The sequence below is a fragment of the Culex pipiens genome, chromosome 1 (genome assembly GCF_016801865.2).
Source record: "Culex pipiens pallens isolate TS chromosome 1, TS_CPP_V2, whole genome shotgun sequence".
In the NCBI taxonomy this organism is placed as follows: domain Eukaryota; kingdom Metazoa; phylum Arthropoda; class Insecta; order Diptera; family Culicidae; genus Culex; species Culex pipiens.
This window is the reverse complement of record NC_068937.1, coordinates 57,658,786-57,789,776: the sequence shown is the minus strand read 5'-3', so window position 1 is coordinate 57,789,776 and position 130,991 is coordinate 57,658,786. Positions and strand designations below refer to the sequence as shown.

General features: G+C 39.2%; 8 protein-coding genes and 2 long non-coding RNA genes across 19 annotated transcripts in view; 5 read left to right on the top strand and 5 right to left on the bottom strand.

Annotated features, from left to right (window-relative positions):
• Nucleotides 1-49,526: 49,526 nt before the first annotated feature.
• On the bottom strand, nucleotides 49,527-73,634 carry LOC120429205 (histone deacetylase 6). Of its 2 annotated transcripts, none has more exons than XM_052706422.1 (8): nucleotides 72,886-73,634; nucleotides 60,651-61,211; nucleotides 60,234-60,505; nucleotides 59,981-60,173; nucleotides 52,833-52,892; nucleotides 50,867-52,723; nucleotides 50,724-50,811; nucleotides 49,527-50,662 (listed from the first exon to the last, which is right to left on the bottom strand). In XM_052706422.1, the coding sequence occupies exons 1-8, from the start codon at nucleotides 72,886-72,888 to the stop codon at nucleotides 50,337-50,339; spliced, it is 3,360 nt and encodes a 1,119-aa protein (XP_052562382.1). In that variant the 5' UTR covers nucleotides 72,889-73,634; the 3' UTR covers nucleotides 49,527-50,336. The 2 variants fall into 2 exon arrangements, with proteins under 2 accessions (XP_052562382.1, XP_039450349.1); XM_039594415.2 differs by lacking the exon at nucleotides 52,833-52,892 and adding an exon at nucleotides 52,956-53,015 and having other exon boundaries at nucleotides 72,886-73,633.
• On the top strand, nucleotides 53,022-59,779 carry LOC128092557 (uncharacterized). The gene is made up of 2 exons (XR_008211873.1): nucleotides 53,022-57,319; nucleotides 57,387-59,779. It is a non-coding gene; the product is annotated as an uncharacterized LOC128092557 (long non-coding RNA).
• A 2,207-nt stretch (nucleotides 73,635-75,841) lies between the features above and the next one.
• Nucleotides 75,842-77,786, bottom strand: LOC120429215 (uncharacterized). Its single transcript, XM_039594434.2, has 2 exons — nucleotides 75,984-77,786; nucleotides 75,842-75,922 (listed from the first exon to the last, which is right to left on the bottom strand). Exon 1 carries the CDS (start codon nucleotides 77,784-77,786, stop codon nucleotides 76,137-76,139), a length of 1,650 nt encoding a protein of 549 aa, XP_039450368.1. The 3' UTR covers nucleotides 75,842-75,922; nucleotides 75,984-76,136.
• A 4,987-nt stretch (nucleotides 77,787-82,773) lies between these two features.
• LOC120429206 (uncharacterized) lies at nucleotides 82,774-91,145 on the bottom strand. Of its 8 annotated transcripts, none has more exons than XM_039594424.2 (3): nucleotides 91,028-91,145; nucleotides 89,590-90,055; nucleotides 82,774-84,949 (listed from the first exon to the last, which is right to left on the bottom strand). In XM_039594424.2, the coding sequence occupies exons 2-3, from the start codon at nucleotides 89,876-89,878 to the stop codon at nucleotides 82,845-82,847; spliced, it is 2,394 nt and encodes a 797-aa protein (XP_039450358.1). In that variant the 5' UTR covers nucleotides 89,879-90,055; nucleotides 91,028-91,145; the 3' UTR covers nucleotides 82,774-82,844. The 8 variants fall into 8 exon arrangements, with proteins under 8 accessions (XP_039450358.1, XP_039450357.1, XP_039450352.1 ...); XM_039594423.2 differs by having other exon boundaries at nucleotides 89,590-90,078; nucleotides 91,028-91,130; XM_039594418.1 differs by having other exon boundaries at nucleotides 89,590-90,078; nucleotides 90,713-91,123.
• A 1,999-nt stretch (nucleotides 91,146-93,144) lies between these two features.
• On the top strand, nucleotides 93,145-94,652 carry LOC120429213 (uncharacterized). The gene is made up of 2 exons (XR_005607232.2): nucleotides 93,145-93,811; nucleotides 93,898-94,652. It is a non-coding gene; the product is annotated as an uncharacterized LOC120429213 (long non-coding RNA).
• A 9,249-nt stretch (nucleotides 94,653-103,901) lies between these two features.
• Nucleotides 103,902-105,407, top strand: LOC120429207 (uncharacterized). Its single transcript, XM_039594425.1, has one exon. It carries the CDS (start codon nucleotides 103,902-103,904, stop codon nucleotides 105,405-105,407), a length of 1,506 nt encoding a protein of 501 aa, XP_039450359.1.
• A 6,258-nt stretch (nucleotides 105,408-111,665) lies between these two features.
• Nucleotides 111,666-113,071, top strand: LOC120429210 (probable RNA 3'-terminal phosphate cyclase-like protein). Its single transcript, XM_039594428.2, has 2 exons — nucleotides 111,666-111,807; nucleotides 111,868-113,071. The coding sequence occupies exon 2, from the start codon at nucleotides 111,888-111,890 to the stop codon at nucleotides 113,046-113,048; it is 1,161 nt and encodes a 386-aa protein (XP_039450362.1). The 5' UTR covers nucleotides 111,666-111,807; nucleotides 111,868-111,887; the 3' UTR covers nucleotides 113,049-113,071.
• On the bottom strand, nucleotides 113,063-114,369 carry LOC120429211 (COP9 signalosome complex subunit 5). Its single transcript, XM_039594431.2, has 2 exons — nucleotides 113,661-114,369; nucleotides 113,063-113,590 (listed from the first exon to the last, which is right to left on the bottom strand). Exons 1-2 carry the CDS (start codon nucleotides 114,226-114,228, stop codon nucleotides 113,151-113,153), a joined length of 1,008 nt encoding a protein of 335 aa, XP_039450365.1. The 5' UTR covers nucleotides 114,229-114,369; the 3' UTR covers nucleotides 113,063-113,150.
• A 792-nt stretch (nucleotides 114,370-115,161) lies between these two features.
• Nucleotides 115,162-116,495, top strand: LOC120429216 (speckle-type POZ protein-like). The gene has a single exon (XM_039594435.1). The coding sequence runs from the start codon at nucleotides 115,313-115,315 to the stop codon at nucleotides 116,372-116,374; it is 1,062 nt and encodes a 353-aa protein (XP_039450369.1). The 5' UTR covers nucleotides 115,162-115,312; the 3' UTR covers nucleotides 116,375-116,495.
• A 2,571-nt stretch (nucleotides 116,496-119,066) lies between these two features.
• LOC120424548 (mucin-5AC) overlaps nucleotides 119,067-130,991 on the bottom strand; it is a 134,911-nt gene continuing 122,986 nt past the window's right edge. For both annotated transcript variants that reach the window (XM_052706400.1, XM_052706401.1), the window contains exons 11-12: nucleotides 120,887-121,444; nucleotides 119,067-120,220 (exon numbers count right to left, since the gene is read on the bottom strand). In XM_052706400.1, the coding sequence (XP_052562360.1) occupies nucleotides 119,724-120,220; nucleotides 120,887-121,444 (1,055 nt within the window). In that variant the 3' untranslated portion in view covers nucleotides 119,067-119,723. The remainder of the gene's footprint in view (nucleotides 120,221-120,886; nucleotides 121,445-130,991) is intronic.

Below are 130,991 nucleotides of genomic sequence, written 5' to 3'. Positions count from 1 at the left end.
GTTCTCCGATCGGGCTCAAAATTTTTCTGGGGGTTCCTTGGCCGAAATAATTAGACCAGTATTTTTTTGTTTGGTCATTAAGGCGACCTACGCCGTGTTAGGGTGGTTCGAAAAATGGCAATTTTTGTAAATTTTCGCAAAAACCACTTTTTTCAAAAAATCATATCTCCGCGCCATTTCATCCAATTTTAGCTGTCAAAGGCGCCTTTCTTTTGCGAAAAATAGTAAGAAGTTTCAAAAATCTAGCTTAACACTTGGAAAGGTCTTATGAAAACTTAAAATGTTGTTCTGATGGTCTCGGGACCAAAGAGCCTATGTCTGAAAATATTTATATTGAAAATAAATACTGGGGTTTACGACGCGCCACGCGCAGAAATGGGAAAATGACGACAACGGGAAAAACATGATTTTTTCACTAAAACTGCGATAACTTGAAAATTTCAATTACGAAATTTTTTTTACCCTGACATGTATAGGTTATGCCTGAAATTTTGAAGTTATCGAAGTTTTAGTGAAAAAAGTCGATTGTTTCCAGTTTTCGTCATTTTCTCAGAGTATTGAAAACATAACTTCACCATTTTTTGATATATTATGTAAAATTTTCCGAGGAATCTGATAAAAATATTTTCAGACATAGGCTATTTGGTCCCGAGACCTTCAAAACAGCATTTTAAGTTTTCATACAAACTTTTCAAATGTTAAGCTAGATTTTTGAAACTTTTTCTACTTTTCCCAAATAGCCAAACTAATCACCTTTCTTTTGCGCCTAAGGGCATCTCCACCGCAGGGACCTAATTGCGTTGCAAAGCTAATTTGGCACCCGCGTCAAGCCCACCGCGGTACTTGTGCGAGAGCTAATTTAGGTTCGAGTTGTAATTTTACCTCTGGAAATGTTTAATTTTACCACTTTTCTGGTGTAATGCCACTTTTTCAGTCTAAATTGAGGTAAAATTACATCATAAAAGAGGTAATATTCAACCTTCCAAAATTACAGCTTCAAAATTTACATTATTTTTTACTGTGTGGGTGATGCAGTTTAGTTTTTAGGTCAGATTGGGGCTATGTTTGATAAATTTTGGTCATCGCATTCAGCGTTGCCACAAGTACAGATATTTTTGGCACAGACCAAACACTCAAACTAATTATTTTTACAGTTAAAATATACTTGAGTAGTTTTTGTAAACTGCACTAAAAAGATAAACATTTTTTGCATATTTTTACTTGTTAAGTTTTTGATAAAAATGTTTTTCTTTAAAGTTATACTTGATTGAGTGTTTGGTCTGTGCCAAAAATATCTGTACTTGTGGCAACGCTGATCGCATTGTCGATCTACTACCGGACATGCAAGAGACAAGTCATAAAGGCAAAAGTCAAGCAAAACATTTTAAATAAGCCAATGTGGATTTAAAAACAAGCAATCATGATCTTAAATTCTTAAATTCTTAAATTCCTAAATTCCTAAATTCTTAAATTCTTAAATTCTTACACTCTTACATTCTTACATTCTTAAATTCTTAAATTCTTAAATTCTTAAATTCTTAAATTCTTAAATTCTTAAATTCTTAAATTCTTAAATTCTTAAATTCTTAAATTCTTAAATTCTTAAATTCTTAAATTCTTAAATTCTTAAATTCTTAAATTCTTAAATTCTTAAATTCTTAAATTCTTAAATTCTTAAATTCTTAAATTCTTAAATTCTTAAATTCTTAAATTCTTAAATTCTTAAATTCTTAAATTCTTAAATTCTTAAATTCTTAAATTCTTAAATTCTTAAATTCTTAAATTCTTAAATTCTTAAATTCTCAAATTCTCAAATTCTCAAATTCTCAAATTCTCAAATTCTCAAATTCTCAAATTCTCAAATTCTCAAATTCTCAAATTCTCAAATTCTTAAATTCTTAAATTCTTAAATTCTTAAATTCTTAAATTCTTAAATTCTTAAATTCTTAAATTCTTAAATTCTTAAATTCTTAAATTCTTAAATTCTTAAATTCTTAAATTCTTAAATTCTTAAATTCTTAAATTCTTAAATTCTTAAATTCTTAAATTCTTAAATTCTTAAATTCTTAAATTCTTAAATTCTTAAATTCTTAAATTCTTAAATTCTTAAATTCTTAAATTCTTAAATTCTTAAATTCTTAAATTCTTAAATTCTTAAATTCTTAAATTCTTAAATTCTTAAATTCTTAAATTCTTAAATTCTTAAATTCTTAAATTCTTAAATTCTTAAATTCTTAAATTCTTAAATTCTTAAATTCTTAAATTCTTAAATTCTTAAATTCTTAAATTCTTAAATTCTTAAATTCTTAAATTCTTAAATTCTTAAATTCTTAAATTCTTAAATTCTTAAATTCTTAAATTCTTAAATTCTTAAATTCTTAAATTCTTAAATTCTTAAATTCTTAAATTCTTAAATTCTTAAATTCTTAAATTCTTAAATTCTTAAATTCTTAAATTCTTAAATTCTTAAATTCTTAAATTCTTAAATTCTTAAATTCTTAAATTCTTAAATTCTTAAATTCTTAAATTCTTAAATTCTTAAATTCTTAAATTCTTAAATTCTTAAATTCTTAAATTCTTAAATTCTTAAATTCTTAAATTCTTAAATTCTTAAATTCTTAAATTCTTAAATTCTTAAATTCTTAAATTCTTAAATTCTTAAATTCTTAAATTCTTAAATTCTTAAATTCTTAAATTCTTAAATTCTTAAATTCTTAAATTCTTAAATTCTTAAATTCTTAAATTCTTAAATTCTTAAATTCTTAAATTCTTAAATTCTTAAATTCTTAAATTCTTAAATTCTTAAATTCTTAAATTCTTAAATTCTTAAATTCTTAAATTCTTAAATTCTTAAATTCTTAAATTCTTAAATTCTTAAATTCTTAAATTCTTAAATTCTTAAATTCTTAAATTCTTAAATTCTTAAATTCTTAAATTCTTAAATTCTTAAATTCCTAAATTCTTAAATTCTTAAATTCTTAAATTCTTAAATTCTTAAATTCTTAAATTCTTAAATTCCTAATTTTGAATTCATTTGAAATCAATTGGACAGCACACTGAACTCACAATCCAGAGGTTGCTGGTTGGTACTAGCAATAGTGGCCGACATGTGGGCTGACAGCTATAAAGACAACTTATTTTTTTTACTTAATTTCGACCAAAAAACTATATCTGTCCTTTTAATGTCAAAATTCTTCGTTTTTAAATTTGGCGAGAATTTTCAATAATATAATATAGAATACATTATTATTAAAACGTTTGTGATTTTCAGTCGCATTCAAAAAGGAAAGTCCGGCTCCGTGCCTTAATGGTTACGGCTTCTGCGTCACAAGCAGAAGGTTCAGGGATCAAATCCCGGTCGGTACCTTTGAAATTTGGAATCAGGAATTGGAACTTTGAATATGAACAAAAACGAAACTGAATCAGGTGGGATTCGAACTCACACCTTTGGATTGATGGTCTGGATGCACAGGTTTAAAGTGGATCTTGAGCAACTGAATGACTACTTCTGCACCAACCTCCTGTCAATGAACCTATCAAAAACCAACGGTCTAACGTTGAACAGCAAGATGAGCTGGTCAGAACATGTGGATCTACTGAAGCGGAAGCTGTCTTCATTTTGCGGAATACTTTGGAACAACTTGTCGTTCCTGTAGATGTTTGCTCTGAAAAAACTGCACTTTACATTGACGGCTATACTCAACTCTCCTGATATCAGTCTGGTAATGCAAAGGATGCACACAAGCCGTTCCAGCAGGCAAACTAGATCAGAGCTGCCCAACGTACGGCCCGCGGGCCGGATCCGGCCCGTGAAGTCATTTCATCCGGCCAGCGACGTCTACTGAGAATTGTTCAATGACTGGCCCCTCAAGACTCTTCTAATAAATAATTTAGTTAATTTTGCATATAATAAAATTTTCTAGATAATCAAAATATTGTCTATAAGTTTTTAAATTTTTCTTTTGCCATTTAAAATTAATTGAAACTCCTGGTAAAATAACGAATAATCAATTGTGTGTGAGTGTGTTTAACCAATCCAATATCCGTAGGCCGGCTACGAAATTATGGGAAAGTATAATCTGTATCAGACTTGGTTTATGCTGATACAGCTTATCGCAGTCCCGGACATTAGGTGGTGTTAGCCCTCGCGCTACTTTCAATGACCCGTTTCAGAATGACAGAGCTCCTTGCGGTCCAATTCCGAGGTCATTGGGCATTGTCGCCCAAACATAGAACAAGAACCAGAAGAGTCCTCGAACTATCTTCAGACTTCCAATCTCATAAGGCAGAAATAAGATTAGCGCGCAGGGATGGAATAATAATCAATTTCGCTGGCGAACTTTCTTCACCCGCGAAAGAGAGAGGAGGCAAATCACGCAAAAGAAAATCGCTCCCGAAGTTCTCCAAGAAAATCAATCTGCTGATGATTTTTTGTGAATTTCCTTGTCAGCACCACTTAACAATATTTATTTCACTTTGTTTACACACATTGCCCATCTACAAAATGTGACAGGTCATTTTTTGATGTGTGACGTTACACTTGCAAGTGTAGTGGTGAAAAAGATGTTCCGCCGAATAATCAAGATGATGATTTTTTTAGATTCTTTTTACCGATCTTTCGTGCGCGAGAGAGGAGAGCTATGCTCCTTTCAGATTTATTCTCTTGATGAACGTCCAGAGATTTTCTTTTGATGATGATTATTCCATCGCTGTTAGCGCGTATTTAATGGTTGTTGATAAATAGGCAAATTTTGAAAGTTTGAATTTGGATAGATCTCACCAAGTTTCTGGAATTTCCGGTAGCCCTCTTTGTCGGCTGCTTTGCTTCTAAGCAACTGGATGTTGCCATCCGTTTTCGGTCGTAATCGTTCGGATGGCCAGCTGCGTGTTCCAAACACGGGCAGCTTTATCTTGCTCATCTTGTGGAATGGTTTCCTTGCCGGCAGCGGACACGATCCTTCGGCTTCTTCGCACTGTCCTCTTCAGCATCAGCAGCAACAAAATTCCCCGAAAAGATCCCGCCAGAACTTATGTTTGTTCACTCTTCAACACGATTCACGCACCAAAAACTTCTCATAATTTTAATTAATTGAATCAATTATGACCAAAACAAAACAAAACACCTCGTCGAAAAATAATTTGATTCCGCATCACTCGTAAAATAACGAATAATCAATTCATTTCAAATTGAAAGCAAAATTTAAGTTTCACCTTAAGTTTCACGGCCTTTAATTTTTTTGTTCAAAGTAGATATTTGTATGACTAGAAATTCATTAAATTTTGAAATATTTTGACTGCTTTTAAATTAAATTCAAATGAATATTTTGAAAGCGAAACATCATAAAACATTTTTTTGAAAGGCTTTTGCGAAAAAATACAAAAGAGAGATAATAATTCGCAATTCGCAATTTTCAGTGTAAGAACGGGCCTTGACCGATCTTATGCACTAGGTTCCTGACGAACATGCACTGCCCTTACACCTACATCTCACCCTTGCTCTGAGTCAGTACGAGCACCACGCTAGAACACGCTTTGAGTGTTCGTGCCAGGCATGCACACCTTCTTTTCCGGTTACGCATTTTAACTCGGCCGGGGGTGGTACATTACGTAGGGTTTGATGTAAGTATAAGCCCCTAACCATTTATAGTGTGCCTATCAACTTTCATTTAAGCAAAAACTGTTTTATTTTTAGTTTGAATTCAAAAACTAATTGTTATTTACTGTGTATTGTTTTCTCCTGAATCTTCCCTATTGTTGAGTCGTGTTTATCTGTTGCTATTTCTTTTGACGCGGTGTTTTGTTACAATTTTTTTTTACCTATTCAAAAGTTTACCAAAAGTACAATAGTAGTATTTGTGTTAATCCTTCAATCATTCCATAAATTGAGTAAGGGCTCGAACCTCACTTGTTAGAAAACAATAGACAGTAAAGGAGAATATACTTTATGAACAAGCAATAGTAAGAAAATCATAATTGTATGTTAAAAAATAAAAAGAATAAGCTTGATGTAGTAGATGTAGAAATAGACAATAGTTAATAAATAGAGATAACAAACAAGCTTAGATTATTGTTATGATGGGCAAGATAAAAAATTATTCACATAAATAAATAAAGAAGTAAATCAACAAAGAATAGGCAAACGATAAATAGACTTGGTATTACTATTACATTAGGGGAAGGTTTATTTTAAAGAAAACACACAGTTTGTTAAAACAGCATTATTTGGAAAAAAGAGTGACAAGCATTAAAAAATACGAGAATCAAGAGATGATAAAATCAAAACCAAATGGTAAACAGAAGAATTAGTGAAGAAGTACGAATCAGTAGAGCAAAATAAAAACAGGAGATAGATGGTAGCTGGAAATGGAAAGGAGAGAAACCCCGTTCTGCGACGTTCAGGTACATCCACAGCAATACTGCGAATCAAAACAATACCGTCTACAATCACAAATAACCTCCCTTTCGCACATTGACGCGCCCCTTTCTTCTAGCCGCCTCGACTCTGACTCTCGCTGGTCAAAATAAGAATAAATAATGATTAAAATTGATTTTTTTTTTTGCGGAGCGAGGTGGGACAGCTAGGATCAAGTCAGTCCAAGTCCGGTTGTGTCAAGGAAAGGTAATGAATGTGTTAGCCTGTGAAGTGCCACTTACACCCCATGGGGAGCGGGGAAAGAGGACGTGATTGGGCAGGTTATAATGAGATTGTGTATGTGAGAGAGTGGAATCGTGTATTTATGTAAATATGCTAATTTGAAACTTCGTTCTCTATCGCCGCTCCCCACAGTGTCATAAAAACCCCACTCGCACGAACTCGATAAAACCAGCCTCACATGTTTCAACTGTCAAAAATTAACTGTTAAAACACCCGACACCGGTCCCAAGGAATCTATGCGAGCGGAGTACATTTTCCACGCACTAAAGGACTATTACTAATTGAATGCCTAACTGTCTCATCTGAAGCAAAAACGCAAAAATAAGGAAAAAGAAGTTTGATTATTGATTTTAATATGTAGTGAAACTCCAGGCTGTGTGCCGGATGATTGCCGGATTAGCAGATGATTATTCCGTAGTAACATTTCAATAGGGCGAATCTGCGTTTGTAAACAATCAGTCTATCCCCCTCTTACTTGACGTGAACTGTCACTTGAGCAAAAGGATTAGACTGCTTGTTTACAAACGCAGATTCGCCCTATTGAACTGTTACTACGGTATTCATCTGGAGTGATAATTTACAAAAGGTGTACTCATGCAGTTGCCGAGGATCAGGAAGCAGATTTGGCGGCTGGCTCCAGGTGTTGGTATTTGGGAGTCGTCGATCTTCGAGGACGAATCATCAGCAAGAGCACGAATCCGGTGAGAAAATTCCAATTGGATTATTGTATGAATGTGTAAGTGATGTCTGATGTGGATCTAATTTGGTTAATGCAGTGATGCCAAACATTTCTAAATTTAAATTCTCTCAATACTTTATTAGAATCTAATGCAAACTTTGAGTAAAGAAGTGTCGACGTTGAATTTGTAAACTTGCTCGAAAACAGATTTTTCAATTTCCGTTTTAATTGTGATCAACAATTGCACATTCCCAGCGTTTTATTTCCAATAGAAAAATATGTTATGATCCGGCTCATCAAATGACATGTGTGTGAGAAAAAAATATTGTTGTTTAAATATGAATATGATATAACATTTTTTGCATTTTCGCGCACGCCTTGCAGGATTATTCGTGTTTCGAGCGTCATTTTCACAGTGATTTGTGTTTTTTTGTGCTCTAATTAAGTTTACATTAATTGTTTTGTGATTTTTAAAGCCTTTCCTATATCTCCGTTGATCAGAAGGTAGGGCGTCGGGTTAATTTGTGCAATTCTCTTTCAAATAATGTTTTAAATTTTCACGGTAAAAAACTCATTTCAATAGAATCGTTTATCGAAAGACGCGTTTTTTGATTTTTTTTTATTCGATTGTGAGTAGCGGGACCTCGCGGTTACTCTAGAACGTATTTTCGGAGCCTTTTATGTGATATTTTATTTTTTTTCATCGTCGTTGATTGGAAGGCACGCCGCCGGTTTAGTTCGTTTAAGTTATTGTTTTAATTTCATTACAATCGATTTCTTCTCTTTTATATTCTTTGATCGTAGTAATTTATCTGAATTGTAAAAACAGTACAAATATAATGAAAAGTCCAGCCCATAGCACTACTGCTCGGTTGGCACGCGTTCGATTAAAACACTTTTTAAATAATCAAATATCTATCTTTCCGCAGCCGGCTGCCTAAGATTTAAAATGTTCAACCGATAAACAAAAAGCTCATGGTCACATCACTGCCACTCGTGAATCCTGACCTCATACCCATCTACTAACCCCCTCAAAACTCATGTGATACTTTGTCGGAGAAGCAGTCGATTGGGCGGTCTCTATCACTCAAGTATCGGACTAACATTCCCATCCACTTCCCCGTGACTCTACCACTGGTCGTGGCCGGCGCCGGTATTGATCAGCATGATAGGGGCCTTTGAGTAGTTGCGAAGCGAGGAAAGATAGCACCCACTCATCTTCCATGGCTCGTGGATGTAACTTCTGGAGGTCCTGGTCAATAACGGAGTAGCAACTGCGGGTGGGCACCTATGCTTATGCTTATGATTTTAATATGTAGGGAAACAATCAACAAAAGTCTCTCAAAATTTAAGTTAACGGGGTATATTATGCTTAAATTGACCAAAAACTTTTATATCCAACCACAGCATATTTTTTCCCGAATGTAGAAAAAGAGAAGAGAGACGACAACCCAACAATTAACAATATATTTTTACTTACCTTTTTTTTGCTGTCTAGGTTTGATGAGCCTTTGCGGTTTTGTAAGATTTTCTTTCTGCTTTCTATTTACAACGCCTCCTTAGCTCATTATCACGATTTACATCTCTAAGCCGCGGAAACCATCTCGCATTGTCTCCTCAGCTTCAGCATCGCTGAATCCTTCGAAGTCAGACGGCAGAATCCCTAGAACACTTTCTCCATCGCTGTCGCTTTCGCTGCTATCCTCGTATTCCGATTCCCTCATGTTGCTCAGCATCTTTTTTGTTTCGCCATACGTCAATCGGATTACCGGAACGCTGAATTACCGTACGGATGTCTGTGCACCAGGTGTGGCATGGTCTTCCTCTCTTCCTTGTCTGATCAATGTTATACATTAACACTCCTCCGTCCAAGCCTCCGAAACCGTTGCTTCGCTAATTTCAACTCGCTCGCATTTGGCCCCATTTCAACCAATCTTGATCGTTCTTGCAGCATTCGAACCGGTAGGATTTCAAGATTCATCTAAAACAAGAACGAATCTGATCCGACTTACCTGCTAGTAACACCGACTAAATTCGTCGAAGCAACTCTTTTTAGGCGCTCGTTTTAGGGAACACACCATGGCCAAATCAACAAGAAAGCATTAAAATTTGAAATCAACCATTCAAATTTAACTAATTTGGGGTCGCTGAACACGAATATGACACTTAGAATATTCCAAAGTATTCAGAAATCCAGAAATCCAAGATGGCGGCCAATATGGCGCCTGTAGTATATTGGGAACATATATTTGAGGGTGTAATAGTGATTCAACCTATCAAATCTAACTAATTTGAGGTCGCTGAACACGAATATGACACTTAAAAAATCCCAAAGTATTCAGAAATCCAAAAATCCAAGATGGCGGCCAATATGGCGCCTGTAGTATATTGGGAATATTTTTTTGAGGTTGTAATAGTGATTCAACCACTCAAATCTAACTGATTTGAGGTTGCTGAACATGAATATGACACTTGGTATAATCCAAAGTATTCAGAAATCCAGAAATCCAAGATGGCGGCCAATATGGCGCTTGTAGTATATTGGGAACATATATTTGAGGGTGTAATAGTGATTCAACCACTCAAATCTAACTAATTTGAGGTCGCTGAACATGAATATGACACTCGGTATAATCCAAAGTATTCAGAAATCCAGAAATCCAAGATGGCGGCCAATATGGCGCTTGTAGTATATTGGGAACATATATTTGAGGGTGTAATAGTGATTCAACCACTCAAATCTAACTAATTTGAGGTCGCTGAACACGAATATGACACTAAGAATATCCCAAAGTATTCCGATGTCAAGAATTTCAATATAGTGGCCAATATGGCGCCTGTAAAATATTGGGAATATTTATTTGAGGGTGTAATAGCCATTCAACCACTCAAATCTAACTAATTTGGGGTCGCTGAACACGAATATGACACTTGGTATATTCCAAAGTATTATGAAATTCAGAAATCGAAATGGCGGCCAATATGGCGCCTGTAGTATATTGGGAATATTTTTTTGAGGTTGTAATAGTGATTCAACCACTCAAATCTAACTGATTTGAGGTTGCTGAACATGAATATGACACTTGGTATAATCCAAAGTATTCAGAAATCCAGAAATCCAAGATGGCGGCCAATATGGCGCCTGTAGTATATTGGGAATATTTTTTTGAGGTTGTAATAGTGATTCAACCACTCAAATCCAACTAATTTGGGGTCGCTGAACACGAATATGACACTTAGAATATTCCAAAGTATTCAGAAATCCAGAAATCCAAGATGGCGACCAATATGGCGCCTGTAGTATATTGGGAACATATATTTGAGGGTGTAATAGTGATTCAACCACTCAAATCTAACTAATTTGAGGTCGCTGAACACGAATATGACACTAAGAATATCCCAAAGTATTCCGATGTCAAGAATTTCAATATGGCGGCCAATATGGCGCCTGTAAAATATTGGGAATATTTATTTGAGGGTGTAATAGCCATTCAACCACTCAAATCCAACTAATTTGGGGTCGCTGAACACGAATATGACACTTTGTATATTCCAAAGTATTCTGAAATTCAGAAATCCAAGATGGCGGCCAATATGGCACCTGTAGCATATTGGAAATATTGATTTGAGGTTGTAATAGTAATTCAACATCTTAAATCTAAATAATTTGAAGTCACTGAACACGAATATGACACTTAGAATATCCCAAAGTATTCAGAAATCCAGAAATCTAAGATGGCTGCCAAAATGTATGTTGGGAATAATTTTTTTTTCTGGATTTCTGAATACTTTGGGATGTTCTTAGTGTCATATTCGTGTTCAGCGACACCAAATTAGTTACAACTCAAATCAGTTACAACCTCAAAAAAAATTTCCCAATATACTACAGGCGCCATATTGGCAACCATCTTGGACTTCTGGATTTCTGAATACTTTGGGATATTCTTAGTGTCATATTCGTTTTCAGCGACCCCAAATTTGTTAGATTTGAGTGGTTGAATGGCTATTACACCCTCATATTAATATTTCCAATATACTACAGGCGCCATATTGGCCTCCATCTTGGATTTTTGGATTTCTGAATACTTTGGGATTTTCTAAGTGCCATATTCTTGTTCAGCGACCTCAAATTAGTTAGATTTGAGTGGTTGAATGGCTATTACACCCTCTTATAAATATTCCCAATATACTACTGGCGCCATATTGGCCGCCATCTTGGATTTCTGAATTTCTGAACACTTTGGAATATACAAAGTGTCATATTCGTGTTCAGCGACCCCAAATCAGTTGGATTTGAGTGGTTGAATGGCTTTTACGACCTCAAATAAATACTCCCAATATACTACAGGCGCCATATTGGCAACCATCTTGGATTTCTGGATTTCTGAATACTTTGGGATATTTTTAGTGTCATATTCGTGTTCAGCGACCCCAAATTAGTTAGATTTGAGTGGTTGAATGGCTATTACTCCCTCATATTAATATTTCCAATATACTACAGGCGCCATATTGGCCGCCATCTTGGATTTTTGGATTTCTGAATACTTTGGGATTTTCTAAGTGTCATATTCTTGTTCAGCGACCTCAAATTAGTTAGATTTGAGTGGTTGAATTTCTATTACAACCTCAAAAAAATATTCCCAATATACTACTGGCGCCATATTGGCCGCCATCTTGGATTTCTGAATTTCTGAACACTTTGGAATATACAAAGTGTCATATTCGTGTTCAGCGACCTCAAATCAGTTAGATTTGAGTGGTTGAATCACTATTACAACCTCAAATAAATATTCCCAATATACTACAGGCGCTATATTGGCCGCCATCTTGGATTTCTGAATTTCATAATACTTTGGAATATACCAAGTGTCATATTCGTGTTCAACGACCTCAAATTAGTTAGATTTGAGTGGTTGAATCACTATTACAACCTCAAATAAATATTCCCAATATACTACAGGCGCCATATTGGCTGCCATCTTGGATTTCTGAATTACTTTGGGATTTTCTAAGTGTAATATTCGTGTTCAGCGACCTCAAATCAGTTAGATTTGAGTGGTTGAATCACTATTACAACCTCAAATAAATATTCCCAATATACTACAGGCGCCATATTGGCCGCCATCTTGGATTTCTGAATTTCATAATACTTTGGAATATACCAAGTGTCATATTCGTGTTCAGCGACCCCAAATTAGTTGGATTTGAGTGGTTGAATCACTATTACAACCTCAAATAAATATTCCCAATATACTACAGGCGCCATATTGGCCGCCATCTTGGATTTCTGGATTTCTGAATACTTTGGAATATTCTAAGTGACATATTCGTGTTCAACGACCTCAAATCAGTTGGATTTGAGTGGTTGAATCACTATTACAACCTCAAATATTGTCGCCGCGGCACTAAACCGAATTGAGCGAGTTTAACTCTCGCGACGATTTTTTGTCGCGAAATATCTGTCACACGTGTATAGGTGGTTTTGAATCAGTGTGCTAGCTTGTTTTGTTTTGATTGCTTGGAATTGTTTGAATTGTTGAAGTATAAATTAAAGATTCTACGCTGATTTTAGGAGAAATGAAACCAAAAAATTCAAATTAATGATGAAAATCTCATGTTCCGATAAATTAGGAGCTTAAACTACCACACGAACCGTTTAGTGGGGTTATATTTTGAATTTCAATTGATTTCTAGATTCAGAAGGAGAGGCAGAATACCACGAGTGCTATCTGGCCTCGTTACGTCCCGTCAGAACTGACCTGATCCGATTGCCAAGTCACCCTTATTAATCTTAAAAGCACCGCCATCATCCTTTTCAGGCTGCATTTCATGCCATGGTCCTTCGAATCCACAGCCATAGAGCAAATTTCGGCAGATTTTGGGGCCAGTTCTGTGATTCTTGTTGGTCGCGGCGCTAGTCGCTTCGCTACTCCACTCGCGACATTTCAGTTTGGTGCCGCGGCGAAATTTTGTTTTGGTTTCGAGAGTGACATTTGAGATACACTCAGAAAAGAAACAACATAAAATAACATCGCAAGACGGAAATGACTCGCGCTGTTATTTCGATATATTTCCGAAATCACAATAAATATTCCCAATATACTACAGGCGCCATATTGGCCGCCATCTTGGATTTCTGGATTTCTGAATACTTTGGAATATTATAAGTGACATATTCGTGTTCAACGACCTCAAATCAGTTGGATTTGAGTGGTTGAATCACTATTACAACCTCAAAAAAATATTCCCAATATACTACAGGCGCCATATTGGCCGCCATCTTGGATTTCTGGATTTCTGAATACTTTGGAATATTCTAAGTGACATATTCGTGTTCAACGACCTCAAATCAGTTGGATTTGAGTGGTTGAATCACTATTACAACCTCAAAAAAATATTCCCAATATACTACAGGCGCCATATTGGCCGCCACCTTGGATTTCTGGATTTCGGAATACTTTGGAATATTCTAAGTGTCATATTCGTGTTCAACGACCTCAAGTTAGTTAGATTTGAGTGGTTGAATCACTATTACACCCTCAAATATATGTTCCCAATATACTACAGGCGCCATATTGGCCGCCATCTTGGATTTCTGGATTTCTGAATACTTTGGAATATTCTAAGTGTCATATTCGTGTTCAGCGACCCCAAATTAGTTAAATTTGAATGGTTGATTTCAAATTTTAATGCTTTCTTGTTGATTTGTCCATGGTGTGTTCCCTAAAACGAGCGCCTAAAAAGAGTTGCTTCGACGAATTTAGTCGGTGTTACTAGCAGGTAAGTCGGATCAGGTTCGTTCTTGTTTTAGATGAATCTTGAAATCCTACCGGTTCGAATGCTGCAAGAACGATCAAGATTGGTTGAAATGGGGCCAAATGCGAGCGAGTTGAATTTAGCGAAGCAACTGTTTCGGAGGCTCGGTCGTCCGTGTAAGTGAAATATGCCTTGGACGGAGGAGTGTTAAAGCTGATCTCAAAACTCCTTCAGGGTTGTTACGGTAGAGTCGAAAAAAAATCCGCGCCAAATCCGCGCCGACCTAAAATCCGAAACCGCGCGAAATCCACACCATGTAAAAAAATATCACGACCAACATTTAAGAAATGTTATTTTTTAATGAAGAAAAACTAATTCAGAAAGTATTTGATTAAAAAAAACTCGTTTTATGTTTAAAGGCTCCAAAAGAATGAAAGCAATTAATCCATTTAAAAAAATGCTCAAGAGACGGTCAAGGCAAGGGTCATGAAAAAAAATCTTCAAAATAGAAAATACTATATTTAAAAATCTAAAAATTTAACTTTAAAAATATAACCTAAAAATTAAATCAAAATCTAAAATTATAATATGATAAAATTTTAAATTTCGAAAGTCTAAATATTGAAAATCTAAGAATTTTTATACAGTTTGTAATCCAAAATCCTTGCTAAAATTTCACTCCGAAAGAAAATTAATTTCCGATATTTAAAATAATGTCTTCTCATAATTTCAAAATCTCTTACATAAAATAGGACTTCAATAATTGTGGAATTCAAGAATTTAAGAATATAAGAACTAAGAATTAAAAAACATCATTTAAGAATTTAAGAATTTAAGAATTTAAGAATTTAAGAATTTAAGAATTTAAGAATTTAAGAATTTAAGAATTTAAGAATTTAAGAATTTAAGAATTTGAGAATTTAAGAATTTAAGAATTTAAGAATTGAAGAATTTAAGAATTTAAGAATTGAAGAATTTAAGAATTTAGGATTTTAGAAATTTAAAAATTAAGAATTTTAGAATTTATAAGCTTAAGAATACTAAAATTATTTTAGATTTGATTTTTTTTTCTATATTGTTTTGAATTTGATATTTTTAGTTTTTAAATGTTGACTTTTTAATTTTGTTTTTTTTTTAATCTTCAAATTTCCGATTACCCAAGCTTTTGGTATTTTAAATTTCAGATTGCTAAAATTTTGAATTTCAAAATTTCAGATTTTTTAAATTACGATTTTAGAAATTTCGAAAAAAATTATACTATCTATTTTGATTTTTTTTTTTGTTATAATAAAAACTATTAAAACATTTTTTTTCGAATTTTTGAATTTCTGAATTTGAAATGTTCTGAACTTTTTATTTTCGCCATGAATGTTTAAATTTAAAAAAAAAAGTTAAATAATCGTGAATACAAAGAGACGAGTTGTTCCTTTTAATTCCGCTATATATTTTTAATATCTTGACAGATACGTATTTCGTCTACTACTTGCAGACTTCATCAGTGTTCTGTTCTCGACTCGTTAAATAATCCACCTTTAGGTGTTTGGTGCCTTCCTCTCATTTATAGAGTGATTCCAACCCGCCTAAAGTGTCCACATGGTTTATGGATCTCCCCTAACGTGATCGCAGCACCTAAGAGGTCCTAATAAAAATAAGTGATGAGTAAAAATACAGACTACCTACAGACTTTTTGTCAAGATTATACAGACACGACCTTTGAGGAAAATGACATCCCTCTATACGGCTTTTTCGTGGCGATCAGACCCGACCAGTTGAGGTTATGTGAATTCAGACCATCTTTTAAACTGCTTGTAATTTAAGATAGGTAAGTCAGATCTTGAAAATTCTTACTCCATCTGAAGGGTCTTCTCATATGCTTTCTAAAAATATATAACATGTGAGGGTTTCATGAAAAAACCACCCTTTTTACCATAATTTTAATTAAATATGAAACAGTTTTTTTAACATAACTTTTTAAATACATGATAAAACTGCATGAATTTAAATAGCAACTTAGGGGACGTTAAGACGGATCGACTAAAACCATTCCGGCCAAAATCGGTTGAGCCTGTGACAAGATATTTCAGTGACATTGATTTGGTACACATGTCTACATGTGTCTCGTGGCGCAGGGGTAGCGGCTTCGGCTGCCGATCCCGATGATGCTATGAGACGCGGGTTCGATTCCCGCCTTATCCACTGAGCTTCTATCGGATGGTGAAGTAAAACGTCGGTCCCGGTTTCTCCTGTCTCGTCAGAGGCGCTGGAGCAGAAATCCCACGTTAGAGGAAGGCCATGCCCCGGGGGGCGTAGTGCCAATAGTTTCGTTTCGTCTACATACAGCCAAACACACAGACATTTGCTCAGCTGGTGATTCTGAGTCGATATGTACAAATGAAGGTAGGTCTAGGAGGTCTAATTAAAAAGTTCATTTTCCGAGTGATTTTATAGCCTTTCCTCAGTAAGGTGAGGAAGGCAAAAATTCTGCCGATAAAATTCCATTCCAAAATTCGAAAGTGGAGGCCAGCTTCTGTTACGTCCAATCAAGCTCATATTTGGCGCCCACCAGAACAAGCCCCAATAATAGTTTTTGTTACACATTCCAATGTCTATATCTTCGGGAAAAGTTTGTAATATTTTATTTACAAAATTAAAAATTGAATAAATCCAGAATAAAATTAAAAATAAATAAGGTTAAAAATCATTACTCAAAACTCAAAAGAAATTAAATATTCAGAGCCGGAGATGTTAAGAAATGACAAGAAACATATAAAAAATAATTTCTACATAATCTTCATCTTCATTTTTCGACGTTTCGTACTAAGAAAATACAAACAACTATTTGCAGATGAAAATTCAATTAATAAAAATTATGAAATTCTTGCACTCAAAGGAAAAAACAAATTATCGTAATTCCTGATAATATTTCTCTTAATAACTTGAAAGTAATTCTATCTCTCTCAATTAATTTATTTATCAAAATTGCCATCCGCGCGAAATCCGCGTCTGAGCAAAATTAGCCAGCAAATCCGCGCCAGATTCGCGCTATCCGCGCGAAACGCGCCATCCGCGCGATCCGCGCCGTCCGTAACAACCCTGACTCCTTCTGTCGGGCTCCTTATGATGTGACCGTATATATTCATCCGTGCAGCCGCTATTTTATTGTTAACCGTGTAGCTTCCAAGTAACCTAGGAGCCAGCTGTCCCGATACATCACCAGCAGCATCAGCCGGAAGGCCGCACGCATCCTCACCGCACTCCCCTACACCACCTTCACCATTAAGATCTTCACCTCCAATAGCTTCCCTGCGTTCGTCTTGGTCAACGTCGCCGTCTTCGTCGTGATGATCTTCATCTCTATCTACACGCTCTTCGTGACCATCTACATCTGTAACGTGATGATCTTCAACTGCGTCTTTATCCTCTTCAGCAACATCAATCTCACATGTGCCCGTTCCACTGTTTTCAACATGGCGGTCTTCACTGCTACCAGCCTCTCCATCTTGATTGTGACCATCCTCATCCGCGACGGCAATTCTGCCCTCACCAATATTAGAATTATCCACGACACGTTCTCCACCTTCCACGTTTGCTAAGGAGCGTCTAACAGCAATATCATCCTTACACAGACCTAGTAGCTTCTCCAGCATGTAGTTTTCCATGTCTCTGAGCGCGTTCCTTTTTTTTTTTTTAATTTATATTTATTCAGATTTTCTTTTCCATATACATTCATTCAGTTAAAATATTATTGAGTGTCCAATCACAATCGATGACTTTTCACCTCAATTTTAAATACTAGCAACTTTCATTTATTCATGAAATATTGTAGCTTTCGCTATTCAGTGATTTCAAATGTAGGAGGTCCTACATGTACAAAAGGGAAAAAGGGATAAAAACTAACTTATAAACTATATAATGAGCGGATCAATGCAGCTGAAGACTGCAATGATTTTTGTCGAAATGCATCAATTATCTTATTGGACATAACATCCAAAGTGTCAACTTCGGCTAATTGATGAAGTTCACTGGTGCTGAACCAGGGAGGAAGTTTCAGAATCATTTTCAGAATTTTGTTCTGAATCCTCTGAAGTTTTTTCTTCCTGGTTAAGCAACAGCTTGTCCAGATCGGCACAGCATAAAGCATGGCAGGTCTGAAAATTTGTTTATAAATTAACAGTTTATTCTTGAGACAAAGTCTAGAATTCCTGTTTATAAGTGGATACAAACATTTAATATATTTGTTACATTTAACCTGGATACTTTCAATGTGATCCTTGTAAGTAAGGTTTTTGTCAAAAGCAAGTCCAAGATATTTCACTTTGTCCTCCCACTTTAAGTTTACCTCATTCATCTTTATAATGTGATGACTTTTTGGTTTAAGAAAATCAGCCCTTGGTTTGTGTGGGAAAATAATAAGTTGAGTTTTTGCAGCATTTGGAGTAATTTTCCATTCTTTCAAATAAGAATTGAAAATATCCAAGCTTTTTTGTAATCTTCTTGTGATGACACGAAGGCTTCTACCTTTGGCGGAGATGCTTGTATCATCAGCAAAAAGTGATTTCTGACATCCTGAGGGCAAAACAGGCAAGTCAGAAGTAAAAATATTGTATAAAATTGGACCCAAAATGCTTCCTTGAGGGACGCCGGCACGTACAGGTAGTTGATCAGATTTGCTGTTTTGATAACATACCTGCAGAGTACGATCCGTCAAATAATTTTGAATAATTTTCACGATATAAATCGGAAAATTAAATCTTTTTTTTTTTCACCTCCGTGTACGCACAAGTGCAAGCAGCAGTCAAGTGCTCAGTGCTCCATCGTTTTTTCGAAATTTTTCGCCGTAATTTACTGGGATTAGCCGCGAGTTTGCTCCTGCAGCATGCCAAGGGCCGGCCGTGGCCGTGGCAGTTCGAGTGCGGCCTCGAAAAACCCGCGAAGTTCGTCTACCGGCCGTGTGCAAAAAGGTAAACAACCCAACGCCGCGTCGTCCGCCATCGCGCCGGGGAGTGTGTGCGCCAAAGGATTCGACCCCAAGTTATTACACGCTAACTACCGCGTCCAGGATCGCAGCCCTATTAGGCTCCGTTCAGCTACTTCCGGCAATCCGTCGACCGATGGCGCTTCAACATCCGCCAACATTCCCACCAGTAACAAGTTCGCGAGACTGAGTGACGAGGAAAGCAACAACAACAACACCGACGGTAGCACTACCGACGACGACGACGACGACGGTCGTACACGGAAGAAAGTGATTTCGCCAAAAAAAGTAATTACTCCAAAGGAACGACGACCACCACCAATTTTCGTTTTGGACACGTTGGCGGACGATGTTGACGAGCAGCTGGAAGGCCTCGTGTACTGCCTCAAAATAGGTAAATCGTCAGTGCAAGTGTTCACATTTGACCAAAAGAACTTCGACCTGGTTGTGGAGAAATTGAAGCGTAAAAACTTCAAATTCTACACATTCGACCCCGTGCAGAAGACCGCTGTTAAGATCGTCTTGCAGGGGTACCAAGACCGCCCGACCTCCGTCCTCAAGGAGCACCTCTCGGGTGTCGGAATAACGCCGCGAGACATAAAAGTCCTCTCGCGGAAGACAACAGTCACAGGTACACACACACTGTACCTGTTGTACTTCGATCGCGGCACCGTCAAACTTCAAGACCTGCGGCGGACTAAGGCGTTGGACGGGTTTTGGGTAAACTGGCGGTTCTACTCAAAGAACCCGTCGGACGCAGCACAATGCCACCGTTGCCAGAAATTCGGCCACGGCTCGCGGAACTGCAACCTTCCGCCCCGCTGTGTGAAGTGCGGTGAAACACACCTCTCTGAGGCGTGTGCACTGCCGTGCAAGGCGGACCTGGGGAACAAGGCAGAGCAAACCAAGGCGCGCATAAAGTGCGCGAACTGCGGTGGTAACCATACCGGTAATTACCGCGGATGCGTCGCGCGGAAGTCCTACCTCGAGGAGCAGGAAAAGAGGAAGAAGAAAGCAGCAGCGTCCCATCCTCCTCAGCGAAGTACGAGCGCAGCCGTTCCTGCAGCTGGCCAGCGTACGGTTCCAGCGGACAACCCAGCGTTCCCTCCTGGATGGGGGCGGTCGTTTGCGAGCGTGGTCGCTGCCGGTAGCGGCGATGCGGCCCAGCAAGGAGTCACCGCGGAAGATCTCTTCACCCTGCCGGAGTTCTTTGCTCTCGCGGGGGAGATGATGACGCGGTTTCGGACCTGCCGTAACAAGGCGGAGCAATTTCTGGCCCTCGGGGAGCTGATGATCAAGCACATCTATAAAGGATAAAAAATTGTGATCTAGTTTTAAGCTTTCTCTATTTCTATCCCCTTTCCCTTGCAATTTTAGTAAGTTTTTTTTTCTTATCTTTTTCTTACTTTCGGTAACCCCTTAACTACAAGCAACAATTGTTCCAAAATGGATTATGATGTAACACACAGCTGAAAGGAACTCCAAAACTCTGTTATGTATTTCAAAAGAACTTATTGTATATTGATAATTCACCAATAAAACCGAATTGAATTGAATAAATCTTTTTAATTTCGCAATCAAACCTTTATGCCAAACACTGTCAAATGCCTTTTCTATGTCTAGAAGAGCAGCGCCAGTAGAATAGCCCTCAGATTTGTTGCTTCGAATCAAATTTGAAACTCTCAACAACTGATGAGTAGTTGAATGTCCAAGGCGAAATCCAAACTGCTCATCAGCGAAAATTGAATTTTCATTAATATGCGTCATCATTCTATTAAGAATTATTCTTTCGAATAATTTACTAATAGATGAAAGCAAACTAATGGGCCGATAGCTTGAGGCTTCAGCAGGATTTTTATCCGGTTTCAAAATCGGAACTACTTTGGCATTTTTCCAACTACTGGGAAAGTATGCCAAATCAAAACATTTGTTGCAAATTTTGACCAAGCTACTTAAAGTTGCTTCTGGTAATTTTTTAATTAAGATGTAAAAAATGCCATCCTCACCAGGGGCTTTCATATTTTTAAATTTTTTGATAATAGATTTTATTTCATTCAGATCCGTATTAAAAACTTCATCTGATGAAAATTCTTGATCAACAATATTCTGAAATTCTATTGAAATTTGATCTTCAATAGGACTCAAAACATTTAAGTTGAAATTATGAGCACTCTCAAACTGCTGAGCAAGTTTTTGAGCTTTCTCCCCATTAGTTAATAGAATATTATCACCATCTTTTAAAGAAGGGATTGGTTTTTGAGGTTTCTTAAGAACCTTTGAAAGTTTCCAAAAAGGTTTGGAATAAGGTTTAATTTGTTCGACATCTCTTGCGAACTTTTCATTTCGCAGGAGAGTGAATCTGTGGTCAATAACCTTTTGCAAATCTTTTTGAATTCGCTTCAGTGCAGGATCACGAGAACGTTGATACTGTCTTCGGCGAACATTTTTCAGACGAATCAAAAGCTGAAGATCGTCATCAATAATGGGAGAATCAAATTTGACTTGGACTTTAGGAATAGCAATATTCCTAGCATCCAAAATTGCATTAGTTAAAGATTCCAAGGCTGAATCAATATCAGCTTTGGTTTCTAAAACAAAATCATGATTTAAATTATTCTCAATATAATGCTGATACCTGTCCCAATTAGCTTTGTGGTAATTAAACACAGAACTATTGGGTCTGGTAACTGCTTCATGAGAAAGTGAAAAAGTTACTGGAAGGTGATCAGAATCAAAATCAGCATGAGTCACTAAAGGACCACAATACTGACTTTGATTTGTCAAAACCAAATCAATTGTTGATGGATTTCTAACAGAAGAAAAGCAAGTTGGCCCATTCGGGTATAAAACCGAATAAAGACCAGAAGTGCAATCTCTGAATAGAATTTTACCATTGGAATTTACTTTTGAATTATTCCAAGATTGGTGTTTGGCATTAAAATCACCGATGATCAAAAATCGAGATCTATGCCGAGTAAGTTTATTCAAATCCCCTTTGAAATAATTTTTATTTTCCCCAGTGCATTGGAAAGGAAAATATGCAGCTGCAATCATAATTTTCCCAAAAGAAGTTTCAAGTTCAATGCCCAAACTTTCAATAACTTTTAACTTAAAGTCACGTAACGTACTATAAGTCATACTACGGTGGATAACTATTGCAACTCCACCGCCATTTCGATTCATTCTGTTATTGGTTATAACTTTATAATCTGGATCACTTTTCAAATAAGTGCCAGTTTTTAAAAATGTTTCGGTTATAACAGCAACATGCACGTTATGAACTCGTAAAAAGTTGAAAAATTCATTTTCTTTCGCTTTCAAAGAGCGAGCATTAAAATTCATAATATTGATTGAATTACTTAGATCCATGATTAAACTTCAGGGTAAGAACAACATCATTCGCAAATTTTAATCCAATCTGGATAGCTTCCATCATGGATGTAGCATTACTCATTGTTTGAATCAAACCAAACAGTGAGTTTTGCAAAAAAGTCATTTTTTCAAACGTAACATCGCCGAGATCAGAAGATCCCAGAGCGTTGCCAGCAGAAAAATTTTCAAATGAAATTTGAGGTACCTGCCCAATTTGAAAATTGGTAGAGGATTTAAAATTCGTGGATGAACCCGAACCCGAAACGACGTTGGCATAAGAAATACCATTAGTGTTACCTAACTTTTCCACGGTAGGGGTATTTCTAGCATTGTTCGAGTGAGACAGCACGAACGTTTGATTTAAAGATGCAGGTACAACCTGACTTTGAGAAAATTTCGGTTTGGATTTCGGCTGATGCTTAGCACGAGAATCCAAAACCTTTTTTCTGATGGGGCAATCCCAGAAATTTGATTTGTGATTTCCACCACAATTTGCACATTTAAATTGGGTGACTTCTTTCACGGGACAATTGTCCTTGTCATGAGAAGAATCCCCGCAAACCATGCATTTTGGAACCATGGCGCAATGATCAGTACCGTGACCGAATGCCTGGCAACGCCGGCACTGGGTCAGATTCTGGCCATTACCGCCATGTTTCTTAAAATGCTCCCACTTTACCCGTACATGGAACAAAAACTGAACTTTGTCCAAGAGTTTCAAATTGTTGATTTCATTTCTGTTGAAATGAATCAGATAAAATTGTGAAGTCAAACCAAAGCGAGAAATATTCCCGTTTGATTTTTTCTTCATTGGTATTACTTGGGATGGGGCAAAGCCAAGCAACACCTTAAGTTCGTTTTTGATCTCATCCACCGACAAGTCGTTGGAGAGACCTTTCAGGACCGCCTTGAATGGACGAGCATTCTTGGTCTCATACGTGTAGAAATTGTGTTTGTGGTTTTTGAAATAACCAACAAAAGTTTGGTGATCTTGTAAAGATTCCGTCAACAAGCGACATTCTCCTCTTCGACCAAGCTGGAACGAAACCTTCAAATTGCAAGTTTCCTTGCAATTCTTCAGTTGCGTTCGAAAGCTGGCCAAATCGGAGACGGAAGTCACTACAATTGGCGGAGCCTTTACTCGTTTCTCGACGGCAGAAGGCTCAGTACGAGGAGAAGGATCCTTGTCAACAGTTTCGGATAAAACACCGAAACTGTTTGCCAATGGAATTGGAGGATTGACCTCACTTTCAGAATCAGAATCAGACCTCAGAAGAGGCTGTTTTCTTTTTCTGTTTCCGTTAGCCGGTTTAGCGTTCAAACGCTTCACCGACGTAACGATCAAATCTTCAGAAGATTTGCGTTTACCTTTGTTTTGACGCATTTTGCAATCAAAGTTCTCTTAAAAAGATGGCTTCGTTTGTAAAATACAACAAAATTTCAGGTGGGGTTAGTCTTGAAAAGACTGTTTAGAATTTGGGAAAATAACTCAGGTAGTCTTTAAAAAGACTGTGAATTTTTTTTGAAATAACTCTGAGCTTAGGTAGTAAAAAATACCGCAGCTCTAGTGTCCGTTCACCACGAAGGTTCGCAAGACACTGATGAGCGCGTTCCTGTTTTCCTTCAACAGCGTTCCAGCTTCCATGGCATAAGTAGCTATCGGTGTGATTAAGGCATGATAAAGGCGCTTCACAACTGCTGCAACCGGCTCCGTGGCTTAATGGTTACGGCTTCTGTCTCCCAAGCAGAAGGTTCAGGGATCAAATCCCGGTCGGTACCTTTGAAATTTGGAATCAGGAATTTGAATATGAATAAAAACTAAAATGAATCAGGTGGGATTCGAACTCACACCTTTGGATTGGTGGTGATCTGGGACGCTAAGCAGTCGGCCATCAGAAGGTTTACACTCTAGCAGTGAATTGATCCGTAGTGTTGAAACATGTTATCTCTTCTTCTCATATTATTAAATACGCGCTGATCCCTGATTTGCCTGAGGGGATTGGAAGTCTAAATATAGATCGAGTTTCCTTCAGATGCTTGCTTCTATGTTTAGGCGGGGCCGAACAATGCCCAGCGACCTCGGAATTGGACCGCAAGGAGCTCTGTCATTCTGAAATGGGTCGTTGGAAGCAGCGCGAGGGCTATCACCACCTAATTCGCGAGGACTATCACCACCTAATTCGGCGACATATACACAGTCTGATACAAATTATACTTTCCCATAATTTCGCTACCGGTTAGCGGGTATTGGATTGGACCACACACACACACATAAAGGCGCTTCACAACTGCCCATTCCAACTTGAACTTCTTGAGGAAGGTACAAAGAGGCTGAAAAGCTTTTTTCGCCTTTTTTATTCTCTCGGCCGTTAGCTCTTTTCTGGTCAGACTACTGGTTACGTACGTCCCCAGATACCGCATTTTAGTGACAACCTTCAGCATGTATTTTCCAAACTGTTAGACTGCTTCCTCTGCTGTATTGTTCGTGTCACACGGGTCCCTAAACAGGACACACGACTTTTCCACGTTAATCTCCAGACCGATCGATGCTAGAAGCGGCTCAATTGTTTCCAGGATCCGCTGGACGTCGTTTTCGTTCTTGCAGACAAATAACAGATCATCCACGTACGCCAATAGACACGGGAGCTGGATGTTGCCAAGCTGGTTCAAGTTTATTTCCGGAACGAACTCCCGAAGCGTCAGTCCAACCAGGAACAATCTGGGACTCGCTGGGCAACCCTGCTTTATGCCACGCCTCTTTTCAACCATGGGGGTTCGTTGTCCGTACCATTGAATCGACGTTTTTTCGGTCAAACATGCGGAATTAATTCGGTTCGTTAGGTAAGGTGATACCCCCATGTCGACCAGAATAGGGCCCAGCTTCGCGGTGTCGACTCTATCAAACGCTTGTTTAAGATCAATGGATAGAAGTATTGTTTGGCACCCTTTTTGCCATCTATCGTCCAGTATCCTCCTCTTTGCCAACCTCCTGTGGCCGAATGGTTACGGGTTTCGCCTCATAAGCGGAAAGTCATGGGTTCTTCTCAGGGTGGCAGCCTTAGGTTTAAGTTCAGAGGTAGCAGCAACCGTATGAGTATAAAACGGTTGCTTCACGTGCTCTTCAAGCATGTGATCGATCTTGGGATATTCCTTTGCGCCTCTTCCCAAAATACTTTCCTCGTGTCTTCGCATGTAAATAATGCCCAGCCGATCGGTATTGCACTGCAGTCCAGTCGCATTGTCCAGATCAGAGCAAAGGGAACACCGCAAAAGTAGCGCTGCAAAAAGACAATTGTCTTTACAAGACCCCGCGCGGCAAATAATAGCTGCTGGGAAGAGCTTGAAAAATGACACGAAAAAATTGTCACCGCGGTTCTAGCGATACATAGCGCACAAGGCACAAGGAATGGAGTTTACAGCATCTGGATGGAACAGCACTTTTCCTCTCAATAGGAACTGTGTTATAGATCTGGAAATGCTTAATAACAGTAAAAATGGGTAACACGATACAATAGTCCTTGTAATCAGGATTCCGTGTCTTAATACTCAAACAGAAAAAAAAAAAATCCTCCTCAGGACGAAAATCTGGTCGGGCGCACTTCTACCGTTCTGGAAGGCCATTTGATAGGATGACAGCGGTTCTAGCTCTGCATCTAATCTATTCAACAGTAAGCTTGCATAGATTTTGTAGACGGTCAATCCCAATGTGATACAGCGATAATCCTCGGTATCTTTTGGGTGTGGTTTTTTCGCAATTGGCACCTGGATTGTTTCCGTCCACTCCGGTGGTACCTTATTCGACAAAAAAACTGATCGAATCACTTCAAGGACCTCGTCTATCAATTTCTCCGATCCGTATTTGAACAGCTCCACTGGAAGTCCATCAAGTCCTGGGGCGGCGTTGTTTTTCATCTTTCTCAGAATATAATCGATTTCCTCTCTTGTTGGGGGCGGACTTATCGATGAGTTGGTCTCATCAAACATCTGGAGCGGACTGGCTGTATCACCATCGAAATGGAGTTTTTCCTCCCATTTCTGGATGCTTATATAACTTCTACCTTTTGCATCTCGATTTCTTCGGAAGGATTTTAAAAACCGGAATGTCTTCGTCATTTTTTCTAGTGGACTAAGATCTTCGGCAAAGTCCAAAAACCTGATCACCTTTTCTTCGAAGTGTTGCTCGTCTGCTTCTTTTTTCTTTTCAAGGGCACGCGCTCTCAGCCTTTTTAGTTCTCCGTTGCTTCTATCTGCCAGTAACCTTTGCCGTGCAAGCCAATAATTTTTCGATGCTTCGGCTCTTCTTGGGGTTTGTGGCGACCCGGCTGATTTGATCGCCGCTTTGGCGGCCACCTTAATCGCTTCATCGATCCTTCCCCATTTCTTGTCCGGGCTGGTTTCTGTTTGGCTCCACGAAACAATTTTGTCATCCAACTGTTCCTTGTACTCTTTTCTGCATTCCTCATCAACTCTCAGCGTTTCGACATTCAGCCTCAGACGCTTGGTCGGATGTTGCGCACTTTGCCTACCTGTTGCAGAACGTCTCTTCTCACGATTATCCCTTTTAATCGTAACTTCTACAACTTTGTGGTCGCTGACCACAGACCCATGGAAGTAACACCTAACTTCCGTGAATCGCACATCGTCCATCCTGCTCATCAGCACGTGGTCCAGTTGTGATGTCGTTTTTCCATTTGTCCAGGTAAACTCGCAAGATTTGGAAGTGCTGTACTGCCCATGTTCGCATAAATGTCCCATATGCAAAAACAGCAAGCTGAGAAAAACGCAAGGGAAGTTTGTCCCATGCATAAGGCTACGTGTTAAGTTTTCACGAAAAAACAGGATTTCCTCCTGATTTCTAGAGCAAAGTACTGGATGTTATAGGCTCTTTTGAAAGAGCACACGAATTTGAACCAAACTGCATCAATAACTCAAAAGTGATGAAAATGCATATGGGACATTTATGCGATCATGGGCAGTGTACGTGAGGTAGTTTTTAAGGTTAAGGCAGTGCAGCAGGTTCTTCAGCTCCAGCCCGTTCTGGTTACTTGTGTCGTGATGCAGGTTCCTTCCTATCCAAGCAATGTCATTCTCGGCCAAATCCTTTTTTCCAATTTTCGCGTTCATATCACCTGAGATGACTACTCTGTTCTTGAGACTTGAAGGGAGTGATGTTATGTAGGCCAGCAATTTGTCAAATTCTCTATTTGCTCTGCCTTCCGAGCTCCGAATGTACGTGGAGACGAATAGGAATGGTTCCTTCAATATGTTGCGGCATAGATAGGAGCATTTGTTATCGCTGAACTTCCTAAAACTATTCTCTACAAACAATGTTTTTCTTATGAGAATTGCTGTGCCACCCCCGATTCTCTCTCTGAGCGATTCATCGTTCACATTTAGCCAAATGTAATGCTCAGTGTTAATTGAACAGCTCGACATTCTCGTTTCCTGAAGAGCGATGAGATCGTATCTGTTCGGTATCACCGCCGTGCGCACAACCCTGCGCCCACCGTGTGAAGTGACAGCAGCTGCCAAACGTCAAAACGTCATCCACGAACCGCGCGCGCTGGGCGCTCGCGTCAGAACACGTCCAACCGCCAACGAGGCAACACGCAACATCAGCAGGAGTGAAGAAGTGTTTTAAAGTAATGAGAAGAAGGAAATAAGAAGAAGGAGAAAATAAACATCGGAAAATTACAACTTCTGGGTGTTTTTCTCCCTCCTGCGATCCGCTGCAAATCCGCCACCTCCACCTAGAATACAGTCCACTGCAACAATCGGCCAGCCCCGAACAGTATCCCTTGCTCGAGAACAGAAGGTCCATGTCATCTCGCTTCTTCCATTCAGAACATCCCCGCACATTCCAGGAGGAAATCTTGAATTTCCATCGACTGGACGACTCACCGGTGGTTTGTACTTCTGGGCTTTGCAAAGCAGAAGAAGTGATCCGGTCCTCGTTTGGCCTGCATCGTTCTTGCCAACCTGCAAGAGCCACCACGGGTGCAGGCTTGCCACAAATACAGATTTTTTTGGCACATACCAAACACTCAATTGAGTATAACTTTAAAGAATAATATTCTTACCAAAAACTGAACATGCCAAAAGATGCTAACAATGTTTATCTTTTTGACCAATTTAACAAAAACTGCTCAAATTTATTTTAACTGTAAAAAAAAATCGTTTGTGTTTCGGGCCTGTGCTGAAAAATCTGTATTTGTGGCAAGCCTGCACGGGTGGTTCCAACTGCTCGGTAGCTGTCCCTGGGAACTCCAGCGTTTGTAGAATTTGCACTACACTATCATAGTGGTTCCTTGTGTTCCGAAGTCTTCTCGATCCGGCTCGTCCCAATCTGTATGCTATCCGAAGTGTTCTGTCGGCCACTCCGCTGTCATTGAAGGTGTAAACCGGCCCGTCTTCGTTATATAAAACAATTCTGCTGTTGAGTATCGTCGTTGCTGCAGAAATCGTTTCTCCTCCTCCCCATTCATTCTGATGTTCTAGCCTCTCCAGAAATCGTTCGATCTCGCGCTCCAGGTCGTTCACCTGCCTGCCTCCATCGCCCAAGATCATGTCCGTTAGTACCGGCATAAATTCGTTGAGGTTGAGTCTGATGTGCTCCACTATCCTGCTTCGGAGATTCTTCACCTCCCTCTGATGCTCTTCGCTGCCCAAGTCATACTCGTAGTATTGATTCACTAGCGAAGCAAAAAGGCAGCTTCCGTCTGGAGCAATTTTCCGCAGCAATACCTGGCCACCGTTGAAATTCTTCCGCTCCATTTGGTTCCACTTTTCCTCTGAAGTTTCTTTCCTCTAGCATGCTATTAGTAGGATTCTAGAGGAAAGAAACTTCAGAGGAAAAGTGGAACCAAATGGAGCGGATGAATTTCAACGGTGGCCAGGTATTGTCAATGGTCATAACTCTGATGTTATTGAATGAAAAAGTAATTACCAGGAGCTTCCACCAACTCGCAAATAATCTGAACTTCCGGACTGTTTTGAACGGTCTTTGCACAGAAACAATCTTCTAACCACTTGAACCGCACTTCGAATCTAAAAAAAACCGCTGTTAGGGGCAGGGGGGGCAGAATGGGCCACCCTTGGTTTTGGGCTTTAGAATGGATTTAGACCAATTGTAAGGCAAGGGTCTTATAAAGGACGTCAAATAACTTCACCATACCAAAAACGACGTTTGAATTCATTGTATTTTTCGAATTTTGAGCAAAAATGTAAATTTATTGACAAAACTACGCAAATGTTGTTTATTTCGAGGTTTTTAAATAAGCTTTCTGAAAAGTTGGATTGTTTGAAAAAGTTTGCTCAATGCTTATAATGTTACTAGATGTTACTACCAAGGTATACAAACAACAACGCAACCTTAAAATCATTTAGAGACTTGGTGGTGGAAGTGTTAAATTAAAATCCACTTGGGGGCAGAATGGACCACCCTTATCCTGCCTTATAAAAACAATCAAAAGTTATGAAATTTGGATTAAATGGATTATTTCACTCCTGGTAGCTTCACAAATCACGTTTAATGCAACATTAGTTGATTTTTTAGTTGTTTTGATGATTATTTGTTAAAATAGTGTCCTTTTTCAACATATTAACACTATTTTCAAAAATCTTTGTTTTGGTAAGAGACTATTTTTATAAAAGTGGTCTAACTCCATGGAAACTATGTTAGAAAGGTACCTTAAGTCATTTCTTATCTCCCTTCAACGTTGTATTAGACAAAATGGCTTGTTTTCTAAGGTGGCCCATTCTGCCCCGCAGGGTGGCCCATTCTGCCCCGCACCCTGGAAAAAAAGTCGAAAAAACTTTTTTTTTAAAGTGGCTCAAAAACAGTTTTAAGCTAAAAAATTTCATCAACCAAGTATATAACATTAAAGGGAACATCCTAAAGCATAAGCCTACTAAACTGAATTCATAAATTTTCATGTTTTTCTATGGTTTTTGGCCCATTTTACTTAGGCGGGCCATTCTGCCCCCCTGCCCCTATTTGTTTAAAGTAAATTAGAAACCACTTAAATTCAAACTTTTCGTAATGAAAACTCACTAGACACGCCGAAACTTGCTGAAGAATGAAACTTTTTGGTTGATCGAGCCGCGCGCGATTTATGAATGACATAAGTGGTGGTCGGACGATTGAGAAAGCGCGCGTAAAACAGACAACAATAAAGTACACTGTTGTATGAGATTATCCATTTTCCCATTTTTCCACATTATATATATAACCCTTTTTTTTTTGTTGAATAGTAATGAAGTCGAATACATACCTCGAGATGGTTTTTTTTTTCAAACCATCTTACCGTTGTGTGGTCAGGTGTCGCCTAACTTTTTCCCGTTGACTTCCCAGTTCCGAGATTGTTGTCTTTTCATCTAGTTGTTATTTTTTGGGCAGGTCCTTCTCGTGTAAGCTTTTTTTTCTTTTTTTGCTCTGGTTTGTGTTACGTTTATCAGCTTGCTTGATCTGTAACTGGTTCGAAAAGAAAAGAAAGAAAAAGAGGAGCCAGCAGAGTCTTCCAGAGCGAAAGTATGAATAGTAAAAACATTTCATCGCGCGTCGTAGCTTATTGTGCGAGAATGGTTTTTATGCTACCTGATTGAAAATCAATTTACAGAATTACTAACTTTTTCCCTAAACTACTAAATGCAAAGTATAAAAAGATGATATTTATAGTTAAAATCCTACATTCTACAAAAACCCACATCCTAACCTGACACCCACATTAAGATAGGGAAAAATCACATATGTAGCGGTTCATTGTACCTCCTTGTCTCGATGACAGCTTACCGGCCATCGATTAAGCCCTGAGACTTCGTCAAAGTGGGCTCTCGTAGCATGAAGTGGTGTCCATGTGTAAAAATGGAAGCTTCAGCAATATACTGAAAACTTCGATTTTAATTCCACATCGAATCAAATCATACTCCTTGAAAAACAAGCATCAAACCTATGATACCCATTATGACAAGGCCCAAGGAATAAATAATGATTAAAATTGATTTAAAACAATGAATTGAAACAAGAGTTCTGTTAAAACTGCTTTCAGCATTTATTTAATTTGTTATTTATAAAAAGAAACTTCACCAAAAATTGTTATCAATAAATGTCCGGCCCACCAACGCCAACCAAGGTTGGGCACTCCTGAACTAGATACTTCTACCTGGTCAGAGCTCGAACGAAATTTGGTAGAAAAAAGATCGCACACATCGGAAGTAATGGCCTATCTACAATCACTTAGCTTAGAAAATTTCACTTAACTTAGGAATTTGAATCAATGGAAATGAAGCCGAGCTTCTACAATGGAAAAGTAATCAAATTAGAAACTGACGTATGCAGGGTGACCACTCAAATCCCATTTTCAAATTCCCGACTTTTCCAGACACTCAAATAATAGACATTTCTTATTTTCGTTTTCGTAATTATTTTAATTAATTATTTTCGTAAAATAAAAAAATTAATTATTTTTGTTCAGTTAATTAAAAATGATTTCACAAAGTTCCGTTTTTATTTTCTAAATTTTTATATTGGATTTTTCGATCAATTTTGGTTTAAATATTTGTCAGTATTAAACGGGTTTCATTATTTTCAATTAAAAATTCAGATTGGTAAGTTTCTATGTTTCACCACTTATTTTATGAGAAATTTTTAAAGAGACAAATTCTTTAAACATATTTGTAATAACTTAAATAAAAATTACTTTAATATTTTTTTGCAATTGCAATATTTTTTTCATTGGTTCAAAACAAAACTAACTTTTTTTAATTTTTCCAAAACGCACAACGATTGGATTTCATTCGATATTCAAGTTTTCCGATAACTAAAATCAAGCTATATCTATAATAATTTACCCATACTCACAGAAAGTTCAATGGAAACATTTGAAAAAAAATATTTAAGGCCGTTGCAAATATTTTTCAAAGTTTATTCAAAATTTGTCCGAAAAATCAGGGAGCAAAACATTTTAATAAAAACAGAAGTTAAATCAACTGAAAACAATCTAAAATGCATTGCATTGATAATCATATTTAGCATATTTGGGCTGGAATTACAATATTTTGAATTTTTATGGATGCACAGAACCGCAAAAACTTTTTTTTCGCGAAAAATAAAATTTTCGTCAATACTTAGATATTTTGAAAACTAATGATCGCAAAACAACTGGACAGGTGTATAATGCATTTTAAAACACTTTTTTCATTGAAATGTTGAAACCATGGCTCGTAAATTCAGGGACATAAACTTCAAAACCCTAAACCTAAACAAACCTAAACAATTAAAAATATTTACCACAAAAAAAACCAAACTTAAACCTTTTTTTAAACATTCAATCTATTTGACAAAATGAAACAGAATCAATATTTTGTTTCATAAAAAATATCATGAATATCTGTGTCAAATGCATCCAATATTTATTCGGAATTTTTTCATATATTAAAAAACCGCTTCATTCTCAAGTAGATTGAAATAGTGAGAGGAACCTTAAATGTAATGTAAGTTCCTAAGAAAGAATTGAGTAAATCAAAATTGAAAATTGTATAAAATATTCAAATGATACAGATCTAGAAAATAATTTTCAAAATAGAGGATTCCCGACTTTTCCCAACTTTTTGACAAAAAATCACAAATTCCCGACTTTTTCCCGATTTTTTGCGGATTTTGGCGAATTCCCGACTTTTTTCCGACTTTCCCGATTTCCCGACTTGAGTGGCTACCCTGCGTATGGTTTGAAAAATTTCAAAATCTACGGTAAGTTGACGTTTCAATATCAAAGGTAAACAAACAACTGCATAGCAACGTATATCAGCCCAGCAAAATTTCTAAGTTGATTGTGGATGACGGCCGTAAATTGCGTACTTTCCTAAGTAACTACTTTACTTAGATGTTTTAAACTAAGTGATTGTAGATAGCCCATAAGCTGTACAACGACATCCCACCACACTGTAAAGCATCACCCACGCTGATCCAATTGAAATCCTTACGCGCGCACTTCGAATCAAAAGTGTTACACTACTTTTCAAGAAGCTCACACTAAAATAAATAATAATAATAATAATATTATGTGCTTTGAGACCATCCACAAACCACGTGGACACTTTTTTGGAAATCTCTACCCCCTCCCTCGTGGACAATTGTCCATACAAAGAAAACCTTTTTGTATGGAGCGTGGACAATCGCCATGCCCCCCCCCCACCCCCACAAAGTGTCCACGTAGTTTAAGGATGGTCCCTTTCTCGTTTGGATTGTTGAATTCCATAATTTTTTACAGCTTTCACGCCCTTTCCAAAGGATGCCCTAGAACTAACCTGGCAGTTCTTCAAAAATAGCACGCAATTATCACTTGAAGAAGAGCAAACACACACACACACACACACACACACACACACACACACACACACACACACACACACACACACACACACACACACACACACACACACACACACAACCGTTTTGCACTACCGCGATGAAATTAGTTTTTTTTAGTTTTTTTAATGAAAAATTGTTAATTGCCAACAAGTTATGCAAAAAGTTACAACGCGTTAGCATAATCACGGTTCTTTTCAACTCACCTGTTAAATGTTGAAAATTTCTTTAATTTAATCTTCCAACAAAAAACTTTGCCGAACAAGCTGACAGGACACTCCTCTTTGTTCGACGGTTGAAACTAAAAAGAATGATTTGCAAAAACCCGCTGTCAAAATGAATGGCATGAACCTGGGACGAGAAAGGGGTTTTCCAGGCATGAACTTTAATGACAGTGTTGCCAAAGTGGCTTAAAGGAACCAATTTATCTGCAGAATAAATTATAGCTTTGTTTCGGTGTCATCTATAAATGACGATACAAGAAATTTAAAAAAAGATATGTGCGCCGGTAAAATGGAGTGAAACATTCGCAACTGTCATGGAAAACTTCACAGCAGCTTGACAAAAAGTTTAACTCCGTGTTGCACTTTTAATTTCTCGATAGGATCCTGTAGTGTCGTGCTATTTGTAAATACCACTACACATACCATCTTAGTGCCAAATGTTGGATACCGTTACCTGGGGCGAATCGGGACTACAGTCTGAATAGGGACAGCATATGCTACATATGTTTTAGAACACTTAAAAGCATCAAATTTGGGAATGAGTGAATACATTTTGTCGCTCTGAATCTGGTCTAACCGAAACCACTTCAAAAAAGCAAAATATTAGACTGCAACGTTGCTTAAACTGCTGTCCCAATTCGCCCCAGATGACGGTACCTCTACATGATTGCTATAGAGAAGCCGAAAAAAAAATCTGCGCCGTCCCAAAACCCAATCCACTTGAAATCCGCGTCATATTAAGACAAATTTTGCGACAAACATACAAGAGACTTTCAAAATAATTCAATTTTTTCATAAATAAGAAAGTATTTGAGAACAAATATTAAAATCGTTTTATGTGTAAGGGCTGCAACAACAATTTTGGATAAAAAAAATTAAAATATAAATTAAAACATTTAAAAATTTAGATATAAAAACGAAATAAAATTTTTAATTTTTTTTAAAGAAATTAAAAAAATATATAATTTTTAACATTCTTAAATTTCAGAAAAAAAATAAATACAGTTCGTACTCGATGAAACTCGCCAAAGAGTCACTGAGACAAATCGAAACACGAAATTTGTATTATTTTCTTCTCAAAATTTGTATAACGTAAAATGTCTCCAACTCCAAAAATGCTTTGGGACCATCCTTGTCTGATCATGCCTTCCGTCGGACGGGGAAGTAAATGTTGGCCCCGGTCTAACCTAGAGGTTAGGCCGATAGCTCAGTCCAGGTGAAGGAGTCGTCGCCCTGGGTCCTGTCTCGGTGGAGTCGCTGGTAGGCAGTAGGACTAACAATCCAAAGGTCGTCAGTTCGAATCCCTGGGTGGATGGAAGCTAAGGTGTAAAAAGAGGTTTGCAATTGCCTCAACAATCAAGCCTTCGAACACCTAGTTTCGAGTAGGAATCTCGCAATCGAGAACGCCAAGGCAATGCTGTAGAGCGAATAATTTGATTTGATTTTTGATTATCATTCTATCCAGGTTTTTAAGCGAAGATGGCGTTACAAATGGTGCATGCCCTGCACGCCCGAAATGTCAAAATGGCGCAGTGGTACCAACATTAGAAAAACAGTGTGGCTGTCATGTCATGAAACTTTTTTTGTTTCTTTGCGTGATTTTGACATTTCGGGCGTGCACCATTTGTAACGCCATCTTCGCTTAAAAATCTGGATACTTAATAAATATCTGCTGACGAAAAATCTCGCCTCCAGAAAATTGGCTCCAGCTTCAACTTTTAGACACTTGCCTCAACCAAAATTTATCTAGTAATGAAAAAAAAATAATAAAATCTTTTTTTTGTCAACATAATATTTATAAAAGATATTTATCCAAACATTTTTTTATCGTCACTATTTTCTTTTAATAATAATGCTAAAAGCAATTAAAATCACTAATTGGGTCCTAAAATGAAGCTTAGATTGCTGATATTATTGTTTACAGCGATAAAGCTTATTTTTCTGAGTACAATGACCCTTTGTACAACCACAAAGAGTTTAAAATAGATGTTTAAATCATATTTGAAAAATTTACCTCGCGGTGGTCCTTCTTGACAGAAAAGTTCCTACTTGACAGCTCGTTCCAAGGGGACCATAGTTGATCCACTGAAAAAATGTTGTCTTGTCATTATTTTTTTTTGCATTAAAATGAAAAAAAGTGATCAGAAATGGTTTTTGATTGTGTTTTTTACCGTTGTACATAAAAATTGACATAGGACTTTAGTATTATTGCGGGCGTCAATAATTAGAGTTCATGCACGCTTACCAGGCGAACTCAATTATTGAGAAAAATTTCGCAAAAACGAGTTTGATTCAACCATCTCAATTTTGAGATCAGATTTTATTGTTTACATTCTCAATTTTGAGATGAAGAATGCGAACTTTTTTTTGCGACGGCACTTAGCCGATTTTTTCGTTTGACACTTGGACTTAGTTGATTATTGATTAGAGGAAGAGGAGCAGGTTTTTAGACATGTTCCTGAGAAAGTCAAGAGCGATGGCCGAACACTGGTTCGGTCGTTGTTGATCCACTGCCGGGGTGACATCACAGAGTAATCCAGAGGGAGCACTGGCATTTAATTTATGGTTGCGTTACGCGGTACATCGTGGTACATCGCCCCTTCAGCAAAATTTCGCTTGTCGTAACCCTCGGGGCAAACTGACGTTCAATGCGTTACATTTTTTTTCACAGCGATCTAGTCGGCTAGATTACATTGAAAGGTTGTCAAAAATTTTCTCATTCATTCATTTACACTTGTGACCGAACGCTGTGTTGCAATTTTGCGTGGCTTGTTATCAGAATCGGCAAATACTGGGGTTTACTTGATAGTTTCTTGCCGAGCCGAAACAGCGTTTATGGCTGAAAGGCTCGTTAATTACAACAAATAACTAACTGATAATTTCTTCACCATATTTTGGCGAATAACGTCAAGGAAACAACAAATATATGGATGTGTTGACACAATTATTTTTTTAGGAAATTTATCTTTGTTTGGTTGTGTTAATGATTTTTAATTTTTATAAATTTATAATTTTCATCTTTGTCTAACTTTCTCTATCTTTGAATAGAGACATTGTCAGTTTTATTGACGGAAGTGACGACTAAATGCAATGCTGAAGAAAAATGTATTGTTTTTCACGTGTAATTTTGTCATTCCAATTGAAATGTTTTGTCACAATAAGACCGAAATTTCATATTAATTCATCGTCCATTAATTTGAACTGACGAAGTGACTCCAGGAATGCCCAAACACTGACAGCATTCTTCTGCTCTACATCCTATTCAAAGTATTTGATTATTCGGTAAACTGCATACAAAGATTCTGATTTTCTTGCTGGTTGAGTTCTTTGAGTTCAAAATGATTATTTTTATAAATTTTGATGAAAAGACATTTGCAACAATCAATGCCATTCAAAGCTTTGCACTTGTCAAAACAAAGTCAAGTAGAAAAAACCTGAGTTTACTGTGATGAATTTTTTTTCTTAATCAGGCTAGTAACGCTCAAAACATAACGCCACAAGCTGCTATGATTCCAAAGGGTAAACCCGTAACGGAGCCAAACATTTGAATGACTTTTGTTTGGACTGCGTCCTCTGGATTACTCTGTGGTGACATTGGCGTCATTAGGCTGGACAGCCCGGTCGAAAATGTGATAAACAAGGCCGCCGAGAACGGATCCTGCTGCGGAAGAGGAACGTGGAGTGCTGCTGTTAGGAATCTGTATCTTCGGTATCAAGCAGAAACAGAACGTGGACCTAGAGGAGGACAATTCCGTGACGGCTGGGCTGGACAACATGAATATAATAAATTGGCGAAGGCACTTGGCAGCTAAATGGAAGTGGAAAAGTGGTCCGGAAGAAGACACCTTCCGACAATGGTCGGAAGCCGCAACAGTAGTTGGCGGCCAAGTTACCTGGAACAAACAACGGGACCGGGTACGAAAATGGCTCCGCCAAATAATCTGGCCCTGTTTCAGAAGCAAGCGATCCGGGACGAAGTTGACGTCATCCAGTTGAAGCCGGCAAGAAAAAATACCGCCACGACGAGAACGTGCTTCAGCAGAACCAACTCAATTCCGGCGGATCGAGCTGGAAGAGATCGGTGGCAGCCGCCTCAACCAAGAGTACATAACGGACGAGGGTCTTGTGATTACCTCGATTCCACGCAGCACGCGCAACCTGGTCCAGCAGCTGGCGGAAAGTCGCGGTCACGGGCAGACCGCAAGAACGATCACATCGGAGGATGTGATGGCAAAAGATCTCGGTGGTTTGCGGAGATTTGCATGGCGACGGGTCGGATGGTGGCATTCTACGGGCTGATGGCGGTGGTGTACGTGTCCTATTCGAGCAAGTAAACCCGGAGGGGACATGATGGTCGTGATTGATACGGTGACCCTACCTTACAGGGCACCGAGTCGCTGGTACAGTTCAGTCGCAGGCGTACAAGTGAATGACGGCGTACATGGAGTTCTAAAAGCTGTAAATAAATAAAATTTCAAAATCTTTGCTTACTTCATTGTAATTTAACTTATTTATTGCTTCAATTCACCTTCCCCAGCCGATTTTCGGATTTTCCGGCGATTTTTACGGTTCCGAACGCATCTCAACGTTGAGATCGCCTTCTACATCTCAAAATTGAGATCAAGTTGCTCATCTCAACGTTGAGTGGTTTCACTTTTAGCCGGTTTGCGACGTTCATCTCAAAATTGAGATCGACTGGTTAGCGTGTGCGCGGTGATACGACCGCAAGATAATGGTCGCATGACAACCGCAGAACAAATTTTTGGCTGTTGTCAAAGGTTGCCTTGAGTTTTCAGCTGACTTTTTGGAAAATATTCAAAACAAACCAAGTTGACAGCCAAATCAACGCAGAATTTCAGTTCAACTTGCTGATTTTTACACTGCGGTAGTTAGGCGCCAATAATCTCCTGTAACGCACAGCGAAGGAGAAACGTGATTTTATCTCGCAATAAGCAATACCCAATTGGGTCTAAAAATGAAGCTTAGATTGCTGATATTATTGTTTACAGCAATAAAGCTTATTTTTCTGAGTACAATGACCCTTTGTACGGCCACAAAGAGTTTAAAATAGATTTTTAAATCAATTTGGTAAAATTAATCTCGCGGTCCTTCTTGACAGAAAAGTTCCTACTTGACAGCTCGTTCCAAGGGGACCATAGTTGATCCATCGAAAAAATGTTGTCGTGTCAATATTTTTTTTTGCATTAAAATGAAAAAAAGTGATCAGAAATGGGTTTTAATCATGTTTTTTGCCGTTATACATAAAAATTGGCATAAGGCTTCAGTACCCAATTTCCGAATAATATAATTTTATTTAATTTGTTCACCCATGATTTGGCAGCACTGCTGTCGCTTATTTTCATCTGCAGACATGTCATTTTTTCGGGCCCAATCGCATCAAGCGAAGCAAACAAAACAAAATTTGCAAATAAACAATCCCCGGATTCGCGAAAGGAAATAAATTTTCGAGGATTTTGCCATCCTGGCCGGAGTTAGTATGGCCCGGATCAACAAGAAGGCGGTTCCAAGAGTTGTGCTGAAGTCGGAACACGAGCCAAAGGTGCGATTTTTGGTGGCGATGACTATTGTTTGACCTGTTGGAAGTCGGCAACGCGATGTCCAAGGAGGTCATTTTGCGGGTGATCCTGGCGAAAGTGCTAGTGGAGCTGAAGGTAGGAGAATGTCAAATGTCCCGTAATGTCATTGACTAATGAAATGTAAATTTCCGTTCCTTATTTACAGGTAAGTGAGGCCAAGAATTTGGCCCAACCTGGCAAGGAAATTTTTCTTGGAAATGATCGCGTTCGTGTCCTGGTTGCTCTGTGTTAAATGCGTCCACCCGGCCCTCCCGGTGGTGATTCCACCGAAAAGCTGGTTGAGGTCTGCCGGAAGTTCTTGATTAAGCCGGATAAGGACTTGAGGAAGTTTGGCGTGGGAATGGTGGCGAATTTGGTTGCCAACGTGAAGAAGAAGCTAATCAAGAATCTGGCCGGTATTCATCCAAAGGGAAGGGAAGGGAAAGGCGATTCATCCATTCTGTGCGATAATGCGTTTTTCGCTTTCACGGAACGGCACGTGAAGCTTCACGCCGCACAGAGTTGTCCTTGGAGGGTTACGGAGTGGCATGTGAAGCGCCACGCGCACCTGGAGGGTTGCCTTACTTCGATGCCTTGTTGGCCCGGCAGCAAATCATTATGAAGCTGCAACTTTTTGCCGGCAAGAAACTGAATCTAGATTTATACATTTGAAAACTCATAATAATAACTATTATTGGATTATACAAAACACTGTTAGATGGATTAGTCATGGATATAAACAAAGACCTTTAAAACTTAACAAGACAAACACATTTTTGTTTGAATTTGTGAATTTAAATTTTCTCTGTTCTCTTAAATGTTTTAAATTTTCTTAAATTTTATTTTTTATTCCTAGATTTTTCAAATCTTATATTTTAGATTTTTAATTTAAGTATCGTGGCAAATCGATAATTGAACACAATGATGTGCTTTTATTTTCATGTGAAAGCTTTTCTTGTGATTTTTCGATTGATATTGACCGACTGAAAATTTTTGCGTTTTATATCAAGTTTTCAAAGAAAAACATTGACCCTTGAAATCCACAAATTCGGAACACTTGTTTCTTACGGATGTAAACAAACTTTGGATCTCTCCAGGAGTACAAATGTTCTACAAAATAATGGCTTCACACACTGGTACCAATGAAACTCAAGCTCAGTTATGTTTTATGAATGGTCTGATAACTTTTTCTGTGAAAATATCGAAAATATCTATTAATTTCAGGTGTTCCACAATTGTCGGAGGCACAATAACAAGAGGGAAGGGGGGGGGGGGGGGTCTGAGCAAGTGTGACGTTGCATGTTATAAGTATAGGAAAAGCGTGACAAAGGGGGGGAGGGGGGTAAATTTTGGCTGATTTTAGCGTGACGTACTTTATGGATGAAGCCTAAGATTACATTAAAAAAAAATGTCTTTTCGAAAATTATTCGCCTTTTTCGCCTTCCTCATCTCAATGAGGAAAGGCTATAAAATCACTCGAAAAATGAATTTCTTTTGTGGTTTGGTTGAGCGTTTTAGCAGAATGCATTACTGGGGACCATCCACAAACCACGTGGACACTTTTTTTGGTAATCTCAACCCCCCCCCCCCCTCGTGGACAATTGTCCATACAAAAAAAAATCTTTTTTGTATGGAGCGTGGACAATCCATATACCCCCCCCCCCCTAAGGTGTCCACGTGGTTTATGGATGGTCCCCTGTGAATACAAAGAGACGAGTTGTTCCTTTTAATTCCGCTATATATTTTTAATATCTTGACAGATACGTATTTCGTCTACTACTTGCAGACTTCATCAGTGTTCTGTTCTCGACTCTCGAGAACAGAACACTGATGAAGTCTGCAAGTAGTAGACGAAATACGTATCTGTCAAGATATTAAAAATATATAGCGGAATTAAAAGTGAATTTCTTTATTCGACCTAGTAGACCCACCTTCACGTATACCTATCGACTCAGAATCAAATTCTGAACAAATGTCTGCGCGTGTGTATGTCTGTTTGTCCGTGCACCGAAAAATATGCACACGATTATCTCCGGACTGGCTGAACCGATTTGGACCATTTTGATTTCATTAGATCCGTCTTGTGGTCACATATGACCCTAGTTAATATTATGAAGTTTGAAAAAGTACTTCAAAAGTTATGCTCAAAACACGATTTCAGTTAAACATTGTAGGATTGTAAAAAGGGTGGTTTTTGTAAGGAACCCCGTCATGCTATACATTTTTAGAAAGGTATTCAAAAGACCTTTCCAACGAGCCCAAAGCGTATTTTGATGAAAACGTTATCCGGATCCACCATGCGATCTATCGTTGGATGGGTTATCAAGAGATCTTTCAAAAGAGTCTAAAAGATTTAAAATCTGACAAACCTATCAAAAGTTATAAGTAGGGGAGTGTGGGGTAATTTGGACACCCTAAGGAAATTGCTCTGTTACGGGCTGTATGGATATTTTAAAGGAATGTGGATGACACCAGAGGATAATAGAGACCATATTTGATGGGAAAATGTCATTTATTTCGATAAATTTTGATGAAAATCCCATTTTATCGCAAAAATTAAAAGGTGTCCAAATTACCCCTACATTTTTGTGTGGGGGTAATATGAACACCCCTATGGGGTAATTTGGACATGCCTTGTGGGGTAATATGGACATACCTTGTGGGGTAATATGAACACCTTTTGAGGGGTAATTTGGACACATGTTGAAGAATAAGTTTAACATTAGATTTTATGAGCATGTTTTTATCCTTCAACCTGGTTTTGTAATTGCTTTATATTTTGAAGTGTTGTTTTGCTCACAATATTTCATCAAAGGTTTAAATAATTATTTTGTGATAGAACTTTAATTAAATAGGAAGATAACAAATAGTTCAGTGTAGTATACATAATTTAATCATTAATACTGAAATGATTTAAACATTGATTCTGGATTAGGCACAAGTATAGTTTTTAGTGATTAAGGTATCGTTTATGTTTACATAAATCAATCTTTATATAGAATTTATTAGCCTGAAAATATCATTTTTTTTTTAATTTTACATTCTGTAGCCCTTCAAATTTAAATATGATTGTAAACCAGCATAGAAATTAGAAATGTCAAAGAAATTAATTAAAAGCAATCAACATTAGAGTCTTGTTGAACGCCAAATGTACAGTAATCAGATTTTCATCAATTCGAATATTGGAATAAATTAATCTAAATTAAAAAATAGGGGTTTTGTGAAAGTTCTCATTGCTCACATTCCTTTTTGAATGTTTTGACATATTAAATCCCTATAAATTTATCTAAATCGCTTTAAAAACTCATCCAATCATGAAAGTTACTTTTTTGTTGCCTGACAGGTAGACTTTCAGGTACCGTAAACCGGGGTGACTTTGATAGGATTTCAATTTGTTTTTGGAATATTTTCCAACAGGTAAGATTTTACTCAAGATTATTATTTTTAAAACATGTACTGGGGTAGGCCACACAAAGTCCATGCACTATTTTGGAAAAAAAAGTTTTTTCAATAGTGTTTAGAAAAATAGTTACGTTAAAAATTCTTAGTTTAAATTCCGGGGTGACTTTGATAGTCATAATTTTTATTGTTAAAATCATATTTAAGATGTTCAAACTTTATGTGTACTGGAGTTGCTGGTATTGTTTTTAAGAAAAAAAAATTAATGTTTATATTTAGATATTTAAGTTTATAAGCTTTTTAACAAAATAAATATAAATTTCAGGTAAAATTGTTAAAAAATCGGAATTTTGCCTGAAATTTGAAAAAAACTAGTTTTGTTTATAAAATTATCGATTTATATTGAATTTTATACTGAATTCGAAGCACTAATCACAAGTTTTCACATTTTACATGAAATTTGTTCAACTGAAATTGCCTATAAATTTGGAGATTTTTTTAAATTGTGTTTCAAAAACACATATTATTTATTATTTACAAACTTATTTTACCTTCTCCTAGTGGAAAATTGTCCAAAGAATCCTAAAATGCATTCCGTTTTCCGATACAAAATCATGTTCATTGAGAAAATCATGACACTTTGAGAAGTTTAAAATAATTACTTTCATCAACATTTTCTTAACTATAGTTAACTAACTTTTTAAAGTTTCCAAAATTTTATGAAAAGTTCTTTTTAAGGTTCTTTGAACACTTCTCTACCATAGTCAGAATGATTCTAAACATTTCCGTACGTATTTTAATTATACTCTTCATTTTGCGGAAAAATCGCGAACCTATCAAAGTCACCCCGGCTATCAAAGTCACCCCGTTTTACGGTATGTCCAAATTACCCCACAAGCCATGTCTAAATTACCCCCATAGCATATTCTATCATAAATTGCAATTTTTGATAATAAAAATGTATAAAATGCACAATTTTTATACGAACATATCTCAGGCATCGTCCAAGCAACCCCCTTAAACATAAAATGTCCACTTTTTTGCCATATAACCCCTGCAAAACCTTATTTCCTAACCTTCAAATATTAGAATTTAAGGCAGTGCCAACCGGCCTTTGGAAACTTTTACATATTACACCAAAACTACTTAACCTATTCCAACTTTTTTGGTTTGTCCATACTCCTAGGCCATTACTAGTACTAGCATTATCACTTAAATTGCCGTTTTCACTTTATATCCGAAGAAAACGTGATTTTTAAAGGGGTGTCCAAATTACCCCCCCTGTCCATATACCCCAAACTCCCCTACTTTTGTGTTTTCAATACAATTTTTTTAGGCCTGATAAAAATAAGTGTTATTTATTCACTTTTTTGAAGCTGTGTAGTGTATTTACTTTATGAATGTGAGGAAGGCATCAACCACCTATAGGTGGATTAAGTAACGTTTTTTATAAAGAAAATACAAACACAATAAGGACGTGCTGCCATCTGGTTTTTTGAAGTGCAAGAGTGGAAAAGTGCTGAGTCATCGTCTAAAAATAGACGGCGTCCTATCTCGCCCAAAAAAATTTAGTCGATAAAGTAGTCGGTCTCGATGGAGAAAAAGTGGAAAACGTTATCTAAAAATAGCGACGACATCTTCCTATTGGGTCCTAAAATTAAGTTTAGATTGTTGACATTATTGTCCACAACGATAAAGCTTTAAGATCCTCTGTAATTACTCTTAGCTTTAAGAAAAATATAATTACAAAAGCCGATTCGGTCCTAACCAGGTCCCAGTACAGAAAAGTCTTTTCCAAATAAAAATAATTTTATGAAAAAACGATAAAGCTTATTTTTCTGAGTACAATGACCCTTTGATACAGCATCTGCCCAAAGCCAAAGAGTTACAGATAAATGTGCGGTTTGTGCCTTCCTCACTTTACTGAGGAAAGGCTATAAAATCACTCGAAAAACGAACTTTTTAGTTAGACCTCCTATGCTCCTAGACATACCTTCATTTGTACATATCGACTCAGAATTACCAGCTGAGCAAATGTCTGTGTGTTTGGCTGTTTGTAGACATGTGTACCAAATCAATGTCACTGGAATATCTTGTCACAGGCTCAACCGATTTTGGCCGGAATGGTTTTAATCGATCCGTCTTAACGTCCCCTAAGTTGCTATTTAAATTCATGCAGTTTTCTCATGTATTTAAAAAGTTATGTTAAAAAACTGTTTCATATTAAATTAAAATTATGGTAAAATGGGTGGTTTTTTCATGAAACCCTCACATGTTATATATTTTTAGAAAGCATATGAGAAGACCTTTCTGGATTAAGAATTTTCAAGATCTGACTTACCTATCTAAAATTACAAGCAGTTTAAAAAATTGTCTGAATTTACATAACCTCAAATGGTCCCGTCTAGAGGTGGGCAAAAAAAGAGCGAGCCGCTCAAAGAGCCGGTTCACTAAAAAGAGCGAAAGATCCGTGGCTCACAAAAAAAGAACCGCGGTTCTTTTTTAAACTACCGTCTTTTGAAAAATCCAAAAATCCGGCTCGAAATGGCATAAATATAATTTATTGAACTTCAAAAAAAAAAGTATTGAATTTGTTTTTGAGAATTGAAAATAAAATTTCAAATTTTTCAATGCTTATGAAAATTAATTGATTTGTTAAACAATATGAAAAAAAACTATTGTACATTAAAGTACTACCGGAATACAAATTTGAGCATTTCAAATTGCATAATTTGTAAAATATTACCAAAAATTTACTGAATAATTTAGAGATTTTGGAAAAAAAAATCCTTCTAGCAATTACAGACTGTATTGATTAAATCAGAATGTAGAAAAGAGTTCGCAGAATGTTTTCTCCAAATAAAATATCAGCATTAGTTCAATTCTTGCAGAAAACAGCGCAATTTTAAAATTAAAAGCAATTTTTCCAGCATCCTAGATTTAAGTTTGGTTGTCATTCAATTACTTGAATGTATAGGTTCGAGAAGAAATCTTGACCAAGACCTATGGTTTTAAAGGGCATCTTCTCGTTTTCAGTTTTAATTTTTTTTTATCAAATTATTTGTAAAAGTCCAATGTGAAATAACTTATAAAATCATACGATTTTAGAAAAACCTTTTCATCAAAATTCGCAATTCGCAATTTTCAGTGTAAGAACGGGCCTTGACCGATCTTATGCACCAGGTTCCCGACGAACACGCACTGCCCTTACACCTACATCTTACCCTTGCTCTGAGTCAGTACGAGCAGCACGCTAGAACACGCTTTGAGTGTTCGTGCCAGGCATGCACACCTTCTTTTCCGGTTACGCATTTTAACTCGGCCGGGGGTGGTACATTATGTAGGGTTTGATGTAAGTATAAGCGCCTAACCATTTATAGTGTGCCTATCAACTATCATCAACGCAAAAACTGTTATATTTTTAGTTTGAATTCAAAAATAAGTTGTTATTTTACTGTGTATTGTTTTCTCCTGAAATCTTTCCTAGTGTTGAGTCGTGTTTATCTGTTGCTATTTCTTTTGTCGCGGTGTTTTGTTACAATTTTTGGTCCTTAGCATTTTAGAAAAGTTTTTCAAAAGTACAATAGTAATATTTGTGTTAATCCTTTAACCATTCCATAAATTGAGTAAGGGCTCAAACCTCACTTGTTTGAAAAAAGGGTGAAGATTGAAAACAATAGACAGTAAAAGAGAATTTATTTTATAAAAATCAAGAATCAATAGTAAGAGAATGATGAGCGTATTTTAAAGAATAAAAATGAGAAGCTAGATGTATTAGATGTAAAATTAGACAATAGTTAAGAGCGAGTCCACGAGCAAAGCATACCCATCTCGCATCGACCTCACCAATCTGCCTGAAATTTTCAGGGGTTGTTTGTACATATAAAACTAGCATCTGGCCAAAATATGAGCACTCTAGGTCAACGGGAAGTGGGGCAAATCGGGACACAAAGTTTGAAGGTTCAAAAACGTCAAAAATCTTAAAAAGGCTATAACTTAGGCAAAATTCAATTTAATTTCAAAATTCAAAATGCAACTGAAAGGCCTTAAAAAATGCAACAAAATGCAGGGTAGAGCATCTCAATTGGTTATTTCTAAAGGGAGTTATTGGCATTTTAGTGAAAAAATAGCATAATTTTCAAACTAAAATAAAAAAGTGTTCCATCCAGATATCAACTCGGTTCGACCTGCAGCTTGTAGTGGACATCTGGGACTACCATCTGAGATTGAGAACGCTTTGGGTAAGGCAGTTTAACATATTAAATAGACACTTTCACTTTTTGTAAATTTTTTGGTTGTAAAGTTTTGCTCGGGGGACCCCTTAGATCCCATTTTCTGGTGATAATTTTATCATATTCGTGTTCCTGAGACAATTTCACAATAGAAACATGCATTAAAACGTTTATTTTCATTCATTTTTACCCTTTAAAAAATGAAAGTTAAAAAAAATCGTCTATTCACATTCATTGAAAATCAAGTTCGTTTCCAAGGATACTAGATGACACCAGAAAAAAAGCAGCTCCTCAATTTTTTTTAACTTTCATTTTTAAAAGGGTTAAAATGGATGAAAATAAACATTTTTATGCATGTTTCTATTGTGAAATTGTCTCAGGAACACGAATATGATAAAATTATTACCAAAAAATGGGATCTAAGGGTCCCCCGAGCAAAAATTTACAACAAAAAAATTTACTAAAAGTAAAAGTGTCTATTTAATATGTTAAACTGCCTTACCCAAAGCGTTCTCAGTCTCAGATGGTAGTCCCAGATGTCCCCTACAAGCTGCAGGTCGAACCGAGTTGATATCTGGATGGAACACTTTTTTATTTTAGTTTGAAAATTATGCTATTTTTTCACTAAAATGCCAATAACTCCCTTTAGAAATAACCAATTGAGATGCTCTACCCTGCATTTTGTTGCATTTTTTAAGGCCTTTCAGTTGCATTTTGAATTTTGAAATTAAATTGAATTTTGCCTAAGTTATAGCCTTTTTAAGATTTTTGACGTTTTTGAACCTTCAAACTTTGTGTCCCGATTTGCCCCACTTCCCGTTGACCTAGAGTGCGGAGTCTTGTCGCAAAAAGAACGATACACGCCTGTGGATCCGTTGACGAAACCGCAAGGTTTAAGAGGGCCACATTATAAGGTGTTACGTCGATTCCGTTCCGTTCCGCTCATATTTTGGCCAGATGCTAGTTTTATATGTACAAACAACCCCTGAAAATTTCAGGCAGATTGGTGAGGTCCAAACGACGTCCCATACAAAGGGGTATGCCCTGTTCGTGGACTCGCTCTTAATAAATAGAGATACAATACAAGCTTAGATTATAGTAATGATAATTTATAGGACAGATAAAGAATTATTCAAATAAATAAATTCGCAATATAATCAAAAAAGATTAGGCAAATGATAAATAGACTTGATATTACTAGTACATTAAGGAAAAGTATATTTTTAAGGAAAAAACAAAGTTTGTTACAGCAGTATCAATTGGTAAAAAAGAGTGAAAAAGCTTTGAGAGGTAAGAGAATCAAAAGTTAGTAAAATCAAAATCAAATGATGGATATTAAATAGAAGAATCAGTGAAGAATTGAGAATCACTAAAGCAAAATAAAAATAGGAGATAGGTGGTAGCTGAGAATGAAGAGAAGAGAAACCCCGTTGTGCGATGTTTCAGGTACATCCACAGCAGTTGACTCAACATACTGCGAATCAAAACAATACCGTCTACAATCACAAATTACTTCCCTTTCCCACATTGTCGCGCCCCTTTCTTTTAGCCGTCTCGACTCTGACCCGCGGTGGTCAAAGGTTTACGATCCGTTTCCACAGGCCACCAGCTAGGTCATCATGAAAACCAAGCCAACGTGGAGGTAAGAAAATAGGACACTCGCAAGGAACCAGAGCTATACTGTTCTGATCAAGATAATTCGGATGATCTAACAGAACTACGGATGTAGTTAGTTGCGCTCCTTCCAGGGTGTTCCTTACGTGGACGTCAACCGAAGAGCACGCAACAAGATCAGAGCCATTGCATGCTCTTAGGTATCAATCCTTGACCTGCAAAAAAAAAAAAAAAAAAAAAAAAAAAAAAAAAAAAAAAAAAAAAAAAACCTTTTCATCAAAATTTAAAAAAAAAAGCGAAAGAGCCGTTCAAAAGAGCGGCTCTTTTTAATGAGCGAACGAAAATGAGCGGCTCCTAAAAAATAGCGGTTTTGCCCACCTCTAGTCCCGTCTGGTCGCCACGAAAAAAGCCTTGTAGAGGGATGTAATTTTCCTGAAAGGCGGTGTCTGTATAATCTTGACAAAAGGTCTGTAGGAAGTCTGTTTTTTTTACTCGTCACTTATTTTTATTAGGACCTCTTAGGTGCTGCGTTCTCGTTAGGACACTTTAGTGGACACTTTAGGGGATTGTAATTACGCTTTAAATGAGAGGAAGGCACCAACAACCTAAAGGTGGATTAAGTTACGTTTTCCACTGTAGTGCAGGAATGTGATATCTTGTTATCATAACGAAAATCGTGTTGGGTCAATAATTTTAGTCTAGTTTTATTTTGTATTATTTTCAGTTATATTTGTGTGAGAACGGTGCCAACTGTGTTTTTTTATATACTTGTTATTGTACCTATTGTTTTTACCTGTTTTGCTATTCGACGAGAACAGGCAGGTATGTGAGGTTTCCAGTTTGAGGTCTGCACAGGTTCCTACCCCTCGAAACTAACCAAAAAATATAATGATCAACATTGGTCAACAATCTTTTCCTTATGGGACCATCCATAAACCACGTGGACACTCTAGGGGGGGGGGGGGGTATGGCGATTGTCCACGATCCATACAAAAAAGTTTTTTTTGTATGGACAATTGTCCACGAGGGGGGGGGGGGTAACAGATTCCCAAAAAAGTGTCCACGTGGTTTATGGATGGTCCCTATGTCTTATTCTTATTTATTTATTTTTTTTTTTTGCTTAAGCTATCCCACTTATCTTTGGTTAACACATCGTAGGTTTTATATTCATTAGTGTAAAGTGCTACGCGTTTAATTACTATAAATTTGAACGTGCGTGTCTCGTTTGTTAAACTGAAATTAACAGATACAGTTTGAATTAAAAATTGGTTAACATTTGCTCATTTTGTGTGCTGAGCAGTTGTGAAAGTTTGAATTAAAAATGTTAACATCCGAGTTCACGGTGGATCGATGAAGAATGGGTTTGAAAAGTTAACAATAAATAACGTTATGGTTCGTTAAAAAAAACTTACTTCGAGTAGGCATTTATAAGGTAGTTTACCAAATAAAGCATGCACAGTTTGATAAGAATCTTGGATAAAAATAAATATCATTCTTTCGTTTTGGTCGTTGGCGGTTTCACATCGAGGACGAGATCACTCCCGTACGACCAAACGAGCTGTTCGCCGCCAAACTTGTCCTGGTGCACGAGATTCTTGTACGGGTACAGGACCGGGTTGTCGACGTAGGACTCGCACTTGTAACACCACACGGACAGATCGCTGAAGCTTAGCGCGAGCGGATGTTCCGTGACCGTGGCATGTTCGATTGCGTGTTCGTTGATGTAGCGGCCGCAGCACACGTTGAAGCACAGCAGGCAGACCCAGTTTTCCACGGAGGACTCGCAGCCGGTGCACGGAGCGTTTGTACTAATTTCTGTGGGAAAAAGTCGTTTGTAACGGAGTGTTTATTTTTGGTGTGTGTGAATGTTACTTACTATCGGGGATGTTGTCGGGGTTGAGTTCCTTAAGGTGGGGGCAGTCTCGTAACGGGATGACGGCAAACATTTCCTCGTTTTGTAAGGCCTGTAAAAAGACTTGGTTAGGCTATTCATTTTCTAGCAAAACGTATAAATCAAACCTCTAAGTTTGCAGCTAGGAAATCCTGCAACGTTTCTTGCTTCGTTCCCGAATTGGAAGATCCGTCACCGGCTCCACTGCTACCGGATGCGCTCTGTTGACCCTCAGTTGTTTGCTTGTTCCGTCTTCGGCTTGGTCCGGGTTGATCGTCACCATCGAACGGAACGCCCAAATCGTCGCTCGAGTTCTTCGCTGGGGACGAGTCGGTCGAAGATCCAGAGGTTCCCGCAGAAAGTTGCAGCTTACCGAAGGCGCTGTTCAGGTCGGTTTCGCCTGTGGCACTGCGAAAGTCGGGTAGTTTTTTGTTGAATTTGAGCGACTTCCAGAATTTTTCCTGCACCGACAGCACATTTCGGATCGATTCGACGCAGGCAGCGTTTGGTCCATTGTAGCGTTGACTGACGTGTAGCATCGGGAGTGGATCACCCAGGAGGGACTTTGTACAGAGGGTCATCGCGTAGGAGATTGAGTTTACGTTGTAACCTCCCTCGAGGCACACGATCACACGACCGTTGGCCAGCGAGGAAAGCCAGTGGGTGAAGTGTCCGTATGCTTCCGGCGTGACCTTGCAACCGCCGAGTGGATCACCAATGGCGGCATCAAAACCAGCTGAAACTAGGACCAGTTCCGGATCGAACTCGTACGCGATCGGTAGGATGACTTGTTGGAAGGCTGCGGCATATTCTTGATCTCCCATGCCCTTCTTGTTCCATGGAATGTTAACGTTGAAGCCTTCACCGGTGCCATTTCCCACGGAGTCGTAATTCGCATCCTTGCTCTTTGGGAAGAAGGTCGCGTTGTCGTACCGATGGACTGACATGTAAAGGACCTTCGGGTTGCTCTCAAAGATGTGTTGCGTTCCGTTACCGTGGTGCACGTCCCAATCAACGATCAACACTCGCTTCAGCCCGTGATCGCGGATTGCGTACTGCGCCGCAATGGCCACGTTGTTAAAGATGCAAAATCCGTGCGGCATATCCGACTCGGCGTGGTGCCCCGGCGGTCGTACAATGCACACACCGCTACGGGACTGCCCGTTCAGCACTTCGTCAACGACCTGTAGCACCGATCCGGTCGCCAGCGTGGCGCACTCGAACGTCTTCGGATGGAAGTACACGGAGTTGAACTTGTCCGCCACTTGCTTCATCTCTTCCCGCTCGACCGTCCTCCGAATCACGTTCACGTGCTGGCGCGAGTGCACCAGACACAGTTCGTCAGTGGTCGCGTGGCGTGGTTTAAGTCGCTTCATTCGTGGTAACAGTTTGTACTCTTCGTGGCGCGAAAAGATTCTGGCTATTCGTTGCGGTTGCTCCGGATGAAGATCCTCGTGCAGATTGCGATGCTCGAGCAGCAGATCGTCGTACACGTAGCAAACCCGGGTCGCCGGGAAGGTCAACCTGGTTGCAATCTGCAGCATAGCTAGCCTCTCCTCGATCCGATTCTTCTCTTCACTAGCCTGGACGGGATAACAATGTCTCGTTTCATATCGAACCGGTTCCGGCTTTGGCTCCTGCTGGACGTAATACTGAATAACTTGGTGAAAGTTTGGCTGCGGATTAACGTTGTTCAACTCTTCCAATCCGTACGTCGCGTTCAGCTGCAAATTCTTCCAGTACGGTCGATGCGAATGGACGCAGTTCAGAATGGTCTGCTGCATGCTTTCGCACGGCGGCTGAAGCTTCTCGACCAGCAGCGGACACGGATCTCCCAGCAGGGCACGCAACGTTAACGCGCCTCCTTCGGCGAGAGACGTCAAGCAATAGCCACCTTCCAGGACTACGGCGACCTTGCCTTGCGCAAGGGACATCAGTGGTGAAAGGAGGTGAGGGTAAAACGCCGGCGTGATCTCCATTTGGCCCTGCAACAAATCAACAACATTAAAAAAACATTTAAAAAAAACCAACATAAAATAACAAAAAGAAAGCCATTTATGACTCGCAGACGGAACAATTCAGAGGCATTTGTACCTTTTCATCTCCCAGTGCGGAATCATAACCGGCCGAAACCAGAACCATTTCGGGATCGAACTGGGTTGGTTCGTGGAAAGAAACGAAAAAGGGGGAAAAATACGATTAGTAACTTGTACGAACCTCTGGGCAACCGTAGGCTGCGTCGTAGCCGGCCGAGACGAGAATGAGCTCCGGTTGATACTGTGGAAGGTGTGGAAATGAATGAGCTATACCTATAAATATGTACAGTTCGGACTCGATTATCCGAAGTCCAAACACAAATTTGACTGCGAATAATCGAGTCACGGAAAATGCTTTTTTCATGCTTTGAAGTCTGATAGTATGGAATCAAAGATGGCAGCCAATATGGCGGTGATGAGATATATGGAAATTCAACTGGAAATCAACTACATAATCGCCGCCCCAATGTTCATTAAAAACCCCACCCGAACGAGCTTCTTAAAATCAGCGCTATAGGTTTGAACTGTCGAGACTGTTAAAACCCACAGAACTGGCTCCAAGCAACCCGAGTGAACGCGATACACTATCCAAACACTAACGGACTTTTACTACTTGCTCCTTAATTGTTCCAACAAACGCAATAATGAATTTAAATGCAACACAATTTCCCAAAAGACAAAAAAGCCACATGAATTTTAGGGTAGTGTTTTAGGATCAATTGATAATCTGAGTTAAAAGGGTATTAAGAAAAATATAATTCGCAATTCGCAATTTTCAGTGTAAGAACGGGCCTTGACCGATCTTATGCACCAGGTTCCCGACGAACACGCACTGCCCTTACACCTACATCTCACCCTTGCTCTGAGTCAGTACGAGCAGCACGCTAGAACACGCTTTGAGTGTTCGTGCCAGGCATGCACACCTTCTTTTCCGGTTACGCATTTTAACTCGGCCGGGGGTGGTACATTACGTAGGGTTTGATGTAAGTATAAGCGCCTAACCATTTATAGTGTGCCTATCAATTTTCATTAAAGCAAAAACTGTTTTATTTTTAGTTTGAATTCAAAAACTAATTGTTATTTAGTGTGTATTGTTTTCTCCTGAAATCACCCCTATTGTTGAGTTGTGTTTATCTGTTGCTATTTCTTTTGTCGCGGTGTTGTGTTACAATATTTTGGTCCTAAGCATTTTAGAAAAGTTTTTCAAAAGTACAGTAGTAATATTTGTGTTAATCCTTTAATCATTCCATAAATTGATTAAGGGCTCGAACCTCACTTGCTTAAGAAAAAGGTGAAGTTTCAAAACAATGGACAGTGAAGGAAATATACTATGTAGTAAAAGGAAGATAGTAATTTATGAAGTAGATATAGAAATTAACAATAGTTAATAAAAAGAGGTAACAAACAAGCTTAGATTGTATTGAGGGCAATTTACAGGGAAGATGAGAAATTATTCAAATAGATAAATAAAGAAAAGGCACATGATAAACAAAATTGACATCGCTGCCAAATTAAGGGAAAGCAGACAGTTTTTTACAGCAACATCAATTGGTAAAATAGAGTGGAAAAGCGTTGAGAAATAAGAGAATCAAATAAGTAAAATCGAAATTAAATGGAGGATAGTAAACAGAAGCCGTTTTAGAAAATCAGTGAAAACAAAATAAACAGAAGATAGCTGATAGCTGAAATGGAAAGAAGAGAAACCCCGTTCTGCGATGCTCAGGTACATCCACAGCAGTTGACTCAACATACTGCGAATCAAAACAATACCGTCTGCAATCACAAATTACTTCCCTTTCCCACATTGTCGCGCCCCTTTCTTTTAGCCGTCTCTACTCTGACCCTCGCTGGTCAAAGGTTTACGAGTCGTTTCCACAGGCCACCAGCTAGGTTACACCTTGTCATCATGATGACTAAACCAAGCCAACGTGGAGGTAAGAAAATAGGACACTTGCAAGGAACCAGAGCCATGCTGTTTTGTTCAAACAGCACTACGGATGTAGTTGGGCTCCTTCCGGGATGTTCCTCGCCTAGGTGTGTCAACCGACGAGTATCATCAGTATCATGCACCCTTGGCCTGCATTAAGAAAAATATAATACAACAATAATTATAAATTAAGGGAAAAAACACTTGTTTTTAGTAACAAACTTTTCATTCTGAATTTCGTGATTTCTCGAAATTTATTTGTTGCGGTTAACAATCAAACAACAAAAGTTAAAGTTCCCAGAAGTAAAGAAAACACACATTCTCGGGCAATATTTTCGGGGGCGAAACTTCGATAGAATGTTTAACAGTCTTACAGTCCCCCGTCCTGTCACATTCGTTAAAAGTCTTGTCATGTTTGCTGAAAGTTAAAGTGGTTGTGGTTTGTAGCTAATCGTATTCAGTATAACCATAATAGGCAGGCCTGTAATACGATCACCTTACTAATTTGTGAATACTTAGCTTTAAATGTGTAGATCCCGTCACCGTCGTCAGATGTATTGTCCAAACATGTATTGGCAAAGGATTAGCCAAAGAGCAATCGCGTGCCGTTACTAATGCAACGTCGTATACTTATTTATTATAAATATGTATGATTCGGTTTCGGTTCGCTTCGTCATCTGTTGCTCTTAGGTGGATCTAGGCGAGAACTTGCAAGTGTCCTACCTTATGCCACCACGTGTGCTAAGTTTTCGTCATCGGCGCCCGGTGGAAACAAAGCTGATTGAAAGGATAACTGTAGCTTCGCATAATATCACATGCCCGAGGAATTCCAGCAATCAGGTTTGGCCAGATAAGGAGGGTGCGATAATGTGGGAAAGGGTATCAATTTGCAATTGTAGAAGGTATTGTTTTGATTCGCTACATGTTGAACCAACTGTTGTGAATGTACCTGGAACTTGCCTGTAACATTGCAGAACGGGGTCTCTCACCTATCCTCTTTCATTTTCAATTCTCGTATGTATTTTACCTAGTATTACTACTGCAACAATCTACTTTTTCCTTCTATAAAAACTCTTTATATCCAGATTTTTAAGCGAGGATGGCGTTAATGGGGGGGGGGGGGGGGAGGCGGGAGTGTCGGGATCGCGCGGTGGTACCAACTTTGAAAAAAAGTGTGACTGTCATGCCATGGCACACTTTTTTGTGATGTTATTATAGGGCTCTGTATGATTTTGACATTGTGATGTTTCAGGTACATCCTCAACAGTTGGTTAAATACGCTGCGAATCAGAACAATACCTTCTACAATCAAAAATGGCTGCCCATCCTTGGCGAGCTCCAGACACAAAAGAGCGGTGTTTTTCATTGTTTTATCAATTTGACTCATTATTTATACCACTAGATTGGATAGTCAGATCTTCATATTGCAGGGCACTTATGTACTTACAACTTATGATAGGGTCTCCAATAAAATTTGTGCTCGTTGAAAAGGTCTTTTAATTATCTATCCAACGATAGAAGAAGTTCATTTTTCGAGTGATTTTATAGCCTTTCCTCAGTGAGGTGAGGAAGGCAAAAAATGGGACACTGGCAAGCATCCAAAGCTAATGCTATAGGGTAGGGTAGTCATCAATGAGACACTTTTGGTTTTTAACATTCAATGATTTTTGAATTTTTTTATCAGCATATGCCAAAAATCACTTTCAATTCATGTTTTGCAAGAATTACATAGATTTTAAAAAGTTTATTGAAGTAAAATCAAAGTGTCTCATTGTTACCCATGGGCTGAAAGGAGTGGGGAACAATGAGACAGCCCTGGATTCTGGGTATATTCTTAATTTTGGTCAAACCTAATGAAAGGACATTGTAGCCCAACTCATTCCCTATTAAATGTCGAAAAAAATCTGAAGAAATGTAAGTTTTGGTGTTAACGGCAGCCTACGAGCGAAAAAGTAATTTTTGTCGATAATTTACTTCAACACTCCAGAATCAAACAATAATAAATAACTTTTCAAGGAAGCGTCCATAACCAAAGGCGTTCTCTCGATTGCGAGATTCCTACTCGAAACAAGGTGTTCGAAGGCTTGATTGTTGACACACCTTACTTGTGAGAGCCATTTTATCATTGTTCCCTTTGTCTCATTGATGACTACACTGAGGAAAAAGAATGTAAGATTTTCATAAGACTACATCTTTTTTTTTTTTTTTTTTTTTTTTTTTTTTTTTTTTTTTTTTTTTTTTTTTTTTTTTATAAGACTACATCTTATGTGCTGCCTGATTTGAGTATCCACTAGGCTCTCGCGATTTTCATAGACAATCTTATGACCGTCACTATAAATTCATATGGTTATAACTAAACTTTACTTATGTATTTGGTCCACTGTTGATAGACTATGGACTTCATAAGAAATTCTTATGGAATTCATCTGTAATTTTTGAATGGTTTTCGCGTATGATGCTAGTGTGAAATTTTTTGACATTTCAAGATGGCGAAAGGACGGATCGAGCAGACAATTTTAAACGCTCGCTACTCTAAATCGGCCCGTAGTTCGTTCCGGTAACTACTTCACAAAGCTGCCGCCGCCGCTATGAGTTTTACCGCGACCTCCAAGACACAGGTAAGTTCTGTGGCGGGTGTTTCGTGGGTTTTGGTTCGAAGTTGAATATTTTGTTTTGGTATTTTAGGTAATATCAATGGCCGTTGGTTCCGCCGGCGGCCCTCCCCAGCATCCTCCAGAAGGATCCGGAGAATAGCATCGGCGAGGACAGTTCGGAGCAGCGGTCGAAGGTTTAAGTTTGATTGACGCGGTCATGCCGAAGGTGGTGGCCATCCGGCAGAACATGCCGAATCACCAACAAAAGACGATTAAACCGGAGGCTGCGTAAACCAACGGGACGACGAGCAGCGGAAGGAAATGAAGTTTTGGTTATATTATTATCCTTGGCATGATATTGATCCTTGCACTGTAACTTGGATTTGGCCCGCACTTTTCTCTCGCACTTTTGACAACAAAATTTCCAAAAACTAGGCAACCAGCAGTTGTTTATTTACATTTCCATTCGCAGTTTCCACCATACTGGACATTCGCAATTTAAAATTGCGATTGACAGGTGAGCAACATCGGCTCGCTTTGATCATTTTTTGAGAAAATTAAAATTTCCCAAGCCAGTTTGACAAGTCGCAATAGTGCGATCGATAGCAATAATTTAGTGCGAAGTCCAGGTTAGTGAGAATTGCGCAATATTTTAACATTCTGCGGTTCTAGAGAGCGTCAGTATGGCTACTGCGCAAAGTGCGGCGGTATGTTCTGAACTGTAGGTTGGCTGCGACTATAAAGCGCACTTTGATTAGCGCAAAGAATTTTACAACCACGTGTCATTTCAGGATACCAAAAACCAGCATGGCACCCCGAGCATGCTTTGCTTATTTCAGAATTTTTACAACCACGTTATTTATTCCGATATGAAAAGAAGCATGTTGATCGAGCATGCCAACAATTGAGCCTACTAAGGGACCTTTGCGATTTCCGCAACGGCGGGATACGATCGCAGCGGAATGATAATTAATCCTGATACCCGCAATACGATAAGTTAAAAATATATACGTTAAAAACTTAAATATTTTTTTGTTTTCATTCAATTAAAAATAAGAAAAAATAGGTATAAAAAACAATGTTTATTAATATAATCTCCATGAGCATTGCCATATATTCTGTACACAATTCCATCTATGAATGTCATAAGATAACTCAATGGAAATCTTAATTGACGGCTTTGTCAAATTTCCCCTCCCAGCCATAAGAAAATCTTATGACATCCGAATAAAATCCTGATGTCGAAAGGTCATAAGACGTTCTTATGGATTTTGCCAGTACTTTTTTCTGAGTGTACTCTACCAGACTGTTCTGATAAAATAATTCGAATGATCTAAAAGAACCACAGACGTAGTCAGTTATGGTTCTTCCAGGATGTTCCTTACCTGGGTGTCAACCAAAGAGGTATCGAGCCTTGCAAGGCCTCGAACCTTATGCTTTATGAAGGAGATGTAGTAAAAAGTAAAGTAAATCTTTCCCAGTTCCTGAGGGGAACACCCGTGAAGAGTATCGGGGCCGGCATTTACAAAGCGGATTCAGTGGCAGTTTTTCACTCAACTAATGTTAACATGTTTAGGTTAATTTTAACATTCCATAGGTTCCCTTTACTAAGCAATCGAATCCAGAAGGGAAAAGATCACCAGTTGTGTTGGTCCGAGCCGGGATTTGAACCCCGATCTACCGCTTACGAGGCGGAAGCGTTACCACTAGGCTACGTGGCTCGGACTGAGATGTAGTAAGGCCGTTGCAAATATTTTTTGAAATTTATATGTTAGTAAATTTCATGTTTTTATGAAACAAACGTTATAAAAAAAACGTTTTTGAGCGAGCAAAATAAAAATATCCAAAACAGGGGCAGGGGGGGGGGGGGGGGCAGAAAGGACCACCCGGGGTTTTGGGCTTTAGAATGGATTTAGACCAACTGTAAGGCTAGGGTCTTATAAAGGACGTCAAATAATATCATCACACCGAAAAGGACGTTTAAATTCATTGTATTATTCGAATTATGTTTATAATGTTACCAGAAGCTATTAGCCAAATCTAAACGTAGAAATATGTACGCTCCCTGCAAAGGCCTATGCATTGATCTCAGTTGAAAGATTCTCCAAATTCCTGCATTTTAAATGTAATATCCTGGAGTAGAACTGTTAAATTCTAATGAAAACACAATTGAAATAATTATAAAATCCATTTTTCATTTCGTCCAGAAAAATAAAAGTTTGCATGTGATTGAAACCACAATTTTCGAGTCGCAAAAACGTGCTGACAATATCCACAAAAAAGAGCATAAAACCCCCGATGCGAACTAATCGCTGTGAACTACTCCCAATCTATGCGCAAGAGAAACCTGTTTTTGCACGATTAATAGCTCCAACCAGTGAAACCCCGATCGATAATTGATGGCAGCGTAATTTGTATCTAAGCTCGTAGAGGAGCGTTCTTTTATTACGTAACGCAGCTGGGGGGTCGGAGACCCTGTTACGCTCAATATTTTTTTTAAATTTGTATGGACATTTTGTTACGAGGGGGGGGGGGGGAGGGGGTCTAAAAATCCGCTTTTTTTGCGTTACGTAATAAAAGAACGCTCCCTAGTAGTGACACACCAGCCGACATGAGCAAGTAACGGGAAGTAATGATTTCAGCCCATCCACAAAGAAAAAATCTTCCCGGTCTAGTTGAACTCACCTCCAGTGCCACCGGTAGCAATAGTTGCTGCCAAATGGCCAGATAGTCTCCGTTGGTCATTCCGATTCGGTTGAGCGGGACGTTAAAGTTGTAGCCCAGTCCAGCGCCTTCGCCGATGCAGTCAAAGTCGGACTCGCGCAGGTTTGGCCAGAACGTTCCGCACTCGTAGCGATGGATCGAAAAATACAGGACTCTGCGGGATTTAAAAAAAGTGTTAAGGTGGAAGAGCCCTTTTCGATTTTGTTCAACTCACCTCGGATCATCGTAAAACATCCGCTGTGTTCCCTGTCCGTGGTGGATGTCCCAGTCGACAACCAGGATCCGCTTCAGTCCACGCTTATCGAGCGCATGCTGCGCCGCAATTGCCACGTTGTTGAAGAAGCAGTACCCATTGTACTCGGCCTTCATGGCGTGGTGACCCGGCGGCCGGATGATGGCCATTCCGTTCTGCACACGCCCCTCCAAAATTGCATCGACCAGCTCGATCGTACTACCCGCTGATAGTAGCGAACAATCGTAGGATGACTGGAGAAGAAGAGAGGAGGGAGAAAGTCATAAATTAGCTTATTATGAACAAGTTGAAGTAATGACTTATCTTATCATGAGTGCAGTCCGACGACGATACTGATAAGCATGATAATTACAGTACCATATGCCAACACACACTCACCGGATGGATAAAGACCGCGTCGTAATGCGAACTTAGTTCCTCCAGTGCGGCCACATCCTGCGAGCCCCGTGTACTCTTGAGAATCTCCAACTGCTCGGGCGTATGCTTCGTCAACACCTCCTCCTCGCTGGCCATCCGAGGTTCAATCACGGCACATCGCTCGACCAGCTTGAGCTCCCGGCACCGTTCCAGCACCCGGGTGAACCGCTCCGGACACTCCGGATATCCGTCGTCCCACAGGCACCGATGCTCGGCAAACTTCTCGTCGTAGACCAGCCCGGTCGGCCCGCGGACCAGTTCCGTCGCGGCGATCGCGCTGCCGTAAATGTCCTTCAGCTGGACAACGCCACCGTTCTGGTCCGGATTGGCCGCCCCTTCCTTCGGTTCCGTGGACATTTTCAGCTTGCCTCGCTTTTTCGCTTCCGCGAGCGCTGGGTTGGGCTTTCTGGTTCCGTAGAATTTGGCCTTTCGTTCGGTTTCCGCTGCTTCGACCGACGCACGCTGGGCTCGGGTTGTGATTTTGGTCTTTTGGGCGCCCTGTCGGGTCACGACGGTGGAACTCTGGAGCACAAATAAGAAAAAGTTTATTAAACGATTTATTAGAACGATCAGATGACACAGAAAAAACGGGTAGAAGACGACAGACACAACAGTATCGATTGGGGACAGAAACTGGAGTGAGGCTTGTCCTTCCCTCTTCACACGAGTAGTAAAGAAATCAAAACATGCTTCTGCGCCTCGAGGAATTGTAATCAGGTGGATGGGGCAAGTCTAGACCGCGAGAGAGAAAGAGAGATATTGAGAGAGTTGGGAGATAATTGACAATTGAGAGGGAGTGCGTTGAATTGAGAGAGGAGACTGGTAGATACCGATAATCAAATGTTTGTAACAATTTATGCATAAAAACAATGCGTCGCTTTTGAGCTATCTTGTGACACGTCCTATCTTTTCACAGCAGACGTGTCACAAGAAAGCACACAAGTGACGATTGACGAATGATTGCTATTAGGGTAATTCGTGAGTTTGGATCCGCATAGTCGAAAACTATACAAATACTTTACGACATATAATTACACGATTATTGTTCAAATGTCGGTTGCAGGATTAAATATGGGTAATTATCTACCAACTCACACGAAATCGGGAAAAGTTGCCCCGACCCCTCTTCAATTTGCGTGAAACTTTTGTCCCTGAGCACGAATCCGAGGTCCGTTTTTTTTCATTTTTGAACATGCGAAAAAAGAGGTATTTTCAATTATTTGCAGTCTGGAACGGTGATGAGATAGCAATTTGGTTTCAAAGGGACTTTTTTGTAAAATTAGATGCCCGATTTGATGGCGTACTCAAAATTCCGAAAAACGTAATTTTCATCGAAAAAAACACTAAAAAAGGTTTTAAAAACTCTACCATTTTCCGTTACTTGACTGTATTTTTTTTTGGAAATGTCATTTTAAGGGTGCACAGCAACCAAGGAAGTTGTAGTCTTCTTATTCCAACATTGTCAAACTCACGGACCCAATCCTGCAACAATCTTATTGTAAAAATAGTAAAATTTTGTTTAGGACTATTTTGAAGACAGTAACCTAAGGGATGAATAAAAAAATATATCGATAGTTCCCGTAATTTTGAAGATACTAAAATATCTGTAACAAAAATCATAGTGCAAAGACTCCGTTTGATGTGCACCGTTAAGGGAAATTTAATGTACATTTCGAATCTACATTAACCCAGAAGGGCATTTTTTCATTTAGAACAAAATTTTTCATTTTAAAATTTCGTGTTTTTTTCTAACTTTGCGGGGTTATTTTTCAAAGTGCAACAATGTTCTACAAAGTTGTAGTGGTCGGGGCAACTGCTGTGTGAGTTGGCGGAGAATTACCCATATGTAATTCGCAATTCGCAATTCGCAATTTTCAGTGTAAGAACGGGCCTTGACCGATCTTATGCACCAGGTTCCCGACGAACACGCACTGCCCTTACACCTACATCTCACCCTTGCTCTGAGTCAGTACGAGCAGCACGCTAGAACACGCTTTGAGTGTTCGTGCCAGGCATGCACACCTTCTTTTCCGGTTACGCATTTTAACTCGGCCGGGGGTGGTACATTACGTAGGGTTTGATGTAAGTATAAGCGCCTAACCATTTATAGTGTGCCTATCAATTTTCAGTAAAGCAAAAAACTGTTTAATTTTTAGTTTGAATTCAAAAACTAATTGTTATTTTACTGTGTATTGTTTTCTCCTGAAATCTTTCCTAGTGTTAAGTCGTGTTTATCTGTTGCTATTTCTTCTGTCGCGGTGTTTTGTTACAATGTTTTGAACCTAAGCATGTTATTAAAAAGTTTACCAAAAGTACAATAACGTTGTGTGTGACTTTGATCATTCAATATATTGAGTAAGGACTCAAACCTTACTTGTTTGAAGAAAAGGGCGTAGATTAAAACAATAGACAATAAAGGAAAGCAAACTACATAAAGTTCGATACTGAAAGAATAAGTGTATGTTGAAGGAAAGAAGAGTAAAAGCTGTATGAAGTAGATTAAAAATATAGGCAATAATTTATGAAAAAAACTATCTGATAAAGGATAAATAATATCATATAAGCTTAGATAGCATTAATGACAACTTCAGGAGCCGATTGGGGATGTTAGGGAAAACACATAGCAGTTAAAACTGGCAAATAAAGTAGAGGAGACATGACAGATAAGTGAAACAAGACTAAAGTAGTTGGAGATAAGAAGAAGAGATACTCCGAGTTGCGATGTTCTAGGTACATCCACAACAGTTCGTTCAACATGCTGTGGATCAAAACAATACCTTCTACAATCACAAATTACTTCCCTTTCCCACATTGCCGCTTTATGATGTAGTCCATGCTCTGCAAAGAAAGGGATGTTAGTAAAATATAAACACTATAAAATATCGATACAGTTACTTTCGTGAACCTGAGTGACATCAGAGTTTCTTATGTTGTTGCTGTTGTCTCCAGTGTGATAATATCACTCCAAAGTGGTTGTCGTGGTGCAATCGATCTCCAACCGCAGGCCCAGACACGACATGAAAATGGAAACAAACAAAAACAAAACAAAAAGATGCATTAGTATAAGAAAATAAGAGAAACGAAAGATCATGCAATCAAAATAAAATGGTGGATAGTAAACAGAAGCAGAATTAGAAAATCAGTTATACATAATAAAGAAATAGAAGATAGATAGTAGCTGAAAGTGGAAAGAAGAGAAACCCCGTATTGCGATGTATCAGGTACATCCACAACAGTTAACTCAACATGCTGTGAATCAAAACAATACCGTCTACAATCTTCCCTTCCCACATTGCGCATCCCTTTCTTTTGGCCGTCTCTACTCTGACCCTCGCTGGTCAAAGGTTTACGAGTTCGTTTCCACAGGCCACCAGCAAGGTCACGTGTTGTCATCATGATGACGAAACCAAGCCAACGTGGAGGTAAGAAAATGGGTAACTTGCAAGGAACCAGAGCAGCTGTTTTGACCAAGGTCTAGGTCAGCTAACAGCACTACGGGTGTAGTTCCGCTCCTTCCTCACCGGGTGTCAACCGAAAAGGTATCATTTCACCCTTGGCCTGCAATTACCCATATGTAATTAATTATTAAATTAGTATTTATTAAAAGATTGATATAATTCATGAAAAAGATTTTAGAGCGCAACAAAAAGTGCGCACCTTCAGAAATATTGCCTTGTTAGCTGACAGATTGTGCATTGAGTGCGGAGAGTGAGAAAACAACGGGATACGCTTGGCTGGCGAAAGAGAGACTGAAGATTGTCAAATCAGTTTTGTGGTTGATTTGTGTTCGCTCTGTTCGTTAATTGCAAGATATCTGTGTTTTTTTTTTATTATGAAAGAAAGTCCCTGATCACGGCAGCGATAAACCATTAATTTCATTCTACCAATAGTTTTGGTCGATTTACTGTCTGGAAATTAGTTGTTAGGCAGACAACTCTGCATTTTTAAGAATCTGGGATTGTATGGCCCTAAAATTTGCTAATATGGTTAAAAAAATAAAATCAAATTATTCGCTCTCCCTGGGTTTTGTCATAATGAGTGTCATAGGTTTGATGCTTGTTTGGCAAAGATTATGATTTGATTCGATGTGGAATTAAAATCGAAGTGTTCAGTATATTGCTGAAGCTTCCATTTTTACACATGGACACCACTTCATGCTGCGAGAACCCACTTTGGCGTAGTCTCAGGGCTTAATCGATGGCCGGTAAGCTGTCATCGAGACAAGGAGGTTCTCTGATAGTGGAAATATCACATTTGTACAATGAACCGCTACATATGTGATTTTTCTCTATCTTAATGTGGGTGTCAGGTTAGGATGCGGGTTTAAAAAAATAGTGTTTGTAGAATTTAGGATTTTAACTATAAATATCAACTTTTTATACTTTGCCTTTAGTTATTTAGGGACAAAATTAGTAACAGTGAATTTAGTAATTCTATCAGAATCGGTGATTTTCATTCAAGTAGCATAAAAACCATTCTGATTTGTCAAAATTTCCATAGAGTCTCGATCAATCAATAGTGAAATGATATCTGACTAAATTCGTTGATCTGTTGAACTAACGGTTGTCGGATTATGATTGTATCGACCATTGTTGCGAATCGAGGATCTACTGGAATTCTGAAGAACAAATGGTCGTCTCTTTTTCAATTCACGACTTGTAAAATATCAACTTTTATTTTTTTTGTTTTTTTAAAAGAAGCCAGACAGGTTTTAAAAGAAACGTTTTTTTTGGTTAATAATTAAAATGTCGGGGATTTGAGATAAGAGTAGCTTTCGGATAGGTTGCTTTAAATCTTGTATTCAAATCTTGTAGTTATCTGCAAATGAATATTTGGACTTGAATGAATAATTGAATAAGTTGGATTTATGAATAACACACAACTGTGCATTTATTCTAGAGTCAGATCCATACAGCGTCATTGTTTATTTGGTCGAAGTGTACTAATTCATTGGCAGATCTGATTCTAGTTGTAATGTACGACAAGACTACTGACGGACGTGACAGGACGAGGGCCCAGTTTAGAGGTTTCGACATCTACGATGTGCGGCTGAATCACCCTCCCAAAAAAAAATAAAAATAAAATAAAATAAAATCAAATTATTCGCTCTACAGCATTGCCTTGGCGTTCTCGATTGCGAGCTTCCTACTCGAAGCTAGGTGTCCGAAGGCTTGATTGTTGATGCAATTGCAAACCTCTTTTTACACCTGAGCTTCCATCTACCCCGGGATTCAAACCTTTGGATTGTGAGTCCAACTACCTACCAGCGACTCCACCGAGACAGGACCCAGGGTGACGACTCCTTCACCTGGACTGAGCTAACGCCTTAACTTCTAGGTTAGACCGGGGCCAACATTTACTTCCCCGTCCGACGGATGGCGTGATCAGAGAAAATCTCGTCTCGAAAAATGCCACCGGAACCTTCTGGGATCGAACCCAGGTCGACTGGGTGAACGGCAATTGCGCTTGCCCCTACACCACGGGTCCCGGCTATGGTTTTTTGAAAAAAACTACTTTACCGACACATCAAAAGGACAGAAGTATAGTAGTGAATTAGAGCAATTCTCTACGAAATCGGTCTTTTTTCTTCAATTTTAATTTTTGTATTTTTTAATCCGACTGAAACTTTTTTGGTGCCTTCGGTATGCCCAAAGAAGCCATTTTGCATCATTAGTTTGTCCATATAATTTTCCATACAAATTTGGCAGCTGTCCATACAAAAATGATGTATGAAAATTCAAAAATCTGTATCTTTTGAAGGAATTTTTTGATCGATTTGGTGTCTTTGGCAAAGTTGTAGGTATGGATACGGACTACACTGGAAAAAAATAATACACGGTAAAAAAAATTTGGTGATTTTTTTATTTAACTTTTTATCACTAAAACTTGATTTACAAAAAAACACTATTTTTAATTTTTTTTATTTTTTGATATGTTTTAGAGGACATAAAATGCCAACTTTTCAGAAATTTCCAGGTTGTGCAAAAAATCATTGACCGAGTTATGAATTTTTTAATCAATACTGATTTTTTCAAAAAATCGAAATTTTGGTCGTAAAATTTTTCAACTTCATTTTTCGATGTAAAATCAAATTTGCAATCAAAAAGTACTTTAGTGAAATTTTGATAAAGTGCACCGTTTTCAAGTTATAGCCATATTTAAGTGACTTTTTTGAAAATAGTCGCAGTTTTTTATTTTTTAAAATTAGTGCACATGTTTGCCCAGTTTTGAAAAAAATATTTTTGAAAAGCTGAGAAAATTCTCTATATTTTGCTTATTCGGACTTTGTTGATACGACCTTTAGTTGCTGAGATATTGCAATGCAAAGGTTTAAAAACAGGAAAATTGATGTTTTCTAAGTTTCACCCAAACAACCCACCATTTTCTATCGTCAATATCTCAGCAATTAATGGTCCGATTTTCAATGTTAATATATGAAACAATTGTGAAATTTTCCGATCTTTTCGAAAAAAATATTTTCAAAATTTTCAAATCAAGACTAACATTTTAAAAGGGCGTAATATTGAATGTTTGGCCTTTTTGAAATGTTAGTCTTGATTTGAAAATTTTGAAAATATTTTTTTCGAAAAGATCGGAAAATTTCACAAATGTTTCATATATTAACATTGAAAATCGGACCATTAGTTGCTAAGATATTGACGATAGAAAATGGTGGGTTGTTTGGGTGAGACTTAGAAATCATCAATTTTCCTGTTTTTAAACCTTTGCATTGCAATATCTCAGCAACTAAAGGTCGTATCAACAAAGTCCGAATAAGCAAAATATAGAGAATTTTCTCAGCTTTTCAAAAATATTTTTTTCAAAACTGGGCAAACATGTGCACTAATTTTAAAAAATGAAAAACTGCGACTATTTTCAAAAAAGTCACTTAAATATGGCTATAACTTGAAAACGGTGCACTTTATCAAAATTTCACTAAAGTACTTTTTGATTGCAAATTTAATTTTACATCGAAAAATGAAGTTGAAAAATTTTTACGACCAAAATTTCGATTTTTTGAAAAAATCAGTATTGATTAAAAAATTCATAACTCGGTCAATGATTTTTTGCACAACCTGGAAATTTCTGAAAAGTTGGCATTTTATGTCCTCTAAAACATATCAAAAAATAAAAAAAATTAAAAATAGTGTTTTTTTGTAAATCAAGTTTTAGTGACAAAAAGTTAAATAAAAAAATCACCAAATTTTTTTTACCGTGTATTATTTTTTTCTAGTGTAGTCCGTATCCATACCTACAACTTTGCCGAAGACACCAAATCGATCAAAAAATTCCTTCAAAAGATACAGATTTTTGAATTTTCACATATCATTTTTGTATGGACAGCTGCCAAATTTGTATGGAAAATTATATGGACAAACTAATGATGCAAAATGGCTTCTTTGGGCATACCGAAGGCACCAAAAAAGTTTCAGTCGGATTAAAAAATACAAAAAAAATCGAATGACCGAAATCCTAGAGAACTGCTCATTACTGATATAGTTTCAACTAAAAAATCAAGACAAACAACATTTATCTCAATCGTCGGGTTTCCCCCTTTTTCTACCTGACATCTGCGTTCCGCTTATTTCTCAGCGTCTATCCAAGACTCAACCAAAAGATCCCCAAGATCAGCTGATGATCTCGGCTGTTCGCTCCACTGACTTTGCTGAGTTGATGTGATTGCTCGGCTTGTTTACGGGACTTTTGTGCTATATCTGTGTTTTATCACCTTTGCGTGCGCCACCAAGAGCAGTGTTTTGCAACATTTTGCAAAACACCGAAAGGAGGGCCTCCGCCCGTCTGATAATCATTTTTGGTTTCTGCTTTGTAACATGATTTGCTTCGCTACCGGTGGTGGTAGTTGATGGCCCGGGAAGTGGAAACTTGCGCTTAATTGTTATGACTAGAGCACTTTGCTGTCTTTTTGTAGCGCGACATGCTTTGGGCAGATGATTATCTACTCTATCTGATGTTGTGCTTTTAATGGTGGACAGCCCTTAAACTGATTTTTCAAATTCGAATATAGACAAATGTCCCTCGGCTCTGGAGGATATATAACATGGTTTTTGGTATGGAACCAACATAGTTTAACTGAGATCCGATTTAATTTGTTATACAGCACTTGTTCAGTAACTGGGCTAAGAACGTAGCCCAGTTAAGGACGTATTAGACTGCGACAAACAAACAAACACACTCGCAAACAAACAAACTTTTTGACAGTTTGGAAGTTTATCTGCTTCGGTTGTTTACCAGCATTGGTTTGCAGAAACGTCAGCCTGAGTACATTTTGCTTTGTTTGCGAGTTTGGAAAACTGTCAAACACGAAAAATTGCGAGTTTGTTTGTTGTTTTTCCATAGCCCAATACCTCCTTTACCGAAAGTTGCTCGCTAACTGGGTTTAACGAGAAATGCCGAGTTCACTAGATTTACAGACGTTGTTTTTTTTTGGTTTTGTTTTTAGAACGTAAAACCCGACGCCTTATGGCCTATCTACAATCACATTACTTAGAAAATGGGGTCCTAAAATTAAGACTAAATTTGTGATATTATTTTTCACAACGTTAAAGCTTATTTTTCTGAATACAATGACCCTTTGTACGACCGTAAAAGATTTAACATGAATTTTAAATCAATTTTGAAAAATTAACTTCGCGGCCTTTCTTGACATTAAAGGTCCTGCTTGTCAGCTCGTTCCAAGGGGACCGAGTTCGAGAGAATCGCTGGCAAAAAGTGGACAACTTGTTTCAATTCCTATTTAAAAAGAAAGCTTGACTGGTGGTATTTTTACTGATGATACGATAAAACACATCATTATCCTCAACTCTGCTTTAATGCTTCTTAATTTATGTTGATTTTCGCAATAAAACTCATAATTTTAAAAAATCTCGCTATTGGGCCCTTTTAACTTTCCAACTGTTGTTCATAATGGGCCCTTTCTAAATGCAATTTCGAAAAGAACTGAAAGGGCACTAAAGCGCTGTCACCTGATTGTTGTTTTTAATGATGTTTATGGACCTTTTTGCTTAGTTAGAAATGATGAGAAATTCAGCGGAAATTTTGATAATTTGTGAAGTTTTGTGATCGAATGGTGTAGATAAGGTATGTGAAACATAAAAATTCTTCAAAAGTGTACTGAACAGCAGCCGCGGGCCGTATTAAATATTGTATTTCGACGAAGTTTTTTTCTGCAGAAATCCTTGGTGAAACGTAAACCAAACTTTGTTTTGAAGTGAATTAGTGTTAAGAATGTATGAAAAGTTCACTTTATAACATAGAAAGTTCCTTAACCACGAAAAACTAACGAAAAAGAAAAGGGCACAATTGAACTATTTTTCTGGTTTGGAGTGAACATTGTTATGTGCCCTTTTGGTTTTTTTTTTTATTTTTTTCAATAGGAAATTTTTTGCTATCAATCTGATTCTTGTAGGGCATATAGGGAGTGTACTAATGAATGGAATAGTGGAATAATTGGTTTTGTGCCCTAATGAAATGTTTGGCTCGAGTTGATCGATCAAAAAAATGTTGTCTTGTCAGTTTTTCTTTGCATTAAAATGTAATATTTACATAGAGATTTAGGATCCTTAGCTTCGGAATTGGGTCCTAAAATGAAGCTTAGATTGCTGATATTATTGTTTACAGCAATAAAGCTTATTTTTCTGAGTACAATGAACCTTTGTACGACCACAAAGAGTTTAAAATGGATTTTTAAATCAATTTTGAAAAATTAACCTCGCGGTCCTTCTTGACAGAAAAGCTCCTACTTGACAGCTCGTTCCAAGGGGACCATAGTTGATCCATCGAAAAAATGTTGTCTTGTCAAAAAAATTTTTTGCATTAAAATGAAAAAAAGTGATTAGAGTTGGTTTTTAATCGTGTTTTTTACCGTTGTATATAAAAATTTACATAGGGCTTTAGTACCCAATTTGAATCAATATGAATATGATTTTCTACAAAGGAAAAGTTATCAAATTAGAAATCGTATGGTTTGGAAAAAAATCAAAATCGTGTACATTTTTAATACAAATAAAATAAAAATAATACAACGACACATTTTTTTTCTCGTGATTCGATTATCCGAAGTGACATTTTTCCAAGGCTTCGGATAATCGTGTTTGGAGATCCGGCATAAACTTTTTTGCATTCGATTTTCAACTTTAACACTATTTTTTATACATAAGTTTTGGACTACCTATCGAATCTTCAGACAATTTAATAGAGCGGCCAATGTTGAGAAAACAAGAATTTTAGGTACATTTGTTCAGTTCACGATTCTGAGTCGAGTTATGTGGAAAGTTCATTTTTAGAGCAGGATTCTAGCCTTTCCTCAGAGGAAGGCAAAAAATGAAAAATCTTAGTTTAGTTAGATAGTTTTTTTTAATGTTTTAACAAATGTGTGTTTTTTAGGGTGAATAAGGGGAAAATTTACAATTCAGAGAGCACGTGGTACTGTGATAGAGTAACGTGCGATTCATAATCGAAATACCTACCAAATATGTCTAAAAGATTGAAGATCTGGCAACGACTACCTATAATGAGGTTTTTTTTGTAAAGGTCCAATATACCAAATTTTCTTTTTTTTGGTTTTTTTTGGGAGTTATTCAATAGCCCTGACTGAAGTCCCTTTCAAAAACAATCAATCAGCAAAAAAATATTTTTTTTATTTGATTAAAAAAAAACTTTAGCTCTTTTTTGGAGCCGTATCTTACTTATTCGTTCGACAAAAATGTCCGAATTAATAATTTAAACAGCCTTTGCATAAGACAGGTACACTCATCCCTCATATTCGGAACAGTTTACAGATTGGCCAATGTTCAAAAAATCATAGCAAATCGATAATTGAACTTAATGATTCGCGTTTACCTTCATTTGAAAGCTTTTCATGCGATCTTTTGAATGCTGTATCGAACAACTGCAAATTTTAACTTTTATATCAAGTTTTTGAAGAAAAACTTTGACAAATTCGGAACACTTTTTTCTTACGGATGTAAACAAACTTTGGTTCTCTCCAGGAGTACATATTTGTAACAAAATAATGACTTAACAAACTGCAACCAGTGGAACTCAAGCTTAGTGATGTTTTATCCATGCTCTGATAACTTTTTTGTGAGAATACCAGTTAAATTTAGGTGTTCCACAATTGTGGGAGGCACAATAACATCCCACAATCATGGAACAGGCAATTTGGAGGCAGTGTTTTGCTGCTCATGGTAAAATAGTCTTGAAATGAGGTTTTTTGTTCAAAAAGTACTACTTTTACTGGTGAAATAGCAAGAGAATGTCCAAATGAAGGTCCCAAAAATAGTAGGGTCGACAGAAAAGATGCATTTGGCCTGCTATTGACAAATTATCACAAAAGTGTTCCGAATTTGTGGGTGTTCCGAATATGTGGGATGACTGTAATCGAAACACCTTCCAAACGAGTTTAAAAGATTGAAATCTGGCAAATCTGTTACAAGCCGTTTTCGAATGTAATAATGTTTGAACTCGTCAAAGAACATTCCCAGAGTTTTTTAATAGGTTCTATGAACATATGAAAGACAATAGTTTATATCTCGGATTAGTTTAAAAAAAGACGAAAGAGCCATTGGTAAACAAAGACCTTTTTGCATCGGCATTCGACCTACTAACAACAAAACACTTTCAAAACTGTTTGAGGTTGTTCATCTACATGTCCTTCAAGAGCCCTAAATTAAAAATAAAGGAAATTTTGTTTCAAATTAGAGAAAAACAAGAATTAGTGACCTTTTCAAAAAAAAAAAAAAAAAAAAAAAAAAAAAAAAAAAAAAAAAAAAAAAAAAAAAAAAAAAAACTCTAGATTCAAGCTTGTCATAACAATGACTCAATCACAGCAAAACTCGAAAGCATCGATTTCTGATTGCATCTGACCTAGCGAACCAAATTTCTGACGGTCAACCCGCCGGCCCACCCACACGCAAGTAACAACCTCAAGACCCTTCCTCGCCCTTGGTGTGAAAGAATCGATTAGCGCCTGTCCCTGGGGCCGCTGCTGGGTGACCACAAAACACTGAATTAATTATCGTCACTACGACGAAGGTCAACCCACTGAGCAATAAACAGTTACCAGTGTCCTTTTTTGGTAAGGGCCACCATCGCTGCTACCTTGCCTTGCCTGGTCAGCGATTCACCGATTCTAGTTTTATTATGCTAATAAGACTTTACCCAATGCCACACTTACCATTGTTACTAGTGTTGATTCTGCTACGAATCCCGGTTGTTGTGCGTATCCGAATCTGTGTTTTGAGACCTTATTCTACCTGAGGTCTGTACGGTTTCGATGGGAATGTTTACACTGTCTTCCTGGTTTTACCAAACTCACTCCATTCCACAATAAGTTATTCCTTGTTTGTTTTATTTCAACATTCGCTCACCATCACCTGAATTGGATTGGACCACGGACGGAGTGTGTGTAGGAAGAACAAATATCTCACCGTCGTCGTTGTCGTCGGAAGATACGAAGAAACAAGGAAAATAACAAGAACACCCACTTGCGGATTCTTCCTCTAAAAAGGAGATTTTGCCTGATCTGCTGCTGATTTATTCGCAGCTGCGCTCGTTCAATCCCTGTCCTTGGAACTGAACCACTTACGGGTGATTAATTCCTTCACAGGGCAACCGATCCGACGGAATTCCGACAATGTCCATCTCAGTAGGCCGCGATTCGACTCAAACGCGTGTCAATATACTTTTTTGCTCACTGCAATTTTAGCTGGCAAACAACTCGCTTGAGGCTGAATTTTACGCCCAGTTTCATGGCAGCCACTTTTACACTTGCTTCCTGCATTCTAGTTCACCAAAATAGCGATGTTTTCAACAAAAAATTCCCCTCGTTTATAAATAAAACCGAGAGACCACGCGAATTTGCCTGAACCGACGGAGTTGCAAATTTTGGACCGTTCTTCTCGAGATCTGCGAATAAACTGCTACGCTACGAGGTACGAGCCAAGGAAGCCATGAAAATTAGAGAGCCTGGAGCTTATCAGAGAACGGACATCTCAAACCAAAAGTACCAATCGAAACACGAGAACTGTCAAACGGATGTACCAATCGAGCATAAGACAAAGGATTTTGCTCGATTGGTACCTCCGTTTGACAGTTCTCGTGCTTCGATTGGTACTTTTGGTTTGAGATGTCCGTTCTCTAATAAGCTCCAGGCTCTCTAATGAAAATGGGAGCGAAAAACGCGAACACCAAAGAAAACTGTAAACAAATCTGTCAATTTTGCACACGCGAAATGCAAAATTAATCATTTCTCATAGCGATGAGATTTCGACACTTTTCGTACATTTTTTTTTGTTCAACTTGAATAACCACAAACAAAAAAGTGTAAAAATTGTACACGTCAAATGGTTAACTTTATTTTCTTCATGCACTACCCGTCACTTAAAATGTGTTGTAGAAGTGCGACAGACTTTTGCAATCTATCGTACAGACAAATGTGATAAGCGCAGCATTTTGATTTGACGTGTTTTCATATCTCGACTTTTTTTTTATTAGGTCCTATAAACATATGAAAGACAATAGCTTATAGGACCTTTTCAAAAAAAAAAAAAAAAACTCCAGATATGCACCCAGTAAACTCAGTTCGAATTCTGAAACAGATTTCAATTCGAATCGTATACAAATTCCGTTTCTAACGCATCAACCAGTTCTGTGGTTTAAATACTCCCAGTCGCGGCGTTCTCACAGTATTCTTTAAGAATTCTAGCAGAGCGAAAATATTCTTACTAGAGCGCTGCCATCATCCTGCTAGATTTTCTCAGGAATTGGGTCCTAAAATTAAGCTTAGATTGCTGATATTATTGTTTACAGCGATAAAGCTTATTTTTCTGTGGGCAATGACCCTTTGTACAACTACAAAGAGTTTAAAATGGATTTTTAAATCAATTTTGAAAAATTAACCTCGCGGTCCTTCTTGACAGAAAAGCTCCTACTTGACAGCTCGTTCCAAGGGGACCATAGTTGATCCATCGAAAAAAGGTTGTCTTGTCAACTTTTTTTTTGCTTTAAAATAACAAAAAGTGATTAGAAATGGTTTTGAGGGTGTTTTTTACCGATGTACATAACAATTTACATAGGGCTTTAGGACCCAATTCATTCTTTGAGAATTCTAGCTCAATTTCAATAACCGGTTCTAGCAGGAGCCGGCGAAATCAACAAGATTTGTACACCCACCCTGGGATTTTGAACTCAGAAAATCATGATTTTTGGTAAGGGTGTAAGAATCCTGCCAGAATGCTGGTAGAACTATTCTGACAGGCCATCCTGCTAGAATTGGGTACTAAAGCCCTATGTCAATTTTTATGTACAACGGTAAAAAACACGATTAAATACCATTCCTGATCACTTTTTTTCATTTTAATGCAAAAAAAAATTGACAAGACAACATTTTTTCGATGGATCAACTATGGTCCCCTTGGAAAGAGCTGTCAAATAGGAGCTTTTCTGTCAAGAAGGACCGCGAGGTTAATTTTTCAAAATTCTTTTAATAATCATTTTTAAACTCTTTGTGGTCGTACAAAGTGTCATTGTACCACGCATTGTACTCAGAAAAATAAGCTTTATAGCTGTAAACAATAATATCAGCAATCTAAGCTTCATTTTAGGACCCAATTTTGTAAGAAAAAGAATTTTGCCAAAATGAAGTGGCGATTTCTAGCAAGATTCTAGCCAGAGGCGACTCGTGCCCGAATGAAGCACCTGTTCAATGTTGAAAAATGTTTTTAAAGTTTGTTTTTTTTTTTCCAATGGCTTTGATTTTCACGTTTTAATATTTTTATACTATTATAATTTTCTGTTTATGCAATTAATATATTAAAAATGCGATTAAGACTTTTTTTCTCGTTAAAATGTATTTATAAGACATAATCATTAGCGTGGGGAATGTGGAATAAAAAGGCAATTGTTGCCCTTGCTGGCAACGGGATCGAGGATTTTTCCGTATTTGTAACCACCGAAGAAATACGCTCAGTTTTTGCTTAACTAGGTTTGTATTTGGCGATTTGAGCTGGTTTTAAACGGCTAGTTACAAATTGCCTAAGAATACAGATTAAGATTAACTATTTATCGTTTTAGAAAAATCCAAACTTACGTTTAGTAACTCGATACAAAAGATGTTCTTTTTTTCCAAAAAGACGATTTGGGAGTTGCATGAGCACATGCATGCTGATGGCAAATCTAAATGATTCTAGGTTAGACTTGCATTGTAAGAAATGCTAAGGGAGGAGAAATTATCATGTTAAGAACTTCTAAATTAAACATTCTAGTGAAACTTACTACTGCTTCACGGGGTGCCCAGATGGGACTTAAATTCAGTATTCACTAAAATTAATCGCGAAATATATTTGTTCGTGCACAAAGTGCACTTCTACTCGTGACTCTGGTTGATCACCGGCAAAGAGCCATCGCGAGATGACTTTCGATTAAATGTCAGTATCTTCTGACAACACGATTGCCAACGGGTATGCGCCGGTAAAGACGTGAGGTGCGTTTAGCGCTTTTCCACGCGTAACACTCCCCCCAGGTAAATCGACGCCAGGTCGGTTTTCTCTCGATCGCTCCGAACGTCCAGAAAGGTCCACTATTCCGGGCAATTCTGCGATGGAAATACTTCCTCTGGTGAATACCTCCCTTGCACTGTTGTTGACCGTCGTGTACATGTATCGACGAGAATCCACTTCGCTTCATCGGTAGCTCTGAGTTGGCACTCACTAGTCCCGAGTGTTCATCACTACCACACTGCGGAAAGTGTGTAGAACTGAAGCTGGCCGATCGCTCTTGCAGAAAGAAAGATCGGTGGTGGTGGTTGAGTAGGCGATCTCGCAGCATCAGGTGGTCGTTGTTGACCAGCGCCAGCACATACACACCTTCCATTGTGTTGGTAAACAGTCCAGCATCCCAGCAGGGTTCAAAGGGCAGCTGTATCACTTGACCTGATTGCAGTTGATGGGTGCGCTTGTTCAGCAAACTGGATACATCTCGTTTACGCCCTCCAAATAGCGCGAATGTGGCACTTCCTTCAGGCTTTCGTCGAATCTTGGGCAGGTACATATTACGGCAGTTCCCGGATTGGCCGGTCGGCTTGGTCAGCAAATGACGAATAGACTCCATGGACTGCGCGTATTGCTCGAGCTGGTCTGTTGTCTCGAGCTGTCTCGTTTGTAAGTTGTTGTGAGACCGGATCGGCACCAATGCGTGTGTTTTGTTTACATCTTTCCCACCGAGCAAAGAGCGTGTGTTGGTGTCCTCCGAGGTGATCGTTTGTCTCACACTAGAAGATTGGAACGTGGCTGGTTCGGTGGCCAACGCATAGTAGTTGGCTTGCTGTGGTAGAATCTTGGCTAAGGCGGCAGTCCGATTGTGAGCACCACATTCGGAAAGGCCCGACAGATCAGATGTGCACGAGTCTTCATCTGGTACTCGTGTGGTGCAGGTGTCGCCGAGGGTGCGACTAGGTGTTCTCGTTGTGGTACGATTGCTTGGGATGGAGGTGGGAACGACAAGTTGGTCGTTCAGCTTCTTCCCGAAGAAAATAGAATCGGGCAGCAGCGCGGGGTGTTCCGAGTCCTGTTTTTGGCCACCAGTTCGCTGTGCAGGTTCGCGAATACTTGTGGTCTTTTCCAGAATGCTGTATTTTTCATCAATGCGGGTTAGCTCGAGTCTGAGCGAGAGTTTACTCCGAGCGCGCTCTTCTTGCAGTTCGCGCAGTTCTTCATCTAGTGCCCGGAGAGTTTCGCTTAAAGCCAAGGATTGTGTTGTTGTTCTTTTCGGCATGTTTACTTTCTTGAGTTGTTGTTCTGGCGTGAAGACGGACGAGGCTCGTTGCAGTTGAGTTCGGGGCACTGTGAGTTCGGACGGGAAAGGTGCGTGAGAAACTGTTGAACTCGCAAAACCTGCGCACGGTTGCTTCTGGCACGGAACAAATGCTGCTTGAGGAATTCCGTTCGACGTTAGGCTGGTGTTCTGGATCTCACTGGCGCTGTTGCATTTGAGACTTGTCCAGGTTTGGTTCCCAGCTTCGATTGGAACTCCAACGCAGTAATTTTGGCTCCCCGGCTGGCAAATGTAGTGGTTGTCCATTTCTCCGACTTTGGCACACCCGTTTGGGATCTGTTGGCTCCGAAACCCTTTTGCAGGTCACGATCGACGTCGATCTTCACGCACACCACGCAAAGTTTTACATCATTGTGTGGGCCGTACTGGTTCAATTAAGGACGAACAATCTTGCTGCGCTTTTAGTAAACGCAATTTGTAATATGTTGCCCTTGCTGGCAACGGGATCGAGGATTTTTCCGTATTTGTAACCACCGAAGAAATACGCTCAGTTTTTGCTTAACTAGGTTTGTATTTGGCGATTTGAGCTGGTTTTAAACGGCTAGTTACAAATTGCCTAAGAATACAGATTAAGATTAACTATTTATCGTTTTAGAAAAATCCAAACTTACGTTTAGTAACTCGATACAAAAGATGTTCTTTTTTTTCCAAAAAGACGATTTGGGAGTTGCATGAGCACATGCATGCTGATGGCAAATCTAAATGATTCTAGGTTAGACTTGCATTGTAAGAAATGCTAAGGGAGGAGAAATTATCATGTTAAGAACTTCTAAATTAAACATTCTAGTGAAACTTACTACTGCTTCACGGGGTGCCCAGATGGGACTTAAATTCAGTATTCACTAAAATTAATCGCGAAATATATTTGTTCGTGCACAAAGTGCACTTCTACTCGTGACTCTGGTTGATCACCGGCAAAGAGCCATCGCGAGATGACTTTCGATTAAATGTCAGTATCTTCTGACAACACGATTGCCAACGGGTATGCGCCGGTAAAGACGTGAGGTGCGTTTAGCGCTTTTCCACGCGTAACAGCAATTGCTTCGCCTTCCTTATCGAAATTCAATTTCCACTGCCTGTTATGTCCTCATGTTTTCGGCATTCAATTTCCGAATGAAAAGAAGGGCTTTTGACATGAAAAATAAAATTATATTGATCTGAATCCGAGATAATGAAAATATTTGTTTTCAGCATCAGTGAAAAAAAAAGATTTCAGAGAAAATTCTTGCTACAATATATATTCAACTAGAGTGAACCGGGACTACAGTCTGAATAAACACAGTCATTTTTGAAGCATTTAATAGCATCAAATCATAAAAGAATTTACACATTTTTCAGGACTGCATCCGCTTTAAATAAAGCCATAACAATACGATCAAAATCATGGTTGAATCTACAGCCATAATTCTTCACATGTGTCCCGATTCTCCCCAGATGACAGTGATGTTGGAAAAAGCATACAACTTTTTTGTTTCAATTGTTTCAATTCAATCTATCAATCACACTATCTAAACTTAACATTACATCACTTTCCAGTACACTCAACCCCCGGTGGTTGGTCACTTTTTCGTTTGACACTTTTTTAGTTTGTACCCCGCTGGTTGGTCAAAGTCAAACTAAAAAGTGACGAACTGTCACTTTTTACACGGCGCTCACGCACACTATCAAAACACTATCAAAACTCCGTGTAAAAGGGGTGTCAAACTAAAAAGTGACCCCGTTCGTTTGACAACAGTTGGTGTCAAACCATCGGGGTTTGAGTGTAGAGCATTAATCTACTAGTAACCAAGAAGAACGAAGACGTGCAACGCGCGCAGTTGAACATTCCAGTGTTAAAACGAGCTATCGCCAGTCTGCGCAAAACGGCCTGATGCCTAAAAGAGCGCCAAATATAGAGCAATATCTGTCGTGCTCTCGCGCTCTCTCATTTATTCACGCTCTCAACGTGCTGTCACCGCGCTGGCTTGTTTACCTTTTGCAAACAACTCCATGCTGAGCTGAGTCAGCTGAGTCGGCTGTGACTTGGGGGTGGCATTTTGCTCTCTCCCAAAAAATGCTGTCAGTTCACGCTCTCACGTTGAACCAGGTTTCCCAACACATCGATACCGCAGCTGCGTATGAATAGGAAGCTCTTTACATGTGTTGAAGTTTTTCTGTATGGAGATTTTTTCCCCGACGTTCAGAGGGTCGGTGTTGAACGCGACGAGCATTTGCGCGTGGCCCGCAGGGCTGCTCGCATTTTTTGCTTTAGTATTGGTGGGTTGAAAAGAGTAAAGGGTGGCGGGCCAAAGCTTTTTCGGTGCATGTAGCGCTGTTGAACATAGGGCGTTGATTTTGTTAACGTGAGCTTATATTCAAACAAAAAGCTCCGCGATATTTAAATAAAAATTATCCGCTTGAAGTCGGCTACCTGTTCAATGAACAGGTTGAACAGGTGGACGAGTCGCCTCTGATTCTAGCATAAACATCTTGCTAGAATTTTATTAGAATGTTCTTCCTAAACATTTTGGTTGACATTTTTGACTTGGAATTTAGTTATAAAAGAAAAAAATATTCGTATTCCACATGAAACGAAACTATTGGCACTACGCCCCCCGGGGCATGGCCTTCCTCTAACGTGGGATTTCTGCTCCAGCGCCTCTGACGAGACAGGAGAAACCGGGACCGACGTTTTACTTCACCATCCGATAGAAGCTCAGTGGATAAGGCGGGAATCGAACCCGCGTCTCATAGCATCATCGGGATCGGCAGCCGAAGCCGCTACCCCTGCGCCACGAGACCCACCGTATTCGTATTCCACATATTAACAGTAAAAAGAAAACAAGATGTTTAACATTTTTATTATACAGAAAAACTCTGGGAAAAACCAAAATCACTGTCATTGTCCTTTTTGCTTCACTTCGGATGAATCCTGGCTTCTACTAGTTATAAACATGTAGTGGATTAACCGGCATCTCCTTGGGAATCGGCGGGAACGGAAGCACCTGAACGACTTAACTCAAATAAGCAGGGTAGGTAAACCATCACCATCGCACTATCATTAGAGGTGGGCAAAAAAAGAGCGAGCCGCTCAAAGAGCCGGTTCACTGAAAAGAGCGAACGAACCGTGGCTCAGAAAAAAAGAACCGCGGTTCTTTTTAAACTTCGGTATCTTGAAAGAACCGTTTCAAGATGGCATGATTTATGTTATAAAATAATTTAAATTTGGTTTTGAGAATTGAAAATGCAATTTCAAATATTTCAATACTAATAAAAATGTATCTCAAAAGTAAATGATTGTCGAAACAAAATGAAAAAAAAAATCATTGTACAACTGATTGTACACTAAAGTATTACCGGAATACGAATTTGAGCATTTAAAACTGCAAAATTTGTAAAATATTACCAAAAATCTACTGAATAGTCTAGAGATTTTTGAAAAAAAATAAACCCTTTTGTTCTATTAAACGTTTATAGACTTTATCGATTAAATCAGAATGTAGAAAAGAGTTCACAGAATATTTTTTTCAAATAAAAGATCAGGATTAGTTCAATTCAATTCAAAACAATTTTTCCAGCATCCTAGATTTTAGTTTGGATGCCATTCAATTACTCGAATGTTTTGGTTCGAGTTGAAATCTTGACAAAGAGACCACCAAAACCTATGGTTTCCAAGGGCATCTTCTCGTTTTCAGTTTTAATTTGTTTTATCAAATAATTTATAAAAGTCCAATGTGAAATAACTTATAAAATCACACGATTAATAAAAAACCCTTTTGATCCAAACTTTGAAAAAGAGCGAAAGAGCCGTTCAAAAGAGCGGTTCTTTTTAATGAGCGAACGAAAATGAGCGGCTCCTAAAAAAGAGCGGTTTTGCCCACCTCTATGATGCATATTTCGGTGCGTTCCTCGTCTCTTAAAATTTCTCTTCTCTTTCGCAGCCGAGTGATGGTCGGCTTGCTATCGCGAATAACGAAAGCCCATCACATCGGAGAGAAATACCCTATCGCTGGCTCCGATGGAACTATCGTTCCAACCGGAGAGACACGCACACGAAATTGCTGTATACAATACATACACTGGAGCTCACGCACACAAATGAACTCATTTCTACAGGGCTTACGGGCGAGAGAATTTCACGATTGCTCTTTCTCTTACTTTTTGAGCGAGAGGAATGGCTGTGTGAGAGATTTTTTTTCCGTCTTACGCAGGGTTACCAGGTCAAAATTTGAAAAATCTGGCAAAGTATCGAATAAAAATCTGGCAAAATCTGGCAGACCGAAATCTAATAATTCAGAATGGTGAAGGGGAGGGAGGATATAAATCAATCCAAAAGTTTGTAGATTTCAGATGGATGTATGGCCACAAAAATGATAATTTGCATTATCTTTGAGGAAAACATAATCAATTCTATCTTATTTGCAATTAAATTCGTTCATTTTAATCAAAAAGTTGTACAAAATTGGCATAAAGTGAAAAATCTGGCAAAATCTGTCAATATCTGGCACAGAGAAGGGCAAATCTTTATTCTGGCAGACACTTGAAAAATCTGGCATTCCCAGATTTATCTGGCAACCTGGCAACCCTGGTCTTACGCATCGGTTTGTTCGTTGCTCGCTATTTCATCGTCGTCGTTTTCGCTTCGCTCTCTTATTGATGCAGTTTTGGGAGAACGCCGAAAATTTGATGATTTGAGCGAGAGACGATATCCAAAGGCCCTCGCCATCGGCGAGGAAACGAGAAAATACCATCCCTGCAAATAAGAGGATGGCCGTCAGGTGGCAACTGGAGTCGATGTTTCTTGGGGCGAAGTTCCGTCGTGTCTTCCGGGAGTTTCCAACCGTAATTGTGCCAGGGGAGTTAAAATTATGAAATTTTGGTTACTTCAAAGTATACAATCTATTTATATCAATCTTACCAAAATGCAGATGGCCAGGAAATCAACAAAACAGCATGAATGAACATTTTTCGACTGAAGAAAAAAAAAAATCCTGCTGTTGCTCACGAGGTTTTTTGTGACAAGATGGTGGTCACAATACGGTTTGGCGAAAATGACGTCATTTCGACAGATTTCGCTCTGCTAGAAAATTCTGGCAAAATTCTTACTGAATTCTGGCAGGCCTGTTAGAATCATTCTGGCAAAACCAGCTCTGCTAGAAATTTCCGTGACCGGGCTACATCGATGCTTCAAATTCCCAAAAAAATGGCCGTGGAATGTGAAATATTCTTGAATAAAAGATACTGTTCACCAAACTTCTAGTTATTACTCGTTTATTTTGCAACATCTTATTCTCTAGCACTCCTAAAACCACTTTCATCCGGATTTTAAATGGCCATCGTAGAGTCGCGATACTGACTCAACTGGCGGGACTGGCGCAAAAACTCCGATGGCCGTAGATTGTGAGCGTACTCGACCCCGGGTATGATCTCTTCTTGGGGCCGGGCCGGCTTTGAGTTTAGCATCAGCACCGGGTGGATGCTCTCGCGTGAGGGTCGGTCCGGTTTGATCCGGGGCAGCGATTTGGTTAGGTAGTCTGCCGGGGGCATTGGCGGTGGGGCTGGCGCCTCACTTTTCTGCGTTTCGAGCCGTGGTCGGGACACGTACCCGGGTTCAGACTTGACGGTTTGGGATTGCTGTGGACGTCGCGCAAGCGGAGCCAGAGTCGGCTGTGAGTCAACGGGAGGGGTCGGCGTTTGTCGTACGGATGGAGGTTTGGGCTGGATCGGGGGCGGTGTGCGATCGTGGCTGTACTGTTCGTAATATTGTTGGCGGGAAAGTAGAGGAGGTCCTTGCGTGTATCGGTTCTGTTGTTGGCTAGCGTTACTGCGGGGACGATCGTCGTACTCGGGATTGTATCGCTGTTGGAACGGATGCTCGGACTGCCGCTCCGGTAGATAGTTGTACTGTTGAGGTTCCGGTGAATTTCTTGGGTGATGTTGGTAGTGTTGTTGTCTGGACATTATGTAGTTACGCTCGTGCTGCCGTTGAAGTTGTTCCTGAAGGTAGGGATCATCACGATCTGGTGAGGGCGAATATGCTCTTTCTACTATTGTTTGCCTGATGTATCTACTATTCTCGGAGAAATCATTGTAGGGACTTCTCCGGTCACTATGCTCGTCACTTCTATCATTAAATCGGGTGGCAAGATGACCATTCCGTGTGCTCAACTGCTTTTCTTCTACGTCAGGTTGTTCCGATGCAATGCTCTCGGTAAATGCTCGATTCATCGCTGCATGTGTCGTAATTGGAACCATTGTCCTTCGGAATGCGAAATACGATGTCATGCGTGCCAGATCAGAGTTTATTTCGGCAAGTGTTTTTTGGAACGTGTTTGGCATGTGCCACAAAACAATCACTTGCAGAACGACGCTCAATACTATCATTGCTATGAAATGGGCCGCTATAACTTCTTTATGATTGTCCGCCGGACCCATCGTATCTGGATTTAATCCAAAGAAGAATGAAGGATTTGTAGCTCCAAAGTACTGAATCAGTGATATTCCAATCAACTCTAGAATGGATCCAACTGCCAAAAAGAACTCGTTGAAGTTCAATGAGGCAAGCTCCAGTATATTGATGGCTGGTATCACCAAAGTCACTCCAATAAATGTAAAGAACACAATCAGTGCTATGCCAATGTTCAGAAGTTCAGATTCTGTGTAGTAGAAAGCCACAGCCAGTATAAGTCCAACCGTATGACCAATTGAGGCCACTATAAAAAGAATTTTGTTGTTTACGAAAAACATTGAAAAAACTCCGATCAACGATCCCACTACCATGAACCAGAATATTGAATATGCGGTTGTTGTATTTTCAAACACGATAGGACTAAACTGAATCCCTAACACTACAAATACCCAGTAGAATGCAATAAATCCTTGCAGTTTTGTGAAAATCATATAGAAAACCCACAAAGTGTGGAAGTTCTTTCCTGCATGGCCCGTGTCCATAATAATTTGTTCTGTCGAAGAGTTCCATTGCTTAGCGGCTCCCCCATTCGTCAGCGTGGCCGGATTCGGCGAGGTGAAGTTATTGAACAAATTTCTCGGTTCTCTGTGGGTCAACAATTTGCCGCTTTCATGCGCAATATCTGTATCAAAATCCAACGGCTTTTTATAGTCCACAATTCCTTCGCGTTGCAACATCTCGTTGATGGCCAGCAAAACTATGACAAAGCAGCTTCCCGCCAACAGACACGTGGAAAAGTTAGTGTGAACAGTCTCATTGATCGTGGAGTTGCCCGTCCAGATGGCAACATCAATCAGGTACATTGTTGCAGCTCCGGCCACTCCGGTCAGAAACCAGAAGTAGCACAGTGCCATGTAGATGGACCGCCAGCGGCCAGGAGCTCGGATGTGAATGTAGCTCAGTCCCGGAATAATGGTTAGCCCAAACCCGCAAGCACCCAGGTAGATGGCCGGAATCACATCTGCAAAAGGATGGAAGAAAAAAAATTAACATGAGGTAAGCTTGAAAATTGTGGTGGTAGATTGTGTCTTTCACTTTTGGGGCTCAGGGCCCAGAAATAGTAAATTGAAATGAAAAAATAATCACAATATGGGTCATTCCATCTGAAGTGGAACAGATTTTGAAAATTACCATCTCCGATTCTGCTCAAATTTGGCAGAGCTGTTGAGACTATCAAAACATGCAAAAATCCCGAATTTCATCCAAATCGGACCACCCCCTCCATTTTTATACGTGGTTTGTGGACTCAATTTTGAAGGAAATTGGACGTAGAATCCAATTTCGTGATTAAAATTTAAATTTCAACATTTTTCTACCTGTATTGCGCTATTGAAAACTTTAAATGGCCGTATCTCAAAACAGCCCCATTTATTTTTTAAATTTGACCTCACCATCGTATTCCCCGGCCAAATTTACACACGGCTTAAAAAGTAGTAATCCAGCTGCGTGTAAAAGACCTGGGTGTAAAATAAATATTCATATTGCATTATTTTATGTAATTTTATGTGATTTTACACCATGAAATATGTAGCCAATCAGTATGGGAAACCTACTTGACCGAAATGTCACGCTCATATATGCGTTTATCTTTACAGCTTTTCATCGGTCTGATGGCCGAGTGGGCTGAGGCGCCAGTCCTTACTGTTGGTGCTGGGTTTGAATCCCGTCAGTTGCAACTTTTTTTTTTGTGTTTGCAAAAATTGTACATGCAGCGTGTAATAGTAAGTGTTTATTTCGACGACGGTGATGTGCATGCTTTTGCATGCGATTTTACCATTTTTTCGGATTTTTTGCTGTGGCATAAGAATCACTTATCGACAGAAAGGAATATGTTTCGTTTAAGAGATATTGAATTTTAAAGTTTTAAGAATTTCAGATTACCTATATCAGCTACACTCGCTGCATTTGCTAGAAGCACTCAGTTATTTTGCTAACAACGCAAAGTTTTTTTTTTCAAAGTCGTTTGAATTTAGAAATCTCTAATCTATTTTAGGACCCAATTAAACTCAACAATATTGCCCTATCCCACTGAGAATTTTGGCTCGAGCCTCGACTCGATTCAGGCTCGATCTCGAGCCAGATCGACTCGAGGCTCGAGCCAAAATTCTCAGTGGGATTACACTTAAATGAGTACCGTAAACTGGGGTGACTTTGATAGCCCGGGGTGACATTGATAGAAATTTAATTTGGCCACTAATTTTGATACATCCAATGTAACCGTCACATTTTTGCATATATGTTCGATAATAAGCTATCCCTTAATGCTTACATACTCAAAATTCACAAAAATGTTTAGTTATTAATTTGACGGGCATTTTAAAAACCTATCAAAGTCACCCTGGGCTATCAAAGTCACCCCAGTTTACGGTACTTCCAATCCATCGAAGGCGCAACGGAACTCCGAATAAAATCGATTGTTTATTTTATGTGGCTTTATATCGTTGAATCAGGTGGACATTAGTCACTGTATAGGTAAACATTTCGTTGGTGAATTTTATGACTCCCAGATCTGTTTAGGGCATTTTCATTGCCCTAGCCATTGCCATTGCCATATAAACGACGATAAGATAACACTCGAGTGGTTCGGTTTGAATTTTTTCGCTTGATGTTTCAAAAAGTATAGGTAAGGATTGATTTAAAATCCGATTTGCGAACGTCTTATAAAATTATTTTTTAATTATGTTATTCTGCAGCTAGTTCTGCAGCGTCTTTTTTTTTAATCAGGTAACGAAATATTCTATCAGAGTTGGTTCTGCCAAAATCCTGCTAGAACGGTGAAGCATTTCTGCTAGAATGCTGTAAGAATTTCCAGCTCTGTGAGAATTCTGCTAGAACGTCGTGACTGGGTGAGTGTGATGATTTAAAATGTTTTCAAAAGTGCCGGAACACGTGGTGTAGGGGTAAGCGTGGTTTCCTCTCACACAGTCGGCCTGGGTTCGATCCCAGAAGGTCCCGGTGGCATTTTTCGAGACGAAATTTGTCTGATCACGCTTTCCGTCGGACGGGGAAGTACATGTTGGCCCGGTCAGTCCAGGTGTAGGAGTCGTCTCCCTGGGTCCTGTCTCGGTGGAGTCGCTGGTAGGCAGCTGGACTCACAATCAAAAGGTCGTCAGTTTGACGTCGTCGTGCTATCATGTCGCACCCGCCATTTTGACGTTCCGAGAAAAACGCGTTTTAATGTTTGACCTTGAATAAACAAAAACGAAAGCACGCAATGTAAACAATAACAAACACGTTTTGTTTGACTGACCATTCTGTGCATTGTCCCGAAGTTTAGTTGAAGTTGGTTGCTGGAGTCCCGAGTAATAATTAAAAATGTTTATGGTAGTCTAACTTGTACATGCGTCAAACGCATTCTGACCTGAAATCCCTTTGCCCTTTGTAGCACTTATATCAATTTTCAGGGAGTGACAAGATAGCACGACAGGATTGAAACTTCTTTTATATGTAGAGTGACAAAAATTTTCGGAGCTTTTTTGGTTTTCATTGAATATCTCAGGATTGTAATCGAATTTTGGGGATCTGTGAAGGTCAAAAGATGAGGCATTGTGAGCTGCACAAAATGGCGTTCTTAACTCAATTTGGCCCAAAATGCACGTACGACAAGTTAGCACGACGGCGACGAGTTCGAATCCCGGGGTGGATGGAAGCTATGGTGTAAAAGAGGTTTGCAATTGTCTCAACAATCAAGCCTTCGGACACCTAGTTTCGAGTAGGAATATCGCAATCGAGAACGCCAAGGCAATGCTGTATAGAGCGAACAATTTATTTTCATTTATTTTAAAAAAGCTTTACGGGCTATCTACAATCACTTAGCATAGACAATTTCACTTAGCTTAGGATTTTATAATAACCTAATTATTCTAAGCTAAGTGATTGTGGATAGCCCATTAGTCATTTAACTTGAATAGGGTCCTAAAGCCCTATATAAATTTTTATGTATAGCGGTAAAACACATGATTAAAAACCATTTCTGATCACTTTTTTTTAATTTTTAATGCAAAAAAATGTATTGACAAGACAACGTTTTACTATGGATCAACTATGATTCCCTTGGCAAGAACTGTCAAATAGGACCTTTTCTGTCACAAAGGGCTGAATTGAAACTGAATTTAAAAAAAAATCCATTTTAAATCTTATGCGGTCGTTGTGTTCAGAAAAAATAGCTTTATTGTTGTGAAGAATAATATCCCTAATTTAGGCTTAATTTCAGGACCAAATTGGCTTGTTTAATTTCCATTTTAATTTTAATTGAGAGATTAAATCCGAGAGTACATATCCATGCGTGCAATTTTTAGTAGAACCTTCCGAGGCACCATTGTAAACATCACAACAGACAGATATCTGCAATGTCTGTTAGACCAAGACTGTCAGACTAAAGAGTAAAAAGTAAACAATCTTGGTCTTTGACGTAGGTGAACACAAATAAAAAAAAATGTAAAATAATTTTATTTTTGGGATCAATAACTGATTTTGAGCTTCAAAATTAAATGTACGCCAGAAAATGATAAAACAGTGCAGCGTCCTGTACACCGACAATTAAATAAGCAGTTGGGAACCTTATTCGTCCACTTTAATTTTTGATCGCGTTTTCGGTTTACAGCGATGTGTGCACTTCGGAAGGAATCGGTCAAGAAAAATTTCAAATGGGCAGCAGCGGCAGCGAAAGCAAGCCAAAGAGGGTGAAGAAAAGCCCCAAGAAAACGCTCCCTCTCCTTTGTTCTGCTGTTCGTAAAGCTGTTTCTTGACCCCTTTCCTTCCGATCTCCATACTAGCCTTACACCTGAAACCATTTATGCGGATTTGTGATTCTTCTCGTTCCATCATTTCCTTGGTTGGTTTGTCAAAGTCAAACTAAAAAGTGACGAACTGTCACTTTTTACACGGCGCTCACGCACACTATCAAAACAAACGTTTGATAGTGTGTGTGAACTCCGTGTAAAAGGGATGTCAAACTAAAAAGTAACCCCGTTCGTTTGACAACAGTTGGTGTCAAACGCTCGGGGGTTGAGTGTAGCTCATTTGTCATGTCGCTAAACGTTTATTAAAGATTGATCATCTGTTCATTAACATTCCAACGCCCAAGGCTCCAAAAAAGTTGGAACGGTAACTTCAACTCATTGGTTCTCGGGCGCAACTCAACCAATCGAGATAATTCTTCTTTCCAGTGATTTGTTAGGATGTCTAGATGATTCTAGAACTTTGCAGAACTTAATTTGATCAAGTCTGTAATTTTTGCGATCAAAAACATCGTTCCAACTTTTTTTTTGGCGTGCAAAAAAAAATTCGCCAAAAATTCCGCGGAGGCAGTCTTTTTGAAAAAGTTGGAACGATGTTTTTGTTCGCAAAAATTACAGACTTGATCAAATTAAGTTCTGCAAAGTTCTAGAATCATCTAGACATCCTAACAAATCACTGGAAAGAAGAATTATCTTGATTGGTTAAGTAATGCTCGAGAACCAGCGAATTGAAGTTACCGTTCCACCTTTTTTGGGAGGCTTGGGCGTCCGTGTAAGTTGGACATGCGTTGGGCGTTCCAGTGTTAATATTTAACAGTCTCATTATAATGTGCCCCTTTAGTTAAAACCTGTTAAAACTCACCTTTGACAAGCAAAAAAATCAACCCGGCGCCCACATAGAACAACTGGCCAACCAACTGGATGTATAGGTGCACAAACTGACACTTGCGATAGTTCAGCTTCAGGCCGTTTGTGAGCGCTACCGAAATGATGAGCGTGATAATGGCAACAATGAAAGGCCAAAACATGGTCTCCCGGTAAATGCCGACGAAGGTTGCATTATCCGGAATCGGCAACATCAGCAGGTAGCCAAACATCAAACCGGTCGGAATGTAGCTCCATCCAGCTGTCAAAATCGATAGGTGTTGCATGTTGGCTTCTTATTTGTTTTCCTTCCTCTGAATTTGCTGGTTATGATTGCACTGATTCACTGCGTTGATTAAAAACGTTGTCCGCTGTCGATCACACGTATCGGGAGTGGTCTCGTTTCCAGTTCGTGTTTTTTGTTTGGTTCGTTTGTTCGTTTTTCGCGTCACTTTTCTGTATTACTGTAAGCACAATCCGCAAATAGCTTGACAATCAATAGTTTTAATTAACAGAAGCTTTTCTTAAACTTGGACACATTCGTTTTGAAGATTTAACGTGTATTGTGACGTTGACTTCCCAGTGAGAAAAAATGAGCCAACGTAGCTCGAACCGATTCGGCTCGATTTTTTTTACAGGGTTTTAACGTAAATCATTTCAAAGTTAGATAATTTCAGTTTTGAAACGATTTTTTTTGGTGAACTACTATAAATACCGTTAACTGGGGCGAATCGGGACTACACTGCAAATTTTAGCATAAATGTCCCATATGCAATAACAGCAAGCTAAGAAAAAAGTATTTGAAGTTGGGCCCCCACAATACATGGACAATACAGTTTTTAAAAAATCTACATAAAAAGTATGAAAATCTAGCTCTGCAATAGAGTAATCTAATCCAATCTCACGTAATCTAGCACAAGCGATTATTTAACGAAACCTAAATGTTTTTTTTAAAGGAAATCACAATCCAAATATTTGTAGTCTTTCACAGTGGTGAGTTGTAAAATATTGAAATGGAAAAACCGAAACGAAACGAAATGGAAAAACCGGTTATAACCCAATAATTGGGTACACTTCAATTTATGAATGAATAATTAGGGTTGTACATTTTCAACATTTACTTTTTTGTCAAGAGCCATAGTTCAGTTCATCTGTTCGTCGATTCTTTTCCGTAATAGACTCCGGATGTAGTCTATTGGGAAGCACGTGCTATTTAGATAGCAATTATTTCTATTTGCTTCGTCAACATTTGCAGATATCACACCTTGGCACATAAAGGCTACTTTAGACTCTTTGGACTCTGGCGTATAAAAAAAGGTTATTTTTAACTCAACGTCGTTTTTTTTTTGTTTTTCCTTTAAGAGCACTAGTACATCAACTTTCCAAAACTTATTCAAAAATCGATAACCAGAACCCTGGTCTTTGGTATACAGTACTTAAAGACATTCGCGCGAATCGTACACGTCGGTAACCTCTCCGGGAGGTACCAATTTATTGCCTTGCCTTCCACCAGGCCTTCCGATTGACTGACGCGTTGCAGCTCGGGGTGCCAATGTCGAGCCAGAAATCAACCTGCTCGTTTCCTTATCAGCAGGTATAGTTGGTGTGACGAATTTGAACGTTATCACTTGCCCATCGTTATAGTCACATATTCTATCGATACATGTTCGTATACGATCTCTAGTTTTGGGAATTTTGGCAGGAATTTTGAGAGGATTTGAAAAACTTTGAATTGATTACAATTCCGGGCGAATAATTTTGATACATATAGGTAACATTTTTTAATTCTATATCGGTTCAAAAAATATATACCTGGAATTAAAAAAAAAAACCAAGATTCAAAGCATAAAAAATAACGATTATAATACTGAACAAAATTACGAGTATTTTTCTAAGGTGCTGCCATAAGGTTTGAAGGATTACTCTAATATGTGCAATTTATCATTTTTATCGCATTTCTCCTCAAAATTTAAAGACATATCGATGAGCTGAAAGTTAAAATGAATCACTTATAATACTGTGGTTACCTAGAGCCACATTTCCAGTCGCCTTACACATGATGACCAGTCGACCCATTATCCGTCACCTCGTTGGCATGTTATCGAAAGGCAACAAAAAAAATCTATATCGCACAACCCACCCTCTACCAGGGTTTCACCAACTGAACGCAAACACTGGGGCTGACAGAGGGTGGAGGAATCAGCAACGGAGCGCCTTGCTGATAATGGATTGAAGTAGGGTATGAAACAAATCGATTTGATTAGAACGCGCGCACATCACCGCGACCCGATAAGATAAGTAGAGTGGCTCTGCGGGCCAATATTAAACGCTATACTGGAATGACGACTAATCTACCCCTGAGGAAAGGTCGATAATGGTGTCCAGTTTGGTCTGTTTCAGAAAAAAAAGTTGTAACTAATGATTTAAAAAAAAAAAAACCTGAAACCGCAACACTTTTAAAGATTTTAGCTCTTGGAACAAGAGACCAAAACATAAAAAATGATCACGTTTTGTAGAATGTTCTATAAACATCATACAGTAAAGCATGTTTCGACATGGCTGAACAACGGCCCATCGGTAAATGACACCATCTACCCACTTAATATGCTAGCAGAGCAGGTTCTGCCAGAAACCTGATAGAATTATCCTAATATTCCTGACATTAAAATTGCAAATTTGAAGGCCACGTTGTTTACGCACGAGCTCGGAGAATTTAATAGAATGTTTCTTAAGTTACAGCCTTTTTAAGATTTTTGACGTTTTTAACCTTAAAAATTTGTGTCCCAATTTGCCCACCTTCCCGTTGACCTAGAATACTCATATTTGGCCCAGATGCTAGTTTTATAAGTCCAAACAACCCCTGAAAATTTCAGGCAGATTGGTGAGATCCAAACGACGTCCCATACAAACGGGTATGCCCTGTTCGTGGACTCACACTTTTTAGAGGTCGGATCTCAGATTAAAAATCCAATGTCCAGGTCCATCATGCGACCCACCTTTAGTTAGACGATTGAAAGATCTTTCAAACGAGCCTAGAACATCGGAGATCTGGCAACCCTGTCAAAAGTTATAAGCACTTAATTTTTATTTATACACTTTTTCGAGGCTGGATAAATGTGAGGAAGGCACCAACAAAAAAAAACAACATTATGCGATTGGTCGCAACGCTTGCTTAGAGTGTATCCTAGCCCTGATAGACTGAAGTCCCACTGTTGCGCGATTTGAAGCGCTATCAAACGTCGATTTCGTCAATCGTCGGATTAAGCAGTGTTTTGCTCATTGAGCAAAATGAGCGGTATTGTGTCACCTGATACGGGTACACTCAAACCCCGATGGTTTGACACCAACTGTTGTCAAACGAACGGGGTCACTTTTTAGTTTGACACCCCTTTGGCAATCTGGCCTGGCTGATTTTAGCGTGACGTACTTTATGGATGAAGCCAAACGTGAAAGTTGTAAAAAGCTCTCCAACAAAGTTGCCCAACTCAAACTACATCAGAAAAAAAAGCTTTTGAAGACTCACTTCCTTTATACGATATGTATATGTAAAGGTGGGTCTGAGCGGTCTGAGTAAAGAGTTCACATTTCGTGAGATTATATTTGGATTTTATAGCCTTTCCTATAGGTTATGAAGCCACAGATGCCCAGCAACGTAATCAAGCAAAACATTGTAAAAGGACCTAAGTCAAAAATGTAAACAAACCGGTTTTTTAAAGCAATCGATGCTTTTAGTCATAAACTATCACTGCATGTCGAGAAAAGTATTAAAAAATGATTTTTATGAGAAAAAAACATAATTTTACAAAAGGCCAAAGTTTATGACATCTTATTTGTTTTCAATATCCACTTAGACCCTTTGCATCAAAGGACCAATGTGGAAAATGCTTTGTTTTGTTTTGAAATTGTTGGTACGTTCGTTTGAGGGCTAGTTCCGCACTGAGTGCCGCACTCAGAGCTGTCAAAGTGTTTGTTTGAAGAAACTAGCGCTGGTGCCGCACGAGTTTTGCCGCCATCTTGGAACTGAAAGTGCGAGTGCCGCACTCGATTATTTTCTAGTTTCGTGCGAGTTTCTCGCACACCAATGCAAATTGTTTGTAAACATCAAAACAGCTGTTTAATCTAAACAAGTTACAATTTGATAGCAAGAAGCTGATTTTGTTGGTGTTATCGATTCCTTAGCATGTAATTGTTAAACAAATTAGAAAATCAATCGAATTTGGGTAAGTTTTACATTATTTTCTATATTACCAATATAATGCCATGCCATTTGTGAGTTGTTTTATCATTATTTCATTATAATTTTTAGGCGGTTGGCCTTCTGTAAGAGACGGAAATCCTCCCAGAGACGCAACTTCTGCTGGTGTACGTGAAGAAGGCTTCATCCGGTTGGACAACAGCCGGTCAAGATCCGCAAGGAAGACATGCAACTTGTCGAGCCGAAATGAATGCCCAAGTTTGTTGATTCACGAGAATTTGTCGATGCTGAACGTGATCCTGAACCTTGGACTTGCCGCTTATTGTGATGCTGATGCCCCCGAGCAAACTCCCTACTAGGACCTGATAGCAGACATTGTAAACCATTGTGCCGGTACCAATACGAGGACTTTGTAATTCCACGCAGGAAGGAGATCTGCTTTAAGGTTCAAAGAGGCGAACAAAGATCAAAAATCCGCTCAAGTAACTCCCGCTCATTCCGAGAACCCGAGTGATGCGAATCGACCATCCACACCTGCGGTGGAAACAACTCGTACATCAAGCTTGCCATTCGCAAAAATGCTCCCAAGCGAAGCAACCACCGGCTCAGGAACCCCAATCATGCTGCCGAGCTGGCCGAGAACCGAGCTACGCGGCGCTCTTGACACCGTTTCGGATTGCCACGCGGCTCGCAAAGGTTCTCCAAGGAAAAGGATAATTATTTTCGATGACATATTTCAACAGGAAACCGGAAGCAAAAGCAGATTCACGGAATTCAGCAATCATGGATTTTTTTTTGTATTTTTCAGAATAATGTAAGAACATTGAAGAAGCGGAGGATAATAAAATATATGATTGGAACCCACATTTGAAATTGAAATTCTAAAATTGAAACAATAATTAAATTTCTAAAATTATAAAATTCTGAAAGTTCAACATTATAGAATTGTCAAGTATGATTCTTTAATATTAAAATTCTTCGGTTCTAAGAATCTGAACCTCAGAAATTCCAAAAATTTTAATTTTAATATTCTAAAATTATTAAATTCTCACATTCTCAGTATATAAATGTAAAAATCTTAAATTCTACAATTTTGAAGTTTATACAATTTAATAATGCTACTGTTCAATAATTCCATAACTCTATAATTCTAAATTGTTAAGTTCTCAAATTAGAAAATTCTGAAATTTAAGTTGTAAAATGTTAAACTTCATAATTTGAAGTTTTAAAATTTCAAAATATAAAATTCTTAAATTATATAATTATGAAATCCATTATTATTTCAAAAAATATATGATTTTCATTTCGTAAGTTATGAAATTTTAAAATATTCTAAATTTTAAAATTCTATTGTCTATAATTTTAAAATTTCTTCTATAATTTGAAAATTCTATATTTCTCAATTTGATAATTTTATAAACATGATACATAAATATGACGTTTTAAATTATAAAATGTTATACTTCCAAAATAATTAAGTTCTAAGATTCTGAAATTCAATTATAAAAAATATACATTTGAAATTGAGAAAAAAAAACTTTAAAATCCTTAACTTCTTATATTTAATAATTCTATAATTCTTAAGTTCTAAATATAAAACCTTCTATAATTTGAAAACTCTATAATTCTAAAATTCTATCATTCTAAAATGTTAAATTTTTGAAGTTCTCAAATTTAAAATTTTAAAATATAAAATTCTAAAATTCTGTAATTATGAAATTCATTATTTCAAAAATTATATGATGTTCAATTCGTAACCTCTTAAACTCCAAAATTCAGTCCTTCTATAATTTCAAAATTCTATATTTCTCAATTTGATAATTTTATAAATATGGTATATAAATATGACGTTTAAAATTATAAAATTTTATACTTTCAAAATAATTAAGTTCTAAGATTCTGAAATTCAATTATTAAAAATATACATTTAAAATTGAGAGATTCTAAAATACTTAACTTCTTATATTGAATAATTCTATAATTCTTAAGTTCTTAAAATAAAACCTTCTATAATTTTAAAATTCTATAATTCTTAAATTCTATTATTCTTAAATGTTAAATTTCTCAAGTTCTCAAATTTAAAATAAATTACGAAATTCATTATTTAAAAAATTATATGATGTTCAATTCGTAAGTTCTAAAATTTTAAAAATCTTACATTATAATATTCTATAATTTTAAAATTCCAAAATTTAGTCCTTGTATAATTTCAAAATTCTATCGTTCTATAATTATTAAAATACCAAAATTCAGTCGTTCTATAATTTTAAAATTCTATATTTCTCAATTTGATAATTATATAAATATGATATATAACTATGACGTTTTAAATTATATAATTCTATAATTCCAAAATAATTAAGTTCTAAGATTTTTGAATTCAATTATTAAAAAATATACATTTTAAAATTGAGAGATTCTAAAATCCTTAACTTTTTAAATTCAATAATTCTTTAATTCTTAAGTTCTAAAAATAATAACTTCAATAATTTGAAAATTCAATAATTTTAAATTCTATTTTTCTAAAATGTTAAATTTCTCAAGTTCTCAAATTAAAAATTCTGAAACATTTTTTCTTTAATTCAAACATGTTAGATCTCCGAATTTTAAAATTCTGAATTTCAACAATTCTAAAATTCAGTTTTTCTTAAGTTGTGACGTCCTCATAGAATAAAATTCTACAGTTCTAAAATTATATAGTTCTGAAAATCTAAAATTCATAAATTCTATGATTTGAAAATTTTAAATTCATGGTTTCTGAAATCCTTAAGTTTTAAAATGATGTAATTTCGAAATTTTAAAATTCTTATGTTCTGAAAGTAAAAAATTCTAAAATTTCATAATTCTAAAATTTTAAAGTTCCAATATAAAAAAAAACTATAATTCCATGATTTTGATGTATGTAATTCTTAAGCTAAATCTTATAATTATAAAATTAGAATACTGTTAAATTCTAAAATTGTAAACATTTAAAATTTTCAAATTCTAAGATCCTATTGAGCATGAGCATGAGCATGAGCATGGTTGACTGCCAATGAGCTGCTACTCCGTTATTGACGGATCAGCTGAAGTTACACAATGAACCAACAGATGAGTAGTGGGAGCTAATCATCCTCACTGTATAACCCCTGAAGATCTCTGCTTTAAGTCAATACCGGCGCCCCCCCAAGGAGATGCAGTTCAACAAAGGTAGGAATGTTAGTCCGATAGTTGAAGTTGCAGACTCATCAGACACAGAGTTTGTCGCTCTATACCTGTTGACACCGCGTGAGACCGTTGAATCCACAGCATCTCCTTCAAGCATCACGGGAAGTGGGGGAATTGTGTTAGTAGGGGAAGGAAAGGGAAGGTCAGGATTCATCTTGGTAGATGATATGACCAGAATGTGAACCATAATCGTTGCCTTCTGGGCTACGGCGCTATGAGAAGGACTTATCATTCGCGTATTTTTTACTTCAAACCGCCGCCGTGCCATCCGAGCAACGATGCTTTGGGATGGACTTTCAAAACGAAATGAAATTTGAATTAACGCATTATTCGGTGACGTACAATTTAAAATAGATCCGGATTTATTATTGGTAGACTGCCGCTCTAATCGTGTCCGTCCCATATGTAAAAACAGCAAGCCGAGAAAAACGCATGTCAAGTTTGTCCCGCCCATAAGGCTACGTGTTAGAATTTCACGAAAAAGTGGATTTTCTCCGGTTTTCTAGAACAAAGTACTAAATGTTATTAGGTTTTCTGATAGTTTACATGATTTTGAACCAAACTGCATCATTACCTCAAAATTGACGAAATTACATATGGGACGGACTTGATTTGAGCGGCAGTAGATGATATGACCAGAAAGTGAAACATAATCGTTGCCTTCCGAGCTTCGACGCTTTGAAAAGGACTTAATTATATTCTCAATCCCGTATTTTTTAGTTCTTACCGTCGGCGTGCCATCCGAGCATCGATGCTATGGGAAGGGCTTTCAAAACAAAATTAAATTTTTAGTAACGTATTATTCGTTATCATGCAAACCTCTAATACTGCTGATACATCGAATTGTTTCAATCGATATCAGGAAGTTCTTCGCGCACGACTTCTTTACAACCAACTTAACCACGAATTTACCCAGTCCGGACCGCAAACAACCGGCTCAAAAACAGTAAGACAATATATCCACGACGACGCGAAGCCTTCTATCAACAAATTCAAGAAACTTCACTACTTTGCCGCGGACTCTCGCGCGTCGATTCGCCAATTGATCTCCCCCACGAACACCACACGACTGAGGGCCAAACTCTCAAGGCCACGCGACACATCTTCTAGCACTTTCTCTCGGATTCTCGCGCGTCGATTCGCCTACTGATCTCCCCCACGAACACCACACGACTGAGGGCCAGACTTGCAAGGCCACGCGACACACCATTTTAATGAATTCAAGAAACTTCTAGCACTTTCTCTCGGATTCTCGCGCGTCGATTCGCCAATTGATCTCCCCCACGAACACCACACGACTGAGGGCCAAACTCTCAAGGCCACGCGACACATCTTCTAGCACTTTCTCTCGGATTCTCGCGCGTCGATTCGCCTACTGATCTCCCCCACGAACACCACACGACTGAGGGCCAGACTTGCAAGGCCACGCGACACACCCTTTCAATGAATTCAAGAAACTTCTAGCACTTTCTCTCGGATTCTCGCGCGTCGATTCGCCAATTGATCTCCCCCACGAACACCACACGACTGAGGGCCAAACTCTCAAGGCCACGCGACACATCTTCTAGCACTTTCTCTCGGATTCTCGCGCGTCGATTCGCCTACTGATCTCCCCCACGAACAGCACACGACTGAGGGCCAGACTTGCAAGGCCACGCGACACACCATTTCAATGAATTCAAGAAACTTCTAGCACTTTCTCGCGGATTCTCGCGCGTCGATTCGCCAATTGATCTCCCCCACGAACACCACACGACTGAGGGCCAAACTCTCAAGGCCACGCGACACATCTTCTAGCACTTTCTCTCGGATTCTCGCGCGTCGATTCGCCTACTGATCTCCCCCACGAACACCACACGACTGAGGGCCAGACTTGCAAGGCCACGCGACACACCATTTCAATGAATTCAAGAAACTTCTAGCACTTTCTCTCGGATTCTCGCGCGTCGATTCGCCAATTGATCTCCCCCACGAACACCACACGACTGAGGGCCAAACTCTCAAGGCCACGCGACACATCTTCTAGCACTTTCTCTCGGATTCTCGCGCGTCGATTCGCCTACTGATCTCCCCCACGAACAGCACACGACTGAGGGCCAGACTTGCAAGGCCACGCGACACACCATTTCAATGAATTCAAGAAACTTCTAGCACTTTCTCGCGGATTCTCGCGCGTCGATTCGCCAATTGATCTCCCCCACGAACACCACACGACTGAGGGCCAGACTTGCAAGGCCACGCGACACACCATTTCAATGAATTCAAGAAACTTCTAGCACTTTCTCTCGGATTCTCGCGCGTCGATTCGCCAATTGATCTCCCCCACGAACACCACACGACTGAGGGCCAAACTCTCAAGGCCACGCGACACATCTTCTAGCACTTTCTCTCGGATTCTCGCGCGTCGATTCGCCTACTGATCTCCCCCACGAACACCACACGACTGAGAGCCAGACTTGCAAGGCCACGCGACACACCATTTCAATGAATTCAAGAAACTTCTAGCACTTTCTCTCGGATTCTCGCGCGTCGATTCGCCAATTGATCTCCCCCACGAACACCACACGACTCAAATTCTAAGATCCTATTTAAAAAAAACTCAATGGTTTTAAAATTCCTTAATTTTGTAATTTGAAAGTTCTCAAGCTCAATAATTTCTTAGTTCTTAAAACATAAAATAAAAAAAAACAATTCTTATATCCTTTCAATTCCAAAATACAGGAATGTTTTTTTTATTAAATTTACAAAACTCTTAAATTCTTATTTTTATAAATTTTAAAATTCTGCTATTGTTAAATTAAAAAAAAAATGAGATTGTAAAATTAGGGTAGTACAAATTTTATTGATAGTTTTTATTTCTGGTCAAGGTAGAGTGAGGGATAGAAAAAATAAAAGAATTGTTTTCATCTTCTATTATAGCTAAATTTCAATAAATTCATAAAAATATATTCCTCCCAAAATTAAAAAATGCTGGCACTATGCTTTGATATAAATAGTCGACCATGCTTAAAAATGATCAAAGTTCAACAAATTTTACCTCAATATAAAACAAAAAAACTTAGAAAAATAGTAAACAGAAAATTGAATATTGTTTTTTTTTTATTAAATTCAGCGATAGTAGTTAGGCAAAAAGGTATTCCTAGCTACCTTTTAACACTATGGGTTTTGTTAAATAGTTACATGTTGCCTCGGAATTTGCAAAATCGTTCTGGCTGTCAAAATGCTAATGCGCGATTTTCAAATGTTGCTCCAGAAATAAATGCTTGAAATTGTTTATAACATGTTATCATGATTTTTAGTAGTTATGCATTTTTCTTTAATTTTCTTTTCCTTATGTTGAAATACAGTTTTGTTTTGCATGTATTTTTTACAACGATTCAAGTGTTTATTCGTTTTTTGAAAAAAGCTACTTTCAAACTTTTTCTCTGAACTTTCTACATGAAATAAAAACTGACCTAGCATTCACCTCTATAGTTTACGTGGGAAGTAGATAATGTTCTTCAATATCAAGGCCAAAGTCTGGGAACATCCGATCAGGCCGAGCAATGGTGGTATCGGTCAAACCGATGTGGGCTCTATTGCACAAGCCCTGCGATAGTCCTCCTACTGCTCCAACATTTACACTGGTCATGTGTGTTGATGAAATCCAGCGTTTTGAGGTCTTCGTTAGTACCGGCGATAAATCAGCTTGCTGGTGCTAGTTGCCACATCAGTTGTAAACCGGCCGCCGCCAGCGAGTTCATTACTGGGTTTTCACCTTGAATTTTAATATTGGCAACAAAAAAACAAAGTTAAGAGGTGCTTATTCACCAATTTGTACAGTTCTCGGGTGAGTTTTCAAAAAGCCGTAAGAGCCACCGTGACCTCCGACACTAATTTTCGTTTTTCTTCAAATTGAAACAATATTTCATTTGTTTTTAGTTTAGGGCACTTGTAGGACGTGTATATGAACAATCTCAAGCATTTTTGAAATTTGTTTATCGTAAGTAGGTCGAATATCGATGCAAAAAGGGCTTTGTTTACCATTGGCTCTTACGGCTTTTTGAAAACTCCCCCGAGAGTTTACCTTCAATTCGGCGTTCTTCAGGTAGGACGAAATGACAATTTGATCGATTCGTCGCCAACAAACTCATCCAGCTGTTACATGATCCTTAAGACTTCTTACAGAGCGTCGTTGCATGCTCGGTCCACCGTCAGGTCTTTTAATTCGGCCGCGGAGGTTAGTCCCAAAGAGTCGTTAAGCATGCGCATGACTTTTTGTCGATATCGTTGGTCGTCATGAGCCCTTGCGTGATAAGCTTGATACAAGCATACGCCAAGACCGGGTGTTCGGGTTCTAGTGACCGTACTTGATATCTGGACACAATACTACGCAGTTTTCGATTACTTTTTTGTTGTGGTACTTCCGTCGCCGATCCTTCCTCGGTCTTAAACACCTCCGGGAAGCCATATGTGTCGTCCATGGGTTCGAGACCACGTCGACTGCGTTGACGGAACAGGTAGCCGGAACGCGTTGTACAGGGTCTGGAAGATGGCACGCAAACAGGACACGAAGAGCCAGAAAAGACGTTGGCGAGGGGTTCTCCCGCATGGTGGGTGAGGATTCGCGGATGAAGCGGTTGTTCCATCGGAATTTCAAAGAGGGAAACTGAGCGCGGATATGGAGTCGATTCACTTGAATGAATGAATGCAATAGTGGTGTGGAACTTGAAGTTGATTCGGGGCAGGAATTTTGCGTTGGTGGGACGCCGCTTATCCACGAGGACTCCGGAGATGAAACGGTTTGTGCGTGGTTCCCGCATCGAGCAGCCGACAAAGATCGCTTTCTCTTGCTATCCATATTGTCCAGCTCGGTGGTTGCCCTCGATCGACTCCGGTAAAAACTTGACGACGGCGCAATCACCACCGCGGTGCACCGGTTAGGAAGTCGAACCAACGGTGCCGGATCCAGTGACCAATTTTCGTCGAACGATGCATGGCTTTATCCGGCCTAACCTGCGTTGAGGTAATGGACGATTTAATTCCGGTAAAAGTTGCTTGCTTTTTATTCTTACCTTCAACCCGGCGTTTTACTTCGCTGCGATTCAATTTTTGTCTGACGTTTCAAAAACCAAAACAAAACACCATTCACGCATACAAGCATAAAAACTGAAAGCAAAACTAGACCGTTCGTTTGAACCAAAACTGGCACTCAACGAGTGCGGCACTCAGTGGGACAAACCAGTATCGATTCTGTAATTCTGTAATTCTGTAATTTCGGAATACATTCGTCCGGCTTCAGCTGAAGATTCATGCTGTCCCATGTTGCATGTTCGAGTGTAGACCTCCGGAAAACCTTGCCGCGAGGAGAGGTGAGTGAACCTGTACACGAGCCACCTACGACATAATTCCTCGGGCGGCCCAGGTCAACTCGAAGTTACCCCAGGCACCCCCAGTGCAGGACACATTGGGGGTAGAAAGCGGATAGAATTTTCAGTGAATACAATAATTATGACAATATAGGTTCATATAATCCTTATTTCTTGATCTTACCTTTTGACACTATCAAACCTAGCAATATTACTATTGCATCTTACCATTTCCTTTTGATAGTGTCAACTTCAAACCTTCATCCATTGTGCAATTAACACATAATTTCCGCTATATTCTTCATGCGGAATCGTCGTCTACTTTCTTCGCCTTATTATCACTAAACCACGGCGCGATATTGTTCACACATTTTTTGAGCTTCAACGACTGATTGTTATTCACGCACTTATAAAAATACTTGTTCTGTTTCGCGGCTTTGTGAAAAATACACACTGATACAATGACTTTTTCGGTCATCGTATGCTCGCAAGGTACATGAAAGAGAAAAAGAGAAAAAATGGGATAAGTACAATGTAAAATAAAATCGAACATTGAAAAACAGACTAACACAGAAAGAGCATGAGCATGAGCATGAGAGACCACCCATGGTTGTCCTTCTCCGTTGCTGAACAGGGCCGTAATATCCTATCAATACAACTGACCATACGCTTAAACGATCTAATGGTGTTTCCCTTATCAACAGCATGTATGAATGCGTTGAAAAGATAAAACATCAAGATCATTAAAACTAGATCTGAAGCAAATAGGTAACAGTCATTGGCCACCAACGGCGCCCGCCATGTCAGTTTGTAGATCTCGAGGGGAGTGGGACGGGAATGTTAGTTAGCACAGGTTGCTACAAAGGGTGGGTTCTATACGATATCCACACCCCCACGTGTGCCGGAACACTACTTCTACTTGGGATTTTGTTAGTGGGAAAGGGTGATGGCCAGGATTCATCATAGAGGATGATTGTTCGGGACGACCGAAAGGTGTTTGCCCCCACCCGTACGACGAAAACGACTACGCCCCTGCGCAACGGCAGAGCTGTCATCGACGACGACAACAACAAGTTAGCCGCTCGAACCGCCTAGCAACAGGCAGGCGTTGAGCGCGATCAACACAAGTCATCAAACCGTCGGACGTGCCGGACGCGACGCGCAGCAGCAGAAGTGAAGGAAGGAAGAGCGGAGGAAAAAGAAGAGGAAGAACGAAGTGTTGTAGGTGAAAATAGAGAAAAGTGAAAGTAGAACCTTCTGTGCCTTTTTCTTTGGACCCCCTTCCGACCCCCCTAAATACAGTCCACTCCAAGACACTGGCCAACCGTGGCCGGTGCACAAACATTTGGTCCAATCCGACCCGGATTGAAGAGTGTTCTGCTGCTGCCCGCGACCGGACGTGCTCAAACTTGCACGCCGTGTGCAAATGAGCCAAATCACCGCGTGCGCGTGTGTGTGTGTCACGACCGAGTGACGAGATACGACCGCGAGTGAATTGAACAACAAGCTCGGAAATGAACAATTTCGCCGAGAGAAGTGGCCACTAGTTTCCACCGGAAAATGGACAACGAAATGTGGTTTTGTGCGCGACGTGACAGTGCAGAATCCGCACACGCCAGGTGCGACGGACAAGCACCAACCGGCTGGCCGGACCTAGTTCCGGAAGCCACTCCCGTCTGGCCGGACCCTGTTCCGGAGACGAACCCCGCTCTCCCAGGTCTTGTCCTGGAGGCAACAACTGGCTGGCCGGTCCTAGTACCGGATGCCACCCCCGTCTGGCCGGACCCCGTTCCGGAGACGACCCCCGCTCTGCCAGGTCTTGCCCTGCAGGCAACAACCGGCTGGCCGGTCCTAGTACCGGAAGCCACCCCCGTCTGGCCGGACCCTGTTCCGGAGACGACCCCCGCTCTGCCAGGTCTTGCCCTGCAGGCAACAACCGGCTGGCCGGTCCTAGTACCGGAAGTCACCCCCGTCTGGCCGGACCCTGTTCCGGAGACGACACCCGCTTTGCTAGGTCCTGTACTAGAAGCACCCGCATCGCTGGATCCTGTTCCGGGTGCAAATCAAGCCCTGCCGGGTCTTGTCCCGAAGGCAATCTCCGCCCTGCCGGACCGTGTTCCGGAGGATTTCACTGCTCTGCCAGGGCCTGTCCTGGAGGCACCCGTATCGCTGGATCCTGTTCCAGATGCAACTCAAGCCCTGCCGGGTCTTGTCCCGAAGGCAATCTCCGACCTGCCGGACCATGTTCCGGAGGCTCTCAACGCTATACCAGGCCCTGTCCGGGAGGCAATTCAAGCCCTGCCGGGTCCTGTCCCGAATGCAATCTCCAGCCTGCTGGACCGTGTTCCGGAGGAAGTCAACACTCTGCCAGGCCCTGTCCTGGAGGAAAGCGCATCGCTGGACCCTGATCCGGATGCAGTCCAAGCCCTGCCGGGTCCTGTCCCGAAGGCAATCTACGCCCAGCCGGACCTTGTTCCGGAGGATTACGATACTCCGCCAGCCCCTGTCCTGGAGGCACCCGCATCGCTGGATTCTTTTCCGGATGCAGTCCAAGCCCTGCCGGGTCCTGTCCCGAAGGCAATCTACTCCCAGCCGGACCGTGTTCCGGAAGCAGAACCTAAAAAGGTCGGCGACTCCGCGATCAACCGAGATTCCGCGCCGAAGCTAGACAATCCAGCAAGCCCACCTGATACAAGCCGTGCCCATCGGAGGACGGCTCCAACGACAACCAACCTCAACCCGAACGAGAGAGAAACCCGAACCAGTCGAGTCTCCCGCATCTCCCAGAGCGAAGCACAAAGGCCACCTGACGAAGGTGCAATTCAACGTCGGCCCTGGGACCCAGGGGTCGCGCCGCGTACGCGGTCCAGCAAGAACACCACCCAGGATCGAGTTCCGTCTGTTGAGAGAACTCAACGGGGGGGAGAATGTTCGGGACGACCGAAAGGTGCTTGCCCCCACCCGTACGACGAAAACGACTACGCCCCTGCGCATCGGCAGAGCTGTCATCGACGACGACAACAACAAGTTAGCCGCTCGAACCGCCTAGCAACAGGCAGGCGTTGAGCGCGATCAACACAAGTCATCAAACCGTCGGACGTGCCGGACGCGACGCGCAGCAGCAGAAGTGAAGGAAGGAAGAGCGGAGGAAAAAGAAGAGGAAGAACGAAGTGTTGTAGGTGAAAATAGAGAAAAGTGAAAGTAGAACCTTCTGTGCCTTTTTCTTTGGACCCCCTTCCGACCCCCCTAAATACAGTCCACTCCAAGACACTGGCCAACCGTGGCCGGTGCACAAACAATGATGATGTGACCCAATAATCAATAAATTTTGTTTAATGATGTGATGTATTATGCATTCTCAAGGCAAACAGTCGGAGTATGCGGATGAGACTATTCCCGGTTATTTGGTGTTGAGTTTAGCATAAATGATTCAATCTTAGACAGCCGGCTGTGGAAAGATAAAACCAAATAAAATGCGAAAACGCGAAATCGTCCGGCTCGAGATACAAACAATCGGGGGGAAAACAAAGACGGAAACGGCAACGAAAATCCGGCGTGTTGACCGCGACGCGCAACGTTCAAATTCTCCAAAGCAACTGTCAACATCGCGAAATCACCCGGGTCGAAATACACACACAATCGGGGGGGAAACAAAGACGGAAACGGCAACGAAAATCCGGCGTGTTGACCGCGACGCGCAACGTTCAAATTCTCCAAAGCAACTGTCAACATCGCGAAATCACCCGGGTCGAAATACACACACAATCGGGGGGGAAACAAAGACGGAAACGGCAACGAAAATCCGGCGTGTTGACCGCGACGCGCAACGTTCAAATTCTCCAAAGCAACTCAAAAAAAAAAAAAAAAACAGACTAACACAGAAAGAAAGAATAAAGAAACCTTTCTTATTTCTACTAGACAGAACAACCAACTTGTAACGAGAAGTTTACTAGAAAACAAATGAAGTTGTAAAATATGGGACAAGACAAACAAACTTGAATAGTTAACCCTCTACTGCCCAAATTTTTTTTTCGAAAATTTTTATTTTTCCCGTGTTCAGGAGGTCATTTTGAGCAACTTTTGTTCTACAAAAAACTTTACTTCTCTTGTTTTATGTTTTTCTTGTTTAATTTTTAGTATTTTTATTTGCTTTTGGTAGTATTTGGCCTACTCTACCACCACCTATCATTACATTTTGCCTATCTAATTTTTTCATGTTTTTACAGTAACTTTTTCAATTTTTTGCATGTTTTTCTCATTTTCTGCTATAAAATGGAACCATTATCATTTAAATTGTAAATAAATGCGTAGAGGCATAGTCTGGGGCACTAGAAAAATTACTGCATACTTCTTTTTACTTAAAATATAGGAAATGTTAGTAAAAAACACAGCCAAAGTTGACCCCTAAAAAAATGACATTTTTAAAAACATTGGCAAAGTCACATAAAACAAGTCAAACTTCCAACCCTAAAATTTTCCAAAATTTTAAAACTTCTTCTTTCCAATGCTTTTTGAAGATCAAAAATTGGTTGAAAAATAGATTTTTGGCGATTTTTTAAATCGAAGCCCGTCTAGAGGCGGGGTTGGGTTGTAGAGGGTTAACATATACATATATTAAAATAGATTGAACGTACCTTTAATCATATAAACAGTTATGCCCAAATTTCTTACCAAATTATTTTCAGCAGTTACATTTCTACAATAATGTATTGCGATTCCAAGTTAGAATAATTGAGTAGTTAAAGTTTATGGGGTAAGAGACAAGTTATAGCAATAGCAAAATAAATAGATGGATAGATTTTAATAAATTTTATCTTAAAAGAATAGGAAAAATTCAGCTTGTTTTTGAAAATAGCCAATGCACCAAGAGCAAACATACAGCATGTCACGTTCACACCATATGGAGTAAATGTGATAAACTATATGTCCACATTCGGCGCATCACCTTTTTCAAAATACAGGAAATGATAGAAGGAAGGCTCCATTGTGTAGAGCGGATGGCTTCTACAACACTTAAAACTCTGACCAGGCATCCTCTGAAATAAGAGAGAAAGACAAATATTAAAATTGTGGTATTATCACTAAATCCTATCATCCTTTCACCCCCCAAGACATGGTCTATCCTTCGTGCCTTCGTGTCTTGGGTGATGGCGAATTCTACCTAGAATTCACAACAGGACCTCCCTCGGCTCCAGTTTACAACATGACAGCGACGAGAACACAGCCGAATGGGAGTTGACAGTATCAAATGCATGCTATAACCTTTGCTTTGCTGGATACTTACTAATAACAAAGGGCGAGAGTCCTGCGACTCTCAGCAATCATGAATACTGCCCATTTGCCACGACAAACCAGTATCGATTCAAAACAAAAATCAAAACAGAGTATGGCCCTTTGTTTCCAACTAATATAACGGGCAGTCCGCGCAGCTCGTTCGGAAGTCCAGTCAGTCCTGGCGGTAATAACATGGCTCGTTCCATTTTATCCACCTGCGGAAGTAGCAGGGGAGTTGAAAATGGTAGCGGTGAAAGGTGACGTCCGGATGGTGGTCGCGGCAGAAGAATGAACGCTTCGTCTCGGTACGGACAGTAACTAAAAATCTGCGGCCGCGCGCTGGTCGCATGTCGCCGGTGAACATCTACCCAGCCAACGACTACGCTCAAGATCAGCTCAGGTGACGACGCCCGGAACAACCCGACAATAGTGGCCACCTTCAGTGACCATGGTGGTAGTAGATTCACGAGCGGGGCCAATGACATGAATCCGTTTTGTCGCCGAAGAATTGATCCGGAACGACGGATGCGTCAGTGTACGAATTGAGATTATGCAGGCTGTGGATGCGATCCAAGAAACGATAAAGGCAGCTTCAAAGGAGAATATGCTACCGGAAGCAGCGTCACCCACCAACCGGTGCCATGTTCCGACGCCGTCATCGACGTTTCCAATCAACGAATTCACTCTTCCACAAATGTCGATTTATCAAAAATAAAAATTGGAGATTTTTTCTGGCAAATTCCTCCCCAGACGTGCGTCATTATGATTTTATTTTTTTTACACAAAAGAACAAAAATGCATAAATTTATTTGGTCAAAACCATCACTTGAAATCTTAGCTTATGAGAGGTGATTCATTTCTCCAATTTGCTATTCCGTGTCGTACTGTTCGGCCGTAGCAAGATCCAAACTATTTTGTTCCGATGGAACCTCCCGTTGAATACGCTCTTTAGAACAGAAAGAACTCAATCACTTCCTTTTTCCTCGGGTGATAGCCGGTAAAGCACAAAAACATACAGGATCGACGGAGATGTCCAAGCGATTTTGCGGCATCTGTGTTGGCACCAGGGAAGACTACTCTGGGTGGTTCACTGTGTTGTCCGCACACTTTGTTCTCGTCACAGATGATGAGGAGGTACGTTTGTATCCTTTTGGCTTAGGCGCGGTTTCATCCCAGTCCAGACCGAACCTGCTGGTGGCGGTTTTCTTCGGAGCGAGGTCCAGCGAGCACAGATCGATCAGTTGCGCCGAGAACTGCGGTTACACAAACGATTTCGAGCCTCATGTCTTCGCAATAACCTGCTGCTGCCGGTTCCGGATAATCCCCGCCATCCGACTCGTCACGTACTCTGGCATGTTTATCACCGTAACCGGGTTGATACTCCATGGCGGCTCAGCAGCAGCAGCTCCTCCGAAAAAACTGTGAACGAAAACTTCCTCCTCCCCCCGACCTATGCCGCCACCTGCTTTGCACTTCCCTGTAAAACTTTATTAGGTACTTTAAAACACTAAAACTTGGATCTTACCTTTAGGAATGCAAGAAAACTCGATACATTATATAAATTTTATGAAAAAAAAACTAAGAATTTACTGTTCAATTAACGTAAAACGAGAAAAAAATGTTTTTGGTGCAAAAGTCCTAACACGATATCATAATTTGTTTTGGTTTGGCCTGCGAAGCCAAAAAACAAAAGAACAACAAAAACAAATCCTGACGTCGTGTTTGGCCGTTTGACAAAGGGCCAGATGGAAAATGAAACACGCCAATGTTTACAAAGGCGCTAAAACGCAAAGGGCTTAACCGCCCGCATAGTCAACAACCATACAGTCACCATTTGTCGAATGATTTTTCCTAAATGATCTTGATAATACACCAAATAGGGTGCAACCGTACATTTTCCATTCCCCAAACAATCCTACAATTTATTAAATAGGTCGTTAGGTTATGTTACAATACATTTTTACAAGGGATTTTTTTCGTGGATCATAGTCGTACCCTACCCCAAACTGTTCAATTCTCATTTTATGTGAACCGTACCACAAATTAATAAAATATGATTTTAAATGGTGAACTGCTTTACCGACACTTACCGACACCAATTGAAAAGGGAGGAGCCAAAAAATAAACTTTACAAATGTTCTGGGAACTGTGGATTTAACGGGAATGGTAAGTATATGATTATTAATGGTTAGCGTTTTTTTGTAATGTCCGGGATTTGTTACCGCTTGATGATGATGTCTCCTGTTGATTCTTCCGTAGTGCTGCCGCCTTATCTAATTGAGCTATCTCAGTTACATTACGTTTGGCGGTTTAAAATGCATTTTATTATGAAATGTGGCCTCAAAATTTATCGTAAATATATCGTAACATGTATGGTAGAACCATACAAATAAATTATAGACCGAACAGTTATCGTTCTGATAATGGTCAATCAATTGTTTAAATTATTTGGACTTATAAAAATTATCACGAAAATAAATTAGCTTTACATACAAACTATATGGCAAACAGGTATATCGTTCCATGAATTGTTGAACAATGGTTTGAATTGTTGGGACTTAGGAAAATTTTCGCTGAGGTTCGGGTATATCATTCCATGAAATGTTGAACAATGGTTTGAATTGTTGGGACTTAGGAAAATTTTCGCCATAATTCAGGTATATCGTTCCATGAATTGTTGAACAATGGTTTGAATTGTTGGGACTTAGGAAAATTTTCGCTGAAGTTCGGGTATATCATTCCATGAAATGTTGAACAATGGTTTAAATTGTTGGGACTTAGGAAAATTTTCGCCATAATTCAGGTTTATCGTTCCATGAATTGTTAAAGTATTATCTGAATTATTCGGACTTAAGATTTTTTTTTTGCTGTAGTTCATTTGGCTCAATCATACAATACCTGTTTCAAATAATCCTAAGCGTTTGGCGAACAGTTATATCGTTCCATGAATTGCTGTTCAATTGTTTGGATTATTGGGACTTAAGAGTTTTTCGCTGAACTTCAAGTTGGAAATACTACGTCGGCTATGGTACCCTTATGTTTTAACAATAGCTGTTCCGAAAAATCCTTACCATATGGCGAAAATTTATATTTCTCCATCCAAAATTTTCGCCAAAAATTCATTTTTGGCTCAATCATACAAAAACTGTTTGAAATAATACCAAACATATGAGAAATAATTATATCGTACCATCAATTGTTGTGCAATTGTTTCAATTATTAGGACTTAGGAAATTTTCCGCTTAGGTTTCTTTGACTAAATCATACCGAGTATCATAACTTTTATCATACCGGCTACAGTACTATTATGTTCTAACAATAGCTGTTTCGAACCATCCTAATCGTATGACGAATAGATACCGTTCATTAAATTGTAGGAAAAAAAAAATCAACCATTCGAATATGTCAAGATAAGTGTAACTATTCGGGAAATAGTACCATTTTAATTTTGTTATATGGTCGTGACATTATATCAACAATATCACAAATGGTAACCATACCAGAAATAATATTCTTATGATTTCGACAGTTTCACCTTTGGTATTTGATTATGCGGGCGGTCCCGCATGTTGTTAATTTTTTTAAAAGGCCAATGTAATTTTATCATCAATTTTACAGCAATATTGAAATGTTTTTATATAATTGAATACGGGGAAGCATAACAATACAAGTTTTACGTTTTTTATTCGAATAATATCCACAGTCAGCCAAATAAGTTCGAAATAGGAATTGAAAAACTAACCGCAGATTTCATCCTCGTTTTTCTCAATGTTTTGAAAAATGAGATCGGTCGTTTTACAATGTTTTGCTTGATTTCATCCTCGTTTTTCTCAATGTTTTGAAAAATGAGATCGGTCGTTTTACAATGTTTTGCTTGAAATATTCTAGCAGAGCTGTTTCTGCTAGAAAGCCGTGACTGGGTGGTCCCTGTAGTTAAACTGTGAAAGTGCGACTTTCAGTTACAGACAATTATTACTATTTTGAATTTAACGTGCAATTTTTATTCTTGCGGCTGTGCTGCCGAATTAGGCAAGTTTGAGCGAGCGTGCATTCGAACGGGTAAAACAAAACAAATAGCCAGGTAAACAAAAGAACTGAACTGTCAGTTTCGGATTGAATGAAAACATCTTCACACGTGCGACTGGTGGTCCCTCCCGGACGCACAATTTTTCAGATTTTTTTTTTGCTTTTGGTAAGCTTTTGCGATTTTTAAAGCGAGGTTTCGTTGCCTAAAATAGTGTTTCTCCTACAGGTTCAAGTTCTTCACTCAAAATGACGTGCATCGGCAAGGAAAATAGTTACCTGATCTACCGTGGAAGCAACTTTCTCAAGCAGCGACTGATTCTTTCGACGCTGTCCGGAAAACCAATCGAAATTCGGGACATCCGGCTGCAAGATGACACGGATGGGCCCGGATTGCGCGAGTACGAGACGGATCTGCTCAAGCTGATGGACAAGGTTACGAATGGAACGCGCATCAAGGTAGATCGGTCCGGGTGTTCGTTCCAGTACGTTCCGGGATTGTTGAACGGAGGTGCTTTTCAGCACGATTGTTGTCCGGAACGGGGTATTGGGTACTACCTGGACGTACTGCTGGCGCTGGGACCGTTTTGCAAGACACCACTGGACGTGACGCTGACGGGTGTGACAAACAGCCCGGAGAGCCCTTCGGTGGACCACATCAAGGGAGCGGCTTTTGGGGCGTTGAAGCGGTTCCTGTTGGATGGGGAAGGACTTGAGCTGACCATTCGGAAGCGTGGGATGATGCCGGCAGGGGGTGGAGAGATTATGTTCAAGTGTCCCGTGCGGAAAACGCTGAAGGCGATTCAATGCACAAAGCAGACGATGGTGAAACGAATCCGGGGAACCGCTTACTGCTGCAAGGTTTCTCCGGCGATGGCCAACCGGGCGGTCGAGACGGCGAAGGGGACGATGCTGAACTTTTTGCCGGACGTTTACATCAACACCGATCAGCACAAGGGCAAGCGATCCGGAAACAGTCCTGGTTACGGAATTAATCTGGTCGCAGAAACAACGGACGGAACTCAATATGCTGCGGAAGCCATTTCGAAGACGCTCGCAGACGGCGGGAACCCTTCGATTCCGGAGGACATTGGCAAGGAGGCGGCCATGAAGCTGCTGGACGAAATCTACCGCGGCGGATGTGTGGATTCTACGTTTCAATGGATGGTCACACTGTACATGGCACTGGGTCAGAAGGACGTGTCGAAATTTCTGATTGGGCCGTTGTCGCAGTACACGATCTACTTTCTGCAGCATTTGAGGGAGTTTTTCGGTGTTACGTTCAAGCTGGAGAACGCATCCGAGGAGGACGACTTGCTGGACGACGGAGACGAGATGGCCGGATCGAACAAGGTGATGGTCACGTGCGTTGGCATCGGTTATAGTAATTACAGCAAGAAAGTAAATTAAACTCCGGTTGAGCATTATGTAAATGAAGCGGTTATTTTTATTTCTAGAGATAAGTTCAGAAGTATTTAATTTTATTCATGTTCAACGTTCAACCTCAAAAAATTACTTGTTCTTCACATTGACCGTGTTGAACAGTTTGTCCTTGGCGATCTGCGCCATCAGCCCGTGGATCAGCTCGATCGAGGCCCGGCTGCAGTCACGCGTGGCCTTCGACAGTTTGTCCTCGGTGCGCTTTTCGTTCGGATCGGCTCCGGTAACAACGAACGGGCCACGTCCCAGACTGGCCTCGCTCAGCTCCAACTTCTCCGAAAGGTCCAAAATCTGACCGGTTGTGTAATCGGCGTTGCTCAGAAGTCCCGAGCTGCCCAGCGTGTTGACCCAGTACTTGTTCCACAGCGAGTCCAACAGCTTGCGATCCAGGGCCGACTTGAAGTAGGACACCTCCAGCGGATAGTACTGCTTGCAGTGCACGCCAAAGTCCTCGATCTTGTTTAGCGGAATCGTCTGGTACTCGGATGGTTCCTCGTTTGGTGGCTTGTAACCTAGATTAGAAACGAAATAATCAGTTTTTTAACAATTTAATGACCCACAAAATTAAACAACAATCCTCACCCTTCGGATACGTCCGGAACGCCCCAAGGCACACCTTCCCCGACGAAATCGTACGAACCGGATCGACGACAATCGCCACAAACGGTTCCTGGTAGTTTTGGTTCAACATCTGCGTGTTTACGTCGATTCCGGACAGCCAGCAGCCGTACCCGGGATGACTGTGGTACCATCCGATGGCATTTTCGCAGCGTCCAACCTCTTTGGCCGATTCCATGTACGCCGTCATGTACTCGTACGCCTGCGATTGGGCATTGACCCGCGTCTCGGTGCCCTCAACCGGCAGGGCAAACGCGTCCATCACGACCATCGTGTCCTCCTCGACCTTGCCCAGCAGCAGGCCCATAATCTCCAGCGCACCTCCCGAGCGGGCGTGCATCACCATCTTCAGCAGGGCCAGGGCGGAAATTTTGATGTCCTTGAAAAAGTGCGGATCCTTTTCCCAGGGCCGGGCGGCCAGAATTCGCTGCTGCTGTTCCGCGTCGTAGCGGAAGATTTCGTCGCTCGCCGGCAGCGTCTCGATGTTGTTCTCCAGCTCCCAGTTCTTGCGGGCCATCTCGGCGTCGGCCATTTTCACGCGCGTTCCAAATTCTCCGACGAGCACACGTAAGTCGAGCGGAAAATTGGCAACGGTTCTTTGTTTCCTTGAAATTTGCAAAAATACGACACCGAGCTGCTCTTCCGAATTCGACGACAGCGAGAAATGCGAAAAACAACAAATTTGACAGATGGTGGAAAATGAGTGTGGACCACGACTCTCTGATGATATTGTGGATCGTATGTTACACGTTGAAAGGAAACTATAGCTGTGTAAATTGGGTCCTAAAATGAAGCTTAGATTGCTGATATTATTGTTTGCAGCGATAAAGCTTATTTTTCTGAGTACATTGACCCTTTGTACGACCACATAGAGTTTAAAATGGATTTTTAAATCAATTTTGAAAAATTAACCTCGCGATCCTTCTTGACAGAAAAGCTCCTACTTGACAGCTCGTTCCAAGGGGACCATAGTTGATCCATCGAAAAAATGTTGTCTTGTCAAAAAAAAAATTTTGCATTAAAATGAAAAAAAGTGATCAGAAATGGTTTTTAATCGTGTTTTTTACAATTGTACATAAAAATTGACATAGGGCTTTAGTACCCAATTGAATATTGTACCCTTTCCTAAAGTGCCACATCGAACGAACGAACAAAAGGAGTGTTTTTTAGGACAAGCTAACTAAAAGGTGAAAATAATCTTAAAATCTTGAGAATATAATCGAGATATTAAAAGTGCAACATGGATTTAAACTTTCTGCCAAAATGTTGTGAAGTTTACCATGACAGCTGCGACCTTGCGAAAGGTTTATTCCATGTTACCGACTCACGTCTCTCTCTTTAATTTCTCGATACGATCTTTATAAACCCAAATGTGAGGATTTTTGAATGAGCGTGTGTGATTTGACAGCTTTCCGTTCTGAATCTGTTTGAATTTTTTGTCTCAGTGCAATCTTTTTTGGCGCGATCTTCGTTTATGCAACGGATTTGATAAAAATTTGGCTGCCTGATAAATTTTCGAGTTTTCTTTAATTTCTAAGTGAAGGAGGACGGTTAGTTAGTAAAAATTCGTTGTTCAGCACGAATTTCAAGACTTCAATGTTTCCAGTATATTAACGATGTCACTTACCAGTGAAAGGTCCATTGTTTTCTGCAATGCTTGGGACTTCCGAAGTTTTTCCGTCTGGCATCAAGAAATGCACGCGCACCACCTGAAGCGTTCCTGCTCCTTTCCGGCTGGCAGAGATGGGAAAACCGAATGGAGCTTGAATCTTTACCATACTACAAACGCGGTCCAAGGCAAAGGTTGTGATTTGTGTTTTGAGTTGGTAATACCACAGGAAACATTGGATTCACAATGTCGTTTATCTTTCGCGCTGCTTGTATCAAGTACGAGATATGGTGATAACGTTTTCTACGACAGAACGGTAATACTTGAGCCGTCTTGGTTTGGGTCATACCACTTGAAGCTAAAATGTGCAGAACTGTTAAGCCGCAAGCACACGGACAAGTTGCACGTGAAATGCACAGTGACCGCGACAGATGGTAACCTGGACCAAACAAAGGAGATACAGCAAGTATCTTTGCGACCATTACCGGGCAAACTCAGCGCTGATTTGAATGCGCTGGTTGATGGAAACACATTTGGTGATGTGGCGATTCTCGTCGGTGACCAGCGCTTCTTGGCTTACAAAGGTGTACTCTCGGTCAGAAGTTCCGTTTTCGCGGCGATGTTCAACCATCCGATGCAGGAAAACATTGAGAATTCCGTGACCATTAACGATGTCGAACCGGAAGTCTTCAAAGAACTGCTGCGGTACATCTACACCGATGAGGTAACCTACCTGGAGACGATGGCCTTCAAGCTGTACGCGACCGCTGACAAGTACGCCCTCTCGACGCTGAAGAGTATTTGCCGCTGTCACATTTTGAAGACGCTCTCTTTGGACACCGGAATAAAAACGTTGATGCTCGGTGATACGCACAGCGATCGGGACATGAAGGAGTATACGCTGCAGTTCCTGAGCGGATCTGGCGTTGCCGGCAAGCTGACTTCCACGGCTGACTGGAAGAAAATGTTCCTTACTCATCCACATCTCGTCAACGAGACCTTCGACGCGTTGGCCCGCAAGGTTGCTTCCACGGAAGAAAGAATAGCGATGATAAGGGAACGATTTTAATATGTATCCTAAGCGCTTAATGCATTATTCTCACTTAAACCATGATTGATATGACTGTTTTTTTACTTTGGATAAAACATTGACTACTCATGTTCTTATTTTTGGATTTTTCGGAAAAAGGTCTTTTTTGGATATTACAATCGAATTCGTACCATTTTAAACAAAAAAAAAAAAAAAATGAAAAAAAAACCTAGCAAATAATGTTCAATTACTGACATACATGAACAATCAGGTTGTAAATTTGACTTTCCTAGTTAGTGCGAAGTGACGTTAAAGCCTAAAGGTCAGTTAGGGCGTTCCAACAAAAATGAGAAGTTGTCAAAACCTTGGTGTTCACCCCTAGAATGATATCCTAATCTATACAACAACAAAAAAATCCCAAAAATAGTCAAACACAAACACAAACAAATCGCACGCTGAACTTTATTTTTCAGAAATGCACGTATGCACTAAATGCACTAAAGTCATTCAAATTTGTCAAATCATTCAATTCACTCAAAATATAAGGCCAAAAAAAAAAAAAAAAAAAAATGCTACAAAACTAATATATGCAGCTTGTAGGAAATTTTATGGAGAACATTTTCCTTTTTTTAACATTCAATTTATTTCCACATAAAGTCGAGATATTTGCATTTTAGTGAACTAAAAGTGACGAATTTTCAAAATTCTTGGTATATTAGCGTTTTTAGCATAAAACATAGGCTACCTACTATGTTTACAAACGGGAAGGCATATATTTAGGATATTTTTATTTTGCTCGCTCAAAAACGATATTTTTTATCATACTTCATGAAATTACATAAGATTTTCTCACAATGTGATGAAAACAACATATTTATAAGTACTGCTCTCTGAAGTTTTGAATATGAACAAATAAAGCTCGAATGTGTAACTATTTTAGAAAAAAATGTATGTGAATTTCTTTCATTCGAATGAACTTGCCAAACAAATCACGTTCACAACTTGATGATATGAACTTTGATAAAATTATTTTTTAATTATGATTATAAATTTCGAAGGTTTTTTTGAAATATTTTTTCCTTCTCTTGGCAAACCCATTGTTAGAATATCCAATTACATCAAAATAAACTATAGTACAAATCATAGTTGAAAGGTACTCCAAAACTCTATTAGGTTATAAGAATTACGAAACTGTGAATTGATTATTTACTAATAAAAAGTAATTGAAATTGAAATTAATTATGATTATTTGTCGTTTACGTCAAATGGTGAGAAAATCTCATCTTTTTTTATGAATTGTTATAAAAATATCGTTTTTGAGCGAGAATATAAAAAAAATCAAAATTAAGGCTAGTACGGAGATCGGAAGGAAAGCGGTCAAGAATCAGCTTTACGAACAGCAGCACAAAGGAGAGCGAGCGATTTCTTGAGGCTTTTCTTCACCCTCTCTGGCTTGCTTTCGCTGCCTCTGCTGCCCATTTGATTTTTTTCTTGACCGGTTCCTTCAGAAGTGCGTATACCAAAGCGGTATACGCACTTCGGAAGGAGCCGGTCTAGACAAAAAATCAAATGAGCAGCAGTGGCAGCGAATGCAAGCCAGAGCCCCACGAAATCGTTCCGTCTCCGTTGTTCTACTGTTTTGAAGCCATTTCTTGACCCTTTTTCTTGGCATGTGCGTATTGGCCCTAAAACGATAACATACTAAAAATTTTGAAAATTCGTCATTTTCAGTTCACTAAAATGCAAATATTTCAGCTTTCGTGGACGTAAATTGAATGTTAAAAACGTTACTTAATCCACCTTCAGGTGGTTGGTGCCTTCCTCTCATTTATAGTGATTCCAACCCTCGTAAAGTGTCCACATGTTTATGGATCTCCCCTAATAAAAATAAGTGATGAGTAAAAAAACAGACTACCTACAGACTTTTTGTCAAGATTATACAGACACGGCCTTTGAGGAAAATGGCATCTGTCTACACGGCTTTTTCGTGGCGGTCAGACCCGACCAGTTGAGGTTATGTGAATTCAGACCATTTTTTAAACTGCTTGTAATTTAAGATAGGTAAATCAGATCTTGAAAATTCTTACTCCACCTAAAAGGTCTTCTCATATGCTTTCTAAAAATATATAACATGTGTGGGTTTCATGAAAAAACCACCCTTTTTACCATAATTTTAATTTAATATGAAACAGTTTTTTTAACATAACTTTTTAAATACATGATAAAACTGCATGAATTTAAATAGCAACGTAGGGGACGTTAAGACGGATCAATTAAAACCATTCCGGCCAAAATCGGTTGAGCCTGTGACGAGATATTCCAGTGACATTGATTTGGTACACATGTCTACATACAGCCAAACACACAGACATTTGCTCAGCTGGTGATTCTGAGTCGATATGTACAAATGAAGGTAGGTCTAGGAGGTCTAATTAAAAAGTTCATTTTCCGAGTGATTTTATAGCCTTTCCTCAGTAAGGTGAGGAAGGCAAAACTGGGAAATTTTCTCCGTACAATTGCCTACAATCTGCATGCATTAGTTTTGTAGCAAAAATTGTTTGCTCATTTTCGGATTGATTTTTGAAAAGTTATGTTTTTCTATTATTTTTTTGGACGCCCTAATGGTTAGTCATGTCCCATATTTGGCCATTATACAAACTACATCGAATAGCTGAAAAAGTAGAAATATGTTGTGAGATAGTGTGATAACGAACGACTACAAACACATTGCTTCATTATTTGAACAAATTTATTTCCATTTTTTGGATCATTTACAAATGCGAACATCTGGACGGACATGCTTGTGTCGTAGTCCCAAAAGATGTTCCGATTAATTAAAAAAAATCCATATTTTATCATCGCACTCACAACACTGTTTTGGATGAACTAAGATCAAGTTCAATGTCAAATGGTTGCATTTCTAGACCTAGGCTAAAAACTAAAATCTTAAAATATGAGTTTCCGGATCTTAAATCTGTCGAGATTAATAAATTTTATTTTGTCCGGACAACAATTATTATGAGCTAGGTATAATATCTATCTAGGGAAGAGATTAGGATAGCAGAGAGAAAAGGTATTTGTTGGAATGATTTTTGCAAACACTCATGAATAAGACATTTTTGATTAAAAGGTCGCTTGAAAATATAAGTTAGTGTAGTTTAATAAGCGAAATGCATTCGAAAATATTAGTGGAAGCAATTTAAAGTAACGAGTGCTTTCGTTGTTATTATTAATCTGTACATTTGTTTCCAATATGTTCAATTTAAGGAAACTAATAGAAAATTTCACTTGTAGAATTTCAGTCATTTCAAATTATGGGAAAGAGAGCACTTTTTTCACACTCCAAACATCAATGATCATGAAAAGCTCGTCTCTTGCTCTCCATTATTTAATCCTTACATCCTAAACCAGCTGACCAGTTACAAATTCCTCCCACCGGATCGTAGCTCAGCCCCTTGGGGCACGTGTATTCCCATCCGACGACACCGCCGATTTCCATTTTAGCACACGAAATGAACTTTTTGCACGACAACGGATGCGGGAAATTGCCCTGGTCCAGGCACTCGATTATCCCCGGACCGTGCATGATCACCTTGACCTGCGAGCTGGTCTTGCCGATGATCCGCTGCTCGCCGTCGTCGTAATAGTCGTAATCCACCGCCGGCCGGTAAGTTCTACCCCCAAAGTCGTCCTTTTGTTTGCGATGGTTCGCGTTTGCGTAGGACGATTTCTCGTACGAGCTGGGCTTGCGCTTCCGCTGGATGGTGTCCTTCCGGGGGTTCAGGGTGACTCCCGTGGTGCTGCTGCTGTAGTACTGGCTCGGCGTGGTTTGCTGGTAGTAGAATTGGCTCTGGGTGGAGATTCGTGGCCGTTGGACTAGTTTTTCTGGGGAGAAAAAAATATGTAATTACTGCTGGTCTAGTTTATGTGGTTTTGAAGAAAAAAAAACATTGCTGAAAAGTACAATCTTTGATACCGTCAGCAGTGGCGACATTTAGTCTGGGGTGAGTTTGGGTCATACAAAAGAAATAAAATTCAACTGTATTTTTTTTTGCTGCGTACGAAGAATTTCAAAAATAATTTAAAAGTTAAATTTGTCAAAGCAAAGTACTTTGCTAGTTAGGAAGTGATTAATGAAAAGTTTGAAATGGGCAGCAGTAGCGAAAACAGATCAGAAAAGTCGTAAACACTCCCTCTCTTTTGTTCTGTCATTCCTAAAGCTGTTTTGTAACTCTATTTCCTTTGGAGTTGCGTACTGCTATTGACATGAACAAATTGCGACACACTCGCCTTTTTAGTAGGTACCCTGCGTCTCCTCTCCAGTTACAAAGCAAACGCTATTAGGTTTTACGCCGACTCGATTTGGAGGTTAGAAAGGAGTGCACTGTTTATATGGACTTAGCACAGTTCGATGCGGTCGTCGATTTTGTTCGGGGAAATTAGTCGACAATCGACGAAGACCATGTAAACAGTGCACACGAGCTGTCAAATGACGTCACGGTGTAAAACCTAATTACGCTCAATAACTTATTAGCAAAGGAGTATACTCACGCGATCGCCGCGTCGTACTGTACGGTGCCTCGGAGAAGCTCTGCAGCGTGTACTCGTGCGTAATGTTGTACTTGTGCGTCGTGGCCCGCTGGTTGTTGTGCACCGTCGGAAGTTCCCCGATGTTCAACATCTTCATCATCTGCTTCTCGTGTGCCAAATCCTGAGGGGTTTCATTCGGGAACAAAAAGTTCCGGCTGGTCGTCGAAGAAATCGGCAACGGTGCCCTCGAAATGGTCGTGATGGCGTCCAGCACGTCATCCTCGAAGCTACTTTCGCGGCCACCGCCCTCGCCGATCTGGTTGTATCGATTCTTCGAGGTGACCAGTTTGCTTTGCTGCCGGATGCTGGGTTCGATCTCCTGGTCGTTGTCGTCGACGGGCGCGGGTTGTTGCTCATCTACCAGTGGGCTGAATTCCGGTGAGGCAGTTCGGAAGCGGTTCTTGTTGAAGAATTTACTCGATCCAGGCTGGGTCACTGGAGTGGCCGGAGTGGTGATGCGGTTCGGCGAGAGGAGACCGGGTCTGCGCTTAAACAGGGAGTTTGCCCGAGTCGTGGTTTCTGGAAAATGCAAGCAGAAAGGTTAATTTAGGGGAAATGTACCCATTCTCAACCTAATAAGCGGTAGTGTCTGAATGGTGCTGGATAATCTGGAGTGTTCCTTGAAGTTTAATAAAACCAAGTACAGTCATCCCTCATATTCGGAACAGTTTACAGATCGGCCAATGTTCAACAAATCATGGAAAATCGATGATTGAACTTAATGATTCGCTTTTACCTTCAATTGAAAGCTTTTCTTGCGATCTTTCGAATGCTGTATCGAACGATTGCAAATTTCAACTTTTATATCAATTTTTTGAAGAAAACTTTGACCCTTGAAATACACCAATTCGGAACACTTTTACGGATGTAAACAAACTTTGGTTCTCTCCATGAGTACATATTTTTTACAAAATAATGACTTCACGCACTGAAACCAACGAAAATCAAGCTTAGTTATGTTTTATGAATGGTCTGATAACATTTTTTGTAAAAATATCAGTTAAATTCAGTTGTTCCACAATTGTGGGAGGCACAATAACCCACAATTATGGAACAGGCAATTTGGAGGCAATGTTTTGCTGCTCTGAATGAAAAAGTCTTGAAATGCAGTGTTTTGTTCAAAATGTACTACTTTTACTAGTGAAATCGCAAGAGAATGTCCAAATAAAGGTACTAAAAATAGTAGGGTCGACAGAAACGATGCATTTGGCATGCTATTGACAAATTATCACAAAAGTGTTCCAAATTTGTGGGTGTTCCGAATATGTGGGATGACTGTACGCTAGGGTGGTCCAAATCCGGGCTTTTTTGGGGCTACCCTCTGAAATCATAGAGTGACCCATCACGAGGATAAATTCCAAATTTGAACTCATTCTGACCACGGAAACCCCTCCCTCTAATCGCTTGAAGTATGGGAAAAATCGTCAAAATGTATGGAGAAAAGCAACTGTTTAGTTTTTTACCTGATGTGGTGGGGTGTTGTGGTGGTGTTGAGAAAATTCTTAATTTGTTTCTTAGAGCTGATAAATCACTGCGTTTGAACTTTCGTTATGTTTCTTAATTAAAAAAGGTGCAGGTGGTTATGCTCTACATGACCAATATGACAAAGAACTTTGTACAAAACTCCTAAAAAATATTCTATTTTATTTTATATTTTTAAAACATTGCCTATGCATTTAATTCTAAATAATTTATTCCTATAAAATGTTTTCAATCTTTGGCACCTCTGTGGAAATAAATTGCCAAAACACGAAAATATTGCCAAAACAAGTATGGTTCGGAAAATGTCCCCCGGAAGAACCTCCCAGAATGAACCGGCCACTCTAGGTTATGACCACCACAATCAAAATAGTAATTTTCATGTCCAGTATCAAAAACCATGAATTTTGATACCCATATTGCCCCAAGTCGAATAGACTCAACCCCCGGTGGTTGGTCACTTTTTCGTTTGACACTTGTTTAGTTTGTACCCCGTTTGTTGGTCAAAGTCAAACTAAAAAGTGACGAACTGTCACTTTTTGCACGGCGCTTACGCACACTATAAAAAAAAACGTTCGGTAGTGTGTGTGAACTCCGTGTAAAAGGGGTGTCAAACTAAAAAGTGACCCCGTTCGTTTGACAACAGTTCGTGTCAAACCATCAGGGTTTGAGTGTAGTTCGTTTAATGTCTCCCTGGTAGAACCTTCCCCAAGGCACTGACCACTCCGGGTGTGGCCAATCCGGTCAAAATGGCCATTTTCATTACCAGTTTCAAAAACCATGAATTTTGATACCCATATTGCCCCAAAGCGTATGGTTCGATTAATGTCCCCCCGGTAGAACCTTCCCCAGGGCACTGGCCACTCCAGGTGTGGCCAATATCCTATAAATGTGGCCCCAACCCCATTGCCCCAAATCATTCTGGTTTTCCGGTGACCGTCCTTACAATCTTCATAAGAACAGAATTCCTCCAAATTTAGTGCACAAACTGTGTCTTTCAATGTGTGCGTGTGTGTGTGAGCAATAAAATTACCACCGTGGATCCGTCTTTGTCGAAACCACGTTAGGCACTGAAATTTTCTGAGGCTAAGTGCTAGCTTAAATAGTTCGCATGAAATGTGGCAACAGTGGTGCAACATTCTCGCGTGACAGTTCCACGAAAACAGGAGAGGAGGCGAAATTTGCTAAGTGCTCTCAGCCAATCAGCAGCCGGGATTTTTCCTGCATTCATTTTTTATTTTTATCTTAACTTTTGAATACTTTAACAAAGTTTTATCAACTTTGTGAGGTAGTCTACTTGCAATTTAAGACTTCCCCTTTCGTTTGGTGGATAAAGCATGCAGATTGCTTGAATTGGGTGGAAGATATAAGCGTTTAAACAATTACACAAATTGTTACACTTTCGCTTCGCGAAATTTTGGATTGACACCCGTAGACAGTGCCCTTAGGACAAAGTTCTTTGTCAAAAATCTATTTAAAATTGAATTTCTTTTGAAATTGAATATTCTTCTTAACTATCATGATACGTTTATACATAGACAGAGCCCCCAATCGAAGTGCAATTTGCACAAATCCGCAAAAAACTCTTCAACGAAGCTGAACCGCGCCAATCAATTAACACCTACTTATAGCGATCCCCACTCAGCGTCAACCACATTTGAGCTGCGTGGAAGACCTCGGCGGTAGAATATTTTAAAAACCAGCGCCAAGTGCAACAGGTTATTTTGCATCGAAAGCAATTTCCTTGCCGAAGCGAAACCCACATCCTACAAAAAATGGTTGAGACTCACACACACACACACACACACACACACACACACACACACACACACACACACACACGCGAGCAACGTCGTTAGACAGTTTCAAGAGATCACTGTCCAAGGCTCTTCTTTGTGATCATGTGAGGTTTTTTTGCCTTCCTCACTGAGGTAAGGCTATAATCCTGCTCGAAAAATGAACTTTTGAAATACAGCTCGTAGACCTATATTCATGTATATCTATCGACTCAGAATCGAAAACTGAACAAATGTCTGTGTGTGTGTATGTGTGTGTGTGTGTATGTATGTATGTGTTCAAAAATCTTGCCAAGTTTTCTCAGCACTGGCTAAACCGATTTTGATCAAACCAGTTGCATTCGACTTGGTTTAGGGTCCCATACATCGCTATTGAATTGTTTGAAGTTTCGATAACTAGTTCAAAAGTTATGTATAAAAATGTGTTTTCACATATATCCGGATCTCAATTATATGCATGTAAACGATGTCCGGATCCATCATCCGACCCATCGTTGGTTAGGTAATCGAGAGACCTTTCCAACGAGTCCACAACATCGAACATCTGGCAACCCTGTCTCGAGTTATGACCACTTAAGTGATATTTATGTACTTTTTTGAAGCCGGATCTCACTTAAATGTATGTAAACGATGTCCGGATCCATCATCCGACCCATCGTTGGTTAGGCAATCAAGAGACCTTTCCAACAAGTCCACATAATTGAAGATCTGGCAACCCTGTCTCGAGTTATGACCACTTAAGTGATATTTATGTGCTTTTTTGAAGCCGGATCTCACTTAAATGTTTGTAAACGATGTCCGGATCCATAATCCGACCCATCGTTGGTTAGGTAATCAAAAGACCTTTCCAACGAGTCCACAACATCGAAGATCTGGCAACCCTGTCTCGAGTTATGACCACTTAAGTGATATTTATGTACTTTTTTGAAGCCGGATCTCACTTAAATGTATGTAAACGATGTCCGGATCCATAATCCGACCCATCGTTGGTTAGGTAATCAAAAGACCTTTCCAACGAGTCCACAACATCGAAGATCTGGCAACCCTGTCTCGAGTTATGACCACTTAAGTGATATTTATGTGCTTTTTTGAAGCCGGATCTCACTTAAATGTTTGTAAACGATGTCCGGATCCATAATCCGACCCATCGTTGGTTAGGTAATTAAAAGACCTTTCCAACGAGTCCACAACATCGAACATCTGGCAACCCTGTCTCGAGTTGTGCTTTTTTGAAGCCGGATCTCACTTAAATGTTTGTAAACGATGTCCGGATCCATAATCCGACCCATCGTTGGTTAGGTAATCAAAAGACCTTTCCAACGAGTCCACAACATCGAAGATCTGGCAACCCTGTCTCGAGTTATGACCACTTAAGTGATATTTATGTACTTTTTTGAAGCCGGATCTCACTTAAATGTATGTAAACGATGTCCGGATCCATAATCCGACCCATCGTTGGTTAGGTAATCAAAAGACCTTTCCAACGAGTCCACAACATCGAAGATCTGGCAACCCTGTCTCGAGTTATGACCACTTAAGTTATATTTATGTACTTTTTTGAAGCCGGATCTCACTTAAATGTATGTAAACTATGTATGGATCCATCATCCGACCCATCGTTGGTTAGGTAATCGAAAAACCTTTCCAACGAGTCCAAAACATTGAAGATCTGGCAACCTTGTCTCGAGTTTTGATTACTTAAGTTATATGTGTGTACGTTTTTTTCTGGATGTGTGTACGTTTTTTTCTGGATACGTTTTTTTCTGGAGCGTAAATATGTGTCCAAACCACTCATATTACCCATTGTTGGTAAAAAGTGAGGAAGGCATCAACCACATAGGTGGATTAAGTTAGTTTTTTTATTAACAAACGATCTTTAGAGTTGGATGTGACCTGTGTGGTGCGAGCTCTGTCGCCGTTTTTACACCAGCTCAAACTGTCAAAATTGCACCAGCGTTTCAAGGCTTTCAACGCTCATGGTATGGCAGATTTTCAAATAAAAATATATTTTTTAATTTTTTTTTTAAATTTTATTAGCTTTTAAGGCTTTTAATGATTTTGTATACTTATAAAAATTTGAAGTTGTCAGATTTGTTTATGTCAAGCTTCGTGTGTGTACCGAGTTCGAGTTTGCTTTGAGCTATTTCGTTTGACAATTCTAAACCAATCAAAGAAATTGTTTTAAAAAATCGTTGTTTTGTGAGTTATTTTTATTATGTTTAGTCTTTTGTAATTTGTGAATCAAATCCGGATTTGTTTCAGATTCTTGATGGCCGCAATCTGCGTTAAATTAGGTGTTAAACGTGGCTTTAATTTTGCGAAATTTAATCAGTTGTGAAAACATTTAAATATGATCATAAATAAGTTCATAGTGAATAAATTCAGCCCCTTTAAAAAACATTAAAAAAAAGTATGATAAAATTTACATGATATCACTTTCATATCTGGCATACCATAATTTTCTATGTACCTTGACCATAACTGACAGCTCGCACGACCTAGGATGTGACGATTGAAATTCAGTGATGTCAACCATCGCGATGCTCATTTTTGGTTCGCGGCACATTTTTCGTTTGTAGTGCAATTACGGAATTCGACAAAATTGTGTTCGAAGCACTTGTAGAACTCAACAACAGCAACATTTCTTCAGAACATTGTATAGCTGTAAAATTCGTACGCAAAAAGTTACAAGAAGATTTCAGACCTCAGGACCAATGGTTCGCGATGCTTTTGTTTGCCTAACGCATTTTTGGTTGTAACTTTTTTTGTATTCATCAAAAATCAACACTATGTTCAGCAAAGTTGTACGATTTGGTGTGTTCTAAAAGTCCTTCATACACAACTTTGTCAAATTCCGTAACTGAAAAGCACTACAAACAAAAAATGTGCCGCAAACCAAAAATGAGCCTCGCGATGGTTGACATCACTGTTGAAATTTAAGACTTTACTCTGAATTGGGAAGATCAGGTTTAGTCAACAATATTAAAAGTTTTGATGAGTTTTTGGGGAACATATTTTATTCAAGTTTTTCTTTTTATTTTTTGGTATAATCAATCATTTTTTAATTAAAATTTAAAGACAATTTTAAATTTTTTATTTGAATTATTTTTAAACAAGGTAAAATCAAGTTAAACCACCACAAGAGATGAAAACTTCATCAATTAGTGAATCGTCGCTAAAATTGATGACATCACCCTAGATATTTATCGAGTCCTCCAACTTGTCCCGCCACCAGGGCTGTTCACCAGAGTAGGAACAGGTACACCGCATGTGTGTCGTCGGTTGACCGGCCAGCAGCAGCAGCAGCAGGTTATGCAACCTTCGACGAAATTGAGGTGGCCAGAAAAACCGAAACCGGATTCTGTGATGTAGGAATTTGTGTCTATAGTTTTGCAGGTTTGTTTTTCCCCCACTGTGGATGGTTAACTTACAACGTGGTGAGTGCTATTTGCAGCTCAATGAAACTGGAAATTAATGTGTGTGTAGTGAATTGCTTTACTATGGAATGTACTTGATTGATATTGAGTTGGTGCTAAATTTGGGACGCAAATTAATTTACTTAAACTTTTTTGATGACATTTCTTACCATGTTTAAGTTTGAATACATTCTTGAAATACAGGTAAAATATAAATGAACTGTGCCTTTTAACCTTGGTCCTCAAACTAACTTTAGATGATTTCAATCAATATTTAGCATGAAAATCAAAACAAGTATTTAGGAACAGTTCTCTAAGCTTCGGACCCAAAAACGACATAATATTTGTAGAATATTTGCAACGGCTATACTGCCCCTGATCGCATAAATGTCCCATATGCATTTTCATCGATTTCGAGTTATTAATGCAGTTTGGTTCAAACTTGTGTGCTCTTTCGAAAGAACCTATAACATCTAGTACCGTCAGTGGGGGTGACTATTGGTCAAAAAACGATACACCTCTCGTTTTTTTTAATAGCAAAAACAATTTAAATAACATTGAAAATCTTTCAACGTAGATTTGTTCTTAGATAGTTTACTAACATTTTCCCAAAATATGGTGGATTTTGATGAACACTATGTTGCCAATGCCAATTGTTTGAAAATTGACCCAATCTCACCCCTTAGAGGGGTTGTCATTGGGTCAAATGAAACTAATATGATGCTCAAATACAACGATATGGTAAAAACAAGTTATCCAACAGTGTTTCTTGTTCGAGGGAATCGTATTGACACACTACAATGTTTGAAGTGGAGATTTTCAAACATTTGGGTAGTTTTCGAGCAATTCTAACAAAAATATTAGAAAAATGATTTTTCGAGAGGTCATTTTTGGCCAAAAACGTACCCAACTTCAGACAGCTGCCAAAATAACAGGATTTGTTCTAGAAACGAGATTTTTTCAGCGAAGTCATCTTAAGATGTCCCCTACACAACCCTTTCAACAGAATTCATTTTCATTGAGAAGAACCTGAGAAATGGTAAAATCCGTAAAAAACCACTTTGACCCAATCTCACCTCCCAGACCCAATGTCACCCCCACTGACGGTACTTTGTTCTAGAAATCAGGAGGAAATCCAGTTTTTTCGTGAAAACCTAACACGTAGCCTTATGTATGGGACAAACTTCAAATGCGTTTTTCTCAGCTTGCTGTTTTTGCATATGGGACATTTATGCGAACATGGGCAGTATATGTAACAAGAAAAAAAGATCCTAATGTTTGTTTGGAACCTGAACGATCAATATATTTAAAATTCAGTCATTCCAACAGAAAATAATTTGTTCTGTACAACATTTTATAGTTAGAATTTGTGTTTAAATATATTAAAATATAGTTAACTCCTCGTGGTCCCGTTTGTTTGCAAAGTGGTCCAGATCGTAAAATTAAGGGGTTACATACATGTAGAAAATCACATACATGTAGAATACAGAAAATTTATTGAATCCATTACAAAGATGATTTTCAATCACTCCTGAAAGTTTCATGAAGATATATTATCATTAAACTGAGTTAGAGGCGTTTTTAAGCTCAACATTTTGTCGTGCGGTTTTGAAATTTTGTTTTTTGAAAAAAAAAATATACAAAAATAAAAAAAAACTGACGATTTTTTTATGAAACAAACACAAACATATTTTTATCTTTTTTTTTAAATAAGTTTTTTGAAAATCGGCCTTCGTTATGCACACAGGACCGGTTTAACGATTCTTCACCAAAATTTTGAGCCGATTTGGTCAAAGCAGTGTTAAGATATCGTGGCACCCGTTTTTTGAAACTGCGAACTTTAAATAGCTATATCTCGGCAATGATACAACGAAATGTTATTAAATTTGTTTAGATAATAGACGAAAATGTATATTTTAATGCCCTGAAAAAAGATTTTAAATAAAATTAAGTGTGTGCTCACTCTAACCTCTGATTTTTTTAAGCGGAAAATGGGTTTTCCGAAAAATTGTGAAGTTTTGGAGCTTTGGTGTCTTTAGAAGAATTGTTGCAAATGGGAAGGGGCAACTTTTGGTTAAATTGAAAATTAGGGTGGTTCATGATTAGGGGGATTTTGAAAATCTAACTTTTCAGGAATATTTTTGTCTTCTAGAAAGTTGTTGGACTTGCCAATCCAAGCAATTTTGTCCAAAACACCAAAATTTTATCTCGCAATCAACGCCGTCTACGACCAAATTTAGAGAAAGCATCTGAGCAAACCTTTAAAATGCAGTTTTTTTGTAAGTAGCAATTCAGGGTTAGGTTTTAGAAAAAAAAAGTGATGTTCTGGGCACTTTTAGAGCTCTAAAATAAACATTTTTTTGACAAGTCAATTTAGACTTGAGGGTCAAAAGTTACAGCCAATTTAAGGATTTTAAGGTAAAAAAGATGCAAATTTAAAATTTATCTTATCTCGAAAATACGCAGACCAAATTTTAAGCGCCAGGTTGCATTTGAAAGAGCATCTAGCACTATAAACGCTGAAAAAATCCCAGGGGTATTTTTCTTTAAACTCGAGATATCTTTATTTGAAAATGTCAAATTTTCAAGGGAAAAGTGTATGGGACCATTCTAACGAAATTCAAAAATGTTCCAACCTATTGTTTCCCATGTAATTTTGGCCGCTGAATCTGAATCCGCGCTCAAAATTGAGCCAAAGTGTCGAAAAATCGATTTCTGGTCATATTTTGGGTTTCCATGTAAAATTATCATTCAAACTCAAAATATGACCAGAAGTCGATTTTTCGACACTTTGGCTCAATTCTGAGGGCAGATTCAGATTCAGCGGGCAACATTACACGGAAAACATATTTTTGGACATAGTGGCACTTTTTGGTCTCAATTTTGTCATATTCGGAATTCTCGGAAAATTTCTCGTAAGTCAGAAGTATTGGAGTTGAAAGCGAATCCTTCATATAAGTAATTTCCTTATAAAGTACTCATTTAAAATCACAGGACAATGTTGGTCCAATTCACACCAATTTGCTATTTAAGAAGGTTAGTTCAGTGAGAAGAAAAGCCAAACGCAGAAAGCAGACGAAAAGCAAGATGAGACAAAAACAGCTACCAATTTTTGGATTGAGCAAATCTCTTCCATTCATAGCCGTGAGGCAAATCTTGCACTGACGAAGATTTGAGTCGCTTGTGATTGTGGGAATTTTTAGCAACTAAAAAGGTGAGTCGACCAGGCCGGGACTGGGTGGTGCTGCTTTTAAGCGGTTTGTGAAGAAATTTCGTTGACATCACTAATTGCTGTCTGACTTTAGTGGTAACTTTTAGCATCTCGTCAGCTGTGTGCTATCTTGTGACATAGACCATTTTGGTCGAAAATGAGTT

Bases quoted from the DNA above. Each gene is read 5' to 3' on its own strand.
- LOC120429215 (XM_039594434.2), bottom strand. From the start codon at position 77,786: ATGGACAACCACTACATTTGCCAGCCGGGGAGCCAAAATTACTGCGTT.
- LOC120429207 (XM_039594425.1), top strand. From the start codon at position 103,902: ATGGACAACGAAATGTGGTTTTGTGCGCGACGTGACAGTGCAGAATCC.
- LOC120429205 (XM_052706422.1), bottom strand. The intron at 60,506-60,650 runs GTGAGTGTGTGT...CTTCTTCTCCAG, and splicing joins ACGCGGTCTTTATCCATCCG to TCATCCTACGATTGTTCGCT. The intron at 52,724-52,832 runs GTACAAATGCCT...GATTTGTTGCAG, and splicing joins CCGCACTGGGAGATGAAAAG to GGCCAAATGGAGATCACGCC.
- LOC120429211 (XM_039594431.2), bottom strand. From the start codon at position 114,228: ATGGCCGACGCCGAGATGGCCCGCAAGAACTGGGAGCTGGAGAACAAC. The intron at 113,591-113,660 runs GTGAGGATTGTT...TTTCTAATCTAG, and splicing joins GTTCCGGACGTATCCGAAGG to GTTACAAGCCACCAAACGAG.
- LOC120429210 (XM_039594428.2), top strand. From the start codon at position 111,888: ATGACGTGCATCGGCAAGGAAAATAGTTACCTGATCTACCGTGGAAGC.
- LOC120429216 (XM_039594435.1), top strand. From the start codon at position 115,313: ATGTCACTTACCAGTGAAAGGTCCATTGTTTTCTGCAATGCTTGGGAC.
- LOC120429206 (XM_039594424.2), bottom strand. From the start codon at position 89,878: ATGCAACACCTATCGATTTTGACAGCTGGATGGAGCTACATTCCGACC. The intron at 84,950-89,589 runs GTGAGTTTTAAC...ATCCTTTTGCAG, and splicing joins GATTTTTTTGCTTGTCAAAG to ATGTGATTCCGGCCATCTAC.